This window comes from Triturus cristatus, chromosome 2_1 (assembly GCF_964204655.1).
Source record: "Triturus cristatus chromosome 2_1, aTriCri1.1, whole genome shotgun sequence".
Lineage (NCBI taxonomy): Eukaryota > Metazoa > Chordata > Amphibia > Caudata > Salamandridae > Triturus > Triturus cristatus.
Window position 1 is genome coordinate 156,940,297 of NC_140581.1, and position 144,179 is coordinate 157,084,475.

Consider the following 144,179-nt stretch of genomic DNA (forward strand, 5'->3'; position numbering starts at 1 on the left):
TGTAGTGCAGACATCAAGGAAGCCAAGTAATCTGTCAGCATATTACAGTCAACATCAGTTATTTTGCGTGGTATAGGCGTCCCCCACATATTTGGTGGTCTACCAAAGACCACCTCATAAGGGGATAGCCCTGTTCGAGAGTGCGCTACCATTCTCATGTAAAAGAGTGCAACTGGTAAGGCTACTACCCAGTCGACACCTTTCTCTCTACATATTTTGGACAATCTAATTTTCAGAGTTTGATTATGTCGTTCCACGAGACCTGCTGCCTCGGGGTGTCGGACACAGTGAAATTTCCACTGATAGCCTAACAAAAGTGAAATGTGTTTCATCAGTTCGGATGAGAACGGCTGGCCGTTATCTGAGTAGACAACACGTGGTAAACCGTACCGTGGGAAGAATTCTCGAACCAACTGTTTGGCAGTAGTCGGGGCAGTGTAATCTGAAACCGGGTATGCCTCTGTCCAACGGGAAAGAGCACAGACAACTACGAGAACATATTTGAATCCTCGACATCGTTCCATCTGGATATAATCCATCTGGAGGACTTCAAAAGAGTGATCAGGAGGCTGAAATCCACCTTGTTCTACGGGAATGCTTTTACCTGGTTTAAACTGACAACAGATCATACAGGTACGAACTTTTTGTTTAGCTGCTGCTCGTAAATGTTTGTTGAACCAAATGTGTTGAATGCTGTCTAGCATAGCTTTTTCTCCTAGGTGCGCTGGACTATGTACAGTGTTAATGATAACTTGGACCATTGAATCAGGAAGGAACCACACAGATTTTTCCTTCGTCATCCATCCTTGATCCGTTTGGATCCCTCCTAATTCAGTCCATTTCTTTATTTCATCTGGTGTAGCATGTGTCTGAATGTCAATTACGTCAAGAGCGGGATCCTTAACCGTCATGCAATGTGCTGGTGTCGGGACTATTGTCTTTGTCATGTCAGATATTTGAGTTTGAGCAGTCTGTTTAGCTGTTCTGTCAGCTAGGTCATTGCCTTGGGAAATGATATCAGTAACTTTCGTATGAGCTTTACATTTCATAATTGATATTGCAGTGGGTAGATGTATTGCATCTAATAAGGCATGAATGTGGGTTCCGTGCTGAATGTGGGCACCGTGAGAAGTTAAATAACCTCTCTCTCGCCACAGCACGCCGAAGTCATGTACAACTCCGAATGCATAACGTGAATCAGTATATATGTTGACTTTTTTATTCGTAGCTTGAATACAGGCTTGTGTCAGAGCGACGAGCTCTGCTGCTTGAGCGGACAAGGTATTTATGCGATTTGTTTCAATGATTTCAGTGTCTGTTGTGACTGCGTAAGCGGCCACTAGCTCTCCTGTATTTGTTCTCATACATGAACCATCTACATACAACGTCAGGTCTGGGTCTAACAATGGGACGTCTGTCAAATCTTGTCTAGGTTTCGTCGTGATAGTGATAACTTCAATACAATCATGTGCAAGTGGGTCTGTTCCGTTTACTGGTAACAGTGTGGCAGGATTCAATGTACTACAACGTCTGATTTCTATATGTGGCTGAAACAATGTTAATTCGTAACCAGTGAGTCGTGCTATAGTCAAGTGTTGTGTTTGTGTGCGGTTCAAGAGAACCTCTACTGCATGTGGTACTTGTACTGTCAATTGGTGTCCTAACACTATGGCATCGCTTTGTCGTATTGCTAAAGCTGTCGCTGCCACTGATTTCAGGCACGCAGGCAGAGCCTGAGCTACGGGATCTAATGTACTAGAAAAATAAGCACACGGTTTGTGTGATCCTGCTTGTTCCTGTGTGAGTACTGACAAGGCAGTACCTTCGCGTTCTGTAACAAAGAGTGTAAAATGTTTATTGTAACATGGTGTTGCTAAAACAGGCGCTTGACATACAGCTTTCTTTAGGCTTTCAAAAGCTTGTGTATGTTCCTGAGTCCAAGGGAGAACAGTCGATGTGGCTGCCTCCTGTGTTGTCAACTGAATGAGTGGTTTTGCTAGAAATGCATACTGCGGGATCCACTGCCTACAATATGAAGTGAGGCCTATGAAAGCCCGCACCTCCTTTTGTGTCTTGGGTATTGGCATGTTAGCAATTAACTGGATGCGATCTGGTGTAAGCTGCCTTCCCTCCTTGGACAGCGAGTGACCAAGGTAAACAACTCGCTGGACACAGAATTGCAGCTTAGAAGGGGACACCTTGTGCCCCTTTTCGGGCAAGAATTGTAAAACCGTCAGTGAGCCTTTTTCACATTCAGGTTCGCTTCTAGCGGTGATCAGCAGATCGTCGACATATTGAAGCAGGGCAGTGTTGACTGGCATGTGTATACTGTCAAGTTCTCGTTTCAGTGCTTGGCTATAGATGCTGGGGCTTTCTGTGAATCCTTGAGGTGCGCGTGTGAATTTAAAGCTTCGTCCATTTAAACTAAATCCGAACAAGTATTGGCTTTCCGGATCTATTGGGACGCTGAAAAAGGCATTCTTGAGATCAATTACAGTAAAGAATGCTGCTTCGGAATCAATAGCTGTCAGTAATGAAGAAATATCTGGGACTACGGGGTATTGTGGTACAATACATTTATTTAATTCGCGCAGATCAATAACCAATCGATATACTGGCGGGGCTTTAGGATCAGTTCGTTTAAGAATCGGAATTATTGGTGAATTACATACATTGGAGTCTGTTTCCACAACCACTCCTTGGGTAATAAGTTCGTCAACGATTTGCAGTAAAGCCACTACAGCATCTGGGGGTAACTTGTATTGTCGCATTCGTGGTAGTACCACTCCTGCCTTTAGTGTGACTCGATATGGTGTAATGTTCATGCAACCAACATCTGTAGGGCCTTGTGCCCATAAATGTGTGGGTAAAGTCTGCAGTCGGTGATCCATGTCTCGGGACACGTAGTGCCCTTTGAAATCACGTAGAAACAATCTTACTCCTTCCGGAGAACAACATATTATAGCTCCTAGAGCTTTCAAAGTTTTTATACCTAACAGGTTTTCTGGACATGATTTAGTAAGCAATAAATCTGTAGTTCGTGTCAAGGGACCAATCGTAAGTGGAAGAGGCTGTGATACTTCGTTAATGATAGGTTTTCCTGAAAAGCCAAGGGAAATATTCTGTGAGCCTGAGAGGGGTGCCCCTGGAACTTCACTACGTTTTATTGTTGTTCGGCTTGCCCCTGTATCAAGTAAAAATTTTCTATCTTGGCCTAATAGTTCACTGTGTACATAAGGTCCTTCTTGATCTACAGGGACCTCGATAAGGGGTAAGCCAACTTCCCTCTCTAGGCTGCTTCATGAATATCGTTGATAATCAGGATAGTCATACTGTGCGGTCTGGTACATCTGTCGTGTCGTTGTTTGTGTGGAAGCAATAGGCTGCGGTGGTGGAGCTGGCATAGACTGTTGCGGAGCTGGCATGGACTGTGCATGCTGCGGGGCTCCTTGTTGGTTCTGATCCTGTCTAAGTGGCCGTGGTCTTTCTTTTGTATTACCTATGGCGATATTATGTTTTAAAACTGGACAATCGTGTACATAATGACCTGGCTGTTTACAATAGTTGCATGTCCCTTTTACAGGACCTGTTGAAACACTGGACTGTGTCATACCCTTTTTATGACCGTCAGCTGGAACTGTCTGGGAGACTAGCATTTTCATTTTCGTGTCTTTCATGCGTCTTTGTTCATGTTCTTGTTCCTCTCTAATTCTATTGTGATGGTACTGTAACATTTGTAACATTTGTGACGGAGTGTTACCTTGCCAGGTACTCTCGAATTTCAATACTCTATTCTTAACTTGGGGCAAGGAATTTTCAACTAACTTTGTCACAAACAGATGTGGATACGATTCGCTAATTGCTTTTATTCCACTATTTATACCAAAACATTTTTCGAATCGGGCATAGAAATCACTAGTGTCTTCATCTGGTTTTTGTTTACAGGCTGAGATTGCACCCCAGTCTTCCTTTTTCGTAGTTAATAAACGTGGCAGTACCTGTACTAATAAACCTGGTAGTGTTTTGGTCTTTTCCCCAAGCCCTGCACCTGGACCTCGAGCTTTTTCTTCGTTTTCTAATGCTGTCCAATCTATCTTTTGGTCTCCCACCTCCCAATCCTTTTCCTTTAGTTTTTCGTAAATGCCCGCAGGCATTAATACCTTCAATATTGTCATAATGTCGGGATAGGTATATTCTCCCATGAGTAACATATCTTTAATTTCACGGTGGAAACCCGCTGGGTCTTTGTCATGACTGGGTACCACCTTCTTCATTTCCAATAGTTCTATTTTAGATATGGGTGTGTATACAAACACACGTTTAAACCGATTGTCCTCACCTTTTATCGGGTGGACTTCGCGTAAGGGATTCTGTCTATCCATATAATACGTCGTTCTTTCTTTGATGGGCAGTGAGACATGTTCGGGACATACAAAAAGAATGTACTGCTTTCTGGATTCTAATATTTCTCTAATTAACTCAGTACCTGAACCTCTCCATTTATTCGTGAGTAATTCAGTCAATATGTCAGGTAAGGGGCCAGGATCGGAGTGTTGGCTTTTATATAATATAAGGAGTTGTTGTATCATATAGATACCAGCTAAACGCTGTTCATCTGGGGCGAGGTTCAAAAACGTGTGCGCTAATGTATCATCACTATATTTTCCGGGACTATCAACCCAATGAACGGCTGACCTGGCTAATTCTTGCTCGTCCATAGAATCGAGTATATGATAACCCCTTCGTTCTCGGAGTAATTTGTCAGCGGCTTGGAACGAATGTTCGGGGGACCTTATATTTATTATAGGAGTTTGGAAATTTCTGCTATTATCTGGACGTATCGGACGTATCGGATAAGTAAAGCATCTAGTATTATTGCAAGATCTTCCTCTACCTACATAGGCCATGGTTTCTAACTGTCCTGTGGGTAGTTCTAATTCTTCCTCCTCTTCGGTTTGTTCAGGCTGGTCTACTGCTAATCTTTCTTCGTGTATTCGTTCTATTTCTTTGCGGATCTTTCGGCACATAGCTACTATACATGATCGTTTATCATGTCTCCCCTCTGATATATTCCGACTCCATGTGGTAAGAGTTTGCATTTCTTCCGGATTTACCCCTGGTCGGTCTTGATTTCTGATCACACAGTTTATGAGGAAACGTAACAGTTCCCCCTGTATCTCCACTTTCTGGTACTCCAAGGCTCTATTAATACTTTCAGAATCTCGTCCTGACTGGACAAAGTGATATATATTGTCTAAATGTGTAGTCATTCCTGGTAGCCTCCCTAAATATATTGCAGCTCGTCGGATACGTAATGATGCCAGCATCATTTCGTCCCCTTTTCCGGGCACAGGGTCATATCTACAATCTATTAGAAGTTCCTTAAGCGCGTCGGGAGTTACTAGTTTGGGCGTACGTTGGTGGGCTAATTCTTGAAAGGAAAGTTTATTTACTCTGGGTGGCGTGGAAAAAATGTTTGCTGTACCTCCCGTAGCACCACCTGTGGTGCTGGATGTGAAAGGATTCGTTGAACGTGATATAGCAACCATGGGTGTGGATACAGATGTAGAAACAGATGTGCTTGCCGGAACTTGTGTCGGAGTTTGCTGTTGCGGAGGTACAGACGGAGGAGGGTCTTGGCGTTGAACCCCCTCGGCAGGTGGTCTATGTGGCGCAGCATTAGCATACTCGGGAGCTGCGTCGTCTAAATAAGAGGAAAGAAAAACATCTTCTGCGGTTCTGGGATGCCCTTTGGGATGTACTTTTATCGGAAACAATGGGGGTGGCAAGTCTTTTGGTATCTCCGGAGTAGCCTTAGGTAATCCTTCGGCCAGGAGAGGATACATACCATTCATAAGGGCATTTCTTTGCCTGTCTGTTTGTTCTGACTTTATTCGAGTACCTTCTTCAATTAATAGATTTTCTCGAACTTTATTTGAATTCTCCTTACTTTTCTCTTCCTGTCTGAGCGCTTTTTCTGTACGTCTATATGATTCTTTACGCCATAATTCAATGGCATCTTTCTGTGACTGTCTAGCTTTCTTTTTCCATAATTCTTCCTCTACTTTCATGATGCAATCTGCATCCCAGGTCCCAGCTGCGGGCCACCTCTGACTTTCTGGTAATTCCTTGGTGTAGTCTACCCATAAATCAAGAAATAATATGGCGTCTAGGCCATGTTTATGATACATGAAGTACCCTGGAGTGTCCCTAGGAGGAATGGGAACAGCTTCTTCGAGTACCCCTTTTCTAGTTTTGATCTGTCTTAATTTCGAAAAGAGCGGCATATTGAGAACTGATCTGATACCTAATTTTGAACACGTTTAAGACCATAAAACACAATAATGAACAGTCATTCACACCACAATATGCAGAACGTATTTAAAACATTTTAACATTTAACGTTTAATGAATAAACAATGATGGCCATTTAGGGAACTAGTCACTAAGCATAATACTCGGTACTAACTAGATAATTCTGAATTATATACTAGACATACTTGATATACTGCTAAACAGTACAGATACACTGCTGAAACAGTGCAGACCGGATTTGTGTACCCAAACCCGTCTTGACCGGCACAACCTATGTGCACGTCAGAACGCCTCCCCGACAATGGTACTCACCGGGTAGCTCGGAACGGAAGGCCTCGGAACTGAACTGAACTGGGCTTGAACCGGACTGGACTCGACTCGGAACTTCGGAAACTTCGGAAACTGGTGGGCCTCTGTATACCTCGGATCTTGCTCTCTCAGCTAGGCTCTGGTCGGGATACTTCGCACTTCTCACCGCCTCGTCTGGGTGTTGATTGCAGCCTCAGTTACCCCCGCTCGGCAGGAGGGAGATACAGGAAATCCTGTGGGTACGCGTTGTTGTCCGTCCAGCTGTGACAGGAGACCGGGCCTGCAACGTACCTCCGGCGCGTGAGATGAGAAAGTGTCCCTGTTCGGGCGCCATATATGTGGTAAATAATTTAATTACCGGTACTTAATTTGATGCGGAAAATCTATAATAATAGCTCAGTAAAATAAGAGGCAGAATCCGTGGTATCAGAGGTTCGGAACGGGCTTTATTCCAAAATCAATTCGAATTGAGGACTCCATATTCCATCACCACGAAGGTTCAGGAAGTGAAGGACCATACTTTATTGACAAGTAATCATTTTTATACAATAGGCATTACAGTGAAACAGATGCAGGAGGCGTAACAATTGATAACTAAGATAAAACATCCATGCGTAACTAAAGTGGGTGTAACTGGGCGTAACTAAAGAACGTCATCAGGTATGATGTCATAAATGGGTGGTTTCATGAAAGAATTTCGCAATGTCAGCAGGAATACTTGGCAGAGATGCGCGCGCAGCAGTATGACGTGTGATTGACGTGCAACTAGGGGGTGAAGGGGACTTGACATTTAGCTCTACATGTGGAGACAGAAGTCTGGGGGGTCAAGTCAACCTAATCCCAAATCATATCTAACATCCTATGTTTAAAGAACTATGTTATCCAAAAGGAAAGGTCTTTCGAACAAAATCTATTCTATACTGACTGTGAGTGCGTGTACAAGCGTCTAATTGTCTACACTAGATGCGAGGGCAGAAATCTTCCATAGTAACAGGGCTATGAATTACTTGCATAAAGACAGAGAAGCCGGGCCCTTTGCTCGGTAGCTGGAAGAATGTTTACTTAAACTACTAGACAGGAATGCATTGGATAGGGAGCGGAGCAGATAATCTCGAAGGTGAAATACAGTTTTTGGCAGGCAACAGGCTGGAGTCAGGCACCGTTAGCCGCGCAGGGAGTAGGACAAAGTTCATGGATACAGATGCGAGCTCAAACTGGAGCTTTCAGAGGCAGAAGGCAAGAAAAGGCTTAATGGCAGAATCAGGGCCTACTCGCCTGGACTGTAAAATGGCATAAATGAACCATATAAAGCCGGTGGCCTTTCATACTTAGGAATGGAATATCCGACCCATTCATGGCGGATCTGAAAGAGGACATGTTGACGGTGGACGCACATGTGTTTGCGTCTTCATAACTGGAGCTGGAGGAAACATACATGTACTTATGGTTTATACATGAAACCGTTGGGGTCCAAGATAGGGGACATAACTGACCATAAAAATCCATATTTCCACAGGACGTGTACATATCCTCCCCCTGGAATCTCCCTCATGGGGTATTCAGTTACTGTCTTTTCTTTCTCCCTAACAGGAAACGCCGCAACTGGCTTTTCTGAAGCCTCATTACGCTATCTATAACATTTACTTTTCCATTTATCCACACCTCCCCATTTTCTCAACAAAATGATTATGTCCTTAATCTGACCTATCTGTCCTGTGGTGTTCAGATTTTCAAGGTCCTTTTCAGTAAAATCAACTCGATATGGTTTCTGTAAGGCTTTTACCTTATCAATATCTATACCCATTTCATTTGCAACTTCTCCTAGTCTTTCATGTAGATTTTTCGCTCTCCATGTCACACTTTTACACAGGAATAACAATTCCTCATCCTGATAATTTTTCAATTTTTCTACAGGTATAGTTCCTACAATTAATTATTCCAATACCATCCGTAACTTAGTCACATCTATTGACTGGGATTCTTTATCTTGTTTCTGTAACCCTCTTAACCATTCACTTAGTTCTTCCACAGAAGGTCCTACCGGGTTTTCTATGCTACCCTGTTCTGGATTTCTCTGGGGCTCCAATAATGTTTCTACTGTCGTTCTACTCTTTTCAGCATAATTCTGATTTATAAATGGATTATTTGAAACACTTGGTTCAAACATATTTATTGTCTGTCCCCATGGATTCTCACTTTGTCTCTGTTCTGAACTCTCAACCAAATTATAGTTCCGGTAAGGTACCGTCAAGCAATGTTCACTATCCTTTTGTTTCTCAAAAATGGGCACTACTGGACCTATAGTTACAGGAACTGTTACAGCTTCTAGATTCTTAGTTAATTCTCTTATTTTCTCTGTTAATTCTAGAGTTGTTTTGGCCAATTCTGCTGAATTCTCATTATTTATTCTATTCTCTGACTTTTCTACTTCTCTACTGGAGTTTCTTTTTACTAAATCTGGTGACATAGTTTCAGTTTTGATAATTCGTAATGTTTCTCTCATTGGGGCTTTTGGTGACAACATTTCTGGGTCTGGTTGGTACGGTGGTGGACTTTTATAAAACACATCATCCAGCACATCATCATCTGATTCATTTGCTCCGTAACCTCTTGATTCCACATTATTACTCTTTTCCACACATTTTCTTCCTTCATTCTCTCCTACCATTCTCACGGGAAACACACCCTCAGTCATGCTTGCATTTCGCCACCTTTTCATTTGATCCTCATGCGTTTCATATCCATATGGTTTACCAAACAAATGTCTATAACCTCTTCCTCTTCTTTGTCTTTCTCGTTCATGCATTTAATCTTCCCATTCCGTCAATGCCTCAAACTGTGTCGGTCTAGGTCTCGGTTCTAAATACATCGTCTTCTCTCGTAAATTCCTTAACACTGTCATGTTAAAGGAACCATGTTCTGGAAATGCCAAGACTCCATCATCCTTGGTGTATTTTACCCAATTGTCTAACCAACTACAAGTATGGTACCCATATTTCGGAATCATCAGAGATGCGGGTGTTTTCGGTGGAGGAAGTAACTGTCCTTCCCTAGTTTTGACCTGTTTATCTTTCTTAAACAATTTTTTAATTCTACCGAACCACGACTTCTTCTCCTTGTCTAGCGGCTGGTAATACATTTTCTTGGTTTCTGTGTATTTCTAGTCTCTCTGCAACTGTACCGCTATTCTGTCCACTCACAGCGCGTCTCACACTAACGCACCAATCAGGAGCGTCTACGTCACTGTCTCTGTCCTCAAATCCCAACGCGACTCACACTAATGCACCAATAGGGAAGCGTTTACGTCACCCTGTACTTCTCCAATCCTAGCGCGGCTTTACACTAACGCACCAATCTGGGCGTTTTTACACTTCTGACCGACTGTCCAATCCCAGCGCAGTCGTTCTGACGTCAGCAACCGCTGCGGCAGCTCTGCTCCCGTCTACCCCTCCTTTACAAGTCCGCTCAGTGAACTTTTATTGCAACTTTTACAATTCTATTAGTAACAACACTAAAACATCTCCATTTTCCGCTTCGCTAACCAAAGAATAGCAATAGACATTTCTCACGAGAATTCCGTCTTTCCCGAGAGCAGCGCTTACCTCTGCCCTACTACGGAATCGTTACTTCCGTCGATAAAGTAGTACATCCCTCTACTTCACCCTTCTAACAAGCATCAGCTAACCGTTTCTCTAGTATTTAAGACACATAGTTGGAGACCTAATGCTCCTGAGAAATAAAACCAGAGCTTCACAATTAACCCGAATGCTATTTCATTCCCGCACTTTCACACAAGAAAATGTAGTACATTCGCACAGAATCCTGCCTTTCCCGAGAACAGCGAACAGTCTGTCCTACTACAGAATTATGACATACGTTAACAAAGCAGCGCTTACCTCTACTTTGTCCTTCTAACAAGCTCAGAGAATACCTGCTACCTTTTCAGTGATAAGTGTTATCGGTATGCCATTTGGTTTCCTGGTACTTAAAGACCAAAATTTCACAGGTAACCTTCGCTATCATTCACACTTCTCTCACACAGAAAATATTTCTAGTGGCAACACACGACGATGCTACCGAATCGAACCCAAACAATGCGACGTGCAACTTCAAGTGTCACACGTTTCCCCTGTGTACCTACGGGGCAACAACAATTCCGTCTTTCTGAGAGCAGCGCTTACCTCTGCTCTGCTACGGAACTGTTACAAACTTCCGACTTCCTACATCCCAGAAGCCGTGCAAACAACATATAACTCAACGCAACTCAACATAGAGTGTTAGTACATAAACCAATATCAATCAGTAATCAATAATCGATAAGCTATTTACAAGCAATGATCACTAAACCAAAACAGTAGCTAACCATATCTCTGCTACCAAGAAAAACTGATGCAGCGCGGAATGCAAAATCCCTCCCTTCGTCACAGATCATAGGTCACACTCAATCACTACATTCGCTGGTGGGGCCCATAATAACACCAACATTCATCCTCTATTAATCTGTATTTCTAAGGAGGTGATTGATCCATTCGCTGTAATGAAAGGAAGTACTCACTTATCCATAATGAGCAATAGATTTTCCTACCCTTCTCTATTCATTAAGGCCTAAGCTTCACCTTTAGTACTCCTCCCATGGATAGGCCATGGATCAGCTTAGCCGCTGGTTAAAGTGATATCTAAATCTATAAATTATTCACATTAATAAATTTTCTCATAATAAACAACCCAACACAGTTCTTGTAATCAATCTTAAATCTTTATCTAAATAATTGAGAAATAACTCATTGTTTAATCAAGCAGCTGACCATCATATTTACCTATTCCGGCTAAAAGTCGTCCTCTAAGTCAAAATCTTGGTCATCAGTTCAATCTGTCAGAGTCTTTGGAAACAGCTGTCCTGCACTGTCACCGTCCTCTCCGTCAGCATAACGTCAGGAAATCCAAAATTGCGGCGAAGGGTCTCCCTAACCTCTCTATTCTATGATCTTTTATAGTAAAATTACATTCCAAAAGTAAAGAGTAATATTTTTGAATGTCTCTGATTGGTTGACGAAATCCGTTCCACCACTTTCCCATACGGAAAATGTCTCTTTTAGATGTAGTTCATATTCTTGTGGACAATGTATCTTTTAATTGTTCTTTCAGGGGAAGTTGGCCTGTCGCCTGGAATGTCCTTGGTAGGCACAGTCGAGTTAGGGTCACAGTAAGGCCACTGCTGCTGATGGTGATGCATGCGCACTTCACCCAGAGACCTTCTCAATGAAGTCATCTCATCAAATAGGGATGTCAGCCATTTTGTGGCCACTCGAAATGGTCAACTTAAGCAAAGAGACACAAAAACGTAATTAATACATGGAAATGACTAATAAAATGTTATCCCCTTGCTAATTCCCATATGTGTGTGTATTTATCTAGCAGAAGCAACACTTATTGCAAATTATACTCACATTAATTAAGCACAGATCACAAATACATTACGGAAGCAACATATAACATATAATATTCTGTTTGTCTATGATCAATATGCGTACCCGGTTTAGTTTACGTATTAGTTAGGCCATGCAAATGCAATTCCCACGTGTATTCTTTATATTAGTAAGGTTGATTAAATTCCACAGCAATCCTGTTAGTACGATTACTATTAATCAATTAATCTTATTAATCTAAACATGCTAAATGAAGGGGTATACAAAAATTTAAGATAAAACCCGCTCCAGCAACATCACCGCATTGACCAGCATCCATCTCTACAGAAAGTGATATCACAGGTTTCCCACCAAAAACATAATCAAAGTCACACACAAAGTTACAGAATTAGTTCCTACTTCTGGCCTTTTCTCCTACTTCATCCTGCTGCTCAGGGTTTCCACTGCCCAGGCATCCCAAGAGGCATCCCGAGCTAAGGGCAAGCAGAGACTAGAACAATGTCTGTTTGTGCTTCCGAAGGACAGAAAAGGATGTAGGCCAGAACCCCTGCTCCACTGCAGCCCCAGCAAGTAACAACCAGATCATATCCTACCGTGTGCGTAGCTCAGTGTCCCTAACTACCAGTCCCCAAAATTACACCCAGATCTAGGCCATACAAACACAGGCACTGCAGCTTCACAACACATAGGCCCAACCTCGTACATATCCCACTAACCACTCCACACCCTCAACACACACCCACTCTAACTCATACTTACTGACGTAAGGCCGGCAGTACTCCACGCTCCTGACGTCACAGACCTCATGACCTGTCATCAGCTTGATGCACTTCTCAACGCAGAAACCTTGCTCAACCCATGCCCTAGAAGCCCATGTTCTCAGACCTCCAGCATGCAGAATAAGCACATAAGGAGGAAGAAGAAGGCCTCGCTGCCACTGCAGTTCTAAAATATCACTTCCCACTCTCCACATCTAAGTCTGCCACCTTCCATCTCATCTAGAGGCCTACTAGACAAGAAATAGCACTTCACAGATGAATTCTCAAATTACCACATTCATCTGGCATGCCCAGATCCCCCTCCTTCCAACTCCCAGACAACTCAAGCATGAAAAAACCAGAAACATCCTTGTCAACCTGATCGTCACATTCATTTGGGCACTGCATGTCGCCTAACTCTTACCATCATCTTGAAATCACCAAACATCCAATGCAAACATACCCTACAGCTGTACTGTACTGATCACCTTGCCATATCCATTACTCTGCATTCAACTAATACATTGCAGTCCAGTGCCTAAATTGAGCCAGTGGCTGCCGGTGGAGGGCCACAGCAGTTATCTTTTCATCATTTCTTCATCATTTCTTTTACCGAGCGCAAGAGAGGCAAATTACACAGATTAGAAAGATGGAGGAAGAGAAAGGCGGCAAAGCCGTCACAAAAGGAGAAAGCAGAAACATACAGGAGTGAGATAAAGGGGAGCAAGAGTATTTGGCATTGGATTAAAGAGGTATGAGGTGGGTTTAAAGCTACCAGCCTTGGTATTCCACCATAGTTTAATTGCAACTGCTGCAGGCCTCTGAGCAAAGTTTCGGGCACCGGCACTCTTTCTTTCATACACTAAGCACTGCTGAGGTTATTCCAAAAAAAGAACATCAAATTTAGATCCTTCAAAAAAAATCTGTGATTCTCTCTCTCTCTCTCTCTCTCTCTCTGTTCGCTGCCCCATTAATCCTATTTTTTATAACTTGTATGTTCAGATGGATACTTCTAACCGCAGATTCCTCACATTGTAAATATTTCCCAGGCTCCAGGCTGGATTTGGAAACTCAAAAAACAGTGCTCTTGCTTGTTGGTAGGTGGCACCCTGCAGCTCCATGCCAACATCTACCTATTCCAAAAGTGACAAATGGAGCCGCATAGCAGCACTACCCATGTGCGCTAACGTCAGTCCCTTGATTTCTGCACCTTCAGTAATCGATCCGGAGCACCATTCCTCTTTTTTCTTTACTTTGTGAAGTGATTTTACCTTCAAATACTTCCAGTGTGCAAGCCAGCATGTCACCCCGAAGACTACAGGGTTTAGGATTGTAGGTAGATCAGGCCCGCAGCCCGCACAACTGGCCTCTCGGCATGTTTGAGGTCGGGGCCTTGGGCCAAGCCACCAACAACCAGGCCATCAAGGCCAGAGTACATACCAAGACCTGCCCCTCTGACGATGGCCTCCAAACCTCGCATGAGGACTGGCCCTTTTACTTCTGTTGTTACACCGTCTGTGTTATTTAGTCCGTAAGCACAATTTTCTTTAGTGAGTTTTGTCTTACTGCAGGGACGACGGGCTTTGCAGAAACATTCAGCGCACCATGTGTACTTTCACTTTCCAAGCAGCCGGGACAATGGTGGCCACTTCTTTGCAGTGCCAAAGGTCTCACATTTAGGAGAGTTTGAGCTATTGGCATTGTAAATTACAATAGCTTAAACTCTCGCAAATGCGAGACATATTGCTTTACAAATATATTATTGGGAGTTGTTTCCAAGCACCCCATGCTGCACTAGCACTTAATTGAAGCCATGCGCCTTTCTTTAGACGCAGCTCATCTAAAGAAAGGGGCTTGGCCTCTATTAAGTGCAAGCGTGGAATGGGGCGCTTGGAAACAAACAATATTTGCAATGCAATAGGCCTTGCATTTGCAAGAATTTAAACTATTGACGTTTACAGTACAAATAGCGCAAAGTCTCCATAAATGCGAGACATATTGCATTGGAAATGAATGTTTATTTTTGTGATGTAAACTTCTTGTTTAACTTTATTTAAACCTGTGATGACAAGATTTTTAGTTTATCTAACATCAGCCTCACTCTGATTATATGTACACATGCCCGATGAATGGGAGGGTATGATGCCCAGTCCACAAAGTACTAGGGATCGCAATCCTATAATTCCAAAGCTATCATGAGTTATACTTTTATCCAATACTACAATGCCCAGCGTTGTGTGGTGGGGTTATTCATGCCTACTTCTAAGGGCGATATTGTGCATATATTATCAACAGAAACATCTGGGAGAGAATTCTATAGTAAGAATCAGCTAGATCATCCTGCTGGATGGCATTTCTTGGTATGTTATAGTTTAGTCCATTTTTGTGTGTGGACAAGTGATAAATCCATCTTTGTTCCTTTTCAAACTGGTGGCTCTGTAGATTGCTCAGGTTGGGCTCTAGTTGTTCATTTATTACTTAGTGTGTGCCGTTAGTGGTATGGCTTTTCTTCAAAAAATGATCTGTCATCTTTATTGTGTTGCCGTTGCATCTCACATTACTGTGGAGTTGCAATTAGTGTGATTTTTAGTGTCCACGTCTTGCTTGATTCCAGGTTCTGGATTTTGGTATATGCGCACCTTAGCGAGTGAGCAATGACTGTTCTGAAGGGGTCCTTAGGGACCTATGTACTATCAGTCCTAAAAAAAAACACCCTGACCTATATAGCACACGCTGGTTGGCGGAAACATGCAGACCACACTAAGATGTGTGAAAACACTTATTTCTCTTTCCACATCCACCACTGTTTTTAATCACATTATGGGACATATTTATGATAGAGTTGCATTGCCTTTGTGCCAAGCAATGGGACGCAAGAGGTTTGCAACTCTTAAGCTTGAGTTATCAAGCCATGCAAGGCCACCTTTCATGAATCTAGAGTAATGCAACACAGCACAAACCGCTGCATTGTGTCTTTCTGTCCCAGAGAGGTGTTCCATGGTTGGAGTGTGGGTGTTCCTAAGCATCCACCTCTCGATTTTGGTGCATTTCCAGATTTACCATCAGTGGTAGACCTGGGAATGCATCAAAATGCTCCCCTCCCCAGGTAAGGCGTAATGAGGAGACATATATTTAGTTCTCCTCATGACTTCTTCTTTCTGTGTGTGCTGCATTGTGCAGCACACACAGAAAGAGGGAAAATGCCTCATGGGATTGTTGTTGTGCAGAAAGGCGCCCCTCCCTGCACAAAAACAATCATGCTTACAAGTCATGCTCCCTTGCACCATAGTGCAAGGGTGCCTGCCTTATCGCTAGGCAACATAGTTTGCACCAGCGCTGGGAATGACAGTAATGGCACATTCCATATCATGCATGAATATTTGTTAAATATTCCCCCAAATCTATTTCTTCAGCAACCTTTTCATTTAATGTAAAGAAGGTTAATTATGTTTGTTTCGGTGTTGTCAACACTTCAACCATGCCTAGAATAACATCAGTACTGATGTAGTTATGACACAGTTGGTACAAGCTAGCTATAGAGGGATGACGTGATTGGCCAAATAATTGTCCCTTTATTTATAAACACCAACACAGAATTTAGTAAAGTAAGAAAGTAATTATAATTATAATAATAATAAAAGACATTTGTAGAGCGCGCAGCTACCCCACATGGGGTGTCCCGGCGCTATAGCAGACAGTGAGCAGGGCAGAGGACAACGCAAGACTAGTCATTCCGACTAAAAAGCCAGGTTTTAAGGGCTTTCGGAATTCCTGTTCAGACTGCATCATGCGTATGTGGGGAAGGAGGTTATTTCAACATTTGGTGGTACGCACCTCAAACGTTCTGCCACCCATTCTTGCTTTCACAAAGTGCAATAGGAGAGAAAGCGTTTGAGGTTGGCTCTTAAAGGTCTGTCTTGTTGATAAGGGCAGAGTCTCCACCTCAGATAGATAGGCCCTCTCTCTCCCTTTGTCTCCATGAAAGGCAAATGTCAGGGCCTTAAATTCAATTCGCTTGGCTATAGGCAGCCAGCGTAGTCGCCTGAGATAAGGAGTGACGTGGTGTCGAAGCGGGGCCACGCAGACCAGTCAGACTGCCGCATTTTGAATGATTTGGAGTCTATGGATCAGACCAAGTGGCAAACCCATGTACAGGCCGTTCGCATAATCAAGGTGGGAGGTGATTAGAGCATGGACCACAGTTTTGCGGGTTGAGTCAGGCAGAAAATCGAGAAATTTCCTGATGGTTTTGATTTTGCCAAAACAAGCTGCCGAAACCGATTGTACATGGGTCATGAGTGACAGGTCTGTGTCCCATCTCACACCTAGATTTCTGACTGAGTCCTTCGGGGTGAGTGCATCACCCAATTCCGATGGCCACCATATATTAGACGGGGGGCGTTGGTTGATTAAAAAACAAGACCTCAGTCTTGTCCGCATAAAGTTTCAAGAAATTGCGGTTCTTCCAGTCAGCAATGTTTTTTAGGCATTCTTTTAGTGGGTCGAAGGTGAAGTCTGACACTCCACTAAGCGTAAACAGCAGCTGAGTATCATCAGCGTAGGATGTCACATTAATCCCCATTTTAATGATAAACTCAGCTAAAGGTGTTAAATAAACATTAAAGAGCAACGGGCTCAGGCCGAACCTTGGGGTACCCCCATTTCAGAGGTTTGGCGGGCGAAGTAAAGGGGTGCGTCAGGACCTGTTGGTTACGACCGTGCAAGAAGGATGTCAACCAGTTCAGAGCTGTTCCCAGGATGCCTATGTCCTTCAGGTGATCTAACAGGATGGGGTGAGAGATCGTGTTGAATGCTGCAGCTAAATCTAGCAGGATCAACATGGCCTTAGAGCCTCCATCCACTGGCCAACGTATGGAATCAGCCATTTCAATAAGAACAGATTCTGTACTGAATACTGGGCGAAAAACAGACTGAGACTCATGCAAAAGGTTGTTGGACTCGATAAATGCTGCCAATTGCTGGTGTAGTAGTTTCTCTAAGACTTTCGCCGGGGCAGGGAGCAGAGAGATCGGCCTATAGTTGCTGGTTACTTCAGGGTCAGCATTAGCTTTGTTCAATATTGGAAGAAGAGAGGCATGCTTCCAGGCTGAGGGATAGACCCTCTGTCTGATAGAAGTATTCCAGATGGTGTTTAAGTGGGGGTTAAGACACTCAGCGAGGGCACTGTACAATTTGGCTGGCCAAGGGTCACCAGGGGACCCTGATTTGCATTTCTGAAGCTCTGTCAGCGATGCATTCATAGAAATATCAGCAAATTCTGACAAAACTGGCCGAGGGGTCTGCACCAGTTTGTGAGTAATTGACATCTCAGAGAGGCAGGGAGATGCCGGAAAGGAAGTATAAATCATATCGATTTTAGCCTCAAAAAAGTCTGAGATTTTATTACAAAGTTTCTGAGATGGGGGACAAGCGTGAGTGAGCTTGAGGGGATTCGTAAAAAACTTCACTATTTTGAAATTTTCCCTGGATGAATTTCTTGCATTAGTAATATGTTCGGCAATGAAGTCTCTCTTTTTGACAATAAGGAGTTTGTGATTTTCTTTCAGTGCTGCACGATAACAGGTTTTGCTATCCTGCGAGTATGTTAATCTCCATCTGCGTTCAAGTGTTTTACATTCAGATTTTTTTGCTCTGATCTCTTCAGAAAACCAGGGTGCAGAGGGGGACGTTCTCGCAGAGTTAACCGGTCTCAGGGGAGCTATTATGTCAAGAGCCTCACTAACCCAGTTGTTTAGATTCGTGATGCTCATCTTTAAGTTGATACATAAAGAGGGCGAGGAGTCCTGGAGGTGTTGGGCAAGTGACTCAGGGGTAACCCTGCTACAATTCCTTCTAAACTCCTTAGGGATGGAGGTGGCTCTCCCTTTGGTTTTCAAGTGTAGCCGGAAAGGGATCAGAAAGTGGTTTGACCAGATCACCGGTTCAGGAGGGGGAACCGTAATGTCCGGTAGATTAGAGCAAGTAAGATCCAGTGTGTGGCCAGCCTTGTGTGTAGGGAATAGCACTTGTTCAGTAAGATTACTGCCGGCCAGTGTGGAGATGATGTTAGTGCTATGGTGGCAAGTGGAATCATCCACATGAAAATTAAGGTCTCCTAGCGTTGTAAAGTTGGAGTACCGCGTGCTGGCCTGGGCAATCTAATCTAATATAATAAGTAGGAGACTTTAGAGCAAATTCCACAGCATTGAAGTTCATTGGTGAACAAGTATATATTTAAAATTCACATTATCAGTGGGTTAATTAATATCTGTTAACAGCCTGAAATAATTAGATGTTGTAAGAGACATAGCTCGAAATGGAGGAAACTCAATTTGCACAGTTTCTCCAAGACCCCTGCTCAAACATCAATGTGTAAGCTTAGAAGCGGCTGCAACTATAAATGCCTTTGGTAGGTACATTAAGGGCTTACATATAGTATAGGCATAAGGCCATTCTTGATTGAGCAGTGTGATTGGTCAACAGCATTAGCACAAATGGATTTCAGTGCTACCATCACTATTAGTTGGAGACGGTGGCGTCAGGCAACAGTCTACAAAATTGAAGGAAGTCACAGATTTTTCATTCAGGGCTCACGATTGAGGAACAAACTAATTCTCTAGCTCACATGAAGACAGTCTGCAGCACAAACATCACTGTCAGGCGGGACAGTTGCTGATGCTTGCAGTGTCAGATATTCATTTAAACATGGCCAAAAGTCAAGTATAAAATAAACTGGGTCTCAGCATGGTGGACCACATTATGCAAGCTTGTAAAAGAAAAGTTATGGAAAAGTATTTCATTGAAATGGCTCTAGGTCTACCGGCCATAATTGGACATTCTACATGTCGAAATTGTGTGGATTGTCGATACACATTCATACTGGGATTTTCAATTCCAATAATATAAAGTAAAACCTTAAGTTGCTGTATAGTTTATGGAGACTATGTGGGTGAGTTTATGTGGGCCAAACAATGCAAAGTATGAAGGTAAAATATGCTAACATAGATCCACTGCAAGGTTATTGGTAGTGCACTTTCTTGAAAGTGATAATATTGAAGAGGACTACCGCTGGTAGGTAATTGAGGTGTTACCAAAACGTGAGAGGCATCTTGCAAAGGATGGGCGGAAGTAGATATATCAAATCAACTCCCTTGAGGCAGGAATCAGTGCCATACAGAAATGGTATATCATCTTCAAAGACTGAATCTAATTCTATAAATTCCTGGTACTGCAGTATTTCACTGAAGACAGAAAGAGACTGGAAACAATTATTGACATTATGTTCCCAACAAGTTCTGTGTGTAATAATATATAAGTATGTTTGCATATTTTGTGTTTCTATATTCTGTATCCTGTTCATTCATACATATGTTGACATCCGTGTATATGTTTCTTTTTGGGTAAATCATATTCCTATATCTTTAGCTGAAGTGTTTGTGTTATTTAAATACACATTTGTAGAAAAGTGAATAACCCCTATATATAATGCTATCGAAAAATACGGTCCATCATTGACGCGCGAGCGCGCGAAACAAGATGGCCGCCTCCCGGTGAGCTCCACGTTCAGCAGCCCGTTTGTCAACGAAGAAATCTCCTATTCCTGTCAGAACTTCTTCTAAAATGTGGTAACTGTGCTCCGTAGTCCTTACCTGCTGCTGTGGTGTTTTTCCTGGAATTTGTGGTGTCAGAAGTGGTGTTTTCTCCCTCCTGCTCCATCTCCCAGCTCTGCCTTGAGGTATTACCCAGCTTTTTTGTCATGGGGGCGGAGTAAGTGTTCAAGAGAGGGCCTGGCTTTAGCCTATCCACTCCCACAGTTTGATTTAGCTGCTGCACCAATCGTTTTTTATAGCATTTTTTCTGCAATAACCTACTTTTCCTTAATTTTACATTTATCTGCATCCTTAATTTTTTTTAAAGGAAAATGGAAAATAAAAATGCACAAACACCTCATAATAAGAGGAAGCAACAGGGTTCTCCACCTCCAATAAAATCTAAAGTGGTGGAATCGAGTGAGCCTTCTCTGACATTAATTATTGACGAAAGTCAAGCACTTCATGCTAACACAGATACAATCGCATCAGATATTAAAAACTTGCGCATAGACATGGCTAGTATGTAAAAAAAAAAATTGAATAATTCAATTAAAATACTAGACAATAAAGTTAAAATTAATGCATTTACTCCACTTGTAGTGAAAATATCTCCTGTCTCTGCCCTCCTTCTGGATATGGAAAATCGTAATAGGCAATATACCTTATGCATTTTTAACTTAAACGTTCCAATTGCAGATTATACCTGGAGAATCTGATTCCTGGCCTTCTAAACATCAAATTTCCGGAGAAATTTGAAATTGATAATAAGCATAGGATTCCATCTCATCGTAATCCTCACCACAAAAAAACACTGCAAATGATTGTTAAAGTTTTACGTCACCATCATTTGGCATTGATAAGGAAAGCAGTACGAAAAATTCCCTCCTTAATGGTGAATGGCAATAAAACTTTTATTCACCAAGAGTTTGCTAAAGATACTGTTAAGACTCACATGGAATTCACTGACTTTCACCCTCAGTTAAGAAGTCTGGGATTTAAATATGGTCTTTTTGACCCTTCAACAATGTGTATTTGTAAAGATAATTTTTCAAAGTTCTTCCAACGATCTGAAGATTTAAGTTTGTTCCTGGATCACCTTTCACAAAATTCAATGGATACACATGATTCTGCTACTTGAATATTATTGTTACTTGTATTTCTGACATATGTACTGTTTATTTTCACACGGGGCTCAAACGGTTTCAGTCATGCTTGTAAAGCGTGTGTGCGTTTCACACCTGTTTTTAATGTTTAATTGTTGTCGTCTTTTTCATGTTTGTTTGTCTTTCCTTTCTTCTACTCCCTCCTTTTACCCTGTCCTTGAGCTACTATTTTTTATATTCTTTCCTAACTTTTTTCTCCTCTTCTTAATTTTTTCTTTCTCTCTTTTTTACCTTGGCTAATATTCATAATGTTAAAATAATCTCTATATAAGGGGTTACACCATCCTGTTAAACATTAAAAAAAAATTGGATTAGTTAGGAAGTTGTAACACAGATATTTGTTTTATACAGGAAACACATATTGATGACAAAGTCTTAGATGATATGAAAAAAAGTGGGTTGATAACATGATATCTTCTCCTGCAAAGGGCAAAAAAAATTGTGTTGCTATTCTTTTAGCGAAAAGACTACGGAGTATATTCACAAGAACGTGTGATAACTACCGCAAGAGTAGCCTAATGTAACTCTCAACATCGCAGCCCAACGCGGAAAATTACGCGTGCCAACCAAGTATTCACAACGCGGTGGTAGCATGCGATAGTCACCAGATAACGTGTCAAATGGCCGCGCAAAATACAACGCCACGCCGCAAAAATATGGAACGCGAACGCCAAAAAACATGCGATGATGCCAATTAAAAAGTCACGAAAACCAGCCACAGGCCTGCAAATACCACACGTCTGGCAGGAAAATGCACCATAAAAAACACAAAAACAACACACCAGAAACAAGCCAAAGCACGTAGCAACACGGATGCAACCTGACCCAGCGCAGAGGCCAACGGGAACCCCACAACCCCCACAGACCACCAGCAAGGAACAACGGGGTCGGGTAAGGCCAAGGAGAAGAGGGAGAGGAAGACGGGGTGCAGACCGCAGGAAAACAAGACCAGTGTCACAGAGGTGAAAGAACACTACCAGCAACAGACCCACAAGCAGACAACCTGGAATGCAGTCAGCGTGATGAGGAAGCCAATCCAGGAGGCCAAGAGGTGCTGGCATGACGTGACAACCACAACCAGGCACAAACCCACCGCCAACAGGAAGGCAGCAACAGAGACAGGAGGTGGCAGTCCTGCACCACAGGAGGAGCTGGAGGAAACTGATGCCACAGTCATCAGTGTGTAGTGCAAGGAGTAGGGAGTACGGACACAGCTCGATAGAGGACCTGACACAATATCAACAGGGAGAGTAATTGACAGGGACTGGGGGGACGGGGAGATGGGCACAATGGCACACATGCACAACGAGGCGTAGCACACTGCACACCCACAATAACCCAGGATCATGTCCCTGATCCCCTTGGCACACTGCAGCACATACACATAGCAAGAACAGCACACCCACATTGACGACAACGTGGTACAATGCACATAGCGGACACTACAGAACTGAGGACACAACTGGCTCCGCACATGCACAGAAACATGCCTACTACATCTGACAGAGCAGGAAACTGTAAAATTGAAATGTACGCGTATGACCTCACATCCGTCATGTAGTCTAAATGTACACTGTCCCACAGCAGAAATCAGCACCTCACAAACTGTCACAATGTACATTGTCATACAGTTTGCATGAAGACCAGAACAATGCGCAAACATAAATGTCAAAACAATGTGAACATGCATCTCCCCTTCACATTGCAGAGGTGCACACAACACCTCCAGCAGACCACACAAGACAACACATCTGTGATGCCGGAGAGGACCACCACACCTTCGACAACGACGCCCTACAACAGACCATGGACATCCCACGCAACCCACCACCAGGACCTGAGCAACCAAGCTACTCAGAGGAGGACACACAGCCTACAACATACCACACAGCACGAAGCACCCGCAAGCACAGCTGGCTCACAACACTTCACCCACTCACACATGGCACCCCGTTGCCATGTGTCAGCACACCAAAAGGAGGTGGCTGAACAGGCGTGGGTGGGGTCCGAACCCATGGAAGGCAAACTAGATCACATACGTTGGTGTCCATTACACTTCAGGGACCACCCACACCCCACAAAGGAGACTCACACAGCCATAGAGACACATGCAGATGCACATTCACAGTACAGAACCACGCCCAGGGGCATGCAAATAGCAGTCACACACCAACGTTGGCTCTGCCTATGACAGCCCAGCCCACTCCCCTTACGAATTGAGTGGGTAACAACAAAACTACATGTCCAAGCTCCAACCCGCTGCCTGCGGTGACATGTCTGCGTCCGCTGTACACAGCACAATGTAATGTCGTAGGGCCCAGGGCCCTCATGCATACAACAAGACCACAGGGACACATGCAGATATCATGTTGAACTGGCTATGGCCACGTGCGCCCGGTCCCTTTTTTCGGCAGGGCCACATGTACAGTGATGCCTGTGCTGGATGTGTGTGGGATGAGTGGTGCTGGCAACGACTTGAACAGTGGACATCAGTTCAACGGGAACTGAAAACACCTGCATAACAGAGCAACATGGAGGGAGCCGGAGTGAGTTGCAGTGCACTGTAGTTGGGGCACTAGAGATGAGCGCGCTTATGTGAAGAAAAAGTCTCGGATTGTGTCCCTTCGAGATATTCCTGATGCAGATGCATTGGGGTGTGTTAGACCTGCATCAGCTTCCTAAACAACATACTAAGGTCTCCCACACTGCTTGAGATGACATTGCTGTGCAGCCTTTCCACAGCACAAAACACAATCAGTAATGGATGATTGCTTGCGGTGCACTGAGTTAGTGGCACCTAGAGTGCTGAGCAGGGTATCAGTCGGATGATGGCATCCATGACAGGTGTTTAGCAACTTCGTAGGTTTGTCAGGACCACCGTTTCGACTCTGGCAGATAATGGTTGGAGGTTGTTCTGGCGGAGGTGGCGTGTGCCTCCTGCGGTGATGCGACGTCCGGGCCGGTCAGGAGTTGATTTCATGTGTGATCCCTGGTGGACTGCAGTTGAGGCCGGAGGCAGCGGACAGTGCAGAGGCCACAGACGCATGGCGTTGATGACACTAAGGTCATCGCCTCAGAGGCCATCCAATACCCCAGAAGTGAGTGGCCCCAGATGCACAGCGGCCGACACAGGCACCCTGCCACGGGATGGTGTCAGATGGGCCATGCGACCTGAGCAGGTCCTCATCAATGTCCGAGGTGTATGTTGCAGAGTGTTGCGGAGGACAGTGGAAGGTGTCCTCCAGGGCATGAGGCGAAAGATCTGATGTTATCTGGAATTAGCAAAAAGTGGAGTGGAATGCCACGGCCTCATTTTCGCCACAAATTCAGTATCACCGCCATGATGGCGACGACAACCCCAAGTCCATGGACTCAGTCGCCCCCAAAGTCCAACCAGAAAGTGACCATGGGTCTCAGGGTATAGACATATTGGTACCGGGCTGAAAGGGGATGCAGTCTGCGATGAGGCCTGTACAAAAACATGAAGTCTTCCATAAATAAATCGAGGCTGAATTCGAAGGTGTGTGTGACCTATTCGACCGCAGTGTAGGCCTGGGGCAGAGGTCAGCAAGGGCCCACAGCCACCTGTCGTTGGAATGCTATGCACATGGTAGCTGCCACCTGACCAAAGGAAGTACAGTGAAGTGGAATCTTCCTTTTCATGCGTACACGGACAATGTATGATCAAGACTCAGCTCCAAATGTGTGACCTACTTGTCCGTAATGTAGGCCGAAGGTAGTAGTCAGCAGGGGACCACACACACCTGTCGTTGGCACGCGATGCACAGAGTTAGTGGCAACAGGGCAGTTGTCAGTAGTGTTCAATCACCTCTGTAACGATGATCTTATTCCCTCCGGGCTACAACGCGTCATCCACTCACGCCTCTCCTTGCGCGTGAAGATATGTAATCTGCCGTTGAAAAATCGATGTTCTGTTCCAATTTTGTGACCTACTCGTGCGCAGTCGAGGCTGAGGGCAATAGGCCCACAGACACGTGTGGTTGTGATGCTATGCACATAGTTGGTGGCACCACGTCGAAGGGAGTACACTGATGTGAATTCCGTAATGAACATATGTACTCTGCCATTGTATAATCAGGACTCAGTCCCAAATGTGTGACCTGCATGACCGTGGTGTAGGCCGGAGGCAGCAGTAGAGTACGTCAACGTGAAAGGACTACAGCGGGCCTGTATCGTGGAGGCTGTGATGGTCTGAGAGGCTGCCAAGGATGCGGCCCTCAGGCTTGGAGCTTGCGCAGGCACGTGGTGGGCCCTCCTTGATACACGCCGGTGTCGGAAGGTGATCAGTGTGGCCTGGCTGAGCAGGGGCGGGCCTGACGGCTTCAGGGTCCAGCGGGTGGGGGTATGGCAGGCGCACAGGATCGCAGGCAACTCCACTCACGAGGATGGTGTCAGCCTCATGGCGTGGTGAGTGGCGCTGCCCTGGCAGAGACTTTGGGCTTTCCGGAAGAGGACCAGGCCCAGGGCTACGTGCTTTTTATTCACACCCCCACGCTGGCCTGACATACACCAGGCCATCCCACTCCTTTTACGATTATGGGGAAGACATAACAGGCAACATTTCCGCGAACTCCCCCACTGGCTGAGGTGACATGGTTGCGTCCACTGTGCAGTACACTCCATACACCAGCGGTGTATGTCGCCATGGATATGGGTGTGTTCTGCATGCTGCAGTCTGTCCAGCGCATCTCCGCCACTCTTGGCATTGTGTACTTTCCCATTCATGGGTCACTTGCCTCCTCCACACATGCCTGGTTGCCACCTCTCCCCACATTCGGCTATTGTGTGGCTGAGGTGCCATGCCGTTGATGGCTCATGTTCACGGCTTGCCCAGGTTACCGTTGTGAGTTGTTCTGTTGTGTCTGGTGGGTGGGCATGTTGTTTTGCATGTTGGTTGTGATTTAGTGTCGTGTTCATTGACAGTGTTGTGAGCTGCATGGTTGTGGAGTTGAGGTGAGTGGGGTGTTCACTTGCCAAGTGACTGTGCATTTCCCTTGGTGCCATCCTGGTAATGCAGGGTGCTGATGGACTGTCGGAGGATGAAGGTATCATGCCCACTGGTGGGGAATTTGTAGGCGACATTGGTGGAGGTTCCACGGTGTTCGGTTGTTGCCTGCACATTGATGTGAGACGTGTGCTTTGTGTTGCAGTGATTGTGTGCTGTGTTACCAGGGGACACAGGTAGGACATGTGTACTGTGGATTGCCCCCAACACATGCGTGCATCCAGCTATGGAGTATGGTCCTTGCTTGGTCTCCAGCGGATCCTGCGCATTATGTTGAACGTATGGGGACTGGGGTACCAGGCGTATGGTGATGTCCAGGACAGGTGTGAGGGACTGGGATGTGGCTGGTTGCGTGACTCCCCTGACTCTGGCGGGTGTTGGTTGGGGGATAACAGGGGCCCACAGGTGCAGCACAGCCAGCAGCTTTGTGTGGGGTGGGATGTTGGTTGTCCGCTGTGTTGGTGCCGTCAGCCTTTTGGGCGTTGTTTGTCATGATGCGTGCAATGGTTGTCCTTTTAAGCCTGTAGTGGGCAATGACATTGCCAGGTGTTGGGTCTGTGAGGCTGGTGAGTTTCCTGGGGGTCCGCTGTCTTTACCTGCGCTGCCTGTGTGGTGGTCTGGGGGGGTGTTCCGGGTGCTGCATGGGGTCCTGGGGTGGTGGCGGTGGGTGTTGTAGCCCGCTTGGGTGTCCAGGCCACATGACCAGTGGCTCCATGGCATCTGCTGCCCTTCTGATGTGGCTGTGGACTGGGCTCCCTTTTGTGGTGCAGGCTGTGGTCCGACTTAGCACCAGGTCAGAGCAGGTGTTATTTTCCTGCTGCTAACGTGCCTTATCGCCTGTTTTGTGTTCTTATCACAGTTCTGGCTGTTCGTTGTGAATGTTGTGGAGTGGTGTTGTCGTGGCATTTGGCACGGGAACGCCTACTCTGCATCTCATTAGCGATAGTTGCGGGGGTCATCCGCTGCGATGTTTTTTGCGGCTGCTATCATGGGTAAACTGGTGCTGTGGGCTGTTAACACCAGCTTGTGATTGGAACGATTAGTTTATCGCAACTTTTGCTGCGATAAAATGCAGTTAATTCGGCGATAGGTCCTTGTGAATATGGCCCTACATTGTCAAATTTTGAGAAAATCTTCAGATACAGGTAGATATGGTATAGCTAAAATTAAAGTTTATGATTCAATCATGTTTTTACTAAATGTATATGGTCCGACTGCTGATGATCCTATATCTTGGTCTAATCTAACTACTGAAGTACTCAAGTTGGGTAACGTTCCTCTAATAGTTGGAGGAGATTTCAACATTATCTCTGATCCTTTATTAGATAGATTTTCTCCCACAAACATTTGACCTCCTAAAGCATTTTTTGCTTTTAAATCTTTTCTTAAAACTACAAAATTGGTAAATATTTGGCGATTACATCTTCCTACAGAAAAGATGCTTACATTTTCTAATCCACATAACTCTCACTCAAGACTTGATTATTTATTAATTTCTAGACAACTAATTGACTCTGTGGTCACTCCTTCTATTGGTTATATTGATGTTTTGGATCATGCCTTAATTTCCTTTGTTTTGAAATTTAATTCAAATTTTAAAACACAATCCAGATGGCAAATGAATACTAGTATTGTTCTTAATGATCAAAATAAACCAAATGCCTTAAATGTTCTTCATGATTAACCCAGATAGCTCTATTTCCATGGTGAATAGATGGGATGCTTTTAAAGCCTATATTAGAGGAGCCTCTATTTCTCTCATGGCACATTAAAATAAAACTTTCACTGTAAGAATTAATGATGTAGATAAACAAATTGCAAAATATGAGAGACTTTTTATTACATCCAATGATCCTCAATATAAATTGAAATTGCAAAAACTTCGATATGAGTTTAATTTAATCCTTAGCAGAAGAGCTGGCATTCAACTTTCGAATTCTAAAGCCAAATTTAGTTTTAATGCTAATAGATCTGGATGACTTTTAGCCAACTATTTACATATTTACATATTAATAAAGACAAAACACAAATAAATCCAATTCATGGCTCTAATGGTAAAATTGCTTAATCACAAAATGATGTCGTTAATGAATTTCTGAACTACTACGCTACTCTATATAACAAACCTAATTTTGATGATTCTTCTCTAATTGGTTCTTTTTTATCTAAATGTGGATTACCCAAGATTTCCCAATTAAATAAAACTGAATTGGATTTGCCCATTACTCAAGATGAAATTTTATTAGCTATTAAGTCTCTTAAAGAAATTCCCTAGGACCCGATGGCATTCCAGCAGAATTTTATAAAGAATTTCAGTTACAGCTTATTCCTCATTTATTTAAACTATTTATCTTTTTTAGTGCTACAGGGGTTATTACGGATTCTTTTACTGAGGCTTTAATTGTTGCACTACCCAAACATAACAAAGACCCTACACTTGTGTCAAATTACCATCCTATTTCCTTAATAAACCAAGATTGTAAACTTTATGCCAAAATACTTGCTACTCTGTTTTAGATTATATTATTCATCCAGATCAGTCTGGTTTTATGAAGAATAGATATTCTGCCAATAATACAAGAACTTTACTACATGTTATAGAATAAGGATCTACTATATCTTTACTGTCAGGAGTACTTGCATTAGATGCTGAAAAAGCTTTTGAGAAAGTTCATTGACAGTTTTGATTTTGTACCTTAATAGCGTTTAATTTTGGTGATTTATTTATTCGTATGATATCTGCTCTATATTCTATTACTACTGCTCGTTTATTTATTAATGGCCAACCTTCAAACCAAGTTTCTCCTTTCAGAGGTACAAGACAAGGATGTCCTCTCTCCCCACTTTTGTTTCTTCTTGTTATCAAACCTTTGCTTGTTTCCATCAGAAAATGTAATAAAATTACTGGAATTAATATTATGGAGGTTAATAAACATTAGCATATGCAGATGATGTACTTTTATTTATTTGCAATCCTTTATCCTCATTCCCTCCCTTATTTGAGATTATTTCATCTTATTCCAAGTTTTATGGTTAGAAGTTAAATACTAATAAAACAGAATTCTTGCCTTTAAATATTTACTGTACTCCAGATATGTTACCCATGAACGAAATAATTTGGCAAAGAGATACATTTAAATACCTTGTCATTTTGTTTTTGTCATTTATGAAAACAACAATATCATTGAATTGTGACTCTATCTTAAGTTATATTAAGGATAAAATATCCAAATAGTATTCACTTTTTCTTTCATGGTGGGGAAGAATGGACTCTATAAAAATGACTATAGCACCAAAATAAATGTATACACTTACCATGATTCCTACTCATTTTCCTTTAAAGTTTTATAAAGTTGTAGATAAACTCCTTTCCAAATTTCTTTGGAGTAACAAATCACCTTGTATCGGTTACAAAAAACTAAAATTGCCTAAACGTAATGGGGGAATTGGTTTACCAGACTTTTTTTATTATCACAGAGCTTTTATATTAAAACAAAGTTCTCTTTGGTTTAATCACTCTCATTTGAGTAATCCTCCTACATGGCTTTTTATAGAAAAAAACTTTAATAGAACCGTTTCCATTACATACTTTGTTAACCATGTCCAATAAATCTCAATTTTTTCATAAATCTGTTATTTTAAAATCCACTAAACTAATTTTAAATGATTTTGATTTAATTTGTCAATCACCCGTGTCCATTACTGAAGATATGTCATTAAGTATATATCCCATGCATAAAACTTAATAGAAATGTTAGATTTTGGCATTCATGGACTAAAGCTGCTATTTTTTACCTCAAAGATGTTTACTATGATAATGCTTTTATATCTTTCAAGGTTTTACAAGCAAAATTTCTTTTACCTCCTTCTGAATTTCTCAAATATTAATTTTTATGTAATTCTATTTTAGATTCATTTCCTCATAATATTCCTTTTAATGTTAAATCAGATCTATCAATATATATTCAAACTGTGTCCACTTTATTTCATGGTGTTTCTATATTATATAAAAAGATGAACATCTCTCAAGGTACTGACATTAATGTGATCTCAACACTATGGAATAACAAACTTTCAACCTCTTTATCTCTTGATACATGGAAAATTATTTGGCTCAATAATATTTCTGGATGGTTACCTGTTTCGCTTTACAAACAAACTCCTATATTTTATATAAGTGTTTATGGTCTCCATTGCATTTGTTTCAAGCTAAACTTCTTCTGACTTCAAATTGTTGGCACTGTAATTTACATACTGGTTCGCTAAGACATATGTTTTATGATTGTCCTTCTGTTTTTAAATTTTGCACTGAAGTTTGGGATAATATAAAAAAGATACTTAATATACAAGATTTTTCATTAAAATTGTTAACTTGTAAATCTACTGTTCTTTCTAAAAAATTAAGTGACTTAGAAGGTAAACTTTTAATTTTCTGTTATCATCAGCTTTAAAATCCATTACAACATGTTGGAAAGATGTTTCATTATTATCTGTTCATGTTTGGTGGACATAGGCTATTTTTACTAGAAGAGGAGCTCATTTAGCTTTGAATAGTATGAATCATAATTGTAATTCTTATAATCTATTTTGGAAACCTGTTGATAATTATTTTCTTACATACGTATCTTTCTCTAGTTATTTATTGCTATTATAATAATCTAGTCTTTATTCCATAGTAGCTCTACTTTAATCATTATTAAAGATATATTTATACATGTTTCCTCTCCTTCCCTTTTGGTTTTTAGGAATATTATATTATATTGTATTTTACCTGTTGAAATTTAATTGCTGTCCTGAATATTCTTCTATTTTCATTGGGTATTTTCACAGTACTACTTTCTGTATTGTTATTTGATTATTATAAAATGTAATAAACTATCTTGAACACAAGAAAACTACGGTCCATTAAATTTATGTTGCTTGATTCATTTACTGTATCATGCAACATTATTTAAGATAGCACGGTGGGGTAGCATGATTTTTGGATAACTATTGGCACATAATAACAATAATTCTAGTTGCCCTACTCTTTTCCTACTCCGGAGTCCTGGCCCAAGTCTCACCCCCACACCTACACTACATTCATTACCAGCCCAACAAATATAATTACTGGGTTAGGGGGTAAATGAGTGTTTGGTAAGGGTGGTGTTTTAGACCAGGGTTTGGGCAAGGTGTAGGTTTGGCTATGGGCAGTTTGGGTGGTTTTGGAAGCTAGAAAATGAGCCAGTGTAAGACTTGGTATAAGAGGAAGAAACTTAGGAAGAAGTTGAAGGAGAAATGTGATATGTGCAGGGATGGGAGGGAAGTGATAGGAATGGGTGAGCAATGGACACTGGACAATGCACTGCTTCTTCTACCCTTTAATTTAAATGGTTACACAGTCAATGGGCATGATAGATTGAAGGGTGATAAGGTCACTTCTGGCAATTATTGCATCTAGAGTGGTGCCTTTTTTGTGGGTATGTTCATTGAGGTCATTGATATCATGTTAGTTGGTGTGTTAGTTTACTGATTGCAACATCTTCAAGTGAATGTTAAAGTGACCTAAGAACACGTTGTTGTTGTCAGTTAGGGACACCTGTGTTACTAGGTCGGTGAGTTCTTCAGTGAAGAGAATGTGGTCACCGGAGTTTGGGGGGTGATAGATAGTGTAGAGTTTGGTAGGAGTGGTGCCTTTTGTTCTGCATTCGACTACTAGGTATTTGAAGGCCGTGTAGTTTTTGCTCTCTAAGGTGTTATGTCGGCATTCTTCTTTATGGATGATCACTAGCCTCCTATTCATCCTGGTTTGTACTCTCGGGTGATGGAATAGCCAGGTGGTGTGAGCAAGACAATTATAGGGGTTGGGTGTTCGTTGAGCCAAGTTTCCGTTGGGAATGCAATGTCGATTCCGTCTGCTAGCATAGTTTCAGCTATTTTGGGGCATGTTTAACTGCTGTTCTGCAGTTTAGGAGCATGCAGGATAAGAAGCTGGGACTATTGTTTGGAGAGTGTAGTGTCTGAATATTGGTGTATTCAGGAGGTGGTCGAGGTGATGTGTGCTCAAAGGATTCTATTTGAGACGATGATTACTGGAATTCCGGCTGGGGGCTTGGAGTTTTTATGATTCTCAGAGTGCTTCCACTTCAATTGAGGATGGGGTGTAGAGAACTCGGTGGGGTCTGTGAGAGATGTGGCTCATGGGAATGGAGGTTCAGTAGGTGTGCCAGCTGTCTCTCAGATTTCCTTTGTGGGGAATCAGTCTTTCAAGTCTTGGAGTGGGATTGCATGTTAACTGAGCTTGGCTCATGAGATCTTGTTTGAAGTGATAAATACCTTCAGCTACAGAGTCAAGTTTTCGGCCTATTTGGCTAAGAATCAGGGTGATCAGTGATGATAGCCATGTCATAGGGGTTGGAACAGGTGGTAGGTCCGCCCCCTCTCACCAGCGCACTCAGAGGGTGTTGGCTAGTTTTAAGTGGCTCTTTCGCAGGCGGCACTGGAAGCAGATGCTGGACCTGAATGATAGGGCCCTGCATCTGGTATGCGCAGTCTGTGTTGACCACGCTGTCCATTGGGTCAAGTCTTGCAGGTCATTGGCCTGGAGCCAATGGATGTGCTCTGGGTAGTTGGGTTTTCACTATTCGTAACCTTTTTTAACGTACATTAAGGGTAAATTGACATTGACAACTACGAACATGGAGAGTAGCCCATTTGCCATGACTCCAACAAATTACTCATACCTGCCTAGGTTGTCTTGGCCTAGAGGCTGTTACAGTTTTCTTCTGATGATTGAAAGTGTAGTCATTTTGTTACTTCATTTATTTTTGTTCTTTTGTTTTTTTGTGATTAAAAAGCTTTATTAAATAAAATGAGAGAGATACATAAGGCAAGCCAATATATAGTAGAAAAAAATAAGCAACGAAGTACAAAGTACAGCCAGCATAAAGAACAAAAAGGAAAGCTATTTATATTGTATAACAACAATAAGCACAAGGAAATAAAGGGGAGTAGCACCAAGTCGGTGGTAATGGCATAAATTATTCCACCAGTGTTGGACAGAAAGTTTTAATGAGTTTTTCCAATTAAGTGCAATTTGCTTAAAGGCTAAAGCTAGCATAAGGTCAAATAGGCCCTGTTTATGAGTAGGGAGGTCTAGAGATTCTAATAAGCTTCCCTAGAAAAGGGTGACGTTAGACAGGGGAAGGTGTACTTTAAATATAAGAAACATATAATACCAAATTTTCCTCCAAAAAGCAATAACATTAGGGCAGAGGAAGAGAAGGTGCATTAGATCAGCAGAGGGGAAATCCCATGTCCAACAGTTCATGTTAGTGGAGTAGGAAAAAGTAGCAATAGCGATAGGAGTAAAATATAGTTTATGATATAAGAAAAACATAGATTGAGTGACTAAGGCAGATCTAGAGATTTTTAGAGATTGGCTTCAGAATTTGTCCCAAAAGGTGATGCCCAGATCAGATTCCCAGGCAAGTTCCACCTTACTCTTAGAGGAATTGAGGGTAGAGAATAGTATATGTCAAGAATGATTGCCAATAGAATAGAGAATCTGTGCCAAAAGGAACGAGGACAGTTAAAGGTGGATTGGAATTGAGGAAATTAAGAAGGGGACGTTCCATCAAATAAGTCATTGACCCAAGCTATTCCCCGCAGTCTCCAGGATTTTCAAACGAAAGTTCTATTATTATTGGTAATAAAGTGATTGTGCCATAAAGGTGAGCGTAAAAAAGATTCCTTCAAATTAATCATTGGTTGGGTAAGCGGTTTTAATAGGAAGCACGTATATTTGAATAGAGGAAGAGAAGTTTGAGGAGTTTAGGCAGAAAAGGCCAGTACCTCCTTTATAGAGAAGGGTAGAAGCAAGGAGCACTCAATAGTAAGACATAAAGGTGTGAAAGGGGAGGGATCAGCAAATTGACACCTCCATTGGATATTGTCTTCCGAAGAAATGATAAGGATATTCTAGTTTTTTTACCTTTCCAAAGAAATTTGGAAAGAAGAGAATCTATCTTCTTGAAATAACAAGATGAAATAGAAATAGGAAGCATAGAAAAAATATAAAGTAAGATAGGAATAATCATCATTTTGATGGAGTCAAGCCATCCCCACCATGAAAGACATAAGGGACTCCAAGAGGAAAGTAGTTTGTCAATGCGGGAAAGAGCTTCTGTCATATTTAGTTTGACTGAGGAAGGAATAGAGTTAGAGAACCATATTCCTAAATACTTAATTTTAGATCTATTCCACAAAAACCCAGTTGAAGAAAAAGAGTGTTGAGTACAGAACTTTGTAAGGGGGAGAATTTCAGTTTTATCAGAGTTAATCTTATAGCCTGAGAATAGGGAGAATGAGGAAATTGTGTGTAATAAGGAAGGAATAGATATTTCAGGATTGGAAATTAAAAGTAAAATGTCATCTACATAAGCAAAAAGTTCAAATGGTGATCACCATAGGAAAAAACGGATATAGAATCATTGTTACGGATAGAAGATAAAAAGGGTTCAAGAGCTAGAATGAAAGGAAGAGGGGAAGGGGGACAGCCTTGACCTACTCTACATTGTAAAGAAAAATAGGAGGATGTGCAACCATTAACTAATACCGAAGCTCTAGGGGCAGAATATAACAATGAGATAAGAAAGATTATTTTGGGGCCGAAACAATGCCAATTAAGAGTTTGAAATAAAACGGACCAATCTACCCTATTGAATGCTTTTTCAGCATCAACGGAAATAGCCGCTATGGAGTTGGAGAGAGACGGAATTTTGCTAAATACATTAAGGAATAGTCAAGAGTTATCCAAGGTTAGTCTACCCTTGACAAAGCCACATTGTTCTGTACCAACCAAGTGAGGCATAAGGGATTCCAGTCTTAAAGCAATTAATTTAGCGAATATATTACAGTCAACATTAACGAGTCATATAGGATGATAATTTTTCCAAAACATAGGATCTCAGCCTTCTTTGTGGATTAAACAATTCATAGCTTCTTGAAAGGTGCCGCTCGTCTTGCCGGAGAGAGAAAATGAATGAAAGAGATGGAAAAGTTTAGGGAGCAATACAGTAGAAAAATGTAAATGGAACTCAACCGTAAAACTGTCTGGGCTGGGAGTTTTACCTTTCTCTAGAACTGTTAAGGCACTGGAAATTTCTTCAAGAGATAAATGCAATTCAAGTGTAGAGAAATTGAGATAATCATTCGAAGGGGCAGGGATGTTATAAGATTGGCTAAGGGGGATAGTAGGAGTGGATTCCAGAGTGTATAAGTCTTCATAAAATAACATAAATTGATCAAGGATGTCCTTATCTTTATGGATAAGCTTCCCATCTGATGAGTAAATAGTGTCAATTAGAGTACGATCCTTCCGGAATTTAAGATAATTAGCCAGAAATGTACCCATTTTATTACGTCCGCAATATTAGCGAGCACTGCTTCGGAAAAGTATAGATGAAGCATCATCAGTGGTGGCTTTATCAAATTGTAATTTAGCACACACAAGTTCTTGGATGACAGAGTCTGATGGAGATGTATAAAATTTGTGCTCCAGGGATTTGATATTTGCAAGTGTAGATTTGTGTTGTTGGAGGAATCGTTTCTTTTTTTTAACCCCTTCCATGCTCATGACGGAACGGTTCCGTCATGAGCCACGGTTGAGCTGTGCTCATGACGGAACCGTTCCGTCATGAGCCCGCCCGCGCTCGAACCCTTCAGCACCGCGGCGGAATTCGCCCAGCGCTGAAGGGGTTAAGAGACAAGTCTATAATAAAACCACAAGCAGTAGCTTTAAAGGAGTCCCAAATTATATGATATGGAGTATTGGGATTGGTATTTAATACAAAAAATTCTTCAGCAAAGGAGGTAAATGTGGAGGAGAAAAGAGGGTCGAGCAAAAGGTAGTTATTAAAGCGCCAGCGGAAATATCTAGGGTGCAGAGCGAGCAAATCAAAATCATTAACAACCGGAGCATGTTCAGAAATAACAATAGGTTCGATTGAGGAAGAAAAAAGTTTTTGAGAGAAGGATTGTGAAGGAAAGAAATAGTCTAATTGAGAAAAAGAGTTATGAGAATGCGAGAAAAAGGAAAAGTCAATAGTATCAGGGTGGGAAAGCCTCCACGCATCAAACAGATGCGATTGCGAGATAGAATTAAGAAATTGCTTATGGGATTTGTGAGGGATGAAGCGTACCTGGGACTGACGGTCAATAAAGGGGTCAACAACCTGATTGCAATCGCCTTCAAGAATAAAGAGATCATCTCTAAACTGAATACATTTTTGTGTAATAGTATGCCAAAAGGAGTAGTCTGGCTGAGTAGGGCCATAAACATTAAACACATTCAAAGAAATATTATGTATAATAAACAATTTGGCTAACAACCATCTCCCCTCTGTATCAGTTTCCTGTGATAGAATTTTACATTTCAGTTTTTTTCAGATGAAGTGGGGGAGAGTAAAACTGAACCAACCCAACCCTTTTTTAATTTTAAGGCTTTGGGTTCTGCAAAATGGATTTCTTGTAGAAGAACTAAGCCAGGATTGTAATAGGCAAGCTGAGATAATATTCTCTGTCTTTTCATTGAATTAATAAAACCTTTCACATTCCAAGAAATAACTCTGAATGAAAAAGATCAACAATATATACAGAACAAATCAACCCATACAAGGGATTGCTAGGGAAAGACGAGAGGCTGCAAAGGACAACAAGGACGGCACACCTAACAGAGGGCAACGCACCCCACTTGGACATCAATTAAACATAAAGAGGAGCGGGAATATGAGGCAGGTACAAGATGGAGTCCATAGAACATGTAATAAGAATCAAAAGGTCATATAAACAAAAGTAGATAACATGTTTCAATAAGGGAATAAACAGAGATGTGAACAAAGTCAAGTATTCGGGGGAGGACCAGCAATCTCCATCGAGGTAGAAGAATGAGAATGGATGAATTTTCTGAGATCAGCAGGATCTTAAAATGTAGAAGTTTTGTTCGTAAAGGTGACTTTAATTAAGCATGGGTGGAATAAGCCATATCGAGCACCCAAAGGTCGAAGAGCAGGAGGAAGATCCAGGAATTCCTTGCGTCATTTAGCGGTGGATGCGGAAACATCTTGAGAAATAAACAATTTTGTGCCAAGCCAATTCAACTGTTTCATGGAGTTAGCTGCATTTAGAACTTGTAGGAGATCCATGAATTGCAGAAATAGGAGAATCACTTCACGAGGTTTAGATGAGGAAGATAAACGCCGACCCAGTCTATGACCTAGTTGAATATTTAATTTGGTTGTAGCAGGAAGGTTCAAGAGCTGTGGAAGAAACAAAGTAAAGTACGTCACCAGGTCGTCACCCTCAAGACCTTCAGGGAGACCATATAAGCGAAGGTTGTTAGGACCTCTTTCTCCAAAATTGAGATTCTGGAAGGTGAATCCTGTACATCACTGATTTGTTGTTCCACCACCGAAAGCGCAAATTTCCTCCAAAATGATATCCAAAGAGACAGGAGAAGCAGATTTGGGAGGAAAGGGAGGATCCTGTTTAATTCTCTTGATTGTAGACGAAGGTAATTGTGATTTAGATGCCATGGTCATTGAACAGAAGGAAGTGAGAACGTCGTTTGCAACAATTCCTCAGAAGGCTGAGAGGAATTGTTAGGAGCTGCTGGGGAAGCAGGAGAAGATATTGGATCACTGGACTTACGTTTTTTGGCGGAGTGTAGTACATTTTTGCTCCTACCCATGAAACAGTACTTCCAAGGACCAAGAAAAGGCATGTCTTAGAACACCCAATTTTTATTTAACGTAAAATACTGCACAGGAGTCTAATATTGCAGTGATTAACTCAACCTTTCAATATAAGAATACAGATCAGCCAAAGACAATACGACAAAAATAGTGAAGAATTTAAAAAAATGGCATTCCAGGGTGCATTCTATTCAGAAATTGAGGAAAAACAATATAGGTTAGAAAACAAAATGGCAGCCGCAAAGCCACTAAAAAGTCACCTGAGGAAAATTAATCTTATTCCAGAGATATGGTGGGCAGCAAGGACATTGTCCAGGAGAGAAGGTATTCCAATTCAAGAATGCATCTGCATGTTGAAGAAAACGGCATTGGAACCACCGAAATCAAAACCGCGATGTCCGTTGCGGTGCGGAGCTCCGCAATCAGGCGGCCATCTTAGGTCGCAGTACGTGTGACGCTTTACTTCATTTGTTTTCATAAGCGGTTCCCGTTGCAAAGCTCACTCTCGAACCCTCCTTGGGCGAAACCACTCTAAGAAATTGTAAATGACCAGAAAACATGTCTTGACAGGCTTCCCCATAAATAATAAAGCTGTTTCTTATATTTCTCCTGTTTTGCATACGTTTTCATATTTTTCTCCTAATCAACTATCATGTACACATGCTAGCATGAATATTATTTTATTTTCTGTTATTAAAATTAATGACTATTGCACTTTCATGCAAAAGTGGGGCAATGAAACTGTCTTCACAACATAAAGTTAAAAAATCCCAATATATACAGTTTCAAGTACATGGCCATCAATGATTATCCACACTTTGGGAAAATAGAAAGAGAAAGAACAGAGTCAGAATTGTATTAGTTTTGTCTTTGTACTGAATAAACATTTTGTCACAGGCACACTGCACAGAATCCACACCATGTATTTTTATTTTCATCAATTCCTACGAGCACAATCCTGAGTAATAATAGTTATGTTGGATCAATGAATATTGCCCTTTATTCAGCGCACATTGCAATGCTCTGTAGTAATTTGCATTGACAAATCCCCTTACAAAGCTCTGTTTCCATTATCCCAGTGTCCACAGCTTTCCATAAAGACATTTCTTCTGAACCTCTGGTCGCATTCAGGCTCGCGTGCTGTAGCTCTTCCATAATTCACGTGCACTACATCAGGGTCTCCGAGAGCAAAGAAATACAGTTGTCAGCTTCACTGGCCTCTTCCGGCTCAAAATGCTATTTTTCTTCATATTGCAGAATAGGGAGCGTATGAATCTCAATTTCGGAAAGAAACTTCTAGAACATTGCAAGGCGGTCCCTAATGCAACTCCACAAATGGAATTGTGGCTCACCCAGGTGCCTCGTTTTATACTGGCTGGAATGTAAAATGGTTCCACTGTATTTATATAGAAAGAGAGCAATACATTCTCAGAACTCCATCTGCTGTTCCACCTAAAACAGAGTGAACATGAACAAACAGGTGTTTTAGGATGTTCTCGTAGCATCCTAAAATGGGCTGAAATATCAGACACGTTAAACAAAGAGATTAAAATGACAAGAAATTTAAAAACAATTATAGCATGGTAATGACACTTTTTGGGTGTGTATGAATGAGCAGTTAAGGTGCAATTAACATCATTTTATGCACCTATTTCAAACTAGGGGCCTTATTTATGAAGAAGGCATGCAGTGCACACCCTTGCATGATGGTGCAAAGGTGCCTGTGTTGTATGCAGGATTGCTTTTGTGCCGGAAGGAGCACCTTCCTGACAGGCATTTTCCTCTTTGTTAGAAATTTCTCCTCGTAAATCCTTTACTAACAAGATGTACATTTTGGGCACATCCCCAGGTTCAAAAGTTCTTGTAAATCTGGGGATATGTCAAAATCCATGGGAGTTGTGTGGGAACACCCACGCAACGCCCATGGAACGCCTACCCAGCGCAGAGCAACGCAACTCAGCGATTTGTGCTGTGTAGTGCTACTCTGGATTTTTGAAGCCACTCAGAGCCCTGAAAGTGGCTTTGCATGTCTTCAAAAATCTGACTTTGAGGTTTGTATCACACATGTATCAGGTTGTGTGGTGCAAACGTGACTTCAGCCTCTCATGAACAAGGCTCTAGATGTATAGATGCAGGCACAATTTGAAGCCCTGCATCACAAACTCAGGATATGCTGACATTTACACCAGGATATTCAATTTACTATCACTAAAATCTGCAAGGGAGTCAGATTTTCAAGAGAAGTAGGCTGAGCTGGTGGGCGGTTACAATGGCGTTTGAAGGGAGGGGGAGTTGGAAATAGAGTGAAAACCTTCTTCGCTTTATTTTAAAATCCATCTACGTGCATGTGGGTTTATTCTGAGTCCAGTTGTAATTAATCCGGCTTCAGGCAGAAACAAAAGTTCCATTCTAAATGAGAAAAGTTTCAAACCAGATATATTTTTCCTGATTAAAATTTTGAAACGAAACATTTGACAAAACTCTACTTCCTTTTGCTGTGACACTCTGAGCAAAAAAAAAGTGTGCAATGATGCATAAACTGAATAAGGAATAAACAATTCCTCTCGCAGGAACATACAACTTTCCCAATGTTAGAAAAAAAGAGAAAACAGAAAAAAACTATGTAATGCACTAATGCATATTTTTTGCACACTTACTCCAAAGGAGAAATGCATCTCGGCATAGTTGTTATCCTTGGTGTGTTTTTGATTTTACTATTAAAGTATGGTGAATGACCATTTTAGAACAGTAACAAAAATGTGTGAAGGAGTGGAAAAAAGAAAGCCTGTTTTTCAGTAGATCTTAGCAGCTGCTGGGCCCTCCAAAAGACAAGCATTTGCAATGCATTAGGTCTCGCATTTATGAGACTTTGAGCTATTGGCATTGTAAATGTCAATAGCTTAAATTCTTGCAAATACAAGAGCTATTGAATAGCAAATATTATTTTTTTCCAAGCACCCCATCCCGCACTTGCACATGAATCGAGGCCATGCCCCTTTCTTTAGATGAGCCGTGTATAAAGAAAGGGGCGCGGCCGCCATTAAAGTGAAAGCGCAGTCTGGGGGGTTCTTACCCAAAAAAGTATTTGTTTGAAAAACAAATGCTTTTTTTGTAAAAGCGCCCCAAACAGCGCTTTCATTTTGATGGTGGCCTTGCCCCTTTCTTTGGATGCGGCTCATTTAAAGAAAGGAGCGTGGCCTCTATTAAGTGCAAGAGCGGCATTGGAGAGCTTGGAAACAAGACCTATTGCATTGCAAAGAAGTGCCCGCCATTGTCCCGTCTGCTTGGAAAGTGAAAGCGCGCATTGGGGTGCTTGGAGACAACCCAAAAAAATAATATTTGCAAAGCAATAGGTTTCGTATTTGCGAGAGTCAAGCTATTGTCATTTACAATGACAATAGCTCAAACTCTCCTAAATGCGAGATTATTGCATTGCAAAGAAGCGTCCGCCATTGTCCAGGCTGCTTGGAAAGTAAAAGCGCGCATGGCACGCTGAATGTTGCTGCAATAAAAAGGCCAGTCCTCATTGTAGGTTACAAATGAGACAAGGCGGTACTAAGGAGGGTCTAACAAGCTGATAACCAAATCAGAAGCCAGCATTACAAAGTACAAAGACACAAGCCAATGAAAAATATGGGCGGAGAGTGGGAGGAGCTTCAAGTCCATTTCTCTAATACAGCATGCCTCGTGAGCAGCGCATGCGCTGCCCAGGCTTGACCTAAAAAATAATAAAAACTATTTAAAAAAATGGGCAGGGATGGGCAGGGCTTAGCACAGCACCGGAAGCAATAGGTGAGCCTAGGAGGCAGGTGTGCAAGGTCAAAAAACATCAGAACAACTTTAGAAAGAAAATTAACTGCAATCTCTGTGTGAGTCCTTAAATTGAATTCCCCATAAACAGGATAGATATTTTGTTTTAGGCATGGTAAAAAGTGCTAAGAACTCACTGGTATTAACTTTGAGGGTCTATGAGAAAAAAGTAATTGGAACCTTGACTACTCTTCAACCTGTTATTTCTGCTGACTTTTTTCCAACTAATATCAAAATGTTCAGTTACTCTAAGGAGGCATCAGTGGCTCGGCAGTACTGACCCTCACAAGCCTTCTCTTCAACAGACAACGGACAAGAGGCTTCAGGTTGGAGTTTGCAATTTTCGGGTTTTAAGGTATCTTTAAAGACAGTGAAAAATGTGATCTGATGCATCCAGTAATAGTGTTGTCTTCTTAGCACTGATTATCCTTGGGATCTGCGGGCCACCACTGCCCTAGATCTGCCATCTCTTGGAGTCATAAAAACATTCTGAAGTGAGTCTTTTGGATTTTTCATTGATGCATTCTCAACATTGGCTATCATGCAGTGCATATCCAGTGCAATTTCTCAGATTAGCCATGTCACTTGAATCAGTTGTTCTCTGTGACTACATTTTCTGTTATTATTTTCAATCTTTGGAGGAAGCCACATTTGCAGGTCTCACACATCATCTATATTATTCCAACCCTCCTTCTCTCCTCAGCAGCATCACAGTCCAGCAAATACAAAGCCATCACTCGAAAGGGCAATGTTAATAAAAGGGCATTCCTCTACTTCCATCCTAGACTAAATCATTAATTGGTAGTGAATTTCATTATTTCTGCAACATAATTTGGTTGTCCTTTGCTTTTAATTGTGGCTTCTGTGCCTATGAATTAGGGATAAAACAGAAAGATATTTCTAGACTGGCAAGTTCCTGATCAGATCTGTAGCTTATTACTCTAGGTTTGTCTGCCTTAGTACTAACCCCATAATTCAACCTGCCTACAGACTATCGTTGAGTGAGGGTGGATTTATGGCAGAAAGGCTCTCTTTGCCTGCCACCCTGCTTACAGAAATGGGCCAGGGGTTATAGAAGAGCAGTCCGGATTCCGAGCGAACCACAGCAGCGAGACAGCCCTCATCGCAGCCACCGACAACATCAGGGCCCTGCTGGACAACGGTGAAACGGCCGCCCTCATCCTCCTTGACCTGTCGGGCGCATTCGACACCGTCTGCCACCGCACCCTGTCAAACTGTCTCCACCGCGCCGGGGTCCAAGGGAAGGCCCTGGAATGGCTCACCTCCTTCCTCGCCGACAGAACCCAGAGAGTCCGTCTCCCGCCCTTCCTCGTAGCGCCCACCAAGATCATCTGCGGCGTACCCCAAGGATCCTCGCTCAGCCCAACCCTCTTCAATGTCTACATGAGCCCCCTCACAGCCATCGCACGCAAACACAACATCAACATCATCTCCTATGCCGACGACACCCAACTGATCCTCTCCCTCACCAACAACCCCGCCACCGCCAAAGCCAGCTTCCTGGAAGGAATGAAAGACATCGCAGAATGGATGCAGCTCAGCTGTCTGAAGCTGAACCCAGACAAAACGGAAGTCCTCATCCTCGGTCCATCCCCCTCTGCCTGGGACAACTCCTGGTGGCCTCCCGCCCTGGGAACCGCCCCCAAGCCCACGGACCACGCACGCAACCTGGGATTCATCCTTGACTCCTCCCTCACAATGACCAAACAAGTCAACGCCGTTACATCTTCCTGCTTCAACACCCTCCGCATGCTCCGTAAGATCTTCCGCTGGATCCCCACCGGTACCAGGAAGACGGTAACCCAGGCCCTCGTCACCAGCCGTCTGGACTACGGGAACGCCCTCTACGCCGGGACCACCGCCAAACTTCAGAAAAAACTCCAGCGAATACAGAACGCATCTGCTCGACTCATCCCCCGACACAGCCACATCTCGGCCCACCTGAGAGACCTGCACTGGCTCCCCGTCAGCAAGAGGATCACCTTCAGACTCCTCACCCACGCACACAAGGCTCTCCAAGACATGGGCCCCGAATACCTCAAAACCCGCCTCACGTTCTACACACCTACCCGCCAACTCCGCTCCGCCAGCCTCGCCCTCGCCACGGTCCCACGGATTCGCAGAACCACCACCGGAGGAAGATCCTACTCCTACCTGGCTGCCAAGACGTGGAACTCCCTCCCAACCCACCTATGAATGACCCAGGACCATCTCTCCTTCAGGAGGCACCTCAACACCTGGCTTTTCGAGCAGTAGCGGCACCCCTCCCCCACCCCCCCAGCGCCTTGAGACCCTCGCGGGTGAGTAGCACACTCTATAAATGTGATTGATTGATTGATTGATTGATTGATTGATTGATTGATTGATTGATTGATTGATTGATTGGATCCAGTGTAGCGTGCGAAAAGGGGTGGGCATGGAGCAGGGAGCTTTACCGTTCATTGCTTCCAGAAAATAAGTACTTGCATCCCTGTACCTCTCTACATGCTGCTACTGGAGATATGGTTCCTTGGAAAAAAAAGGAGAGAGATCTGCTGGACAACAAGTGCTGGCATATATCTAATGGATTAATGTAGGTACACAATAACCTTTTTTACGCTGTGCACAAAAAGATTTACACGATTACTCCAACACAATGCGTTGTTACACAATCATTCTAATGGGTTGCATGCCACAGCAGGTTGTTTCAAATTGGTTGTATACCTTGACTGCAGAAATCTAAGCAACTCTAACAACTAAAAAGCATTGGCAAAATCATCAATAGGTATTGCTTTGCTATGTTATTGTGCTTCTTTTAGTAATTATATGCTTGAGCCCTGCTTGGCAGCACAAAAGAGGAGTCACAGAAAGAGGCAGATTGTACCGAAACCTGTCAAAAATTATTCATGCATTCATGTACACATGCATTTGAATGCAGTAAAACGAGAAAAGCATGTTCATAAACACAAAACAGTTTACGAACTATGGCCCTGGAGCCCCATATTAATTTTGAGATTTGTGCATCGTAATAACAAGAAATCATTCCTTTTCACAATATCCCTGCAGTAGGGTGAATGATTAATTCAAAAACGAAATAATGAAACCTTGTTTTCCTGTGAATTCAGCTTTCTACCTATCAATCAATCAATATTTATTGTGTGCGCTTGTCACCCAGGGGGATATGCAGGCGCTGACTATAGGGAGTATTTGTTTGGGGGGCCTATCCAGAAAGGATAACTACAACATAAGAGGGGTATAGGGGTGGGCAGCCTACCCCACATTATCAGAGAATCCAGATCCTCACTCTATACTTGCCTCTTTCACCTTAGGATACTGCTGAAGAGAGCTTCAAAACTGACTGTGCAGCTGGTAGGCAGTGTAATTTAAATAATGAAGTATGCTAAAGAGAAGAAGACCTCCTCTTCTCCTTCAAATGCAGCATGCCTAGTCTGATTGAAGCCTATTTTCTTTACTGTGACAACAGAAAGCATATGCCTTCTCTAATTATTCAAAACCAAATAATGCTTTCTGGGAATTTACATTGGCAGGGTTCTGGGTATTTTGGGTCGAGCTGAGGAGTCATTGTGTTTGAAATCTAATAGGGTGACTAACTGACATAAGACTAAAAATTAGAAAGTATTGGTTTTTGTTGGAAATGGCCCTTTTTGCATAGTCAAACCCAAACTTTTCTGCCTTCCACTTCTACTTTTTTAGATGACTTCATTTGTTTGTTTTTTTACTTTAGGACTTTACCACTACTAACCAGTGCTAAAGTGCTTGTGCTCTCTCCCTAAAACATGGTACTGTTAGATTATACACAATTGGCGTATTGAATTTACTTGTAAGTCCCTTTTAGAGTCCAGTACATGCGCCAGGGACTGTACATTAAATGCTTCATTTGGGCCTGCAGCACTGATTGTGCCACCCACTTAAGTAGCCTTTAAGTATGTTTCAGGCCTGCCACTGCCGAGCCTGTGTGGGCATTTTACACTTCCATGTTTACTCAGCATTTAAAATCCCTTTTAGTACAGATAAGGCAACCCTAAGGTAGGCTTTAGGTACCACATAGGGCCGGGTGCTCTGTAGATAAAATGCAGAACAAATCTTTTTTTAAGTTTTACATGTCCTGGTAGTGAAAGATTCCTGAATTCCTTTTTCACTACTGTGAGGCCTACCACTCCCATAGGTTATCATCGGATTCTTTGTTACATCTAATAAGTGCAGGTCCCAATTGGAAGGAAGTAGAGCTGTCATGTTTAGTACTTATGGAATTATAATGATAAATCCTCTTTAATGAGAAAGTGAAATTTATCATTACAATTTTTAAAATGAAATTTTTAGAAAGATGTGAAATGTTCAGGACCTCAATGAGCCTGAAGAACTTGTGAGCACTGCCGTGTGTCTTTGGCACACAATGTCTACTATTTCTTCATTATTAATTCAAAATTAGACTCAACTGTGTGAGCCTTTGACTCAATGGGCCCGATTCACAGAACTAACTTAAGACAAAATCCTAAACTTACTACCATTTTGGTATTCACAGAAGGCACTTACTCATTTTGGTATTCACAGAAGGCACTTACTCATTTCGGTATTCACAGAAGTTAGTAGTCCTAACTTTAGGACTCCTAAATGCCTTCTGTGACTCCTAACTTTACAACTCTTAAACTGAGAAAAATCCTAACTTTAAGACTTTCGGTATTCACAGAAGGCATTTAGGAGTCCTAAAGTTAGGACTACTAACTTCTGTGAATACCGAAATGAGTATGTGCCTTCTGTGAATACCAAAATGGTAGTAAGTTTAGGATTTTGTCTTAAGTTAGTTCTGTGAATCGAGCCCTTTGACTTTTCACACAACCAATTGTTATACCAAATGATTAGTGTATTCAATACAGATTAATGCTGATTCACACATCATTTTTTATATATACCATCTGTATTATAATTTCAACAGCATCTTTCAAACATCATTACAGTGTTTAATATACAATACAAAAAATATTCATCTGTGTATTCCACATTGCGCTTTCCATTGCCTGATGCATTTTGGGACAGAGCCCCCCTTCTTCAGGGACCAGTATGTTAAATAAACAGAAATTAAATCATTTAAAAAAATGCACAACTAATATAACTAACACATAATTCTTCGTAGCTTTTAGGAACCAACTTTAGCACAACTACCAGTGCCACTTAGTACTTTGCACTGGATAGTTTGTGAGTTAATGCTCATGCACTATGTTTTGAGACCTCTCATATCCAATACCATAGTGAATCTATGTCACGTAACAAGAACCAGGAATGTGGTACTTACACACAATGAGAACGACCTGCCCTGAAATATAATAATATATCAGATCAATACTAAAGTTTAAAACAAAATATATTCGCCAATACACACCGTCTACCCACAATGGCGTACCTTCTTGAACACACAAACCCGACTTGTTCTTTGATGTCGTCTACACAGATTCACCAACCAATACTGTGGAAAGTAAACCAACGAATCAGCAACATAGCGGATCACAGACTCAATGTATTCTGATACGCTAAAACAATGATCACTAAGCTGCTCTCTGCTATTCGGTGATGAACCCAAAGCTGAGCACTATATCTCCTTCAGCGACGACTCCGAAACCTGAGTGTTACTCAAACCTTAGCAGTCCCGTGTATTAAAAGTCTTTCTGGTGTAATGACTGAAAACGAACTACTCAACAGCCTCATTACCTGTCGCTAACGTCACACAGTGGCCATCTTTAAACAAGTACTTAATCGCGAATCTACCCCTTTTCATACGAGTTTAAGTGTGCACACCACCTGACGTGACATTCTGTGAATTATTCACAACTAATGCGTTCGTCAAACTCCTGATTGTCGTACTCATTCACATTTACCGTCAAATGAATGCCCGGAAATTTGCGATGGCCATCTTGTGTCAGTAAAAAGCGTGCAAACAGAGAGGAGCATGCAATATCAATGGTACATTTCTTCTGTTGGATTAAAAATACATAATTCTGGGATAATACCTATCACCAGAAGATATCAGTGCTAAAATTGGGTGTCACACGTGTTCAGTTGCCATAACACATACATGACATTAAACTTGTCTATATTCTTATATATGGATGACAATACACAGTGACAGTGATTGTGTATTATTGCGTACAATTATGAAACGAAATGCTTTATCATCTGCTGGGGGTGTGTTCATGCTATGGTACCATCTGATTGGTGTATATCAAATGTGTGACAGACAAGTATGTAAGGAATATGTGAAGGACATCCCTGATGTTCTATAAGAAACAGCTAATTTCCAACTTATCGCTGAGACCTAATGGCATTATAGTATTGAATCTCCTAATCCAAAAAATCTCTCTTTGTAGTAGAATTATGTTAGGATCTGATGACACATAACTGATGTAACTGAGCAATATTATGACGCTGGTCTGTCCAGTGTACTGCTAAATTAGAGTTTATGTTTTTGTTGCGAATGCTGCTCTTATGCTCAGATATCCATGTCTTCACTTTGCGTTCAGTCTTTCCAATATACAACAGGCCACACAGGCATTTAATACAATATATAACATTCTTTGTGTTACAGTCTGCTGTATGTTTCAAACGCACAATTTCTCCTGTTCTCGGGTGTGCGATGTTATTCCCACAGGTCACATTTTTGCAGTGCACCGAATTCTGACATTTTCTCATGCCTTTTGAATCTGATATATTGACGTATTCAGTTGTTGCATATAACTCCTTAATGTTTTTGATCCAAGTATATGCGAGCAGAGGTCACTGATTGAATATGTTTCTAAAATCTGGCTCACTTTGCAAGAGTTCCCATCCTTTCAAAATGATTCTTTTGGTGTGTGTAGATTGTAGTGAAAACTTGGACACAAACACCATTTGTTTTTTCTCTAGTTTGCTGTATTTGTAAGCAATTCTTGTCATTATTTTAATTCAATTCGTCGTTCACTTTCTTCAAAATTGTTGTTGGGTATCTGCTTTTCAAATATCTGAGCTTTATCCTGGCTATTGCATCTCTGCTTGTTTCTTCTTTTGACATTATCCTTTTAACTCTCATAATCTGTGGGTAAGGTAAATTGTCCAGTAATTGTAGTGGATTAAAACTTTGGCAGTGTAGAGCGTTATTCCTATCAGTAGGTTTCATGAACACACTTGTGGAAATTTCAGTCTCATTTTTCTCAATCAAACATCCAAAAACGCGATGCGGGATCTATCAATCGTGTAGGTAAATTTAATTCTGTCATGTTTGCTGATCAAAACTGCTATGTTTTCCCGTAATGCTGATTCCGTGTGCCGCCAAATTGGAAAAATATCATCAATATACGAATAATAAAAAATGTAACGGTCATTCCACTCTTCTGCCGAAAACATTTGGTCCAAAGCCCATAGATATCCCGCTCATTTGCAGAAAAAAGTCCTCTTGTCACTGGAAATAACTATGTTGTGAACAGAAATGCAGGATTTCAAGGATTTCAAGGATAAACACTTTATTGGCTCTCAATGTGGTCTGGGTCAGCAAAGCCCACTCTATTGCTTCCACTCCCTTGAGCAGTGGGATAGATGAGTATAAAGCAGTAACATCTGTGGTACACAAAATCCAATTATCCGTGTTCTCCTTAGGTAAATCCATCAACCGTGTTAGAAAATCAGTAGTGTTCTGTAAGTATGAACGCCCTGACTGTACAATAGGCTGTAGGAAATAATCACCATATTTGCCTTAAGGCTCAAATAAGGATCCACAACCAGATACTTTTGGCCTAAATGGAGGGTCTCTCAGATCTTTATGGATTTTAGGACACATGTACAATTTAGGGCATCTTGGAAAGGGTGTAGTTAAAAACGCCTTGGTATTAGCATTGATCCAATCCATTTATTTTGTCTTTGTCAAGATTTCATTCAAGATTTCTTTAATTTCATTAGTTGGATTTTGGCTTAATTAGATATAGATTGATTCCTCTGAAACATGATCTGATATCTTCCCGAGGTAATATCCCCGGTCCATGATCACTAATGCTCCACCTTTATCAGCTTTTTTGAATGTCAGATTACAGTTGTTTGCTAACATCTTTGGTGTCCTTTATTCCGATTTAGGCAAATTAGTAAATTTGTTGTATTTGTACTTTATATTTTGAGAATCCCTCTTTCCCAGAATTTCAAACGTATCCAACATCTTATGCAAAGTACGAGGTATAAATGTGCTTTTGCTTTTAAATTCCACATACCTGAACTCTTCAACTGTGTTTCTGTTGGGAATTACATTTTCAAAGAAATGCCATAATCTCAGTAATGTCATGAATTTGTATAGAGCAATTTCTGTTTCAAATAACTGGAGTTGTATGTGGGTAGAAAAGAGGCACCATTATTTAAAATCTTCAATTGTTGCTCAGTCAGATTATGTGAAGAAATATGGAAAACTAAGGTTTCTGACTCCTTAGAATTTTGTGGCTTTTGTCCTTTTCCTTCTCCTCTACAGGTTTTTGGCTTGTACTGCTTGATTTGGTGGCAGGGAGGTCTGGGGGTTTCTTCAGACCTGAACCTTTGGCTAAAAAAGATGATGATGGGGTAGCTTGATCAGCTATATTTCTGTACCTGTGGATTCTGAGTCTAAGCTCCTAGTCAGTCCAGTATCCTTTGTAATCGGTGGTCTGGTGGATTTAAGTTCTCGATCAGAAGCAATACTTTCCTCAGATGAAGCATTTGTTTTTTGCAGGGTCGCTTCTGAGGTATACACTTTATTAAGCTTGTAGTCGAGGATATCTCTTTTGAATTTCCGTAATTTGCGTTCTTCAAGTTCTTTGCCATATTTGTCCAGACGGATATTTATTTGTTCCAAGGTGTTATTCTGATAGACAAATTCCTTTTACAAATGTCAATTTCTTCTTCTAGCTCCTTGATGGCTCTGGACAGTTCTTCAATAATTAACAGAATTAAACCCAGAGAGCATTTATTTAGCACTGCATACCATCTTTCCATGAACCCTTTATTTTCAAAGTTACACACAGTTGGGTCTAATTTTGAAAGAATAATGATGAAGTAGTAGACATTGAATGCTAAGTAACCACACGCCAGTGATCACAGGTTCTTCAGGCTCATCGAGGTCCTGAACATTTCACATTGTTACTTTAGGGACACATGCAGTCCTGAACCCTGCGACGCAAACAACATTGAAGTACTCCTAAGGAACTGTTTGAGCATTCCTTAATTTTACTTTTAGAAAGATGCCCTTTTTCTGCTCTTAGCCCTCTGTACCTGCTGCCTGTCTCCAATACACATCTGGGGTGGGTGACAGCTGGGCCTTGTGCATTTCCTCTAGACAGCCACGCACAAAGGGAGCTTAGTTATGACTGATGTGCCACCCACATCCTGATTAGCCATTCTCGGCAGGATGTGAGGGAGGAGCTTGCCACAGCCTCACACTTACACCTGAATAGGATGTATCCCATCACTGCACAAAGGACTGCTTAACCCCCTGTAGTGAGTCTGGAGCCAGGACAGGAAGAGAGGATCTTTTTGTACTTCAAAGCCCCTCTTTGAAGTCTCTCCTACTTCAAAGGCACCACTGGGTATAAAAACTGAACTTCTGGCATTACCAACTCAGGCATAACTGGACCTGTGAAGAAACTCTGATAGGAGGAAGGACTGCCACTCTGTTGGACGTTAGCTCAGGAAAAACTGCTTTTCTGCTTTTCTGCCCTGCTGACTGCTACCCTCTGCCCTGCTGAGGAACGTTTGGACTCTTGCTTAAACTCAGAGTGATTTCCAAGGGCATGCTGGCTTGCCTCCTGTTTAAAGACTCAGGAATATCAAAGTCTTACCCCCTGCTCCTGTGCCTGGTCCATTGTAAGTGGATCGAGGTGTTTGCTCCACTGGAACTGACTGTCCTCTACTGCATGATTCAGAATCAATGCATTGACACTGTTGCAGGAAATAACCGGCGCATCATACTTGGATCTAGCACATCGCCATTGCAACTGACGCATTGGAACCACCGCATGGCCGCCATTGCAAAAGAGATGTTCAGCACATCCCCTCGACTGTGTGGAGAAACTCAGATCATCACACTTAGAGCCAACACATCTCGGAACAGGTGCTTAGTTTTCAAAACTGGCACATCGCTATTGTTGCACGGAGAAAATCGACATATCATCTCGAATGTGGGATCAACACAGACGCATCACTTGGCTGCACCCCGCATCTCGCTGTTGTGACCAGGATCAAGGTACTTTTGTTCAGCGGGTCACGTGTGGCTTCTGTATCCGGCCCGTACTCCATCACGGTCGGCCTGAATTCTTGACTTTGCCCTGGTCCAGTGTAACCAGATAACCGCATAACCGCATAGGCGCTTATTGCTTCTAAGCATTACTTTTTACTTGAAATCTTTAAAATTGGATTTTTGTCAGTTTGTTCTTGTTTTATTGATATAATCATAATCTATTATTCTAAACTAGTGTGGAGTCTTTTGGGGTTATTTTCACTATGTTACTGTTTGAAGTGTTGCACAAATACTTTACACATTGCCTCTTAAGTTACTACTGCCTGCTCTGTTCTAAGCTACCAGAGGTTGAGCACAGGCTAATTTATGGTGTGTATCTGACTTACCCCCCTGAGTAGGATTATGGTTTTCAATACCAGACCACATTCTACCCAGAGAGAAACCACCACTATAGCACAGATTTAGTTCCTACTCCAAGTGACGGGACACTATCCTTGTGGTTCCTGTGGTACATGCCTTCTACCAACTCCTACAAGGACCATTTATATAGGTTTAGAAACACTTTGGCCCTGCAAAAATATGCTAACTGTTCCTCATAATCTATATGATCACATGCCCGTGTAATTTGAGGTATATAGGTATGACATGTAGGAATATTCTGATTAGGATCGGTGAACCCTGCATCAGAATATGATGCAAGAAGAACACCACAAAAATGAGTAACCACTTATTTGCCCAGGTACACTCAGTTTAAGACCTTAAGTGGGATATATTAAACAAAACAACTGGGAGGATTGAGAATTTTCTGTTTGAGAGAGAACAACGGTGGATCTATCGCCTGACAATACATTTGGGAGGACTGAACGATGATGTGCCCTGGTTTGCATTCAATTGAGGAATGAACAGTATACCTCGAGTTTGGTAATTTTTCAGATGACTCTAGGTATCCCAGTTAATCCTTTTGTAAGACCATGTTTACTTTGTCTTTTAAATATTGTAATTCTGCATCTAATTAATTGTCCTTCAAATTTTCCCCTTCTGTCTCCCCAGTAATGTGGATACATTTTCCAGCCACTATAATCTTTCTTGTCCATTTTTTAGGGGGACAATAACAATATTCATATTCTTACAAGAAAACAACCAGTGGTCTCTCACATTCATGGTGTACAATTTTCTATTGACAAAAAGCTGCCACTTTGGTTCTTCATACTAAAAATGTGGTTTGTCTCTTACTTTCACACATATAACATGTTATGTCTCCACCCAATGATGTGAATAGAATAGAAATGTAAAGTATGTTTAGTACATGATGACGCACCATTATGGGCGTCGCTATTACATGTGGCCCCATGCATAGAAGCAGGGCTTATCAAGCCGCTCGCGTGCTCGGAGAGTATATCTGTCCTGGCTGCCTTTTCCCATGACAACATGCAGTGGTTTGGAGGATGCAGTAGGTTCTGAAGTCGGGCACGATCCCTTGAGGAGGAAGTACGTTTGTTTGACTTATTTCAAGGGTAGGAGGGGTACTCTCATACCTAAAACCCATAGTGCTAGCCCGTTGGATGCTATTACTTAAACTCTGACCATTATCCTTCCAATGTGTGACTACATGGTCTGCCTGCTTCCAAACTCCCTATGGGGCGCATAATGCCCTAAACTGAGGTACGACACATGCTCACACACCATACTTATGCACAAGTTGCCTAATTATGGAATAGCCCTGGAGGCTCACATTCACAGTTCTCACTACACACTTGTGACTGTCAATGCTGCGTGTTTGATTGTATGCTCATTAAGCAATGTACACACTCCCCTCTTCTTTATAGAGTTTGCAGTGCTCTCTAATGGTGAGAGGTTTTTAACTATTGGACAGATTTACCTATTTTTTTAATTTCCAACCAGGGAAAAAAGGAAGAGCCAAAGAACCCTATTGATTTGAAAGATTTGCATGCATGACTGTGTGTAATATAATGATCACATAATAGATTTGTCTAGTCGATTCTAATGGGTGAGAGTCCTTTTAAAAATGTAATAAGATTCCCTCTCTGCAGTGCTTATTTGTAAAATGTAGAGTGCTGTTGACCAAAGAGCTGCTCAGAAGGCCTGAATACCAAGGCTGCGTAGTCCAGAATCCATCTCAGGCCTCTTTAGTTCACTTCCAGCCACTGCCTGCCCCTTTATCTCACTCCTGCAGGTTCCTGCTTTCTTCCCAATGTTTGTTCCATCTAGCTCTTCCTCCTTCGTTCCTGTTTGTGTGTTTTTCTCTCTCTTGCTCTCGGGAAATGTCCGATAGGAAAAACCAAGTGCCAGTTCCCAAAAGGAGTGCCAGAAGTACTTAATTTGTAAAAATGTAACGGGCAAGGTTGTCACATGAGGTCACTGCAGGCTGCACCACCCACTTGCGCTGCCAGCGCTGTCAATAACAGTACCAAGACAAACATTTCACTCCTGCTTTCCAGGCACTACCCAAAGCTATAAGAATGGCATGGAGTATAAATTGTCATTTTTGATGTGTATTGAATTATTAAAACTGTTACTGTACTCATCTTAAAATCAGACAGATAGCGCCACCATGCGGCAAACTGTCATTAATGCTGGTGTGGAGAATTAAGGGCGGGTGTTGAACACCGGAAACCACCATCTCAAATTAAGCACTGCCCCTCTGGTAGGCTAGTAGGGGTGGGCTGAGACATTAGGGTGAAAAGCCATTGATGAAGAGGTATTTATGTTTTTTTTCTTTTGAAGTTTTACATATCGCAAACTCAACCCAAAGGTATTACAGCACTTTACATGAACAACAGTTACATCACCCAAGGACTGATTAACTTTTGTTTTATTTTTTAAACAAGCGAAGTGATTAATTGATTTGCCCAGAATCACAGGATGCTGAGCTGAAGCTGGGATTCAAACCTGCTTCCCTAGTTCCAAAGTCAGCTGCTCTTGCCGCTACATCTCTGATTTGCATCTGGACCTGACAAGCAGCTGTCTCATACAGCCCACTATTTTAAAGACTAGACCCTTAAGTTATATGCAGACCTCACATTTCTGCGCTCATTAGCAATCAAGATTAAAAATAAAAAGTGAAGAGAAGTATTGTTCAAGTCTGCTGAAAGGCACAGAGACACAAAATGAACATATTTTAGCCTGGCAGGCTCCCAGAAAACTAACAATATTTAATGCCGCTAGGGCGATTATGGGATACACGTGTTCTGTAGCCTCTGCAGACACACAATTAAAGGTCTTTGTGGTTATAGACACAGGTGTTAGAGAGTGCAAAAAAGACACAAATATTTAGTCAAAGGCCACAAATTTACAAACATGAACCTGGGAGATAAGTCATCTGGGTCATTTTACAATCCTGACCAATGGGAGGGCCAAGGCTGGATCACGGAAGCAAACACCACTGCGAGGTATGTTCACCTCTGAAACGTGATTCTAATCTATTCTAACAGGCAAAACAGTTACAAATAATGTATTCCGGTCCAGGACTGTCAGTCGCAGCAATGCCATGTGTAGCGCGTGCGTGCTGTACTATTGTCCATGTCCCGTATTCCCACCTAGTGCATCATGATATATTAGAATATTTGAGAAGAGAGAGACGCGCGAGCGCGCGATTCAAGATGGCCGCCACCCGGTGAGCTCCTCCGCGTTTTCGCCCGTTTTTTCATTTAAAACGACGATTCTCTGTCAGAATTGTGCTTAAAAGGAGGTCGCTGCTAACACTATAGGCTTACCAGCATTGTGAAGAGTTTTCGGGCCGTTTTGATCGTGGGAAGTCGTGTTTCTGGCTCCCAGGTTCCTGCTCCGAGCTCTGCATTGAGGTACTGCCTGGTTAGTCTGTCAGGGGGGCGGAGCATACTTCAGGAAAGGGCCTGGCTTGGGCCTAGCCACTCCCCTAGCCCAGTTTAGCTGCTGCACCAGTATTTATGAGGATTGCTTTGCATCTTTTCGCTCTTTTTACTCATAATTTCTTCATTTTTATTCAAATTTCATTATTTTTCTCAAAAATGGATAATAAAAATCCCCTCAACAATAAAAGAAAACAGCAGATTTCACCGCCCCCAATAAAATCAAAAGTGGTGGAGTCATCTGAACCTTCGCTTTCTTTAATTTTGGAGGAAATTCAGGCTCTTCGTGCGAATACAGAAACTATTGCGACTGAAATAAAAAATGTACGAAAGGAAATGGCGAGTATGTCGATGAAAATCTCAGACAACTCAATTAAAATACAGGACAATAAAGTTAAAGTCGACGCTTTTTCTCCACTTGTGGCGAAAATATCTCCCCTGTGCTCACAACTTTTGGACATGGAAAATCGCAATAGACAATACAACCTTCGCATATTTAATTTACCAGAAGAGGTTGAGGGTTCTAACTGTCGACTATACTTAGAGAACTTAATTCCTGGTCTTTTAAACGTCAAATTTCCAGAAAAATTTGAAATTGATAAGGCTCACAGAATTCCTTCACGTCGCAATCCTCAACATACCAAGCCTAGACAAATGATATTTAAAGTTCTCCGTCATCATCATTTGGTTATGATCAGAAAAGCAGCTAGAGAAATTCCTTCATTGTTGGTCAATGGTCACAAAATCTTTATTCATCAAGATTTTGCCAAGGAAACTGTTGCAACGCGTACGGGATTTACTGATCTTCGCCCACGATTGAGAAGCCTTGGATACCAATATGGCCTTTTTGACCCTTCAACTATGCGCATTTGGAAAGATAATTTTTCAAAATCCTTTCAGCGTCCTGAAGATCTGCGACAATTTCTGGATCTACAAATACAGCAAACTATGGACACTCAGGGTCCTACCACTTGATTTTTTTCATGTATGATCTTCTTTGACAGAGTTATATAACTCATAATATTTTGGGCTCCAGCGGTTCTGGCCATGCTTGTAAAGCGTGTGTGTGTTCCAATGTTCATATTTATGTATTTTGTTTGTCTTTTTTGCTATATTTTATTTCTTCCATTCCCTTTTGTGTGTTCTGGAGCTACTTTCTTCTTCACATTTGTGTCTTTTTCTGACCTTCTTCTTTCTAATCCTTCTCTCCTTTTTATTTTGTCATGGCTAATATTAAAGTAGTGTCATTGAATGTTAAAGGTTTACACCATCCTGTGAAACGTACAAAAATTTTGGATTATTTGGGTAGTTGCAAAGCTGATTTTTGTTTTATACAAGAAACTCATATAGATGATAACATTTTAAATTATATGAAGAAAAAATGGGTTGACAATATTGTTTCTTCTCCTGCTAATGGCAAGAAAAATGGTGTAGCTATATTATGTGCGAAAAAAGCGCATTGCCAAGTTTTGAGCAAAATTACAGATACGGATGGCAGATATTTAATTGTTAAGGTTAAACTTCATGATTCTATCTTATTTTTATTAAATGTTTATGGCCCTACTGCAGATGACCCTGTTTTTTGGTCTACTCTTTCAACGGAGGTTGTAAAAATTGGTAATGTACCTTTAATTGTTGCAGGTGATTTTAATGTCCTATCTGATCCTTTATTAGATAGATTATCTAGTACTAAATTCCACCCCCCTAAGGTTTATTTTGCTTTTAGATTATTTCTTCAAACCACAAAGTTAGTTGATATTTGGCGTTTACACTTCCCTACAGAAAAATGTTTTACTTTTTTTTCTAACCCACATAATTCTCATTCTAGGATCGATTACATATTAGTTTCGAAGCAGCTGATCAACTGTGTTAGTAACCCTAGGATTGGCAACATTGACGTCTCTGACCATGCTATGGTTTCTTGTATTTTAAATTTAAATTCCACCTTTACTAACCAGCGTAGATGGAGAATGAATTCTGGTATAGCTCTCAATGAACTTAATAAACCAAAGCTCCTCTCTGCCATTCATGATTTTTTTCAATTTAATCCTGAAGGTACTACCTCATTGGTTAATAGATGGGATGCTTTTAAAGCTTATATTAGAGGGGTTACTATTTCTATTATGGCTCACGAAAATAAGATTTTTAATGCCAGTATTAAAAAGCTAGAAAAGCAAATAGCGGAAAATGAACAACTTTTTATTTCGTCTAATGACCCTCAATATAGAAGTAAGTTGCAAAAGCTTCGATATGAATTTAATACAATTCTTAGTAAAAGAGCTGGCGTTCAGATTTCTAAGGCCAAAGCTAAATTTAGTTTTAATGCAAACAGATCTGGAAGATTGTTAGCGAATTACTTGCGTATCAAAAAAGATAAAACTCAAATCACTTCTATTCATGGATCCAATGGTAAAAATGCTATATCTCATAAAGATACTGTGAATGAATTTTTGGATTTTTACTCCAAGTTATATGATAAACCTGATTTTCATAATGACTCTTTAGTTGATTCTTTTTTATCTTCATGTGGTCTACCTAAAATTTCTCCATCAGATAAAATGGGGCTTGACTCTCCAATTACTAAGGATGAAATTTTAGTCGCTATAAAATCTTTTAAAAAAAACAAATCTCCGGGTCCTGATGGTATCCCGGCGGAGTTTTATAAAGAGTTTCAATCCCATCTTTTACCCTTATTATTTCAACTTTTTACAACATTTGGCTCTACGGGAATTACTTCAGGATCCTTTACTGAAGCTTTAATTATCGTTCTTCCCAAACCTGATAAAGACCCCACCCTTGTATCTAATTATCGCCCTATCTCTTTAATTAATCAGGATTGTAAATTATATGCCAAAATATTAGCCACACGATTATCCCCTGTACTAGATTCTATTATACATTCGGATCAATCTGGTTTTATGAAAAATAGACACTCTGCAAATAATACGAGAACTTTATTACATGTCATTGAACAGGGTCATACGTTAACTACTCCTGCAGGAATTATGGCTCTGGATGCTGAAAAAGCATTTGATAAATTGCATTGGCAATTTTTATTTCATGCTTTGTCATCATTTAACTTTGGTGATAATTTTATTCGTATGATTTCAGCTCTATATTGTGCTCCTACTGCTCGTCTTTTTATTAATGGCCAAGTTTCAAATCAATTTTCCCTATTTAGAGGTACTAGACAAGGATGTCCCCTTTCCCCGCTATTGTTTTTAATTGGCATTGAACCCTTCCTTACAGCTATAAGAAAATGTGATAACATTAAAGGAATTATTATTAATGAGATTATTATTAAAACTTTAGCGTATGCTGATGATGTACTTTTGTTTATTAATGAACCCTTATCCTCATTTCCTTCTTTATTAGAGATTATAACAAAATATTCTATGGTGTCTGGTTACAAATTAAACACTAATAAAACTGAATTTTTCCCTTTAAACATTTATTGTACTCCTGATATGATACCTATGAATGAAATTGTTTGGCAAAAGACTAAATTAAAATATCTTGGTATTTTATTTTCCTCATCCATAAAATCTACAATGACTTTAAACTGTAATTTCGTCTTAGATTATATTAAAGATAAAACGTCAAAATGGGCATCACTACATCTTTCCTGGTGGGGTAGACTGGAATCTATTAAAATGAATATTGCTCCAAAAATTTTTTATACTCTTTCCATGATTCCTACTCAGTTCCCATTAAAATTTTATAAAGATATTGATAAACTTCTCTCCAAATTTCTTTGGAATAACAAATCACCTCGCATTAGTTATAAAAAATTAAAAATGTCTAAATGTAATGCTGGATTTGGTATCCCAGATTTTTTTCTTTATCACAAAGCTTTTATTTTAAAACAAAGTGCCATATGGTTTATTCATTCTCCTTTACATAATCCACCTTCTTGGCTCCAAATTGAAAAATCTATTGTAAAGCCGTTCCCATTACCAACTCTGGTAACTATGTCTAACAACTCCTCATTTTTTCATAAATCTATCATTCTCAAATCCACTAAAATGGTTTTTAATGATCTAGATTCCATTTTTCTATATCCCATGTATAACACTGTTGAATTATCATTATGGTATAGCAATATCATTAAATTAAATAGGAACATTAGATTTTGGTTTTCATGGATTAAAGCGGGTATTTTTTATCTTGGAGACATTTATTCCAATAATGCCTTTATACCGTTTGAGGATCTACAAACAAGGTTTGGTTTAACTCAATCTGATCTTATTAAATATGGATATTTAATTAATTCAATTTTAGATTCCTTTCCGCAAGCTATTCCGACTAGTGTTACAGCTGACCTATCCGTGTATATTCAAACTATATCGTTGAAAGCTAATGGTGTTTCCATTTTATATAAAAAATTATCTAACACTCTAGGAAGTAACATAACGATGATTGCAACCTTCTGGAATAATGAACTTTCACTTACATTGTCTAATTATTCATGGGAAATTATATGGATTAGAAATATTTCTGGTTGGTTACCTGTCTCACTTTATCAAACCAATTCCTATATTTTATTTAATTTTTTATGGACTCCATTACGTTTATTTCAGGCTAAACTCCTTCAGGATGACACTTGTTGGCATTGTAAATTACATCCTGGTTCGTTACGACATATGCTTTTTGATTGTCCTTTAATTGCAAAATTCTGGAAAGAAGTTTGGGATGTTATTAAGAAGTTGTTAAATATCCAGGAAGACTTATCTTATAAAATGTTAATTTGCAAATCAGTTACATTATCACAATCTCTAAGTAATCTTGAATGTAGGCTTTTTGATTTTTTGATTTCTGCTGCGTTAAAATCTATTACCTTTTGTTGGAAAGATGTTTCTAAGTTATCAGTTCATGCTTGGTGGTCTTGGGTTATCTTTACAAGAAGAGGTGCTCAATTATCTTTGTCTGGGGTTAATCATAATCCTATTTCCTATCATTCTTTTTGGATTCCTGTTGATATCTATTTTGCATCTTAGGGGTATATTTATGTATTGTAATGCTGTTTATGATTTTTATATTATTTACTATGTCATAGTAGCTCTATTTATTGCTTACACAATAATTTGGTATTAGATGTTTCCCTTCCCCCCCTCCTTTTAAGTTTATATGAATATGACTATTTTCTTTTCTATTGAAATGAATTCGATAATGTTTTTATACGCATTGTATTAGATATTTTAGTTTATTATTACTCTTTTTTGTATGTTTATGTTGTTGCTGTTCATTATAAAATTTCAATAAAATATTTTGAACATGAGAATATTTGAGAAGCCAGCTTGTGGGTTAGGTGTAATGAGACTCAGAAGGAATGACAATAACAGAAATGTAGTTTAACTTTTTTAATTACTGTTTATCGACATCAAGCCTTGGTAAAGGATGCTGCTGAGGCCAGCAAAAACCAATGAGTTCATTTGTGGGTGAAAATGTCACCCTGCTTTAAAGGCCCTACCCTGATGAGCTGCACTCGCTTAGGGCAGAGCAGAAACCCTGCTTTTTTTGTATTTGATATATCTTTGTGAAATGTTGGTGTTTACACAGAATATCAGAACTAAAAATGTTGTAGGACAAAATATCATGCCAAGAATATCGAGGTCAAAAATATCGTGGAGTTAAGATCCTATAGGTAAGTAAAGTTTTACTATATATAACTCCAGATATATGTAACTTAACAATACATATATCTTCAAGGTACGTAGATGTGGCGTTAAGAATAGTAAACCTATACTTATCTCTTTGCACTTACCTTCTTGATATTTTGGTACTCAATATTTTCGACCCGATATTCTGTCCCCACGATATTTTTTGTTCTGATATTCTAACAGTGATCCAAAATTTGGAGTTGTTTGTGTGTAACTGAGATGCCTCAGACTCTGCTGCTGTGGTCTGCACTGAATTAGCACTACTTTTAAGCCTGAGTACATCCTCAAATGCAGTGGGTTGATCCAAAACATGATGGACATTTGAGTGAACCAGTGCTTGAGGGGAAATGCCCCAAACAAGCTAATGGCTGAAGAGGTCTGACCCAGAGCCTGCTTCTGTATGTTTATGTGTTTATTGAGAGTTACGGTATGTGTGTGTGGGGCTTGTAGCAGTGACAAGGCAGGTTAAGTTGCCTAGAGCTAGTCCTAAAAGGGCTTGCCATTCAGAACCTTTTTATAAAATAAGAGTAAATAGAGTAACTTTTGATAATCCAACTGATTACTCCCCAGTTACTTTTATGAAGAGGAAGCAGACCATGGACGCTGATGGGAATTATTGCGGCACATTGAAAGCATCACTGAAACACTGAAAATAAAACATGCATTTGCACAAAGGTCTATTTGTTACAGATGACTAACCTGAGATCATGAAACAATCTTTGTTGTTGCTGCATGGAAAGAATTATAGCTAGTCTCATAATAATTCAGTTTATTATAGTGGATTTATCAAAGGTGTTGTATCATAAAATCTAACAATCCCTTGTTCCAATTTCATTTATTAATTTACATGTGTTATCTTGTGTTTTCCAGATTGGAATCATGCATTTTAAACACATTTTCTATTATATGGTATTTATTCTTAAAACAGGATATGTTTTAATGTTTTGTCATGTTAAAATGTAGATGCTTATAACAGTAAAATGTTGCTTTCCTACTATTGTCAGTATTTTCCTGATTCACAATATTTGACTGGTGTAAAGTTCCATCTGTACCAGCATAAAGGAAGGTAACGAGCATTTTGGAATGTGCATTGAGAGATGCAATTGGGGGGAGAAATGAATGTTTGTCCAGTGCTCCTTGGGAACCAAGGTCACACCGCCACTGTTCACCCACCAAGCCAGCGCCTTTCAGTGCAGCAGGACTAATGGGAATATGGAATTTGACAACAAGCCTGGCTCATGTCAATTCAAGCAAGGCTCTTTGAATCAAGGACTTCTGCCTTTTGCGAGTTAACATAGAGCACTTTTCTTAATTGCAGATTTGCAAGGAGCTTTGGGGCAGATGCACTATATACTGGCCGTAAAATGCTGGTTTTAATTTGCCTATGTCCAAATAAGTAATTTCTTACATTTCTGAATCATAGCGGGTGATAATCCTACTTACCTCGTGCATATTAATGAAACAGATTGCAAAATATGACTCATTCAGTTTGAAGGCCATCACAGGAATGTTGGCCCGCAGCAGCCCGCAGAGCTCTTTGTATGTGATTGCTTCTAAATAAAACATTTTTTTAAAAAAATCAAGCCCATTTTCCTGAAGAAAACCATGGCTGTGTTTAAAAAAAATGTTTTTTAATACTTTTTTAGGAGATGAGTTGGCAGTGGTCTCTTAGACCAATGCCCACTTGTCGAATATTCTATTTTTTTTTATTCACAAAGGGGAAGAGGTTCTAAGGGGACCCTTTACCCTTTATGAATGCATTACCTCCCCTGTAAGATTTTAATGTTTTGCGACTGGATTTTGGCCGCCATACATTGATACATTTGATACCATTTCAGTATTTGGAAGGGCCAGCGCTATCTCAAGAGAGCATTCCCTCATTTGCATGGGGCCACCATGCCCTCTTGAGATAACTTTACCTCACTGCCTTATTATGGACATAGGCGCAAGACGCTGTCAGGATGTGCACTGAAAGCGTGCATAAAAATGTGGCACACTGTCAGTGTGTCCTCTGATGGCATCCCTCTGAAGGCGGGCAAGGGGGTCCTATGGACACCCCCAGACATCCCCTTGCTGGTGGGTGAATTCACTCACTGCACCCACCTTCAAGGGGATCTTGAATCACTCTGAAAAGTGCAGAAAGGTTTCTGCCTGCACAGTGATACATGGAGCAGCTTTGAAGCAGTCACTCCATATTTCACTTGAATGCATTTCCACCCAGGGAAGCACGTGTTCACAGCTGCCCAGAGGGCAGCACATTCTTCATATTAGGGTGCACTTTCCCTGTTTGCCCACAGTGCAGCTATTGAAAGGAGTTCCATGGTGCAAACAGGAAAAGATTGCCCTGTCTGTAACAGGGCCCCTGGTCCTTTGTGACTTAATTTGCAATATGTTAAATTAGACGAACACTGGTTAGGTTCAAACGTAGTTTATTCGTATAAAGCACCACCAACATAGATATGCTGCTCCTTCAGTGTTCAGTCTCAACTGTCTTCCCAAAGCTGCATCGCCATGGAGACATGAATGCTAGAGCGAGCACAACTACATCATAACAATACAAAGCATGCAAGGATTATAACACATCCCCTATACATAGCAAGGCAAGAAAATTAAGGTAATTGGAACAAGAAGAAAGAAAAGAATTAAAAAAACACTTTTAAAAATCATTCAGATGGAAATCATTAAACCTTGCAGGAACACGATGTGATCTTTGAGGAAACCTCCTAAACTGAACATGACTAGAATCTGGTGGATGAGGAGCAAGTGAAGTACTATCAAAACCAGGAGGAGAGGAAGATCTAGGCCCAGTGAATTTTACAAGCCTTGACATATTCCACTTGCAACCATTTTGCATCGTAACAACATTCCTATGAATTGAAGTGATCATGAAGTGACCCATAAATTCCGAAACACCCTTTTTGTGAAATCTGGGTTTTTTGACCAACACCCACTCACCAATGCTACACAGTTTGAACTTAGCAGCATTCTTGGAATCAAAACGTTCTTTGTACTTTTTTTGATAAAAATGAATTCTGGAATCTACCTCCTTCTCATCCAAGGGAATAATACTTTGAGAAGGAAGCCAACCAGGATTCAACTTAGACCGGGCATGCCTACCACGCAAAAGTAGGAAAGGCGAGTTATGCATGATGTGATTAACTGTGGTGCGGTGAGCCCACCAAGTGTCGCGTAAAACATCTTTGAGAGGGGACTTTGTATTTAAAGCAGTTTGTATGCAACTTTTGACCACACGGTTCATACGTTCAGCAAGACCATTGGCCTGAGGAGAGTAAAGAGCTGTTTTAAGGTGTATAATTCCAAAGTCATCCAGAAATTTTTTCATGTCAGAGGAAACAAATTGTACCCCATTGTCTGTAATAAGAGATTTAGGGATGCCTTCACAGGCAAATTCATCTTTTAAAAAATCAAGGATAACTTTTGTGTTGACTGTGCTCACACACTTGGTAGATACCCATTTAGAAGTGTAGTCTACTAGAAGGATGACAAATCTTTCTGAAGGCGCAAGTAAATCAAAGGGACCCATCAAGTCTAGGCCCAATTTCGTCCATGGTTGACTGGGAACCTTGACCGGAGACAGGGGAGCAGAATTAACAACTTTAGACTTATCATTAAACGAACATTGATAACAATCTCTAACTACATTTTCCACTTGATGATCCATGTTAGGCCACCAATATCTTTCATGTAGCCGTGTTTTAGGGAGACTCCTCCCCAGGTGTCCCTCATGAGCCAGATTGATCAATTTAGATCTCAAACTTAGAGGAGGAATAAATCTTCCGCCACGCATAAGACCATCATGTAGAAGAGTTAATTCATTCGTAATAGACCAAAAAGGTAATAAGTCATGATCAATATCTTTACAGCGGGCAGGCCAACCCTTAATAATAAAATCCTTGACAATTGAAAATAGGGGATCATGAGATCTAGCATCTGCCCATTCTTCTTGAGAAATAGAAGATTATCTAACCCAAGAGACACTGATAGGCTCAACATCGGCATAATCATCATGCACTTGTAGTGGTAACCTGGAAAGACAATCAGCAGTCATGTTGGAGGATCCAGGCAGATATTGTACCTGGAAGTTAAATTCTTCCAAACCCTCACTCCATCGTTTTAGCCTAGGAGTTAATCTGTCACTCTCCATACAAGAGAAGACCTGTACCAGAGGGTGATGGTCAAATCTCACAATAAAAGGAATGCCTCAGAGGTAGAATTTGAAGTGCTTAATTGCCCATACTATCGCAAGTGCCTCCCTCTCAATGCAAGAATATTGTTGCTCAGCCTTTTTTAAAGCATGTGACACAAAAGCAACAACTTTATCTACACCCCTTGTCAACTTGGGAAAGTACTGCACCCAGACTGGATAAACTAGCATCAGTGGTAGGTATTGTTTTTTTTTTAGTATCAAAGTGGCCTAAGCTGGGTATTTGACTGATAGTTCGTTTGACAATTTCAAAAGCAACATTACATGCTTCAATCCACTCAAATTGGGTACCTTTCTTTAGCAAATTTCTGATTGGTTCAATAAACAGATGCGATCCCTTTATAAATTTAGCATAGAATTCGGCTAACCCAAGGAAAGATCTAACTTGTTCCTTGTCATTAGGAGTTGGAGCATCAATGATACTTTTAGCTAATTCAAGCTTAGGCTGAATGCCTTCACCAGAAATTACATGTCCAAGATAAGTAACTGAGGATACACCAATTTTACACTTCTGTTTGTTGACCGTGAGACCTTTGCTAGCTAACCTCTCCAGAACCATCCTCAAAATAGTGTTGTGTTCATTGTCATCTTTACCATAGACAAGAATATTGTCTTGAAAAAAAATGACGTTCGGCATATCGCCAATGACCATCCTCATAATGCGTTGAAAACATGCTGTGGCTGACGCCAACCCGAAAGGCATCCTGACAAATCTGAATGCCCCCAATGGCGTTACAAAAGACGTCAGATGCTTTGAATCATGATGAAGAAGCACTTGATGGTATGCTGAAGACAAGTCGAGAAAATAATTTTTTTAGCTCCATTAAGCATAGTTATTGACTCATTAATATTGGGGAGAGGTTGGCGGTCCACCCATATCCATTCATTTAGATCTCTGAGATCCACACACATGTGAATGCTTTTTCCACCATCTTTGGGGGCCAAAACCACTGGGGCCAACCATTCTGATGATTCTATTTCCTCTATTACATTCAGACCAATCAATCTATCTAGTTCCTTTTTAAGAGGAGATATCACCATGTTTGGAACTTTTCGGAATTTATGCACACATGGTACCACGTTATGCTTAAGAATAATGCGGTGTTCGAAGTCCTTTAGCAATCCTAGTTTATCTGTGAAAACTTGGGGAAATTCATCAAAGAACCTGTTGGAGTTAGAATTCTGATCAATGAGCATGACTCAGACATTATCCCCCCTATGTGCTACATAAATCTAGTTTCTCGTCCTTTGAAGTGTATTCACATGACCGTGTAACCAGACACATCAATTCGAGATCCCCCATAGCTGACCGGGTTAATATCAGGAGCAAGTAATTGAATATTAGGAAAAGTTTTGTTCCAAACTTCGTTTCCAATCATTGTGAAAGGAGAACCTGAGTCCGCTAGTACAACAAAACTTTTGCCACCAATATCAATATTACATTCAGGCATAGATATGGGATCAGCATCAACAATACCATCACTTCTTACATTGGAAACAATCATTTTCGGGTTCGCTGATACGGGTTCAACATTCTCAAGACAGTGAACTTTGCCAGAGGATCTACAAACTCTGGCATAGTCACCTTTTATGCCACATTTTAGACTAGTGGCAGATTTTGCAAAGCAGTTAGGAAAGTTTAAGGAGTGGTTAGGACTCCCACATCGATAGCATTTGATTTTGTTACGCTCTGTTGAACATCCGTGGCAACTTCGTGGATACTGCTAGGGGTAGGAGCACAGTCTGTAGAGGTTTTGTGTTCCTTCATTTCTTTTACCCATCCTGATGTGTTTTCCACAATAGAAATAGCTTCTCTTAGAGATGGGTTTTTAGATATAAGGTTCTCTCAGACTCTAGGACTATGTGTGCACCTGACTAATTGGTCACGGATTAACGATTCTGTTAGTTCACCAAATTCACAAGTTCGAGCTAAAGTTTTTAGGGACACTACATAGTTTCCAACTTTCTCATTTGGTTCCTGAATTCTCATGAAAAATTTATGGCGTTCAAGAACAACATTTATACGTGGCCCAAAGTAATTTTCAAGCATTTTCATTGACCTTTCAAAGACATCAGACAGTTCACCAGACCCATCACCAATCGGAAGTTTGTCAATACTATCATAAATATTTCGACCCTCAACACCCAATTTATGCAGAAGAATAGCTTGTTTCCTCACAGCTGAAAATCTTTCTCTACCAATTGCCACTAGATAGGAGTCAAAAAGATTTTTCCATCGCTTCCAAGGAAGTAATGGCTCACCTTTTTCGCACAGGAATGCAGGAGGCTGGCTCATTGAAGTTGAAGACATGCTTGAAAGGTAAGACAGAATTAACAAAATGCCTGAATATATCACAATTTGTTAGGAATGAAAGGTAAGAGAAAGAAATGTTGTTGCTTATTATGAGAACAGAGTCAAAAGAACAACAACAACAACAACAAAAAATCAGCTGTTTTCTTCATTGCAGCGAGCACCGGTTGTTTCCAAGGTAATGAAATAAGCAAAATGGAGGCACGTCAACGTGGACTAGACGTGCTGATGTACGACGTTGACTCAGATGCTTTCCGGATGCTACGTAGGCCGTTTGTGCGTAGGTGCGCATGCGGGGAAAAGCGCGAGAGTCCTACTTGCGCGAGCAACGAGAAATGCCGGTTGCAGCTAGGTGAGTCTTCAAATTAAATTTAAACAATAGTCGCACAAGTCAATAACAGCCAAAACAAAGTTGTGGGGTAGCATTAAGATGGCAGCTTGCGCGCTACAAAAAGTACGCTGAAGATTGTAGGAAGTCGCAAAGTCAAATCACCACAACGGTAAATAAAGTCAATGGGAACCATTCCCAGCCAGTGCACGTATCCGAAAAAAACAAAATCACTCACAAATGGTGTAGGAATGCTTGGTCAGCACAGCACAGCACAGTCCAAATCCGCTTGGTCAATCCGTGAGAATCGTTTAAGAGAAGATGCCACTTGACTCGAAGCCAACTCTCCGTGGGTTCAACAAGGGTTGGCGGTGCATAAACTCTTCAGTAGTAATCCCATCCTCGTTGCCAGTGTTAAATTAGACGAACACTGGTTAGGTTCAAACATAGTTTATTCGTATAAAGCACCACCAACATAGACATGCTGCTCCTCCAGTGTTCAGTCTCAACTGTCTTCCCAAAGCGGCATCGCCGGGGAGACAGGAATGCTGGAGCGAGCACAACTATATCATAACAATACAAAGCATGCGAGGATTATAACACAATACAAAAGAAAATATGGCTTCTACTGAAATCTATTCCACTCTTAGCAGAGCTCCAAAGAAGAAACCTTAATGTAAAGGACTTTGGACAATGTAGATAAGCACAATCAACCGTAAATACAAAAGCCCTCCGAGTCACAAAAGCCCTTTACTACTCACAAAGCGGGCAGTGCAAATTGATTCCAAAACACAATTAGTAGGGAGGGAATAGGGCATCTTCTCCAACTTACTATACGTAATGACATGTATCAAAGCAGTAGCAGTAGCAGTAGAGTGGGAGGACCATGGTATGGCAGACCACTGCCTACTCCTCCCAATATATTCCTAAACGTGTTTTTTTTTAATAGCACATTGTAAGAAATTAGGTTGTAGGTTGGCTGGGGAATGAGCCCTAGTCAAGCAGCAGCACCATCCTAATCAGGGTAAAAAGCAGGCAAACCCTAAATTATTATGTGCTCACTCACTGATAGATTGGCACAGAGCAGTCAGGTTTGACTTAAAAGCAATGTTAAAGTATTTGTGCAACACATCAAACAGTAAACCAGTGAAAACACCACAAACAGACTACACAACAGTTTAGAAAAATAGATTATGATTTTGCAAACAGAACAAGACAAAAACAACAATATACAATAAGTAGACGTCAAGATATGAATTTTTACAGATTAAAGGTGAAAAATAGCATTTAGAAGCAAAAAATTCCACACCTGATTAGAAAAATAGAGCTTATTTTAATAAATAAAACAAGACCAAAACGAGAAAAATCCTACAAGTGGAAATAGTGTTGTGAAATTTTAAAGAATAAATTGTAACATTGCACTAAAAGCAATAAATGCTTATTTGGGATATGTAGTAGTGCCAGATTGGGACAAAATCAAATGTTCAGGCTGAATACGATCGAGTATTGACCGGATACAGGGACACAGTGAAACCAGCTGAACAAAAGTACCTTAATTCTGATTGTGCCAACGTCGAGGATGCAGGGTGCAGCCGAGGCAATGCGTCGGTGCTGATCCACTCAGCAGCCTTGATACGCAGGTTATGATCCGCGAAGCAGCGACCATGCATCGGCTCCAATGAGCAGTGAGCTGCAATGCAGAAGTCCGTCATCAAGGCGGCTGCCAATGGGGATGGTGGAACCTTGCACCGGAAATAGTGTCAAGCATTGGAGGTACCAAAGGCGATGTGTCGTGTCTGATCCATGCAGCAGAGGTGGTGCATCTTTTCTGGTCCATGCAATGGTGGCGATGTGTCAGTGCTAATCCAGGCAACAGAAGAGATGCGCTGGTTCTGAACCATGTAACAGAGGCAATGTGCCAGTTCTGATCTGCACAGTGGCAGTGATGCGCTGGTTTCATAGAAGATGAGTTGGTTCTGCTGAAGCAACCACCTTAGGCCCACTTCTACAGGTCCAGGACTGAGGAGGCATCACTTGGCAGGGTAGACTCAAAGATGGAAAGTCCAGGTGCAGAAGCAGGGTGGTTGGAAATATTTTATGTCCGTCAGACTTTAGATCAGGAGGCCAGCCAGCTAGCCGTAGGCGGTACTCTGGGTTCAAGTGATGCAGGTCCAGTCCTTCTCATGCAGGCAGGGGAACACTAGGCAGCGTAGCAGCACAGCCAGGGAGACATCCAGCAAAGCATCAATCCAGCAGTGTGGCAGTCCTTCGGCAGCACAGCAGTCTTTCTTCCTGGGAGAGTCTTCACAAGTCCAGAAGTGTACTGAAGTGGTGGTGACTGAGGTCCAGTACGTATACCCAGTTGTGTCTTTGAAGTGGGGTAGACTCCAAAGACATGCCTTTGATGTGCACAGAGGTCCTCCCTTCCTGCCCTGGCTCTAGACTCACTACAGAGGGGTATGCAGCCCTTTGTGTGGGACTCTTATCTTTGCCCTGGTCCAGTGCGACCAGATAATCCCATAGGTGCCTATTGATTCTAAACACAATTTTTTCCCCTTTAAACTTAAAAAAATCATCTCTTGACTTCTATCTATTGGACTTTTGTTGTTTTGGTCTTGTTTTATTTTAATAAAATCATAATATATTTTTTTCTGAACTGGTGTGGAGTATTTTTATAGTGTTTTCACTGTGTTACTATTTGAAGTGTTGCACAAATGCTTTACACATTGCCTCTTAAGTTAAACCTACCTTCTCTGTGCCAAACTGCCAGAGGGGGAGTACAGGTTAATGTATGGTAGGTATCTGTCTTACCCTGACTAGGACTATGGTTCCTGCTTGGACAGGGTGCAAACCTCTACCAATCAGATAATCAAGAGCTTATTTATAAGCAAGTGGCACAGTGCAGTGCAGTAAGTCATGCTGCACTGATTCACAGGGATAGGGCAGGGGTGCACCATATTTAAGGGAATACGGTGCATTTCTGTTGACAGGGATAGGGCAGGGGTGCACCATATTTAAGCCAATAGGGTGCATTTCTGTCCTTTCCCTGTGCCCTTTTGGCAGCGTAGCACCAACGCAGGCACCCATGCACCATGTTGTAAGGGTGCTGGTGTTGTATGCAGGATTGTTTTTGTGCAGGAAGGGGCACCGTACTGCACAAAACTAATCCTGGGATTGCAGAATGTAGCAGACAAAGAAAGAGAAAGAAACAAGGATAAACAGTGAAACTTCTTCTTGTTACACCTCCCCTGGGAAGGTGTAAGATTTTGGCACATCCCAAGGTTAACACGTTTTTGTGACTCTGGAAAGACATCAAAATCCATAGGAATTGCATGTCCCTTCCCCTTTTCACTAGTTCCCTTCTGACCCTCCTCTCCCTTCTTACCCCAGCCCTCCTCACCTCTCCCCCTCCCCTCTCTTCTCCTCTCCTCTCTTCTCTTCTCTTCCTGTCCCATCACTTCCCTTTCCTTCTTCCCCTTCCCCCTTTCTGCTTTCCCCTTTCCTTTCTCTTTTCTGTTCCCTTTCCCTTTTTCTTCTCCCTTCCCCTTTTCCCGGTTCCCTCACCTCCCTTCCCCTGCTCCCCTCTCTGTCATTGGGGGAGCATGCCATTTCTAATGTCACACATTCCACTCTTAGATATTATTCACTGTGTCTTGTGGATAGCAAGAGGTGCTTATGGGTTACTAATTTATTATTTAAAATCCAGTTTTCCTACCTGCCAAAGGACAGTGCTTAATTTGAGCCAGTGGTTTCCGGTGCACTGTCAGGCTAATTTAGAGATGACCAGTTAATTATTAATTCAATATACATTAAAAATGACTATTATTTGCCACCCAAGTCATTCTTATATCTTTGGGGGACTGAAATAGTCAGAATTGTCACACTTGTAGGCGTGTGATGGTTAGCAGTTGTGATGTTACTATCATGGCAGCATGGCAGAGGCAATATGTCCTGAAAAGAGAGCCCTGGCACTTATATTTGTTTACAAACTAAGCACTGCCAAAGGGTGATTTTGGCAGGTCTGTGCAACAGGATTCACTCTGCTTCTGTGGGGCTCCACAGGGCAAGTCAGGATCTATGTTTTTTCACTTGTCACACTAGTGAATATTATAAAAAGTTCCAAAGTCAACGAGTGAAATGCAACTTTCCATTCAACGGGTTTAGTTTCTACACAATATACTGTGACATTACAGGAGAGTTAAGTATGACAATCAGGGATTAGCCAATGTGTACATTTTAGGGGTCGTGACACATGCACTAGGCACTGGACGGCAATGCTACATGGTGCAAATCATAAATACTGCAAAAAAATGGGGGAGGCCACGCAAAATGGGTATTTTCTCTGAGTTATGACGGAACGATTTTGTAAACGCATATGATTAGCCCTGTGTGCCCTGTCTTGTCTTCAACCTGTCTCCAGCCATGTCACCACTTGAGGTTTCTATTTGCTGATAGCACAGTCTGAGCCTGCGAGACAGCGCCAGCATTTTAACAATAGGAGATAATACTCTAACAGTGAACCGCAATCATCTGATCGATATTATCTATCATCCCTGCTGCTCCATGTGTCTGTTTATAAAGGAAATTGGTTGTTTCAAGCGACTTCATGCTGAGGATACTACACATATTTGCAAACCTTTCACGAGTCCATTCTCATAAAGCATCACTTATCAGCCCCATCATATTGCATCCTTTGCTGGGCAGAGGAAAAGGGAAAATACAGGCCTGCAAAAGTCATTCTTTTATTGATCCGGAGTTATGACACCGAATCTATATCAGCGTCTGCACCCGTTGCCACTGGATTTTTATCACCAATATTGCTGAGAGAGCTATTGACATCTGAAATGACTTTTCCTTCCCTTAGAAAGCTTACCTCTTCAGGCAGGCAGGACATGATTTATCAGGAAAAACAGAGATTGATTTTCATGAGAATCTGCCAATATACTCCCCCCCCCTCTAGATCGACAAGCAGCTATAGGTCTTAAGGTGTCTCAGTGGGTTAAGCACCAGCTCCTGGTCCTTTGTATCAGACTAGCTGGTCAAGCGTTTCATTATTCTGCGATTGCTCCACTGAATAGTTTTTAGTTGAATTGTGGTAACATATTACCCATGTGCTTAGAAACAGATGTCTAACACAACAGTCAGGATATGTTATAAATGTAGGCAGCTATGATCAGTGAAGCATCCACAGGAAGGCATGATATGTATACACATGCATCCACATATATTGTCAGAACACATTCGATTCACACATGTACTCAAAAATAAACACAGGCACATTGTCAGATTGCATATCTGTACACATGGATGCACCTATATGTCAGATTGCATGACATATACCCATGTAAGCAGATATTGTTGGTGATTATATGCAATTATGTCATTTATATTTTTTTATCTCTTTGTGAAGTGCTGCAAAAGGTACACAAACTCTGTAACTTGACAGTTTGGTGAATGCTTGACATTAGTATAAATCAAATATTAGATGACAGTGAGGAAAAAGTTGGGTCCAGAGTTACTAAGATTTTGCGTTATGGCCGCAACACTTTTGTGGCCCATCCCTACGCAAAATCCATTTTGGCACTTATTAAGCCACACAAAGTTGATTTGCATGGCTTTGTATGGTTTGGTAAATGCAAAGTAACACAATGTAGTGCATAGCGCTGCCCTGAATTACTTTGCGTCATGTAGTCCAGCCCAACCTCAAGTAATCCCTAAAGCGCTATTTGCTTCAATGCACTATTTCCCCTTATTCTTTAAAACTGTATACCTCGATTTGTTTCCTATTGGATTTTTGTCATTTTGGTCTTGCTTTGTTCAGAATATAATAATCTATCTTTTTTAAACCTGTGTGGAGTCTTTTTGTGGTGTGTTCATTGTGTTCACTGTGTGAGTGTGTTGCACAAATACTTTACACATTGCCTTTTTCGATAAGCCTTACTGCTCTGTTGCAGGCAACCAGAGGGTGAGCACAGATTATCTTATAGTGTGTATGTAGCTTACCTAGACTAAAGTGGTGATTCCTGCCTGGCCTGAGTGCATATATTAGCCAACCAGGAATTCCATTTCTAGCATTACCCCTTCAGCAGCCACCCACATGTCCTTTCACCCAGCCATGCTTGGAACTCCCCCAGATTTCCTGAAAGTGGTGAACATTGAGCTGGCTATGACGCACGAGGATATCTTATATAGTTTTTGGAACAAGATGTACCGTGTGGGATAGGTATTTGTTCACTATAGTCGAAGAAATCACATTTTCTCTGAGGCCAGGGCTGTAGATCACCTCCGCTGTTGTTGGAAAGAGATTTCCAGGATATGAGCAAAGCTGTGTAACTGCAGTTTGCCCTGTCAGGCAATGTGTCCTTGTATACCATCTCAATCGAATTCAGAATGTGTTCAATGGTGGACAGTCCCAGAGCAGATGAACAATGTTACTCTCTATTAAACCGCATCTCCAGCAATTTGCATGGGGCAGGATCCTAGAAGTTCTTAGGGCCATATTATCAAGAACAGGCGATAACATTATCGCCGCTTTAGCGGCAGGTAACTGCCGCTTAAGCGTCAATAAGGGGCTTGATAATATGCCCTAGAGAATTCCAATAGAAGCCCAGGTTCTGGTGGAAAGTACATCAAACCTGGGCTTCTATTGGAATTGTCTAGGGCATATTATCAAGCCCCTTATCGCCGCTCGCTCTCGGAACTCCTGATCCTGAAAAATGAAGGGATCAGTGTCAGAGGAAGAGAGCATTCTGGTTCAGACCTTGCAGCTGTATTTCAACCGGTGAGTGATCTGATATCCCACGTGCCTTATGGCATCCTTCCAGGAAGAGACCCGCCGATGTAGTGTGCTTAAAAATATAATCCCTAGAACTACCCACATCCTCAATAGCAGAGCGCCTGTCGCCCGGAAGAACATGTAATTAAAGTAGGGCTGACTGGCACCAACACAGAGAAGCGGCCCCTCCCGTACCATTACTTCCATCCACAACATTTATTGCAGATGGAACACTCGTGATAGCATCCCGACTGGCAGTGTCTCGAACAGTATTGTCCCTTGAGCCTTAGGCACTGTACATAATAAGTAGGATTAGATCTGAACCTCAAGTCCGTCGGGGACCCTGTATAAGTTCACAGAGGAGCTCCATACCCCACACTTTCCAGGAAACGTTGCTTCGCTCGTGGAGCTCCCAAAACAGGAACTTCTTGATCTTGAATCTGACCTCTCGCCTTCTCTGTGTAGGGTCAGAGACTCAAGATTGCGGTAGCGACTCCCATGCCAGTACATCTCCTCATGACGCCTGTGTGGTTGGGGGAGCCCCCATCCAGCCATTGTTGGACCTCTGCAGGCGTACTGAAAAACAAGGATTTGTCGTTGTCTAGGACCTTTAGCTTGGGCAGAAACAGCATCATGTATTTTTTCCCCTTCTCTCTGAGAGCGCATCTCACCCCATTAAATGTGCGCCTTTCCTGCTGCAACTTTAAAGTGACATCCTGGAAAAAGCGTATGATCGAGTTCTCATATGGGAAATCACCTCGTACTCTAGCCACCTGCAGAATGGCGTCTCGATCTCTGAAGTTCAGAATCCGGACTATGATCGTATGAGGAGGAGCCCCAGGCTTCGGCTTAGTGATCAGAGCCCTGTGCATTCTTTCCACAGTAAAGAGGGTTGACAGTCTCTTTGGCTTAATATGGTTTAATATGAGGTCTTCAATAAAAAGGTGCATGCTGGGACCTTCCGCCCCCTCTGACACCCCAACCACCCTGATATTATTGCGGCGGGCCCTCCCTTCCTGGTCATCCAACCTCAGGACCATCAGCTTATGTTGGTGCGCTCCCCTATGTGCTCCTCAGCCAATGAGACCCACTCCAAGGACTTGCGCATGTCCGCTCTTATCAAGTTAATTTCTATGGTGATCTTATCAATCTTTGTCTCCAAGGTCGTGCCCAAGGATTGGATAGCCAGCATAAACGATCTCAGGGATGGCTCATCTCCAGCCGCTTTGTCACCAGGCACCCCCTACTCGGATGCCAGTTGGTGCAGGACCCCATATTTGTCCAGTTTTATTTGTTTGGACTGCAGCAGGGGCACCCTTTGGTTTTGTCATGATCGGGGTGTAGTGCAGCTTTAAACTGCCATTTTGACCAGCCAAAAAAAAAACCTTTAGCCAGCCTAAACCTTTCTTTTGAATACTTTTAAGTCACCCCTAAGGTAGGACCAAAATTCCAAGAGGGCTGGGTGCGTGGTATTCAAAATGTAGGACATCTGTACAAAAGTTTGACATGTCCCGGCAGTGAAAAACCTCCAAGGCTGGCTCTCCCATAGAAATGCACTCTGTTACATTATAAAACCTTTTAATGCATAACTTCAGATTGGGAATAGCAAGAACAATCGTTCAAAGACTCAAATATTTGTAATTCAAAATCCAATCTAATGGTGAAGTCAAATCTCAAATTACAATTTTAAAAGTGCCACTTTTCAAAGGTTGTCATTTTCCTGCCTAAGCCAAATGTACCTTTCTGCCAGTGTTCAGTGTCACATGATGGTTAATGGCTCTCCTTTGGTATGATGTTTATTCGGACAAGGTTTCTGAGGGGTGTAGAGGGGTGTGGGTCTTCCTGATAGGATGGCTGATAAGGACCCAAGCACCTGCCTTGAATGCACTTCCTAGACTTGAGAAGATTCAGATAAATGACTGCCCTACTGTCGGAAGAAGGAAGACTGTACCTGCTTGTCTTGGACCCATGCACCCACAAGATACTCTAAAGGTCAGTTGGCTCACCTCTTGTTTGAGCTACAGGGACACAGGAAGGTTCCAGCTGCTTTTCCTGCATTCGAGCTAAATGGACTAAAAGGTTCTCACAGCCAGGCGAGTTTAAAGAAGATTAAGGGGCAGATTTACAAGCCCCTTGTGCCACTTTTGCATCACTTTTCCCATGTTAAAAGTGGCGCAAAAAAAAGTGGTGCAAGGGGCTTGTAAATCTTCCCCTAAGTGTTTATTTTATAAGAACATGTTATGTGTGACTGAGAGGATAGGCAGCAGCTATCAACTGTCATTGCAAACTCCTCCACGTTCCATCTTCCAAGTTAGACACTGTTGTCAAGGTTGAACCTCCTCTAGGTTCTGAACACAGAACATAACACAGATCCAACTGGATTTGACCAGGTCCCCATTGCTGGCCTCTGTGGGAATCAATGCTCACCCCCAAGTGCTCTCCTCAAGGTCAAGGACCCTAGGCTACAGTCAGTGTGTACTTCTCCCTCCACAGATTCCCTAGATCTGACTGAGAGCGGCCCAGAGTGATGCACTGCCTCGCATCGCAGCACCGGGTAGCTCATGATTAGCAGCTTAATTAGATCCGACCACAAAATATTTTTGCCTCAAACTTTGAAAACTCAGAACTCTGGTTCTACTAATTGGATCTTTGTCATTTTGGTGCCAGTTTATTGAATAAAATATTATCTATCTTTGTAAATTGGGTAGGATTTTTATTGTGTTGTGTTTTCACTTTATTTCTGTTTGAGTACTGCATAGATTCTTTACACATTGCCTCTAGTTGAGCCTGACTGCTTTGTGCCAAGCAACTGGATTGGTTAAGCATAGGTTTATTTATTAACTTCTGTGGTTCACCCTGGCAAGGATTGATTATTCTTTGAAGTGGGTTCTCAGCCCCCATTAACAAATAACCACATTTCTTAACTCATAGCAATGCATAATGCTGACACAGAGGCTTAGAAATGAGTTCGATTGGCAATGGTTTTAACACATGGATCTGAACTGACAAGATCATATAGGACCAGACCACTGAATCTAACAAAGGTTCCTCAGGCTTCTGGAGTCAGTATAAGCCGCCAAACCTAGCACCTGTCAAGTAAATTTCTAACTGAGCTGAGACTGACGTACAAATGGACAGCGTAGGAGTTGGAGCCAGAGACCAGGAAGACTGTGTTGAGACTGTGGCAGCTGTAAAGATCGGAGCAAGGCACATCAAGCTGCTCATGGCATTTTCATGGGCCCCCACCGACCAGCTGCTTCTGCCAGCTGGGTCTTAGGAGTTGAGATGAGGTCCCCTAAGGACCTGGCCTCTGCCAGGCATCCGGCATTGGTATTTATGGCTCAAAAAGGTGTTTTTTATCGTACACATTTTTAATTATAACCTTTTTATGCTGTCTCTACTTTGACAGACTTAATTGTATAAATAAAGTATTATTAAACTTGAAACTTGAACAGGTTCTTCAAAGGCCTCTTTGTGGTGCAAGGCCACAAATTATGAACCAATGTTCACTTCCTATAAGTTGTATCCACACAAGAAGCCATATCACACAAAATAAGTACTGGATGTGCTAAGTTATGGCCTGGTCTCTGCCACAGTTTAGAGCTAACTAGTGTTGTAAACAGATGAAGATGAATATGAGCTAGAGGAGCAAGTTCCTTTCTCCCTTTGACAGTGATTAGTGGTTGTTTGACACAGTAAATATATATTAAATGGTTGCTTTTAGCTCGTAATGTTGAAGCATTTGATGACCTCATTAAAGTGAATATGGAGCACAACATACTATAGGACTACAACATAACACAATGCAAAATAACTACATAAGAATGTAGAAGGGCCCAACAAATGAAAACAGTCAAAACTGGATGCAAAGTACTATCAACCACAGTATACCACAATAACACAATACAATTATGCAGCACAGAACACAATAGCAGAAGTAAACAAAAAAAACACAGTATTAGTTCAACAAATAGTCTTATCTGGCATAACCTTCAACAATCTATCAATATTTTTGTAAAACATTGCTATTTAGCCGTGAGGGTATTCAGGCTCTTGGTTGCCAGGCTCCGTCCAACAGCCAGGTCTTGAGTCTCCTGAAATCTTCCAGGGAATTTAATATCTGGAGATGGAGGGGTAGGCTGTTCCACGACTTGGCTGCAAGGTAGGAGAAAGAACGTCCTTCACTGTGACTTTGATTGATGTGTGGTGTTTTTGCGAGGGAGGATGAGTGAAGGTGTCTGGGGGGTTGGTGGAAGTTCAGACAGTGGTTGATGTATGCTTGTCCTTGGTTGTGGAAGGCTTTGTAGGCGTGTTTCAGCATCTTGAATTGGCATCTGTTGTGCAGGGGGAACCAGTGGAGGTTCCTGAGTCGGGGGGTGATGTCGGTCCATTTAGGTAGTTTGAGAATGAGTTTGGCCTCTGAGTTCTGAAATGTCTGGAGTCTTCCCGTGAGTTGGGTGGTGGTTCCTGCATACAGTGTGTTGGTGTATTCCAGCCAGCTGGTGACTAGGGCCTGGATGACAGATGTCCTTGTGTCAATGGGGAGCCATTTGAAGATTATTTGGAGCATGTGGACATTGTGGAAGAGTGTGAGAAATTGGGTCGTTGCCTGACTAGGATGTTAGCCCTAGTCAAGCAACAGCCACATCCCTTTGAGGGTAAACCACAAAAATCAATAAATAAACCAGTTCTGAACCCTTGATAGCTTGGCATATAAATCAGTGAGGCTTAATTTACGGGCAATGAGTAAAATATTTATGCAGTCCACAAAAACAGGTAAAATCCCACACCAATTTAGAAAAACATTTTAATAAATAATTTGACAGAAAAATGACAAAAATACAATCAGCACCATCAGTGTTATGATTTTTTAGTAAGAATTAAAAAAAACTAAAAGATCAAACTGGATATCTGGTGCCAACCACAAACATCTAGTCACTCTAAGATATTGCAATCTTTGAAGGAGCATGGTTCGGATTCAAGAAGCCCGGTCAGCGCTTAACTTAGGACTTAGAAGACATTTTGAGAAAAATGTTCTGAGAAGGAAAAGTTCAGCGGGGTAAGACTGCAGGCGATGTCTGCGGAGGAAGAGTTGTCATTGAGGAGCCTCGTTATGAAGCAGCAGTGAGGATTTCTAAGTTCGGATATAGTCTCCTTTTATGGAAGTCAAAAATGTCCAGCAGGACGAGACAGAAGGCTGTAGCTGAAAACAATTCCAGGGGCTCAGATACCCCTAAGCGAAGGATCATTGAACAGGATATACTGCTGCAGAGAAGAAGGTAGCAAGAGAAGCCGCAAACATAATCTGACTGGCAATGCACCTCAGGTGGATAGGCGAGCACATTGGTCCCTGTCTCCTCCTGGTTCTCAGAGCAGTTTTTGCCCAAAGGGTTCTCAGTTTTACCCATCTGGGCACCTTTTGCACCACAACTAAGGGTAAGGCCTGGTGGGACACACTTGGTGGTTCAGGACTCACTCAGTCAAGGTCCATCTGCAGGTTCAAGATGGTGAGAGCCCTCTGTGTCCCTATGGCTCTGAACAGGAGGCCAGTAAACTAGCCCTAGGAGTCACTCTGCCAGTCTTGGGTTCAGGTCAAGATGCAGGGCTCAACAGCAGGACTGACCGGAGGTTTCATGGCAGGCTCCCGCCAGCAATGCAGTCCTTCCAGGTACAGCAAAGCAGTCTTGCAGAGTGCATATCAGGGCACAGCAGCAGGTAGCCCTCTGTGAGCCCTTCCACAGGTCCAGAAGTGAACTGAAGAGTGGGTCCGAGGGTCATATTTTGATACCCTGGTGCCCTTCCTCTGGAAGTTGGGAGAAGCTTCTAGGAAGGTTATTTGTGCATGGAATTTTCCCTTCCCTGTCTCCAAGCTGGCTGCAGTGACACTATGGAGGTCATAAGTATTTTGTGTGAAGGCAGAGCACAGCCTATTCAGATGCAAATACGGCTATGCCCAGCTCCGCCCCACCCCATCTTGCCAGCAGATGACCCATACAGGCACATCTAATCCCTCTATTGTTTGAGGGATTGGAGGAGTCTGGGAGGAGTTCAGAAAGTCTAACTGTCAGTTACACCCAGTCATGTATCCCAAGACAGACTGAAGGCACAAAAGGGCTAACAGCAGAAAAATGCCAACTTTCTAAAAGTGGCATTTCTAAAAATCCAACTTGAACATTAAAGAGGACTTTTTGTTACAAATTTCATAGATAGCAAAAATGAATTGGATATCTGGTCCCATTCAAAAGTTAGCACTTATTCAATGTAATAAGACAACCCAATGTTATCCAATGGGACAGGTAGGCCTCATAGTAGTAAAAAACAGATTTAGAGGTTTTTCACTACCAGGATATGTAAAACCTAAAAGTACATGTCCAACTTTTTAATTACAATTAACCCTGTCCTTTGTGCTGCCTAGGGCCTACCTTAGGGGGGACCTATATTCGATAAATAGGGAGTTTAAGGCACAGCAAAGGTGTTATATTGCCAAGTCGAATTGAAAGTATAAAACTGCGTGCAGGCTGCAGTGGCAGACCGAGGGCATGTTTTAAGGTGCTCTGTAAGAAGGTGATGCAATATAGTGCTAGAGACCCTCTGTTATAATTTAATTTACAGGCACTGGATATTTGGTTACCATTCTACTCAGGAATATAAGTAAATTAATTAAGCCAACCAGGGGTAAGCCAATTTGACCAGGTTTATGTGAGTGAGCACAAGCACTTTAGCAGTGGTAAGCAATGTCCTAAAGCCAACAAAAACGAATTCAGCAAAAAAGTGGAGGGTAAAGGCAAATTATTTGGGGGTGACCCTGCAGAGACAGCCAAGACCTATACGTCATCCCATAAATCTATTTTTGTAATGCTATGGTAAAAGTTGTTTGTACTAAACACTGCCTTATTACCACCAAAGACAAGCAACAGCACCAATTGTTATGTGATCCAGCCCATGCTGTCAGTAGATGGCAGTAACCACTTGATTCCGAACCTCACAAACGGGGTATGCAGCTTAAAAATCAAAATTTAAACATGGATTTATCAATAAACCTGGAAACCCCTGAGGATACAACTAAAATGTGACAAGTCAATCAGGAAGTTAAACTCTGGAACGCGTGAAGCCCATACCGTGGATAATCTTCATCCCGGCTGAGCAAGTGGGATAGAGACAACCCAAGGGTAGGAAAAGATACTCATCACAGCAGCAATGAGAATATGGGGACGTTTATACAAATTTTAATAAGGATAGTTCCAAGGATTCAATTAAAAACCAGAGAACAGCTACACTGTAGAGGTAAGCATAGAAGTGAAACACACAGATAATATCCACTGGCCATGTGACGCCCAGAAGGCAGAGGCCCAAGCAAATAATCAATCAAAGCAAAGGGACGTGCTAGCAGAGAGGGCACTCACACTGGTAACAGCTTAATTTCAATTAACAGAAGCCGCCTCCAGAGAGACAGCGTTGCCTGCTGGCAACATCCTCCATAAGGCTGAGGTCAGTACATTCAGCCAGTCATGGGGAGAGGGACCCATAATAAAGGGAACAACAATGATGGTAACAACGGAATTCCAAACAGATTGGTTTAACCATAAAAGAACTCTCTATAATTAGCTGGTAGTTCTCCAACATGGAATATGCCGAGGTCTCCAATTGGTATAGGATCCAAGGACGCCTGCAGGGACCGCAACTGGAGAAAAAGAAGATATTGAGATCCCTCAGGATCAAAGCAGAAGAGCAGAAAGTGAAACAAACTGCTATGGTATCCCGAGTATAATGCAAGGAGCCCCCATGATTACATGGCTGTAACATCCTGACCTGCTGGCTGAAATCCTGGTGCTGGCAGGTATAAGGTCGTGTGACATACTTTACATAGTGTACATTGTCCCACATGGACTGCAGCGAACTGAACTTACTGTTGTCACATTCTCATCAGTCACTCAAGGCACACAGGTTTACATATATAAAACCACTTTCAGGAAGTGGGGTATCAAGATTTGCCGATTTACAGGGAATGCCTCCCCTCAGCTGACCATCCAGGAATTGTCCCGACAGGGAAGTCACAAAACCATCTCTGTTCTGCTTGAGGAGCACTGAGAGCCTCTACAGGATTCTCCCTGTTGCAGCAAGGGGATGTCAGTGCACCTTTGGTGAATTGTTGCAGGAAAAAAATCAGGTGTATCTTGAGATTTCACAATGGCCAGGTGCAGGAATGGGGATGGCATGCAGCAGCACTATCGACTCAGCATAAGTACCAGTGACTAGTGAGGCCTACTTCTATCACCCCAAAAAAGGTCAATGAATAAAAAATCTGCTCATGGAATATTGGGGCATATATAGCAAAATCACCTATACCAATTTTACAAGGTATCTACAACAATATGACATCATACTACTCCAGGAAACATCGTTCCAAATCCCAGTACTGCTAATAGGATATTCTGAATACGTCAAAATAATGCAGTATGGTCGTGCAAAAGGGGGCCTAGCTGTTTACATTTACATGGATCTGAAGATTCAGAAAGTGACAACCTGTTGTGAATAAATGACGCCTGGTCCATGAAGATATTAAGTTGGTTTATTCAAGATAGATGTTATCTAGAGCCCCACCAGGAGCAGCATCCCTGCTGCTCAGCCCATCCTCTAACTGACTCTCTCACTCACCAACATTCCACCACCACAGTCACACTGGCTGAGCAGCAGGTATAACACAACTGTTCCAGCAGAGCCCGGTTCCATTGCAGTTGGTCTGGAAGGGTAGGCAGCAGAGGGGATCACATCCCTTATTATTATTAGCATCTGCTTAAATTTCCACCCACAAGATAAAGGGACAGAGGTAGAAAAACTCTGTGAAGCCACACTAGCTCTGAAGATAAATTACGTTGATGCAGATATGATTTTAACCTTGGACTTCAATCTGGACTTGTTTTATCACCAAGATGAAGATTCACTAACTAGGCCTTAGAGAGGCATTACCGGACCAAAAGGTGCCACCAACAAAGCACCTGAACAAATATGGGAAGGTTTGCTTTGACCATTGCTAGTCAGTGGAGTGAGAGCTCTTAACAGCAGGTTTCCCGCGACTAATCGCCTGCATGGAAACGAATAATGGAAACTACATCTCTCACCTGCATTTTACATCTGCAAATGTTGCCCTCTTTATTTACATCATAAATGTTATATTGATCAGCAAGCAGATGGTGATCAACTGCCACAAATTACAAGCCTCTCGTTGGATATCCAGACTCATCTGAAGTCCGCAGCTTTTCTGTCTGATGAGCACACAATAAGTTAAGATGGGATGATGTTATAGCACCTGACATTCTCAAAAGCCATGTCATGGACATGCAGGACAATTCAGACTCAATGAATCCCATAGAAAGTTGGTTGAAACTTGTACGACACATCACACGGTGGAGCCCGAGGAAAACTTGTAATAAAAGCTGTGCACTGACTGTTCGGATAAAGCAGCGGCTTCCGCCTGAAGTAAAAAAAAATAAAAAGATTCTAAATAAGTTTATCAGTAGCGAAGAGCATCTCCAAAATGTGACCTATTATGGGTGGCATTAACACGCAAGAGAAGAGTAAGTAAGTAGGAGATTTGGGCAATAAAAAAAAGGCAAAATACGACAATTGCTGTGCAAGTATGGATAAAAATGGCACACATCTTTGGTGTATGATCAACAAGGAAGAGCGTGTGTCATGGACAGCCAATAATGCAAAAGTCAATGACCAGACCTGGATGACTTACGTGACAAATCATTATTCAGTCCCTGAGCAGCATCCTGGGAATATGAGGCAAGTAAGTTTAAACAGTGGTTGCAGGATGAACAAATTGATATTGTCATCGGAATTGTACTAGAAGACACTGCAGTCAGTACAACAATCCATAGGTTTCAATCTGCCACATACTGCCATATACCCAACATCTCAACATGACATATGTTTAACACCACAAAATGTTGTCAATCACTTTACACCGTCCTTGGAAGACACAGAGGAGGTCATCGTTAAATCACACACAGACTGAGCTCCTGGCCCAAACAGGCTACCACAAGCCCTGTTTAGAAAAGAAAAAAGACGCCAAGATACAGGCCAAGAGGCTTCCCATGTTAAATAAGCATATTATGCTGGTTGAAGAAATCCCTGTGTCTTGGAGGAGTTCAATTATGCACCCAATCTATGAAAATAGGGACCCAACACAACTAAATAATCACCATTTGATTGCTCTTATTGACATTGAAGCTAATATTTTGCAATGTTTTTGACCCAAAACATGTTTTCTCCATGTTAATTCCCATAGGAAAATTTAGACAGGGCTACAGCCCGAACTGCTGAACGGAATTATACCAAATTTGGCATAAAGGTAGCCCTTGTTTCAGAAAGAACTCTTTCTTAAATGGTGTAAATCCGTTCAGTAGTTGCTGAGAAAATCAAAAAATAAAAGTTTCAATATTTAGAGGCGCGGTGGATCCGCGCACCCTCCCAACCACGAGCTTCATTCTAATTGGCTGTCAACACTCCAAACCAGGAAGTGTTGGCAGCCATCTTGTGACTCGGTAGAAGCGAGTCAGAAGAAAACAGGGAAACTAAGGTGATTAAAAAAAGAAAAGGGGCTGTGTAGAAACACCCTGACCCCCTAGACCTGCACAGGGGGTCCCAAAAGGACCCTCAGGGCCCCCAAAAGTTTTTTTTTTTTTTTAAACTGCGGAATAGGCGCTGGGTGTGCGGATCCGGCCGAATTTTTTTAAAAAAAGAAGCAAGGTCTTCCTCGCTTCGTTATTTTTAACCCCCCGGGTGGGTCAGGTCCTGGGGGGATTTGAAAATGGAAAGATGGGTCCCGTGGGGGCCCCCGCAGCCCCGGGGACCGCTACCTCCCTGGGACTCTGTATTTATTTATTTTTTTAAAGCTGTGTGGGGGGCTCGAGCCCCCCACATGCCCCGGGGACCACCACCTCCCCAGGGCACTAACTGTTAAAATGCGGGGTTCCATTTTAGACCCCCGAGCCCCGGGGACCACCACCTCCCTGGGGCTTTGCAAAAGTTGTGAGGGGGCCGCGGGGCCCCCCTCCTGGGGCCTTCAATGGCCCTGGGGACCGCCACCCCCCAGGGCCAGCTCCTGCAGTACTCACCCCGGGATACTGCTGTTTGCTATGGTAGGGCGGGAGCACATCTCCCGCCCTTCCATAGCAAACTCTGCTTTGGATTTTGGAAGAGAGAGCAGGGAAACCTGCTCTCTCTTCCAAAATCCAAAGCAGAATTGCTTTTCTACATGGGGAGCTGTATGTTAGCAGCTCCCCATGTGGAAAAGCAATGCCGGCTCCTGCAGGATGCGGGGAAGCCGGCGGGACCGTGGGGGTATTGGGGCTCCCCCCACAGTCCCCATCGAAGTGGATAGGCCCCGGGGGATGGGGTCCCCGGGGCGAATATAAATTACTGGTAGGAGCCGGGTTTTGTTTTCGAAAAATTTGGAGCCGCAACCTTAGCGCGGCACTCAGCGAAGCCCCCTGGTGTGAACGCGAGGGGTGCGCGACTCCCAGCGTGGCCCCCTGGTATGAACGCGAGGGGTGCGTGACTCCCAGCGCAGCCTCCTGGTGTGAATGTGAGGGGTGCGCGTCTCCCAGCGCGGCCCCCTGGTGTGAACGCGAGGGGTGCGCGGCTTCTAGTCGCACTGGGTGCATGACTCCCAGCAAAATGTAAGATTTTTAATTATAAACCTAGGTTATATGTTTGTATCTTGGGTGGCTCTAAAAAGTGCCCTTGTGTTTATTGGGAGAATTTGGTAGCTACATGTAAGTGCCGTTGTTAAGAAGGACTCTGCTGTGTCCCACAATCCACACTCTAAGCATCTTGAAGGGAAGTCTGGATGCACTGAAAACATGTCTGTAGGTGAAGTAGGCAGTTTGGTAGAAGAAGAGGTATCAAAAATGGTGAATGAGATGCAGTTTAAAAAAAAAAGATAAATGATTGATGTGAGAAGTTGGCCTGATATATGCTGTCCACTAGTTATAGTGGGCACCCTGTATCAGTCCAAACAACCCCTTATTGTTTTTAGGTTAAAGACAACCTTTATTGAATGCTATCCTAGTGGTAGCTATGGAGAGCAGCCTTCAGGCTAAGTCTAGTTGGAATGAAAAGCAGCTTGTTTTACCAGTCTATAATCTCTTGAGTCACTAAATGAAAGGTATCCACACCAGGTACATATATAAAATATATGTATTTATTACTAAACAAACCCTCCTAGTCTCTTTCTGAGACTAGAGGTCTCATAAAGAAAACACATAAGTTACACTTCAATAATCACAGTAAAATAGCACAAATACACGTCAGGACCTAGGGGCGAGCCAAACCATATACTAAAATAGTGGTATAAGTACCATGACTTAACTATACACAAGGCTTAGAGCCTGTAGAATCGCTGGAACCCCAAGGAACCACCCAAGGTAGTGACACAGGGGACCCATGGGGGCAGTGTGTGAACACAGCTGCAAGCTCCCGTTAGCTTCTATGGGGAAAGTGGCGGTTAGATTTTTAAAGATTAGGGACACTTAGAAATGAGTCAGGACCAAACCCTTTTGGACTTAGGAAGTTCTAGTGCCAGCACCCACGTGAGCACCAGAGTACACGTGTTACCTCACCCTGGGAAGCCGGGTGCATAGTTGTCTTTTGGTGTCGGGTCACGTCGTCGAGTTCAATGGGAGCTGGCGAAGAAGTGCTGCTGCCGTGAAGATGTGAAGTGTCTGAAGAGATCCAAGCTTGGAACGAAGATGAGAAGAACCTGAAAGCAGTGGGGACAGAGTCTGGGTCACTTGCCAGTGACCAGGAAGGCGATGAGCAGATGTCCACCGATGTCGGGTGATTTCAGGTGAAAGAGGTGAAGCTTGACTTTTCAGCCACGAGGACCAGGAGGTATCAAGGACAACCAGAAGCTGGATTCGAGCTGTCCCACAAACGATGTTGAGTGCTGCAGCATCGGTGCTCAGATTGGACACAAAAGGCCTTGGCAACAGCAAACCACACAGAAACAAGAAAGATGCTTCGGTGCACACCAGCAAGGTTTGTGGGACTCACCACTTGGTTGGAAGTCAGGGCACGTCTGGGGCAACCAGGAACCAGGAAAGCCCAAGGAAATGCAAAGTTACCCCCTCAGGGACCCACCAGTCAACGGACCAGGGATCGCGAAGGGACGTCGAGATGAAACACAAAATGGTGGCCCACGGGTCACTCGGAATGACCAGGCTGACAATCTTCAGTGGATTCAGTGCTCGAGGTGGGGGCTGCAAGTCAGCTCAAGCACGACTTCAAGAGACGTCGGGAAGCTAATGCACTTGCAAAAGTGCCAGGTGACCAGGAGTTCCGGTTCCACGCTACTCACGAGGGCTGCAGGTCTCAGCTTTGCTGGGGACTCGGGTTGGCCTCTGAGAAGTCTGGAAATCCTCTTCCTGGGCTGCAATTACTTCGGAGTCCGGCGGGAGCTTCGATGATGCAGACCGGCAAATTGCTTCGTTGGTGCCTGCCAAGCAGGGGAGTCACTCCTTTCTTCAGTCCTCTGATCTTGAGCAGAGCGTCGAAGGTCCAGGATTCTGCTTCAGAGTTTCGTCCAGGGTAATCTAAAGTCCTAAGAACAGGGGTCCCATACTTATACTAAGGTAGGGGGTTGGACATACTCTGGGGACCCACCTATGGGAGGGTTTGGAAAGAGGGGTGGCTACACCAATTTCCTTTGTCCAGTTTCGCACCAGAGCAGGGACTGGAAGCCCCTGAACCAGTTTGAGCTGGACTATGCACAGGGACACCAAATGTGCCCCCAGTGCAGGACTTCAAAGCACTCAGAGAGTGCTCCCACCCAGCCCCAATACACATAAGCCTGTCTGGGAGGTGGTTACACCTCCCTGTGACAGGAAAACTATTGTCCAGGCCTCCCCTGCTGGAGTTTAGGTCAGCAGCAGGAGGCCAGACCTGTGTGTGTGGCTGCAGCATCCATTTTGGGATGCCAGGGCTCTATTAAGTTTCTGCCGGGTATACCAGTGCTGTCATGTCTCTCCCTCTAGAAGTGTGGGATCATACTCCCACACCAGTTACTGGTGTGGGGTAGGATTCCAAGGTGTTTGACACCAAACATGACATGTTTCCGTGCAGCCAGTCCAAAGTTAGCATTTACCGTTTGGTTATAATGCACTTAGGAGTATATGGTCAGGCTGCACTACAAACAGCATCAGAGAAGGGTCTCTGAAGGCTGCAGAGGGGCTCTGCTCATGCAGGGGCCCCCTCTCACATAAGAACCAAGCACTCTGCCTTCAGGATTGGGTAAGTGACTTATAGGTTTATATGTGTGTATCTTTGGTGAGATATAGTGAACCTATATCTCTGTAAGGGGTGCATGCACCACCTTACTCAGGCTGCAGTAGCAGACCTGTGGTGTCATTTTGGGTGGCTTTCCAGGGGTGGCATAATACATGCTTCAGCCCCTGGTAGGCCTCTGGGGTACCTATGCCCTGGGTACATAGTATACCATATAGTAGGGACTTATAAGGGCACCTCAGATCCTATCTGAACTGTACCTAAACTACATGGCATCATTCTAGAGAGGAAGCAGCTAGGCTGGGGTCCTGAATAGCAGGGTCCCAGCCAGACTAAAGTCGAAAAACAGTGAAACACCAGCAAAAAGTGGGGGTAAACATGGAAGCAGATCCTACTCTCCTACAATTGGGTGTTTACGAACATTATAGAGTGAAAAGTAGGGTACATGTTTCTGTGTTTAAAAAACATTGTTTCTTAATGGTTAGAAAAAAATGTTTGAAAGGTACATTAGATAGGATAAGCTGATATTTTGGAAAGTCAAGCACACTTGATGTTTGAATTTGCAACATTGTGTGCTGAACTTGTGACCTATGTGTTTAGTTGAGTGTTCCATGAACTGTTACTATGGAAACAGGCATTAAGCAGAATGGGGGTAGTGTTGGAAGTTATGTGTGGCGTTTAAAATGTGTATCTCTTATAAATATTAAAGTAATATGTTATTGCAGTGAGATTTCCCTAGTCACTGTTATGGTTAGAAGTGGTGTGTTATTAAAAAAAATGCTAAAATTATTTGTAATATACTTTTGAAGTCTCGTATGGATCCATGGTTCCATCGCTTACGGTGCACGGTCCAGGCGTGACTCCAGAAAATTCCAGAAGCAATTTCGGTTCAGTTAGAGGTCAGTTGGCAAGGGTTGATATGTGTAACCAATAGAAATGTGTTTTAGAATTTGACTTATCCTGGGAAGCAATGTGATTTCATATTTACATGTATATGTGTGGAGAATGAGAGGGAAACTTTGCCATTTTTGGGTTTTGCTAAGAGCAGTGCACTATATTCATTGTGTGCATAAGAAAATCGGGTGTGTGATTCTGATACTTCATAATCTACAGATCAATTTGAAAGGTGAGTTATCAACTTGTGAGGTGTACTGTGTGGTGCCTTTGCTTTTAAACATAAAATATAAATCATAAAATTTGAAGTTTGTCATATATTTTGTAATGAAGAAATAGTTATTGCAGTTTCCTGTAATGTATGAAAATTATTTTTAATATACACTTTGCATAGTATTATTTGTGTTTTAGAATAGGGATTGCTGATTATGACTTATTGTTTTAATGTGTGGATATATATTAGCAGTATACTGCATATTTTCAGGTGTTGATTTCAAATTGGAAATGTATATGTAGAGTTAAGGTATTAGTGATGAGGCTAGTTTTGTAACTCTCTAAAGAGGTACAGTTAAAATATGCGACATAAAATTTGGTGTTTGGTTTCAATTTGAATTTTGTTCTGTGAATTTATGTGATGTAGATAGTGTTGTGGTAGAGAGACACTCATTTATGTTTTTCAGTGATATGGTGAGACTTATAGCAGAGAAATGTGAATGGTTTCTGCTATGTATTTGGCTAGGTGTAATATTAAAAGTAGTTGTAGAAAGGTAAAGTATCAGTAGAGATTTATGCAATACTCTAATGCTATAAGGAGTGTCCTTGCAGAGCAGGTATTGCCCTGTTAGTAGTGAGACACTCCTCCAATCACCCATCGAGCACCATACATTTATTCATTCAGTGCACTAATACCTAAGTACTTATAAATTCTGTATGCACTCATTTTGCAACACTGAAATTATTCCAGTTACTAGTCATATACTTATGGAATGGCGTAGACAGTAACATTAGTACAACTTAGATATTCTGTGCACTATGCATGCAGACCTCTAACCAGCTACATACTATTGATACACTTTTGTAAATACCCAGTTAATTTCCAGTCACTGTCCATGCACTTGTACAGTGCCTCAGGCATTAAGACAAGCAGTGCTACTGTCAAATATGCACAATTTATGCAGTTCCCTAACCCCATGCAGACTACTGTTTCACTCCTGCAAAAATCCAGGTAGTAGCCATGCAAGCAGCAATCACACTGTCACTCTCTGTCTACTTCTGCAATCATTGTGACAGAGCTATGTCCTTATATAATCACTGTGCTGCCAACTCACCCTGCTGTCAACTACCAGCACTCTCGGTACCCAGTCACTGTCCATGCACTTGTATAATGACTCAGGCATTAAGACACGCAGTGCTATAGTCAAATGTGCACAATCTATGTGGTTCCCTAACCCCCTGCAGACTACTGACTCACTCCTACAAAAATCCAGGTAGTAGGCATGCAAGCAGCAATCACACTGTCACTCTCTGTCCACTCCTGCTATCATCCTGAGAGAAACATGTTCTTATCTTATCACTGTTCTGAAACATAAGCACTTATAAACTCACCCTGCTGTCAACTACCAGCACTCTAGGTACCCAGTCACTGTCCATGCACTTGTACAATGACTCAGGCATTTAGACATGCGATGCTACAGTCAAATGTGCACAAGCTATGCAGTTCCCCAACATCCTCCAGACTACCGATTCACTCCTGCAAAAATCCAGGTAGCAGCCATGCAAGCAGCAATCACACTGTCAATCTCTGTCCACTCCTGCTATCATCCCGACAGAACCATGACCTTTTCTAATCACTGTGCTGAAACACAAGCACTTACAAACTCACCCTGCTGTCAACTATCAGCACTCTACCTATCCAGTCACTGTCCATGCACTTGTACAATGCCTCAGGAATTAAGAGACGCAGTGCTACAGCCAAATGTGCACAATCTATGTGGTCCCCTAACCCCCTGCAGACTACTGATTTACTCCTGCAAAAATCCAGGAAGTAGGCATGCAAGTCAGCAATCACACTGTCACTCTCTGTTCACTCCTGCTACCATCCAGACAGAGCCATGTCCTTATGTAATCACTGCGCCACAACACAAGCACTTATAAACTCACCCTACTGTCAACTACTAGCACTCTACCTATCCAGTCACTGTCCATGCACTTGTACAATACCTCAGGAATTAAGAGATGCAGTGCTGCAGCCAAATGTGCACAATCTATGCAGTCCCCTAACCCCCTGCAGACTACTGATTCAGTCCTGCAAAAATCCATGTAGTAGGCATGCAAGCAGCGATCACACTGTCACTCTCTGTCCACTCCTGCTATCATCATGACAGAACCATGTCCTTATCTTATCACTGTGCTGAAACATAAGCACTTATAAACTCACCCTGCTGTCAACTACCAGCACTGTCCATATCCAGTCACTGTCCATGCACTTGTACAATACCTCAGGAATTAAGAGATGCAGTGCAACAGCCAAATGTGCACAATCTATGCGGTCCCCTAACCCCCTGCAGACTACTGATTCACTCCTCTAAAAATCCAGGTAGTAGCCATGCAAATCAGCAATCAAACTGTCACTCTCAGTCCACTCCTGCTATCATCCTGATAGAACCATGTCCTTATCTAATCACTGCTCCAAAACACAAGCACTTATAAACTCACCCCAATGTCAACTACCAGCACTCAACCTATCCAGTCACTGTCCATGCACTTGTACAATACCTCAGGAATTGAGAGACACAGTACTACAGCCACATATGCACAATCTATGTGGTCCCCTAACCACCTGCAGACTACTGATTCACTCCTGCAAAAATGCAAGTAGTAGCCATGGAAGTTAGCAATCACACTGTCACTCTCGGTCCACTCCTGCTATCATCCTGACAGAACGATGTCCTTTTCTAATCACTGCGCCAAAAAACAAGCACTTATAATCTCACCCTGCTGTCAACGACCAGCACTCTATCTATCCAGTCACTGTCCATGCACTTGTACAATACCTCAGGAATTAAGAGACGCAGTGCAACAGCCAAATGTGCCCAAACTATGCGGTCCCCTAACCACCTGCAGACTACTGATTCAGTCCTGCAAAAGTACAGGTAGTAGGCATGCAAGCAACAGTCAAACTGTCACTCTCTGTGCACTCCTGCTATCATTGTGACAGATCCATGTCCTTATCTAATCACTGTGCTGAAACATAAGACCTTATAAACTCACCCTGCTGTCAACTGCCAGCATTCTACATATCCAGTCACTGTCCATGCACTTGTACAATGACTCAGGCATTAAGACACGCAGTACTACAGTCAAATGTGCACATTATTTGCTGTTCCATAACCCCCTGCAGACTACTGATTCACTCCTGCAAAAATCCAGGTAGTAGCCATGCAAGTCAGCAATCACTCTGTCACTCTCTGTCCACTCCTGCTATCATCCTAATAGAACTGTGTCCTTATCTAATCACTGTGCTGAAACATAAGCACTTATAAACTCACCCTGCCATGAACTACCAGCACTCTAGATTCCCAGTCACTGTCCATGCACTTGTACAATGACTCAGGCGTTAAGACACGCAGTTCTACAGTCAAATGTGCACAATCTATGTGGTCCCCTAAACCCCTGCAGACTACTGATTCACTCCTGCAAAAATCCAGGTAGTAGGCATGCAAGCAACAATTCAACTGTCACTCTCTGTCCACTCCTGCCATCATTGTGACAGAACCATGTCCTCATCTAAACACTGTGCTGAAACATACGCACTTATAAACTCACCCTGCTGTCAACTACCAGCACTCTACCTATCCAGTCACTGTCCATGCACTTGTACAATACCTCAGGAATTAAGAGATGCAGTGCTGCAGCCAAATGTGCACAATCTATGCAGTCCCCTAACCCCCTGCAGACTACTGATTCAGTCCTGCAAAAATCCATGTAGTAGGCATGCAAGCAGCGATCACACTGTCACTCTCTGTCCACTCCTGCTATCATCATGACAGAACCATGTCCTTATCTTATCACTGTGCTGAAACATAAGCACTTATAAACTCACCCTGCTGTCAACTACCAGCACTGTCCATATCCAGTCACTGTCCATGCACTTGTACAATACCTCAGGAATTAAGAGATGCAGTGCAACAGCCAAATGTGCACAATCTATGCGGTCCCCTAACCCCCTGCAGACTACTGATTCACTCCTCTAAAAATCCAGGTAGTAGCCATGCAAATCAGCAATCAAACTGTCACTCTCAGTCCACTCCTGCTATCATCCTGATAGAACCATGTCCTTATCTAATCACTGCTCCAAAACACAAGCACTTATAAACTCACCCCAATGTCAACTACCAGCACTCAACCTATCCAGTCACTGTCCATGCACTTGTACAATACCTCAGGAATTGAGAGACACAGTACTACAGCCACATATGCACAATCTATGTGGTCCCCTAACCACCTGCAGACTACTGATTCACTCCTGCAAAAATGCAAGTAGTAGCCATGGAAGTTAGCAATCACACTGTCACTCTCGGTCCACTCCTGCTATCATCCTGACAGAACGATGTCCTTTTCTAATCACTGCGCCAAAAAACAAGCACTTATAATCTCACCCTGCTGTCAACGACCAGCACTCTACCTATCCAGTCACTGTCCATGCACTTGTACAATACCTCAGGAATTAAGAGACGCAGTGCAACAGCCAAATGTGCCCAAACTATGCGGTCCCCTAACCACCTGCAGACTACTGATTCAGTCCTGCAAAAGTACAGGTAGTAGGCATGCAAGCAACAGTCAAACTGTCACTCTCTGTGCACTCCTGCTATCATTGTGACAGATCCATGTCCTTATCTAATCACTGTGCTGAAACATAAGACCTTATAAACTCACCCTGCTGTCAACTGCCAGCGTTCTACATATCCAGTCACTGTCCATGCACTTGTACAATGACTCAGGCATTAAGACACGCAGTACTACAGTCAAATGTGCACATTATTTGCTGTTCCATAACCCCCTGCAGACTACTGATTCACTCCTGCAAAAATCCAGGTAGTAGCCATGCAAGTCAGCAATCACTCTGTCACTCTCTGTCCACTCCTGCTATCATCCTAATAGAACTGTGTCCTTATCTAATCACTGTGCTGAAACATAAGCACTTATAAACTCACCCTGCCATGAACTACCAGCACTCTAGATTCCCAGTCACTGTCCATGCACTTGTACAATGACTCAGGCGTTAAGACACGCAGTTCTACAGTCAAATGTGCACAATCTATGTGGTCCCCTAAACCCCTGCAGACTACTGATTCACTCCTGCAAAAATCCAGGTAGTAGGCATGCAAGCAACAATTCAACTGTCACTCTCTGTCCACTCCTGCCATCATTGTGACAGAACCATGTCCTCATCTAAACACTGTGCTGAAACATACGCACTTATAAACTCACCCTGCTGTCAACTACCAGCACTCTACCTATCCAGTCACTGTCCATGCACATGCACAATACCTCAGGAATTAAGAGACGCAGTGCTACAGCCAAATGTGCACAATCTATGCGGTCTCCTAACCCCCTGCAGACTACTGATTCAGTCCTGTAAAAATCCAGGTAGTAGGCATGCAAGCAGCAATCTCACTGTTACTCTCTGTCCACTCCTGCTATCATCGTGACGGAACCATGTCCTTATCTTATCACCATGCTGAAACATAAGAACTTATAAACTCACCCTGCTGTGAACTACCAGCACTCTAGATACCCAGTCATTGTCCATACACTTGTACAATGACTCAGGTATTAAGACACGCAGTGCTACAGTCAATTGTGCTCAATCTATGCGGTCCCCTAACCCCCTGCAGACTACTGATTCAGTCCTGCAAAAATCCAGGTAGTAGCCATGCAAGCAGCAATCACACTGTCAATCTCTGTCCACTCCTGCTATCATCCTGACAGAACCATGTCCTTTTCTAATCACTGTGCTGAAACATAAGCACTTACAAACTCACTCTGCTGTCAACTACCAGCACTCTAGGTACCCAGTCACTGCCCATGCACTTGTACAATGACTCAGGCATTAAGATTCACAGTGCTATAGACACATGTGCACAATCTATTTGGTCCGCTAACCCCCTGCAGACTACTGATTCACTCCTGCAAAAATCCAGGTAGTAGGCATGCAAGCAGCAATTCCACTGTCACTCTCTGTCCACTCCTGCTACCATTGTGACAGAACCATGTCCTTATCTAATCTCTGTGCTGAAACATAAGCACTTATAAACTCACCCTGCTGTCAACTACCAGCACTCTACCTATCCAGTCACTGTCCATGCACATGTACAATACCTCAGGAATTAAGAGACGCAGTGCTACAGCCAAATGTGCACATTCTATGCAGTCCCCTAACCCCCTGCAGACTACTGATTCAGTCCTGAAAAAATTCAGGTAGTAGGCATGCAAGCAGCAATCACACTGTTACTCTCTGTCCACTCCTGCTATCATCATGACGGAACCATGTCCTTATCTTATCACCGTGCTGAAACATAAGAACTTATAAACTCACCCTGCTGTGAACTACCAGCACTCTGGGTACCCAGTCACTGCCCAGGCACTTGTACAAAGACTCAGGCATTAAGACACGCAGTGCTACAGTCAAATATGCAGAATCTATGCGGTTCCATAACCCCCTGCAGACTACTGATTCACTCCTGCAAAAATCCAGGAAGTAGCCATGCAAGTCAGAAATCACGCTGTCACTCTCTGTCCACTCCTGCTATCATCCTGACATAACCATGTCTTTATCTAATCACTGCGCTAAAACACAAGCACTTATAAACTCACCCTGCTGTCAACTACCAGCTCTCTACCTACCCAGTCACTGTCCATGCACTTGTACAATGCCTCAGGAATTAAGAGACGCAGTGCTACAGTCAAATGTGCACAATCTATGCGGTCCCCTAACCCCCTGCAGACTACTGATTCAGTCCTGCAAAAATGCAGGTAGTAGCCATGCAAGCAGCAATCACACAGTCAATCTCTGTCCACTCCTGCTATCATCCTGACAGAACCATGTCCTTTTCTAATCACTGTGCTGAAACATAAGCACTTACAAACTCACCCTGCTGTCAACTACCAGCACTCTAGGTACCCAGTCACTGTCCCTGCACTTGTACAATGACTCAGGCATTAAGACACACAGTGCTACAGTCAATTGTGCACAATCTATGCGGTCCCCTAACCCCCTGCAGACTACTGATTCAGTCCTGCAAAAATACAGTTAGTAGGTATGCAAGCAGCAATCACACTGTTACTCTTTGTTCACTCCTGCTATCATTCTGATAGAATTGTGTCCTTATCTAATCACTGTGCTGAAACATAAGCACTTATAAACTCACCCTGCTGTGAACTACCAGCACTCTAGATACCCAGTCATTGTCCATACACTTGTACAATGACTCAGGCATTAAGACACACAGTGCTACAGTCAATTGTGCACAATCTATGCGGTCCCCTAACCCCCTGCAGACTACTGATTCAGTCCTGCAAAAATCCAGGTAGCAGCCATGCAAGCAGCAATCACACTGTCAATCTCTGTCCACTCCTGCTATCATCCTGACAGACCCATGTCCTTTTCTAATCACTGTGCTGAAACATAAGCACTTACAAACTCACCCTGCTGTCAACTACCAGCACTCTAGGGACCCAGTCACTGTCCATGCACTTGTACAATTACTCAGGCATTAAGACATGCAGTGCTACAGTCAAATGTGCACACTCTATGAGGTTCCCTAACCCCCTGTAGACTACTGATTAACTCCTGCAAAAATCCACGTAGTAGCAATGCAAGTCAGCAATCATACTGTCACTCTCTGCGTACTCCTGCTATCATCCTGACAGAACCATGTCCTTATCTAATCACTGCGCCAAAACACAAGCACTTATAAACTCACCCTGCTGTCAACTACCAGCACTCTACCTATCCAGTCACTGTCCATGCACTTGTGCAATGCCTCAGGAATTAAGAGACGCATTGCTACAGCCAAATGTGCACAATCTATGTGGTCCCCTAACCCCCTGCAGACTACTGATTCACTCCTGCAAAAATGCAAGTAGTAGTCATGCAAGTCAGCAATCACACTGTTACTCTTTGTTCACTCCTGCTATCATTCTGATAGAACTGTGTCCTTATCTAATCACTGTGCTGAAACATTAGCACTTATTAACTCACCCTGCTGTGAACTACCAGCACTCTAGATACCCAGTCATTGTCCATACACTTGTACAATGACTCAGGTATTAAGACACGCAGTGCTACAGTCAATTGTGCACAATCTATGCGGTCCCCTAACCCCCTGCAGACTACTGATTTAGTCCTGCAAATATCCAGGTAGCAGCCATGCAAGCAGCAATCACACTGTCAATCTCTGTCCACTCCTGCTATCATCCTGACAGAACCATGTCCTTTTCTAATCACTCTGTTGAAACACAAGCACTTATAAACTCACCCTGCTGTCAACTGCCATCACTCTAACTATGCAGTCTAGGTATCCTCCTGTCTATCCCATGCACTTCTTCAATCACTTATCCACCACTATCTACTTATCCTATTACTCTGCCAATACCTAAGCACTTATAAATGTACCATGCACTCTGTTTGCAGCACTGTAATCATTCTAGTTACTAGTCATGTACTGAAGGAATAGTGTAGTCAGTAACACAAGTACACCTACAATATTCTTTGTACAATGCATGTAGACCTCTAACCAGGTACATACTATTGGTACACTCGTGTAAATAGCCACGCGGTACCCATACAGTCTAGAAATCTTCTTGTCGGTCCCATGCACTTCTCCAATCACCCATCCAGCACTACCTACTAATCCAATCACTTTAAGCAATTATAAATTCACCATGCACTCTGTTTGCAGCACAGTAATCATTTTAGTTACTAGTTATGTACTTATGGAATGGCCTAGCCAGTAATACAAGTACAGCTACAATATTCTGTGCAGAATGCATGCAGACCTCTAACCAGATACATACTATTGATACACTATTGCAAATACACACTAAGTACCCAGGCAGCCTCTGAATCCTCCTGTCAGTCCCATGCACTTCTCCAATCACTTATTCACGACTATCTCCTTATCCTGTCACTGTGTCAATGCCTAAACACTTATAAATCCAGCAGCCACTCTGTTTACAGCACTGTAATCATACTAGTTTCTAGTCATGTATTCATAGAATGGCCTAGCCACTAACACAAGTACACATACAACATGTATGCACTATGCATGCAGACCTGTAACCACATACATACTATTGGAAAAGTCTTGTAAATAGGAATGCACTATCCATGCAGCCTAGGAATCCTCCTGTGAGTCCCATGCACTTCTCCAATCACCCATCGAGCAATATCTTCTTATCCTATTACTCCGCCAATACCGAAGCACTTATAAATTGATCATGTACTCTGTTTGCAGCACAGTAATCATTTTAGCTACTAGTAATGTACTTTTGGAATGGCCTAGCCACTAACACAAGTACATCTACAATATTCTATGCACTATGCATGCAGACCTCTAACCAGGTATATACTATTGATACACTCTTGCTAATACCCACTTAGTACCCATGTAGCCTAGCAATTGGCCTGTCAGTCCAATGCACTTTGTCAATCAACCATCCAATACTATCTTCTTATCCTATCACACCCCCAATACCTAACCTCTTATAACTTGACCATGCTCTCTGTTTGTAGCACTATAATTATTCCAATTACTAGTGATGTACTTATGGAGTGGCCTAGCTACTAATACAAGTACACCTACAATATTCTGTGCACAATGCCTGCAGACCTCTAACCAGATACCTTCTATTGGTACACTCCAATAAATACCGAAGTAGTACCCATGCAGCCTAGGAATCCTCCTGTCAGTTCCATGCACTACTCCGATCACTTATTTACCACTATCTACTTATCCTGTCACTGTGCCAATGCCTAAACACTTATTAATTCAGCAGGCACTGTGTCTACAGCACTGTAATCATACTAGTTACTAGTCATGTATTTATGGAATGGCCTAGCCACTAACACACGTACACGTACAATATTCTGTGCACTGTGTATGCAGACCTCTAACCAGGTATATACTATTGGAACACTCTTGTAAATACTAAGGTACTACTCATGCAGCCTAGGAATCATCCTGTGAAACCCATGCACTTCTCCAATCACCCATCCAGCACCGTCTTCTTATCCTATCACTCCGCCAATACCTAAGCACTTATAAATTGACCATGCACTCTGTTTGCAGCACTGTAATCATTTCAATTACTAGTGATGTACTTATGGAATGGCCTAGCCACTAACACAAGTACACCTACAATATTCTATGTGCTATGCTTCCAGACCTCTAACCAGCTACATACTATTGGAACACTCTTGTAAATACTAAGGTACTACCTATGCAGCGTAGGAATCCTCCTGTCAGTCCCATGAACTTCTCCAATCACCCATCCAGCACTATCTACTTATGCTATCACTTTGCCAATATCTATCCCCTTATAAATTCACCAGACCCTCTGTTAGTAGCACTGTAATCATTCCAGTTACTAGTCATGTACTTATGGAATGGCCTAGCCACTAATACAAGTACACCTACAATATTCTGTATAGAATGCATGTAGACCTCTAACCAGATACATACTATTGGTACAGTGCACTAAATATCCAAGTAGTACCCATGCAGCCTAGGAATCCTTCTGTCAGTCCCATGCACTTCTCCAATCACCCATCCAGTACTATCTACTTATACTATCACTCCACCAATACCTAAACACTTATAAATTCACCAGGCACTCTGTTTACAGCACTGTAATCAAACTAGTTACTAGTCATGTATTTATAGAATGGCCTAGCCACCAACACAAGTACACCTACAATATTAAGTGTACAATGCATGCAGACCTCTAACCACATACATACTATTGCAACAGTCTTCTAAATACCCAGTTAGTACCCACGCAGTCTAGGAATCCTCTTGTCTGTCCTATGCACTTCTCCTATCACCCATCCAGCACTATACACTTATACTATCACTCCGCCAATACCTAAGCACTTATAAATTGATCATGCATTCTGTTTGCAGCACAGTAATCATTTTAGTTACTAGTTATGTACTTATGGAATGGCCTAGCCACTAACACAAGTACAACTACAATATTTTGTGCAGTATGCATGCAAAACTCCAACCGGGTATATAGTATTCATACACTCTTGCAAATACCCACTTACTACCCATGCAGCCTAGAAATCTTCCTGTCACTCACATGCCCTTCTCCAATCACACCTCCAGCACTATCCACTTATCCTATCACTTTACTAATACGCAAGCACTTAAAAATTAACCATGCACCCTGTTTGCAGCACTGTAATCATTCCAATTAGTAGTGATGTACTTATGGAATGGCCTAGCCATAAGAGAAGTACACCTACAATATTCTGTGCAGTATGCATGCAGACTTCTAAACACGTACATGCTATTGGAACACTCTTATAAATACTAAGGTACTACCCATGCAGCCTAGCTATACTGCTGTCAGTCCCATGCACTTCCTTAATCACTCATCCAGCACTATCTACTTATCCTATCACTCCACCAATATCTATCCACTTATAACTTGACCATGCACTCTGTTTCCAGCACTATAATCATTCCAATTACTAGTGATGTACTTATGGAGTGGCCTAGCCAGTAACACAAGTACACCTACAATATTCTGTGCACATCGCCTACACACCTCTAACCAGATACATACTATTGGTACACTCCACTAAGTACAAAAGTAGTACCCATGCAGCCTAGGATTCCTCCTGTCAGTCTCATGCACTTCCTCAATCACCCATCCAGCACTATGGGGCAGATCTATGAGGAAGTGCCGCAGTGTGGCACCACAAGCCCTTTGGCAGCGCCACGCTGCGGCACTTCCGAAGCACAGGGATGCAACATATTTAGAAGAATATGTCGCATCTCTGTGCTTCCCCCTGCGCTGGTGCACAAACTGCAGCCATGCGCTGGCGTAGGCACCCTTGCACCATGGTGCAAGGATGCCTGCTACGCGGGGAGATTGTTTTTGTGCAGGAAGGGGCACCTTCCTGCACAAAAACAATCACTACAGGCATTTTCCTCCTTAAATGCATGCTGTAGAATGCAGCATGCATTGCAAGAGGATAAACAAGGAGAACTGAAAACATTTCTTGTCGTTGCGCCTCGCTATGCCACCTCTAGGTTGGCATAGCATTCACACGCATCTCCAGATTTATGATTTCTCGTAAATCTGGAGACGTGTCTTGTTCCATGGGTGTTGCATGGGAACATCCACAGCAACACACATGGAACGCCCCTTCAATGCAAAGTGCTGCGTGTGAAGGGGCCATATTTACGTGGCTTTTCCTCTCCTTGTAAATATGGAGGAGCCCCCTGCGCCACCAGTACGTCACAAAAAGTGACGTACTGGTGGCGCAGGTGGCTTCTAAATCTGCCCCTATGTTCTTATCCTATCACTCTGCCAATACCTAAGCACTTATAAATTGACCAAACACTACTAATGCATTCTTTCAGTCAATCATACTCTACACATATATTCACCGAAACTTTCAGACATTACCATGCAATTATTTTTCTTTTTTTAATCAGATAAAGTAGTTCTGACAAGAACTTTTTTTTTCTTCTTTTTTGTGACTGTATCACTCTGTCTGTTGTTGTGTAAGCTGCTGCATCGGTTGGTCAGTAGCTACATGAATGTCTATATGGGTTATTGATTAGTTGCCTGAGTATTTGTTTAGGAGACTGAGTGTGTGTGTGGTTGGATGGGGGTTGTGTGACTGTGCATAGATGTGTGAGTGGATGATTGACAAGGTGTATGAGTTTAAGAGTGCATGTGGAAACAGTTGTATGGGTGGGTAAGTGTGTGTATGGGCGTCTTGGTGAGTGAATCGATGTCTCAGTGCACATGTTCACCTAAGTACATATATAAAAGGCAGTGTATGTGAGAGTTGGTGTATAGAAATGACTATATGTGAGAGTCAGTGATTGTGAGAGTGGCTGTATGTATGAGTGTATACTTGTATTAGTGATTATATAAGAGGCTAACTATGTGTTACTATCTGTATGAATAAATGAGGTGGTGTGTGTTTAACTGTGTAGGTGAGTAAATGGAACTGTGATTGATTCTTTGCATGAGTGACTAGGATGAGTACATAACTGACTAGGATGAGTGTCAGTGTGTCAATGTCTATATAGGTGTATGAGTGCATTTGATAGTGTTCTATTGACCAGTGACTGCATGTATGAGTGATTGTATGGGTGAATGGGTAGATGTGTGTGTGTGCCTATGAATCACTGAGTAGGTATGTAGTAACTGGTATTAGTGTGTCAATGGTATTGAAAATGGTAGTCTGTATTTTACAGTGAGTGTATCAAAGGTTATATATATTAGTGTGTGAGGAGATGCATCAGATGTCACATGGATGATGTCATCAGTGATGTCATTTGAGATGTCATCAGTGATGTCATCAGTGATGTCACTGACCATGTAATGAATGATGTAATATGTGACATCATCAGCAGTGCATTGCGGGGGCGGTATTATAGTTAGCTGAACTAACTATAACGGTGGAATTTCTATGGTTTTGTATGAGTGAAATGTCCAACTAACTATAACGTCCCTGAAACCTATGTTTTTTTCAGTGAATTTCCAAGGTTTCTTAAATGCTTATTTGTAATTATAACATGCTTGAATCCTATGGAAGTGAATTTCTAAGGATTTTTTTAAATGCTATATTTCTAACTATAACATGCCTGAAACCTATGGTTTTTTCAGTGAATTTCAAAGGTTTTTTAAATGCTAATTTCTATCTATAACGTGCCTGAAACCTATGGTTTTTTCAGTGAATTTCAATGTTTTTTTTAATGCTAACTTCTAATTATAATGTTCATTTAAAATATAGTTTTTTTCCGACACCCAAGAAGGACACAATACCCACTGCCACAACCCTCAGGACCTCCCCCCCATTCCACCCCTCTCCCTACTACCACCAAGGCAGTGCAGAACAGGACAGTGAACCCTCCAAAAACGGCATGGTCCGTCAGCCATATATTAGCTCAATGTTGGGAAATGTGGCAATCGTTTTTTCAGTAAATTTGAATGTCTTTTTAAAATACTAATTCTAATTTTAATGTTCCTGAGACCGATGTTCTTTTGTGAATTTCAAAGGTTATTTAAATACTAATTTCTAATTATTATGTTCATAAAACTATGTTTTTCTCAGTAATTTTGAAAAAAAATGTGATATTTTGTAACTTTAATATCCTATAAATATTTTTTTTTTTTTATTATTTGTTATTTAAACTATATAATATCTTCTTGTTTTTTAAATAGTAAACAACTACATACAGTATGGAAGGGAGCCCAGCCCAGAGCCACATCTGAAAACCAACACATGTCATAGACCTACTGATCAAGCAGCTCCGACACCCAAGAACACCACAACACCCACCACCACCCCCAGGACCCCCCCTCTACCACTGAGGCAGCGCAGAACAAGACAGCTTTCTGAAAACGGCATGGCCCCTCAGCCACACAATAGCTGAATATTGGGACAGGTGTGAACAAACTATATGTGAAGGAAGCAATTCACCCATGAATAACAATGCACACAATGCAAAGTGTAGCGGTGATGTGCTGGACACATCTCAGTATGCAGAACACACACTTCTCCATCTGCACAAATACTACTGGTGCTTGTAGTGTTGTGGACAGTGGACCCAACCATGTGACGTAAAACACTAGGGAAGATCTCAGTCCTGTAGCTGTGTCACCCCCCCTTTGTACGCATAAGCATAACTGGAGTGGGCTGCTCCGACATACGCCACTTCAGCGTAGGAGTGTGAATAAATAGGCCGGGGCTCTGGGCGTCATTCACTTGTGAACTGTGAAGACCAGCGTGTGTGACAGAGCGACGGGCCTCACCCTGCCACGAGGCTGCCGCAATGACCGCGGGTCTCCTCGACACAGGCCCCCTGCGGACCCAGCGGCACAGCACCGCAGATTTATGTCTGTACAGACTACTGCCTTCGATCTACAATGCGGATAGCAGGCATCACAATTCACATGGAGTAGCGATTGCAGATAACGCAGTCCAGTACGCAAGATAGATTGCTCCCAGTGCGGCCCTCTCGGATCACGCATCATCGCAGGGTGCACACACGCTGAGTGCTTCAGGGCCACTAACTCAGTGCACCACAAGTCACGACCACGTGGCCTTATTGAGTCAGAATTCGATAGACAAAAGACATTGGTCTGAGTGTGGCCCACCCGGACCACGCATCATCGCAGGGTACGTCCACGGTGAGCGCCAAAGGTACTACTAACTCAGTGCACCATAAGTCATCGCAAGGAAGAGTGAACAGTTTTATGTCAGCAGTGAGGCATACTATCACTCGAAAATCGAATTGAAGCAGAATTCAATAAACAAAAGACATTGGTCCGAGTGCGGCCCCCCCAGACCACGCATCATCGCAAGGTAAGTACACGCTCAGCGTCAAAGGTACTTCTAACTCACTGCACCACAAGTCATCACCACGTGGCCTTATTGAGGCAGAATTCAACGCAAGCCGCAACATATGGTGCCACTAACCCTGTTCAACACAATCCGGCGACACGTGGTGCCACTAACCCTGTTCAATACAAGCCGATCCCACGTGTGGAACTGTGTCCTGAGTTCTGAATGGCAGTGACCCCAAGTCCGTCGCAGCGAACACAGCACCAGACTCCCTTTGATCAGTTGGGGATATTTCCATATGCAAGGCCGGCGACAAGCGGTGCCACTAACCCTGTTCAACACAAGCCGATCCCACATGTGGAACTGTATCCTGAGTAACCCTGGGCGTAGTTCGCGAAGTAGCACTACGCGAAGCTACGCAAAGTGCACTTCGCACTACGCGAGCTATGCGTAGCACTTCGCGAACTGCGTAGTACCCTGTTCGCACTGTGCAAGATGCCATTTTCAATGATTGCACAGTGCGAACAAGCATCCAGCACTGTGCAATCATTGAAAACGGCATTTTGCACAGTCCGAGCTGTAGTTTTCTGCTTTTTACTCGAGCGGCAGATTTCTCAACGCGGACTGGTAGTTTCTCATCGCGAGCGGTCGCGAGCATACGCGACCACTCGCAATGAGAAACCTGACCTCCTCGCGTTGAGAATCTCGCCGGGATGTTTATTTTCCATGCTCGCGATCGGCAACTTGATGTTGCTGATCGGGAACAAGGAAAAAGGCTCGCCGGGATGTCATTTTGCTTGCTCGCGGTCACCAACTTGATGTTGAGGACCGCGAGCAAGCAAAAAATGACCGCTGCACTACGCAATGCTACGCTATGCATGTTTGCACCGTGCTACGTGCAATTCGCGTAGTGCGAAGTAGCGCAAACTTCGCAAACTACGCGAGCGTAGCGTAGTGCTTTGCCCAGGCTTAATCCTGAGTCCTGAATGGCAGTGACCCCAACTTCGTGGCAGCGACCACAGCACCAGACTCCCTTCGATTAGTGATGCGTATTTGCATATGGAAGGCCGTCGACACGTGGTGCCACTGAACCTGAACTATGCAGTCCGGTGGGGCTACCAACCTATGCACGTGGCTGTGGGCCCTTGCTCACCGCTACCTCTGGCCTACACTGCGGTCAGCAGGTATCACAATTCAGATACAGTCACAATTGCAGATGACGCAGTAGGCAAGAGACATTGCTCTCAGTGCGGCCCGTCGACACCAAGCAGCATCACAGGCTCATACACTTCGACAGTGTATTCTATACATATTTCATCTTTTCATGATACGCCTACACTGCGGTCAGTAGGGCTCACAATTAAAATGAAATCTTGATTCCTTAATTACAGAGTCCACCAGGCAAGTAAATATCACAGGCCTAAAACCTACATAGTATCCTTTTAGTATCCTTGCTTCAAGAACTTTTTTTATATCAGTTATAGCTTTAGTACAATCACCAAATTCATCTTCAAGTGCAAACGAATACTCAATAACACTCTAAAATGCCGCAGCATAGCTCGCAATTCGAATTTTGGACACGTGGTGCCACTAACCCTGTTCAACACAAGCCGCGACACGTGGTGCCCCTAATCCTGTTCAACACAAGCCGATCCCACATGTGGGACAGTGTCTTGAGTCCTGAATGGCAGTGACCCCAACTTCATGGCAGCGACCACAGCACCAGACTCCCTTCAGTTTTATTTGGTGTTGTTTTGTTTAAATAAAATGTTTTATATGTAAATCTATACATGACTAAGATTCTTGTTTGTCCAACCGCACAGGGACAATTTCGGGCCCAAGAAGGTTGCTCGGGGTATATTGGTAATGTGGGAAGAGGGTGTGTTACCTGCTGCTTTTTGGGAGAGGCAGCGTGAAAGGGGTATCTCTCACAGAAAGAACTCCGGTATGTTTTTAGAAATGCCTCGGACAGATGCCAGCTGACGGACTAAATCACAAATTGGCTTTTCAGTGCTTATGTAGTGTGACTTATGAACAGTTCGCACCCAGGCTCGCAGAGGGACAACTGCGGCCCGTCTGCTCAACTCACAGACGCAGTACTATGAGCCGTCCGTGCCCAAAGGAACAGCAGCGTAGTAGCTGGCAGAGGTACAGGCACAGCAGTGTACTAGCTCGCAAAGGTAGAGAGCTGCAAGTCGACTAACTGGCTTCTAATGGCATAGCTGCGAAGTGGTGATGTTGGGCAGAGGGAGCGTGAAAGGGTTATCTCGCACAGACAGAGCTCTGGCATAATAAATTTCCCCCGGGACCTTTCTTTTATATTTTCACTCGATGCAAGAAAGCGCGCTTTCTGGACCAAGACCTTTCTCCCTACCAAATTTGGCGTAATTCCGTTCAGCAGTTTGACCTGCAGCCTTGTCTAAAATTTCCTATGGAAAATCCATTGAGAAAACACTTTTTCACACCCCCCACATAGCTACCTGTCGCAGACATACTCGCTGTTGGTGTGCAGGTCAGTGGTCTAGTTGTCAACATGTCACGGCCACTCCCTAAGGGCAGGTTTGCACACACCACACCCATCCGGCACATGCGTCACAGGCCATGTGACCACGCAAATATAATGCATCGACAACGTTGCATCCTTTATTGGCGGTGGTGACTGGATGGCGGATGCTCCACGGGTCTCAATCATAAAGAGTCCATAAAAAGTTGGGCAGAGGGTTAGTCGCACCCTGAGCTGTATGGCCGTCGGGGGCCTACTACCACGTGGTGCGGACAGGAGATGCACAGGATTAGTCGCACCTTAAGTTGTATGGCCGGCAGCGGCCTACCACCACAGGGCGCTGACTTGCATTGCACAGGGTTAGCGGCACCAAAAGCTGATGTGGTCTCTGCCATTGATGAGTCAGGACTCAGCGACATGTGTGGGATCTGCTGGGCCATGGAGCGGTTCCACATAATGTGCACTAAGCCATTGTGGCGGGACCGGGCACTGGAGCTTTCACGGGCACGTGGAGTGCCCACTGGTAGGCACTCCAGTGGCAGCAGGTAATTATTTGGTCATGGATGCGCAGGGGCGGCAGTGTCTCTCTCTCTCTCTCTCACTTCCCTCTCTTCAGTCTCTCTCTCACTGTCTTCCTTCCTTTCCTTCTATCTCTCTCACTCTCTCTCCCTTCTCCTTCTCTCACTCCCTTTCTTTCCTTCCCTCTCTTTTTCACTCTGGATTTTTTTTCCTTCTCTCTTTCCCTGTGTCTCACTCCTTTGATACACACGTCCTTATTTTGTGCTTTATTTTCCAGGCTGTGTCGGTGACATTGATGGACCCGGCAGGAGTCTTCCGCCTTGTTGTTTTCTGTTGAGTTTGTTAAATTTAGTTTATCCTCTGTATATATACATAAACGGAAAAATAAAGTTTAAAAAAAAATCAATTTCAATAAAGTTTTGGGTTGTTACTTAAGTGCTGTGTGACTCTTTCTCGTTCTTATTACTGTTATTTGGTGGTGTCCACCATGGTGTTAAATTTTGGGGCAGTTATCGTGGGAATACTGGTGATGTCTGCAGTTTGCACCAGCTTCTGAATAGTGTGCTAGATTTATCTCAACTTTAGTTGCATTCAAGTGCTGATAATGAGATGCAGAGTAGGCATTCCCGTGCAAAAACACACGAGGTGCACCTTTGCGATTTATTCTAAATACTAAAATCCTGTATTGAATTGCACTGTGGTAGTGGGTGCATTTACAGTGTACACACAAAATCAATGAAGAAATCTCATTATATTTATATTGATTCGGAATAGTGGGTCAGGTGCTGGATCTTGCCGGGATACACTGCCCAGTTCGTTTATTTTTCTGTACACGAAAAAACCACATCACAACTTTCACAACGAAAGGCAAAAACTGCGATGTGAAACAAATTCTGGCGATAAGCCGCGTTAGCACCAAGGATTTTACACCTGCTTTCTGCTGGTGTTAAGCAGGATGACTACCTGCAGCATGAAAGGGAACACAGCCAAGACCCACACCAGAACACCCACAGGTGCCATAGAGTCAATGAGCATGATACACGGATACCCACGAGGGCCACAACACTCATGTCAACAACCCCAGGACCGCCAACACCCCCCGAACCTGCATCTAAGCAAGTGTGTCCGTGTGGTCATTATGTTAGCATGATGGGCACGGGCCCTGCAACATCACAGTGTGCTGTCGTTACCATGTCACCTCAGCGTTGGCAGTGAGCCTGGACATGTAGCTATGCACGCATCCTCCTGTATGCACAAGCGGCGTGTGTTGATCCGGCGTACACAGGTCAACGCAGGGGTGTGCCTATCCGGCAAGGGGAACCGGGTGTCTCGGACATGTCCATGTGCAAGAAGTGCAGTAAGTGTGTCTCTGTGTTCTGGTGTGGCCGCCACAAGGGCCGCAGCAGTCAATGTTGTAAAGTGGCATGCACCACCTCCAAACGGCAGTGTCACGGTGTGATTGGAATGCCTCAGGACATGCGCGAATAGGCATTACTATGGTGTGCCGTAAGAGTGCACAGGATACAACAGTGCAGCATACAAAAGTGTGGAGGCTCGTGGAAGGTAGGATCAGCTGTTTGGCAACGTAACACACAGTGAACCCGCCCATGTGCCACGTGCTGGGCATCTCATCCATGATGACCAGGGTCGCAGACATCCCAGAACACCCACGACCGGCCTTTGTACACATCCTGTCTGTATGCAGCTTGAGAAGTTACTGTAGGGATGAAAGGTTCTTTGTCTGAGCTATCTTGCGGTAACACATCTGCTGCTCCGAGAAGGAACTTGCAAGTGGCCAGCCCCCCCTGACAGATACGATAATATTTGCATCCGTCTCCCACATTACGCACTACCCGATTTGAGAACAACGAGTACACACTCGAAAGTCCTTCATCATAGTTAGCGTGCGTGAAATGGCCTTCACACGTACTCCCACCACAACCCTGCCCTGCACCCTATGCACACAGACCCGGCTCATTGCACCAAGCTGTGCCATTTCATCTGTCGTAAATAAAATATTACGCTCTCATAATTTCATAATATCAATAAGATCATGCATAAAGCAAGAGGCTGAGTCTGTGGTATCAGGTTCAAAAAGGGCTTTATTCCAATAACTCGAGTTATAGGGAGAATAGTTCCATCACCACAAGGGATCTGGAAGGGTCTCAAAGTATTCTCAGAATATATTCTCAATCTTTTATTCACAGAGTACAGTATATATACATTTCTATAATATACGTAAGCAGAAGAGCAAGAGAGAATGAGATAAGAGCATGTGGGCGTGTAAGTAGGCGTGAAGGTGGGCGTCCATGTGGGCGTCCACTTGATGATCATTGGTGAATGTCATAGGTGGGTGGATACCTGGAGGGGGTTGCGTGATCAGCTGGAATTGTACTGGAACTTTGCCTTACTTGTGCTCAACTCGAGCATGACGTGTAACTGACGTGGGGAAGGGTTGCTATGCAACCAGGGAGTCTGGAAGTTAGGCCTTCAGTGTCAAGACGACCAGCACATCTTGTATTATCTGATATCTAAAGTCTGGAGCAGGGACTGATTCGTGACATAGGTTGCCCATCACCAAGAGCCAATGTGGCATTTATTTCTTCGTTTACTGCTGAAGTCTTACATGGGGGCTATGGGCTTTTCACTGACGTGAGCTTTGCAATCGCACAAAAAGAGACAGAAAGGCTAGGCTTCTCCTTTGCAGATGTCATGTTTTTATTCCTCCTTCTCCAGGCAGGAATGTGGTTTCAGTAGGAGTAAGCAGATAACTGTGCTCAATACTGTCTCAGCCAGGGCCCCTTTGGCTGAGGCCCAAGTGTGCAAGGCCAAGGATACGCAGCTACAGCTTTCAGAGCGTTCTGAGGCCTGAAGCCTCTTCTCGGCTCTGGCTGGGCCACAATAATGGGCTTCATGAAAATGCAGGAAAACATGATGCAAAACGTGTAGGCCTCAGAGCAGATTTGTCGTTTCTCTCATGGGAGACTGGATGATGACAGGCCACGTTATAGCATAAGCATCATGATAGACAGGCCATGGAGGGGAAATACATAGGTTACATGTATGTGCACATGAGTGTTGGGGGGGCACATGGGGACATATAGGCCTCATAAATTTTATTTTCCTCACATCCACAAGACTGGCACACGGCAAGCCAGTGCAGCTACAAGCAGAGCCACTGACGAAATGGCAGGGCATCCCGAACACATTGTCGACTCCATTCGCGTCCACCTATACCTTGCATGTCTGCTGCATGTCCTGGGTGCACTGCCTTTGTGGATCACTTACCGGCTGAGCTTCTGCATTGCGGACGTCACCAGAGTTCAACCTGTATTGCAATGTCGCACGTGCCTATCCGAGTGGTGCATGGATGTGTGTCTCTCCAATGTGTGGCTAGCTGACATGGATTACGATGGGTGTGTGTGCCCCCTGTTGGCCCACGACCAGGAGTGTCATGGTGATGCCTGTTTATGGCATGCATGCATGTTTGGCAGGCATGTTGGAAACTGGGCCTGGGAGATTGCACGTGTCGTAGTATGCAGTGAGCAACTTGACCTGGTGATATGAAGAGAGGCAGCGTGAAAGGCATATCTTACACAGACACAGATGCCAGTGTTGCCTCGCAGAGGTAAAACTACGAACCCGATGGCTTCTACACGGAGATGCGAGCTGACGGGGTAAATCACATAATAGCTGCCAACACTTCCTGGTTTCAACCATTCACAGCCAATAAACCTCAGGTGCTTGTAACCCCTCAGCCAATCACATGTCAGAATTCTCAAATATCGATATCTGTAAAATGTGATATTTCTCAAAAACTACTGAACGGATTTACACAATTTAAACAAAAGCGTGCTTTCTGGACCATCACCTTTCTCCCTGGTAAATTTGGCGTAATTCCGTTCAGCAGTCTGTAGTCTTCTGTAAAGTTTTGTATGTAAATTGCATGGAGAAAACAGGTTTTAGGACCCTTTTTTCTCAGCCCCTCCTACACCATTCACCCCCAAACTTTCAATATAAGATCTAATCAACAAAAGAGAAACTTTTTGGATAATTTCATAAAGATTCGTCAAGCGACGCCAAAGTTACAAGCACATAGAAGGCTCCAGAAGGGGTGCCATGCAACCCCCCTCCCAACATGAGTGAAGCCCCGGGGCTGCGCGGCCCCCAGTGCACCCCCGCAACCCCTGCTATTATTTTTTAAGAAATTCCCCCGGAACCTAGCCCACTCAAGGGCCTCATTAAAATAAAACGCGAGAACCCGCAACCCCAGGGCAAGTTTTTGCCGATTGTTTCTAAGTTTTCAGGTGACTCGCTTCTACCGAGCCACAAGATGGCTACCAACACTTCCTGGTTTGGACTACTAGCAGCCAATCACAGTGAAGCTTGCGCACGCAACTTAGGCTCTGCCCAGATACCAAAACTGTTATTTTTCTAATTTCTCAGCAACTACTTAACGGATTTACACCATTTTTAAAAGGTCGCATTCTGACCCAAACACTACCTTTCTGCCAAATTTGGAGTCATTCCGTTCAGTAGTTTTGGCTGTAGCCTTCCACAATGTTTCCTATGGGAAATTGATTTTTTTACTCTTAGTTTTTCAATTTCTCAAAAAATACTGAACGAATTTACACTATTTTGAAAAGAGGTCGCTTTCTGAACCAAGCTCTACCTTTCTGCCAGATTTGGGGCAATTCCATTCAGCAGTTCGGGCTGTAGCTCGTCGCAAAGTTTCCTATGGAAAGTAACATGGAGAAAACGAGTTTTGGGACCCCCCCTTTTTTCTCAGCCCCCGCTTGATGAATCAGCCCCAATCTTTAAGGATAGGAGCTGACCAGGATAGACTTTTTCTAGGGAGAATTTCGCGAAGATTCGTAAAAGGACGCCAAAGTTATTAGCAAATCAAAAAAGGCTTTTCCTATGGAAACTAGGTGAGCGCCTGTAGGTAATATGTATATATATATTCACTGAAAAAACCATAGGTTTCATGCACGTTATAGTTAGGAATTGGCATTTAAAAAACCTTTGAAATTCACTGAAAAAATCAAAGGTTTCAGGGGTGTTATAGTTAGGAATTGGCATTTAAAAAACCTTAGAAATTCACTGAAAAAACCATAGGTTTCAGGGGTGTTATAGTTAGCTGGACATTTCCCTCATACAAAACCCTAGAAATTCCCCTGTTATAGTTAGTTCAGCTAACTATAACTCGCGCCCCCGCAATGCACTGCTGATGACGTCACATATTACATCACTCATGACATGGTCAGTGACATCACTGATGACATCACTGATGACGTCATCCATGTGATAAATTAGTGCATCTTCTCACACCCTAATATAACCTTTGATACACCGACTCAAAATTTCAGACGGCCATTTTGACAACCATAGATACTCCAATACCAATAACCACTCACCCACTCATTGACTTTTAGGTCTACATACATCTCCACTCACTCACCTGTACAGTCACTCATACTTACAGTCACTCTGTGCATTTATACACCTATATAGACACACACACCGCCAATCATCCATTGAGGTACTGATACATCTAGTCAGTCATGCAAATAATTAATCACAGTAAAATATACTCACCTATACAGTTAAAAACACTCAAGTTCACTTACTCATAAAAATACTAACAAATTCTGTGTCTTCCTGCAGAAAAACAAACAGCACATGACACAGATATCCTTGCACTATGGCGTATACAGCCACTCCCAAAATCACACACTCTCACATATAGATAGTTATATACTCTTACACACATATACACTGCGTTTCACATATGTAGTTACTGACACATGTACAACTGAGATATACATTCAATCACTAACACACCCATACATACACTCACCCAACCATACAGTCCATCACAGATGCACTCTTAAAAACATGCACCCACTGAATCACCCACTCACACATCTAGTCACAGAGTCACACACACCCTACCCACACAAACACTCAGGCACCCATACAGATACTCAGACAACCAATCAATAACCCATATAGACACTCATATAGCTATTCACAAAACCATGCAGCCACTTATACACCAACACACAGACACATACAGACATTCACACAGTTTAGTCACTAGTCTGCAGTAAGATACATTTAATGACTCACTTATAGTCTCAGTTACGCACCTAGAAAATCATCCATTCACACACTTGTACACCCACTTATTTTTCAACAGGCCTTTCCCTATATATATATTAAACATAATAAAACTGTTCAGAAACACATACTCAATGGATGACATCATCAGTGATGTCATCAGTGATGTCATTTGAGATGTCATCAGTGATGTCATCAGTGCTGTCCCTGACCATGTCATGAGTGATGTAATATGTGACGTCATCAGCAGTGCATTGCGGGGGCGCGAGTTATAGTTAGCTGAACTAACTATAACAGGGGAACTTCTAGGGTTTTGTACGAGGGAAATGTCCAGCTAACTATAACACCCCTGAAACCTATGGTTTTTTCAGTGAATATATATATATATATATATATATATATATATTCACTGAAAAAACCATAGGTTTCACACATGTTATAGTTAGGTGGATATTTCACTTGTAAAAAACCAATGAAATTCCACCGTTATAGTTAGTTCAGATAACTATAACTCGCGGGCCCGCAATCCTCTGCTCATGACGTCACATATTACATCACTCATGACATGGTCAGTGGCATCACTCTTGACATCACTGATGACATCATCCTTGTGATAGAGTGGCGGTCGCGCGAGTTATAGTTATCTAAACTAACTATAAAGGTGGAATTTCATTGGTTTTTTACAAGTGAAATATCCACCTAACTATAACATGTGTGAAACCTATGGTTTTTTAAGTGAATTTGCAAGGTTTTTTAAATGCCAATTCCTAACTATAACGTGTGTGAAACCTATGGTTTTTTCAGTGAATTTGTACGGTTTTTTAAATGCTAAGTTATGTATGTATTATTATTATTTTTATATATTTATTTTTCAATAAACTACGTATTAAAAAATGTTTTTTTTTTTTTATGTTTTTTCACCGTGCGCGCACGGTGCGCGCACTCCCGCGATTTAAAAAAAAGGAATTTACATGTTTTTTTCTGCCTTCGGGGTCCTTCAGGGTCCCCCTGACAAAGGCTAGGGGGTCAGGCCCTCTCTACCCTGCCCCCTTTTCACGTTCGCCACCTTCCTTTTCCACTCTCGCACTGAAAACAAACAAAATGGTGGCCGACACTTCCTGATTTCGACCGATTCGAACGTTGACTGACAGGTAACAACCAATCAGAATTACGCTCGCGCACGTTAGGGTGCGCGCACGGTGCGCGCACGGTGCGCGCACGGTGCGCGGCTATAGATATGTATGTGCTTTTAACTGCAATTTTCTCAGGAACTACTGAACAGATTGACTCCATATATGCAAAAGGCACATCCCTGACCTGAGGACTACCTCTCTGCCAAATTTCAAGTAATTCTGTTCAGCCGTTTGGGCTGTACCTTCGACTAAAGGTCCTATGGGAAAATGCATGGGGAAAACGCGTTTTGGGACCCCCTTTTTTCTTGGCCCCCGCTTGACGAATCCCCCCGAGACTGTCAGGGTAGGAGCTGAGCGGAGCGCCCCATTAGTTTTGAAAATTTCGCGAAGATTCGTCAACCGGCGCCAAAGTTATTCAAAATAGAATTTTGAGATTTCCTATGGAAACACGGTCCTACTATAACTATCTACTGGCGACCGCCAGTAGATTATGTATATATATATATATATATATATATATATATATATATATATATATATACATATAGAGAGAGAGAGAGAGAGAGAGAGAAAGAGAGAGAGAGAGAGAATTGCAAAGGTTTTTATTAAGCATGCAATACATCATTATTATTATGAATATGTAAACATAGTGCCAGCCAATATAGAGAATTGCAGGAACAACTAGCGTGTCATGTTTTTGGAAAGAAAGCTACAATTGTAATTTGCATACTTTCCAAATAAAGTATTTATTTTAAATAATTTCAGACTTTTCAAAAAGGATAGCTATTTCAATGAGATTTATAGATTTGGATTTGGAACAGCTTCCAAGAAATTAAATCAACCTGGGAAGAGGACTGCTTAGCAAGATGGTGAATGTTAATCAATGGTAACAGCGTGGATGCCACACTGTGACCCTGAGATTCTCACCCGTCAGACATTATCACCGTTAATTACGGCAGGCTTCGCAGTATAAAAAATAATAAAATAATGCTGTGAACACGGACTCCCAGAAGGACTTTTTATTTGAATCCAATAACACATGTCCAAATCAGACATCTGTATGAGGCAATTATATCTGATTTTTTGCAAATATGACTGTGAGTTTTTTACTAAAACAGGAAAAAAGAACTGCACTGAAAACATCCTCTGAAAGAAGATGCCGAATTATTGCCTTGCTTTGTCTGAAGACCAGAAAGAAAACACCTATTTGCGTAGTGTGTGCAGTAGCGACTGTCAGCAAAAATTACTGGGTGGGGAGGTTAGAAAATGAATTAAGTGGGCAGGGGCGAGGGGGGCGAGAAAAAAAAATAACTTACCTGGCTGCCGGCCGCGCCTCCCCTCGGTCCTTTTCTGTTCCAGCAGGAAACACACAAAGGGTCACCTAAGCCAATCATGAAACTGCTGTCACCATGACAGCAGCGTGGTGATTGGTCTGAGCACCGTGGTTTGGTGCTCAGAGGGGGAATGTGAGCATGTTCCTCACCGGGCTGTGCATTACAGCCTGGTGGGTTAACATGCAAAGTGTGCATGACTGTTTGGCTGGCCCCAACGGCTGGCCAAACTGTCATGAGCACTTAAGTTCCCCAACCACTTCTCCCTTGTTGGCTGTGACAAGAGTCAAACCCCGCCCTGTGAACCTCCCTCAGTGGAAAAATAAAATGATAATAACTTTGCGTTATAATTATTTTATTTTTCCTTTTTCCACAGTGGGGCAGCTGCCGCTTAGTGTGTGCTATTTGCTTTAATCAACATGCAGAACACACGTGATATACAGGGCAAGAAATGAGAAACTTAATCCCGCCCTGTGAAGGGTGCATTGGCACCCCAACATCAACATCAGTTGAGGTGAAAAGAGACCAATGAGAAAGCTCTCCCTGTTCTGTCCTTCAGGAAGAGTGGAGCTTGTAAGTGTCTGTCTCTGTGCTCACTCTTGGTGGACCCACTGATGTCAAGAGAAGCAAGGGATCATTGCACAGGTTTGTTTTGTCATGCTAATGGAATGCGGTGACGTGTCACACATTGGTTGTCTGCGACAATGCACTGGTGATTTAGGGATTTTTTTTCCTGAATGTTCAAGATGAGTAAATATTTGTTTTCATGGAGAAGAGCTTTGCTAATTGACCTCTACACTTTGGAACGCGGCTGCCCAGCATAGGTTCAAGAAAGTTGATGACAGATTTTCAGGAAGACCAGAGATTTTGTAAGTTATTTCCATTCAAAATACTGGGCCAGATTGATGAAAATGCCGAAAATCTGTACCCACAGGTGTCTGACTTGGCATAGGTGCATAGTTTCTGGATTACTGCGATTCATAAAGGTTTCTAAGGGTATGCATGGGATATCCTCAACAATTGCAGAGCTCCAGGCGTACTCTTTGGAAACATAGTCCATTCTCATTTACTCACAAGTGGATTCATTTCTGTCAGTGCAAGTGCAGGCCTGCAATTGGCACATTGTCTTTACATATGTAGAATTTTTTTTTTCTATAGGAAAACGTTTTTTTCCATGAAGAAACTCTTTGTCCTACACCACCAACCATTTTGGTTACGTTCCAATCCCATTCCCCTCCTGCAAAGGAATTGACTAGTGACCTGAACAGGAGTAGATCCCCAACTCTCTCAGGGATGGATGTGCATCAAGGAGAATGTGCATGCTTGTAGATCTGCATTTAATAGCAGGACGTTCTTTTCCCTTGAACGTTCGCTTGCCACTCATTTCCTGACTCGAAGAATTGAATTTCTCAAATTAAAATCCTTCAGTAAATGCATCTTTTCAATGATTGTAACACCACATTTTGCCAATTCTGAAGTGGTTTCACTAATGTAAAAGGGATTTTTTGTGTGCGTCAGACAATCTTGTATGTGTTCATTGGACCCACTGGGGCCAAGTCACACAAATTAGCACATCCACAGATGCAAATTTACCCTTATGAACATGGTCCGACTTTTGGCATCCCTAGTACCTTACACAGAATGATGCGCCTATAGGTGTCCAGGTGTATGTAATATTTTTATCAGGGTGAAAGCCATTCGCACGTCACCCCCAGGTCTGGGGGTGATCCATTCCACTTCTCATCCTGAAAGGGGAGTTACTCCAGCCAACGGGTGTATTAAATCCCTGACCTTTTCCAGGGTGGGAGAAAGTTGGACAGGGTTTAGGAAATGCCCACAAAAGCACAAGGCTGGCAGCATTACCAAATTTAAAAGAGTAAACATGCCTTCCTATTCTCACTTTCCATCCCAGTATGGGATTTAATATAGTACATTTCTCTGCAGTTGTGACAGAGAATACTTCGTAGTGACCCATGTACATCTATCAGTATTTACTTTATGTGTTCTTGGCAGGTTTAATAGGGATCCATTAATGTCTCTTAGCTATTAGTCTATTCCTTTTGTGTGTTTCTGGTAGGTGCAATGTAGGCCTTCTTGGCAATAAACATTCATTTAAAGCCAGAACTTTCTCTTTGAATTGGTCCCACTTTGCTTACACTGTGTATGTCAATATTCAGAATATCTGTTATGGATACTGCTTTTCTGAACCTATGCTCTACCACTGATATCTTAGTGAGTTATGTATTCATTTATCGTCAGTACAGCTCGAACTAGTTTTTGTTGGCATCAAGGGCAACAGTAGTCATTTGCACATTTTCATTTATAATGTCACAACCTGAATCTGAAAAAAGAAAGAAGGTAAGAAAGCAGGAGTTCGGTAGGTGATGACAGCAGTTTGTGAAAAAGAACCTATATAACAAAAACTTTTTTGTCATATAGGTTATGAATACATAATGTTTGTTCATTAATTAAGAGGTAACTGCGATATTGAGACTAATAAGAGTAGCCCTAATGGAAATGTGGTTGCCTTATGAAAGGAAACTTACCTACTCAGCATGCATGTGGCATGAATCCACTACTAATAACCACTTATACATTATTTATGAATGACTAGGCATGCCTATTCCAATAGCTGTCAATCGCTCTCTTATAGACAGAGGAATCGACTTTTATCCTTCCGTGGTTGCATGACAGATTCATTTCCAACTTACCCACATAATAATGGCATCACCCTTTCTCCTCTTCCACCCCTTCGCACTTGCGTTTCCCTCTAATAATATTTCCATCCTTCCTTCTCCTCTTTAGTTTATGACTTTACTCTTGAATAGTACCCCGCACTTTTTGCTAAACAATCGTCGCTGTCTTTGCAGATCCCATCCAGAGTGCACAAAACACCACCTTGTCTTTCCCACGCTTGTATCCTTTTTTGCTCACTGGGAGGTGTGACCACTAGCAGCCTTGGCAATAACAACGACTGATATTGCATAATTGCCATCTCTTTCAGCCTTGAGAAAGCCCAGGTCCCAATGACCATTACGGGCGAAACACGTGTCGGCTGGTGAAGCTCTAGCTAAAAGCTACTTAAGTCTCCTGACAAACAAGGATGTTATCACTATACTGAATTTCACAAAGGGCATTTTTAATATAAAAAAATTAAGGATCAAAAAACAAAAATAAAATATATTCTTTCAATAAGGATTTGAGATCTCCTTGTGTTCTTCAATAAATAATAAGAGAAGGAGGGGTCTACACTCAAACTCATCCTCCACACTCCCCTAAACGCACCTGCTTGGGAATGCCTGTAGGGCCATGTCAAGATGGGGATTTAAATTGGTGGCGCATTCAGCATTTGGGTCCGGCTCCCGCGGAGTGGGAATAATGGTACAGAAATCGTTCCCTGTGTCAATTGACCTTGTCCGCACAGATAGCCTAGGTTAGTTTGTAGTTACTTCCGGGACCTGGGAGGGGAGTGAATTGAACCTCCTCTCGGTTTATGTGCCGCCGGGCCTACACGCTCAGGCTTTTGTGGATCTCAAAGAACTCCTCTTGGGGTTACCACAAGGTAGGGTATTAATCGGAGGCGACTTTAACTCCATTGTCTCTGACTCCCTTGATCGATGGCCCCAGAGGGTTCTGCCGCCCTCCCGTATGCAGATTCACAGCTTCCTGGGAGCACTGGACCTGGTAGATGTTTGAAGGAAATTGCACCCGGTCTAGCAGCAGTACACATACTATTCTGGAGCACATCGCAGAATGTCCCGCATTGACTATGTCCTGACTCTAGCACACCAGATCGACAGTGTCAAAGAAATACAACATTTAGCCAGGGGCCTTTCTGATCATTCTCCGATTCTGTATCGCCTGGAAGTGGGGGAGCCTATCATAGGATGCACGGCACCGATTAACCCCTGGTATCTCAAGATTCCCCAGATCAGTGATAGGATTTCGGGTGATTCTGCCCTCTTTTTCCAAGAGAAAGAGGGATCAGTCGATTCATCCGTTACACTGTGGGAGGCCTATAAGAACATCATTCAGGGGGTGGCCCTGGCTCAAATAGTGGAACTGAGGAAGGATAGGCGTGCGACATGACCCGCTTGGAGGGGGATATTGTACGGCTAGAAGGGGCACTTAGTGAGCAGCATTCGGAGGAGACGCGACAGGACCTACAAATTAAAACTAAGGAATACACTGACTTAGCTACTGATGCCGTCAAATTATATCACAGGGCTATACTCAGTAGGATTTATGAAGTAGGTGACAAAGCTGGTATACTGCTGGCTTGGCTAGACCGTAGAGGCCAGGCCCACTGAGTCGTGGTTGAAATAGAGACAGATAGCGGTGCTCATCTCACTGCCCCACAGGACATAGCCGATGCTTTTGGCCAGCACTACCAGGCCAATTACACATCCCAAACACCTTACACGGAGGAGGAGGCATCCTCCTTTCTGCAAGACATCTCGCTAAACTCGCTAACCGAGGACGAGCATCTTGGCTTAGACCTCAACATCACTAATGGAGGTTGAGAAAGCTATCCACGACTTACGCGGAGGGGAAGCCTCGGGCCCTAACGGCCTACCTATCGAAATGTTTAAACTCACTGCAGGTAAGATTGCCCCTTATCTCACCAAAATGTTCCTTGAAGGTAAAGAAGCGGGGTTACTACCTGCTGACCAGAGACTTGCAACTATTGTAGTTATCCACAAGGAGGGCAAACCGAACAACAAGTGCTCCTCCTACAGGCCAATCTCGCTGCTTAATGGCGAAAATCCTTGCAAAGTTCCTTGCCTCCCGACTACTGAGGGTCATTGCCTGCCTGGTTCTCCCAGACCAGTCAGGATTTATGCCCGCTAGGAATACCACCCTTAATCTGCGCAGACTCCATGGCGTGTTGTGCCGAGCTGCTACCATAAGGGAAGATGCAGTAGTGGTGTCTCTTGACGCGGCTGCGGAATTTGACACCATTGAGTGGCCCTACATGTTTGTGGTGTTCCATAAACTTGGTCAGGGCTCTGAATATATCAGATGGGTTCGGCTCCTTTACCAACAGCCACTAGCCCAAATAGTGGTCAACAACAGGAAATCTTCCACTTTTGTACTTGGCAGGGGCACCAGGCAGGGTTGCCTCTTGTCCCCGCTTCTCTTTGCGCTTTCTCTCGAGCCACTGGCGATGTGGGTCCATAGAGACCCTATTATCACAGGCCTTAAGTGGACCTCTGGTTGGGAGGAACCTATATCGTTATATGCGGACGACATCTTGCTCTATCTTGCATCGCCGGCTGCATCCCTAAATAGGGTCCTGAATATCTTCAGGGGGTTCGGCAGATTTGCTGGTTATAAAATAAACTGGACTAAGTCGGTGCTCTATGTCCTCTGTGGGGTGATGCCCCAGCTCCCCCAGGGATTCCAACTAGTGGAAGCCACAGATGGCTTCAAGTACCTGAGCATCTGGGTCTCCAGAGACCTGTCCCGGTTCTATGAGCGTAATCTCCTACCGGCCCCGCTGCGCCTTAAGTCTGATGTCTTTCATTGGAAAACACTCTCTCCTTCTCTCTTATGGCATGTGACCCTATTTAAGATGATGTTCCTTATGCGATTTTTATACATTTTGCAAAACACCCCTCATTGTGTTGACTCCTCATACTTTAAGAAAATAGACTGTCTTCTGCGGGACCTGCTCTGGGAGGGTAGACCCCCCGGATCGCCACACAGAAGCTCACGCTGGGGTGGTTCGATGGGGGAATTGGATTACCGGACGTTAGGAAATACTATTGGGCATCACACCTCACAGCAATTAACCAGTGTACGTATAGACCTCCGGGCGACCCTGCCTTCCAGATCGACAGGTGGCTCTTGCCAGGTGGAAGCTTTGATGGAGCACTGTACGTGCGCATGTTGAAGCCGGCCTTGACCGGCCCCACCGAGCATGCGGTGCAGGTGTGGAAAGCGGCTACGAAGAGCTTGGGGTGGGAGGGCAAGATTATGCAGGCCACACCACTCTGGCACAGTGAGTAACTAGGTAAGCTGATCCTCTCGAAGGGCTTTGATCGTTGGGATCTCATTGGTATATCCCAGGTGGGGGGCATGTGGAAGTCAGGGGCTGTTATTCCCTTTATGCAGCTGCAGCAGGAATTCGAACTGGCGCGTTCTGAATATTATCGGCATTTGCAAATTAAGCACACTTTGCTCACTGTGCTCCCAAGAGGAGAGTCACTCCCTGAGTCCTCCCCGCTCTAGGATAGGGTGCTAGATGGTAACTTGCCGGAGAAGGCCATATCATTATTCTATAGGAAGCAATAGCAAAATCCCTTTTATATATGCCCTGTTACCAAACAAACAAACAACTATCTATGTAGATCTACTAACAAAAGTAAAACAAGAAACTAATACCTACTACCCACAAAACATTATCATAGACTTCGAACAGTCAATAATACAGGTCATCCTGAAAAATAACCCTCACACAGCAATACAAGGTTACTATTTATTTGCTATTTTATTCAATGCATATGGAGACACCTTCAAAAATCTACCTTTAGGGCTAGATTAAGATCTTGTTATTAAGGCCACCTGATGGGTACGGCACCATTATGATACTGTAAAATGCTTAACACATGTTCCTCCAGTAATGCCTGGCTGCTCTTTGCCAAACTACCAGAACTGAGCTAAGGATTTTTGTTGTTGAATCCAAGGATTAGCTTTGAGGCATTGTGATAATATTACATGGTAAGGTCTCACGGCCATACCACATAACATAACATGTGTATTTGTAAAGCACACGTTCACCACTACGGGTATCTTGGCGCTGAATAACAGATGTTTGTTGTTACCCAACTCAATGGTACTCATTTTATCGACCTCAGATAGATGAAAGGCTGAGTGGACCCGCCGGGATTTTAACCTGTGACCATGAGGTCGAACACAGGCAACTGCAGTAGAAGCATTTTTCCACTGAGCCACCAGAACCGGCTAATATCCCTCTTTCTTACACCTACGACAGGTGTAGCTGTGTGTTAGATACATCACATTACCAATATAGTACAATACACATACATACATATATGCATACATACATGCATGCATATATGTATGTATGCATGTATGCAGAGGGGGCATACAGAGAGTGGGCTTTTAGTCAGCCCACTTCAGGTTATAAGGGGCTATAAACTGCCCCCTGTGGTAACCTCTCCACTTTTCTGTCAGTCCAGTCACTATCTCTGTGCTCCAACCCCTTACATCCTCCTTCACCCTTACTGCAGGATGTGGTCCTATTTTCCTACTGCTGTCAGCCTCTGTATCATGCAGCACTCTTGGATGTTGGCTTTTCCAATACTTGTTCAAGAGTTTTTCATGCTTCGGCAAAACCAAACAATTCAACAATGGCCAACTTGAATACACATGGATATGCAGTGGCTATCTTGTGATGGACTGTCTCATAATGCATGGCAGCCATCTTGGAGTTTTAAAAATATACTTTACAGTTGCAGAGTTTCCTGCCATTTCTGTTATTGGGCAATGGTGCTTTGCTTGGTGGTGTTGTGTTGATTGTGAGCCAGGGATTTATGCTCTGAGGTAGCTAAACAGCAGCCTGCACGCTGCTGTTGTGCTGCTGACCGTGGCCTTGGCTCTGCTCTTCCAGATGTTCCTGGTGTGGTGAAGAGCACTTGTGGCTCCACCCTGCATCTAAGGCTGAATCCCGTAGTCTGCAGCTGCCTTCGGACTGGAAACAACACATATAGTTCATCATGCAGGCATGAATCAAAGTGAAATCTGGTCTAAGACATCACTGGGGACAGTCACTGACACCCATCTCATGATGGTAGGTGTTCTGCAGTGATTTTGCTTCCAACAACCTCTTCTCCTTTCTGTTTTTGTTTATATTTCTGTTGCCATTTGTTAGAAATGGGATTCCTGGTTGGCTGAGGTATACACCAACGCCAAACAGGAACCACCTCTCCAGGAAGGGTAAGCTAGATACACACTAAAAGATAACTGGTGGTCACCCTCTGGTAGCTTGGCACAGAGCAGTAAGGCTTATCTGCAACACACACACACACACACACACACACACACAGATACAGCACAAAAAGAATCCACATAAGTTTAGAAAACTAGATTAATATACTCTGAACAAATCAAGACCAAAAAAACAAAAATCCAATGTATTAAACTTTAGATGTTGAATTTTAAAGGAATAAATGCAGTAAAGCGCTTAGAAACAAGTAGCACTATGAAGGTTAATTTAGGTCATGCTGGACCGGGGCAAATTCAAAGTTCAGGCGATGGAGCGTATTTCCAGCTACAGGACCCACACAGGCCACATTGAAAAAAGTACCTTTCTTGGGTGCAAACAATGAGATGCCATGATCTCAAGTCCCGCAAGCACAGCATATGTAGATCTTGTCCACACACTGAAGGCGGTGCGTCAGTTCCAAAGATAGGTGCCAGAGTCAAGAGGTGTCAAGTGATGCGCCAAATTCTACCACACAGTTAAGAGGATGCGCCGATCTTATTAAGCTGCAGCGGATGCAATATGCTGTCCAATGCGTCTATCTCTGGAGGCAAAGCACTGGTTCTGATGCGATGTGCCGATTATACTTCTGCAACCGGGTCAATGGGCCGATTCTGCAACACGCAGACAGTAAATGCATCTAAATCTGTGTTGTAAGTATCTGGCCACATCCAGTGAGCCAGAGACAGGAGTAAGCCTGGGCGGAGCTAGCGTAGTTTTGCTCTGTGGAATTCCACAGAGTTACCTGAAAACTCAGCTAATTTTCTGCAGAGTCCCGCAATCAGGCAGAGTATATTGCTCGGGCACAGCTAGACCTTTGGCTTTATGCAAGCAAAGAAATTAAACCCCAATTCCCTTTTTGGATAGTTTAACAATGGACTGCTTCAGCCTTTTTTCACCTCTCTGAAGAGAAAGGACATACTTCTACGAGCCTCAAAAGAGGCTCTGTGACGTTATGCCTGATAAGCACTTTGCGGCTGCAGGAGTACTGACAGTCTCTGCTGAGGGCTAGAGCAGAGCGGAAGTAGTTTCCAGTGACACTCGACCACACTGAAATGTTCCTTCTAGAGTAGCAACTACTGTTGTTTGCAGCGCGTCGATGCTATCCTCGCCAAAAGTGCTACATTATTAGCACAATGCTATCATTATTATGATTTTTCTTGAATTATTTGTTGCGATATAAGACAGTTTAATTTCTTGAGCATCCTCTTTTCTTTCACTCTTTGGCATGTATGTCTAATTCTCGTCTGGTTTCAGGGACAAACTGCCCATGAACCTTCATTTTTACTTCATTGAATGCTTTAGGGCTGCTACCATGCTGGTGTTAGGTAGGTGAGAAACCAGATACCCAGACCTGAGGCGGAAGCCGGGCTCTGGAGGTACGCCATTTTGCTTAAAATCGTGTAAATTGCTTTTAAACTTGTTGAATAAAGAACTTTTAAAAGCTCACCCGACCACTCTATTTCGCCCGTACACCACGCAGCCGATTGAACGCTGCTGCGGTGATTGATTGCTTGCTGTCATTCAGCGGACGCCATCGCAGGCGTGCTCGCTAGCCACGCCCCCTTGAGGCCACGCCCCCTACCCTGTTATAAGGCGCCGCTTTCAAACCCTCTACAGAAACCAGATACCCAGACCTGAGGCGGAAGCCGGGCTCTGGAGGTACGCCATTTTGCTTAAAATCGTGTAAATTGCTTTTAAACTTGTTGAATAAAGAACTTTTAAAAGCTCACCTGACCACTCTATTTCGCCCGCACACCACGCAGCCGATTGAACGCTGCTGCGGTGATTGATTGCTTGCTGTCATTCAGCGGACGCCATCGCAGGCGTGCTCGCTAGCCACGCCCCCTTGAGGCCACGCCCCCTACCCTGTTATAAGGCGCCGCTTTCAAACCCTCTACAGAAACCAGATACCCAGACCTGAGGCGGAAGCCGGGCTCTGGAGGTACGCCATTTTGCTTAAAATCGTGTAAATTGCTTTTAAACTTGTTGAATAAAGAACTTTTAAAAGCTCACCTGACCACTCTATTTCGCCCGCACACCACGCAGCCGATTGAACGCTGCTGCGGTGATTGATTGCTTGCTGTCATTCAGCGGACGCCATCGCAGGCGTGCTCGCTAGCCACGCCCCCTTAAGGCCACGCCCCCTACCCTGTTATAAGGCGCCGCTTTCAAACCCTCTACAGAAACCAGATACCCAGACCTGAGGCGGAAGCCGGGCTCTGGAGGTACGCCATTTTGCTTAAAATCGTGTAAATTGCTTTTAAACTTGTTGAATAAAGAACTTTTAAAAGCTCACCCGACCACTCTATTTCGCCCGCACACCACGCAGCCGATTGAACGCTGCTGCGGTGATTGATTGCTTGCTGTCATTCAGCGGACGCCATCGCAGGCGTGCTTGCTAGCCACGCCCCCTTGAGGCCACGCCCCCTACCCTGTTATAAGGCGCCGCTTTCAAACCCTCTACAGAAACCAGATACCCAGACCTGAGGCGGAAGCCGGGCTCTGGAGGTACGCCATTTTGCTTAAAATCGTGTAAATTGCTTTTAAACTTGTTGAATAAAGAACTTTTGAAAGCTCACCTGACCACTCTATTTCGCCCGCACACCACGCAGCCGATTGAACGCTGCTGCGGTGATTGATTGCTTGCTGTCATTCAGCGGACGCCATCGCAGGCGTGCTCACTAGCCACGCCCCCTTGAGGCCACGCCCCCTCCTTCCCCTTTATCATGTGCCTGGGCAGGAAGCGCAGCGGACGAGCGCAGCGGGAGCGCCGTTTGCGCGCCGAAGGCGCGCCTAAAGCGAGCCCGTCTGCGCCCGTCCGCGCCTGCACGGGCCCAGGGACCAGGCAGAATGAAGAACTCATCAGGTATTCCTCCCTCGACTTGCACTCTCTTCATAATCCTGCTCTTCAACCCCTCGACCCGACCATACACGCTCGCCTAGAGGCAAGCAATATTCTTTCTCTCGATTATATTCAAGAATCGACCCCTATCTTACCTCATGGATCTAAATCCAATAAACCCCCACCTAAACCCAACCTCCGGACCCTCCGATGTCTCTATCTTAACACCAGATCCCTGGTTAAACATCAACTAGACATATTTATGCTCCTGAAGTCGGACAGCCCTGACATATTATTTGTCACGAAGACTTGGCTCACTACAGACTCCTTGCCAGACATACTCACGGCCTTACCCTCAGATTATTACATCCTGTCAGCAAATAGGAAATCAGGGAAAGCTGGGGGAGGGGTTGCCGCCATTATTCATAAGAACCATACGTTTACCATCTTACCTTCCCTAGACTTACCAGATACGGAAAACTTAGTCTTTAAATCTAACAACGATACAGGCACCATGGCGCTAGTATTGATCTACCGAACACCTTCGTCTATGCCCTCCTTCCCAGCTTCCTTGTCTGAGCAAATAGCAGGTCTAGTCGTCGACTATGACAAGGTCATGGTCATAGGGGATTTCAACTACTGGTACAATAACTCGGAAGCTGGACCTCACGCCACAGAACTTTTCGAGCTTCTCTCTAATTTAAACTTCCACCAATACGTCTCGTTCCCCACTCATGAAAAGGGACACATCTTAGACCACATTTGGTCTCACAATATCTCTATCTCCTGTCCTACGGCCTCACCTTGCATATGGTCTGACCACCTCCTATTGCAATTCTGCATCACCACTCAGGGTCACCCAAAAAATCAAGCGCCCCTGGGGGGGTCAGCCAGGAAATGGAGATCCCTAAATCTCCAAGATTTCCTCTCCACCCTGACTAATTCCATCCCTACCCAGAGACCAGACATCAATCTGATGGACAAAGCACACACCGAGTGGCTCCGCTCTGCATGTAACGAGCACGCTCCTCTTACCAGGTTCTCCCGCGCCCGTCGCGTGGACGCCCACAGGTGGTTTTCCGCTGACTTAAAAAAACAGAAACTTGAACTCCGTCAACTAGAGAGGAAGTGGAGATACGGCTATCATGCCGTAGACAGAGCATCATATAAGACAGCCCGGAAAAATTACAAAGACTCCATCCTATCTGCCAAAGCAACTTTTTTCTCAGACAAAATCTCCAACGCTAAAAACAAATCACGGGAAATCTTCAGAGCCGTAAATGATCTATGCAATGACTCTAGAACCTCTCCCTCTCAACCTGCTTCACAAATAATGTGCAATCACCTTAACGATTTTTTCAAGGAGAAGATAGACATTATAAAAAATAGCATCCAAACCAACCATGCTGTGGCAGACTACCCGGACATTAGCAGAAATCCTAATACCCTTCAGGATATCCCACCCATTGATCCACCTAAATTATTGGAATTAATGAACCGAGTAAAATCGGGCTCACCTAATGATCCCTGCCCCCCGCATATACTGAAAGAAGTCTATGCTGCACTCCCTCAGGGCATACTCCCCATTTTGAACACCTCTCTATCACAAGGAATAGTACCCGACTCTTTTAAAAATGCCACCCTGGTCCCTCTAATCAAGAAACCAGGGGCTGATCCCTCTAACCTCTCAAACTACCGCCCCATTTCCCTCCTCCCCTACGGCGCAAAGCTGCTGGAAGCCTATGTAACCAGCTGCTTATCCAATTTCATTGAAACATCAGATTACCTGGAATCCAATCAAGCGGGCTTCCGCCAGGCTCACTCCACCGAAGCTGTGATCCTCGCCGTGCAGAACACTTTAAGGACCAACGCCGACAATGGAATTCACCAAGCCCTCGTACTTCTCGATCTATCGGCCGCGTTCGACACGGTGGACCATACTATTCTATTACACCGTGTCGAACAAGCCGGCCTTAGTGGCGCGGCTCTCGCTTGGATTAAGTCCTTTTTGACGGACAGATCCCAGGCTGTAAAGTTGGAGAACTTCACAGCCCCCACACTCCCAACCACCTGCGGCGTCCCCCAGGGTTCCTCACTATCCCCCCTCCTTTTTAATTTATATCTCAAACCTCTACTGCACTCCCTGAAAAATAGAAAAGTTATTATTTACAACTACGCAGATGATCTCCAGCTGGTATTCCCCCTTAACTTTCCAGATTCCGTCAAGGAATTTCAAAAGACCATGCTGCACATTCAGAGCTGGATGGATCGGAACCATCTTAAGCTGAACCCAGGAAAGACTGAGTTGGTACTCCCTAGCAACAGCACTCTCAGCTGGGGCCCCCATTTCTGGCCATCCTCAATGGGCACTCCCCCATCCCCCTCCCAGTCAGCCAAAAGCCTAGGGGTCACTCTCAGCGCCGACCTTTCACTGAAAACCCAGGCCGGAACAGTGATCTCCTCCTGTTTTTTCCAACTGAGAAAGATTAAAAAAATTGCCCATCTGCTGACCCATCCTGCTCTCATCCAGGTAGTACTCGCACTGGTCCTATCGCGATTAGATTTCTCCAACTCTATCTACCTGGGTCTTCCCCTCACCATCGTTAAACGCCTGCAGATTGTTCAAAATCAAGCGGCCAGATTAATATTCAAGAGCAATCGCAGGATGTCTGCCAAGCCTTTGCTGGCCTCCCTCCATTGGCTCCCCATAACCCATCGGATCATCTTCAAGACAGGTTGCATAATTTACAAAGCTCTCCACGGTAAAAGCCCTAGGTTCATCAATCAACTCATAAATAAACATGAACCGACCCGCGACCTTCGATCTGCCCATCTGTCCCTCCTCACGGTGCCGTCATTTAAAAAGAAACGACTTGGTGGATCCCGCTTTGCTTACCTTGCCCCAAAAACTTGGAACTCTCTGCCCTTGTCTATCCGGAATTGTGCCAAGCTCTCAGAGTTCAGGAGAGCGTTGAAGACCTGGTTATTCAAACAAGCGCACGGTTAGGGCATTATTCCATCTGCCTTCTTACTTACCTCCTACCATCGGTTTCCTCAGCGCCATGAAACCTCTGGGTGACCGTGCGCTTAACAAATTCCGTATAAGATAAGATAAGAGACTCCGTGGGCAGTACAGCAGCAGCCGCCTCTTTCTTATTGACTCCGGCGTCCGGCCCTGGAGAGAGAGAGAGGAGTGGCTCCTCCTCATGCGTAGACAGCGAGTCTGGCTCCCAGTCCTGAGAGAGAGACTACGGCAAAAGGGGCTGGTATTTCTGTTCCCCCGAGACCGGCTGCCGGTGAGTACAAGTGGTGCCTGTCATGCAGATCATGTGGGGTTGCTGTCAAGGGAGCTCTGCAAAGATTGGGTACTCTTACCTGCCCTGGCTGCCGTACACTTCCTCGTCTGAGTGCGTACAGTGATTCAAATGGACTGGCAGTGCAGGTCCAAGAGTTGAAGGTATTTCCTGCCTGGGTGCCAAGAGAGAAGCAGCTGAAGCAACAGCCCTTAAAGGGGATTCACTGTCCTTGCTGTGCTGCTCATCTGAGGAGGAAGTGAATCTGTAATATTTGGCGTTCACATGAGTGACATGACATTGCCTGGGGACTACACTTCCCAGCCGCCTATGTGATGTGACTGTGAATAGTGTTTGGTTACCGACAGAGAAGCAACCTTGGCATCCTCATCATAGCGAAAGGCTGGTATTGAGTCATTGTGGCCAGATTTGCACTCTACTGTGTTGGAGCGTGCTGTAATGATAAGGGGTAAGCACTGCAGCAGAGTGCACCAATAAAATCTACTCTGCCTGCATTCGACAGAGCTGGTTTTGCCAAACTTTGCACTCCCAGCAGAGCATGGAGTAGCAAAACTCCGCAATCTCTTCTGGCGGGGGGTAGTTTACCACCCAGACTTACACATGAGCATAAGTATAGACTTTGATATCCATGAGTCTAAAGCAACAGGAGGCAAGTCAATATATCCTTGGAGATCACTTGGAGTGCAGGCAGAGTCCAGCTCTATTTCAGCACAATCAGAGAGCAGAAGGGAGCAGGACAGCAAACAGAAAGCAGGCCTTCCAGATCAGCAGTCCAGTTGGGTCCTTTAAGCAGCACAGCAGTTATTCCATCAAAGCTTCAGTTACAAGTCCAGTAGTATCTGATTTTAGGGGGTCAGAGACCCTTTACTTATACCCAAGAGTGCCTTTGAGGTGGGGTGACTTTCAAGCGCCCTCTAAAATGCACAAGTTTCCCTTTCAACCCAGTCCTGTCTTCAAGGCTATCTGTTGAGGGTAATTAGTCCTTTGTATGGGGACAGGACACAACCTATTCAAGTGAAGTGTTAGCCCCTCCCTTCCATCCTGTCCAGGTAAGGCCATTAGAATGAGGATATATTTAGATTGGAGACTCAGACACACCTTATCCTTACTGTGTTGTGACTGTTTAGAAGTAATGAACAAAGCGTAGCTGCCACCTACCCCGGACATGTATTGGAGACAGGCTGTCAGGCACACAGAGCAAGATATAGAACATTGAAAAGCTACTCCTCTCTGATCATGAATTACAGCTCTAAAGTGTATTAAGGAATTACTCATGCTAGCCTATGAGAGGGGTTGGCCTCACAGTCGTGAAAAATTAATTAGAGTTTTCATCACTACCAGGACATGTAAAGATTAAACATAAAAGTCCTACCCTTCACTTACATGGCACCCTGCCCTTAGGGCTACTTAGGGCCTGCCTAAGGGGTGACTTACATGTAATAAAAAGGGAGTTTGAGGCTTAACAAGTAGGTTTAAATGCCAAGTCCAAGTGGCAGTAAACTGCACACACAAGCACTGCAGTGGCAGGCCTGAGACAGGTTTTAAAGACTACGTCTGTGGGTAGCACAATCAGTGCTGCAACTCACTAGTAGCATTTGACTTACATGCCCTGGGTATATGTTATACCACTTCACAAGAGACTTAATAGAAAATCAAATATTACAATCAGGTATACACCATTGTCATCATGTTTAGGAAAGAGAGCATGTGCAATTTAGCACTGGTTAGCAGTTGTAAAGTGCTCAGAGCCCTAAAGTCAACAAAAATATGGTCAGAAAATTAGGAGGAGGAAGGCATAATGTTTAGGGGAAATTAATTTTCCAACACTGTTCTACCCCAAATTTCGTTGTTTTCCAGTGTAGAATGGTTCCTCATTATGCCGCCCAAAGTGTTTCAGGAATAACTAGTAAGGGATTTCATTTTTCTATTTCCAAGCTGGTGTTTACCCATTCTTTTTTCTTTTTATGGATGGCTGCCACCTGCACGTTCTCCACTTGCTTCCTCCCCAGTCAGTACCTGCAGTAATGTGTTAAGATGCAGCACAGTGCAGACTTTGAGATGTTTGGTGCTGTGCTGTCTGCAGCAAAAAGGCCACTTACTCATAAAATGAAGAACAAAATAAAATGTGTATAAGCACATTAAAATGGGGCGAGGTGCAGGCGAAAACAATATGCCTGTTAGATCATTGCTAAGTCTAATTGCAAATATGTGCCTCCTTCACTATCGCAGAGAAGAAGAAAAAGTACTTCATGTCAAGTGCCTCTCTGTGTTGTAACAAAATGGGCAGTCTCCCCTACCATAATAGATAAAAGAAGCATCGTTTGTAGACATAGTGTGAAACCATTGCCTCCCACACAGAAACTGCAAGTGGATCAGCTTTCACCAGTGTATGATATATACAGGACACTCTATACTCCACCCTTAGCATGAAGCAAGGACAAATATGCCGGCCTTGCAGAACATGCACATATATTGTATAATGTTCATCCAGATCTTTTACCAGAACCTGTTCCATCTATCAATGCATAGGACAACATCAACCTTGCAAACATGTACTTTATCCTGTACCTCCTGGCTTGTGAAGGTGCTATATATTTCAAGCGTTCATATGCTTCTCAATACAAAGACAGGTTACAAATACATAGGCATGTCTGTGTACTGCTCACACTCACACACAGCAAGGTTAGAAGAATCCTTTTTCCTTACCTCCTCCACATTACACCTGAAAGTGCCCTTAATTCTGTCCTAACTTGTGAGAAAGTGGATTATTAGTTAGGGTTGGCAATCTACCACAAGTAATAATAGCTCTATTGTTGTTAGTTTCCGTAAAGCTTTCAGTAATTTAATCTTGAACTCAAATCCTGGCAGCTATGATCGAGAGCAGACAGGCTTAACATAAGAAAATGTGAATAAGGAGAACTGGTGATATGAATTTTCTACATTTTATCTAAAAATTGTGCAATAAAGCGCAAAGCTCTGATCGGGGGCAACTGGCCACACTAGACTGGGACAGGGGTATGGTTTAAGGCTGACTGCAAAGGCATGTTAGATCCACAGGTCATCTTGGTCCCAGTCGGGAAGGTGGAGTCCTCCGCTGGCAGGGCTGCAGGCTGAATCTGTAGATGGGCTTATAAATGATGTGTTGAGGAAGGACATAATCTCGGTAAAGCTGTCAATGAAGGCGAGAAAAGCTCCAAGCTGGAAAAGTCCAGAGTTTGCATCCCGAAATTTGTCGAAGTCAATCAGATGCTGCTTGGCATCAGACCTGGTGAAGTATTCTACCTTTGGACTTAAATTATTTTCTGGAATTCAGATTTTCTCATTGGGCAAGGCTGCAGGCTGTAGCTAAAGAGGGTTCAACATTGTCGCCAGATGCTAGTTGGCCCCAGGCCAGCTGAATCACATTTGTGGATGTGGAGAACCTTGTTAGCAATTCAGCTTTCATTCGTCTTTTATGTATAAACTTTCCATGCTTCTTTTAAACACCATGTTAATTTAGGTATTTGTAGTTTCACAAGTAATGATTTATGATCGAGGATTCTAAAAACAGAGTTTGGGTACATACAGTTATAGGTTCTTGAGGTGCAAAGGAAAAGGAAAACAAAGATATATCTGTTCGATTTTCTCTCATGCTGCAGTTTTCGAGTTGAAAATAGATAGCACACCATTTTTCTCTAGCCATATATGCACTGCTGGGAATGAAACGTAATCTGCAGACTCACTGTTTTGTATGTTGGTGGAGGAGACTAAGATAGGAGTATGAGCAACATGCCATGCAGACTGACATCTGAGTGGCTCCCCTAGTGAAATGTCCAACTGGAGCTCATGCTGTTGCAACTTCATTATAAGTATCATATGTCAACATTGCTCTCTGCTGCAAAGGGACAATACCAGAGCTCCTTAACAGATCTATTCACTCTTTAGTAGGAATCTTGTGACACTTCGAAACAAGAGTGGTCTATTATCACTTACACATTAACAGCCCTGGGTAATGTCCACTGTCCAAGAAGTGGGTATTGCCTGCACTTCCTATCAGATCTGAATACAAAGAAAATGAATCATGAACAACAGCATCCTTTCTTTGTATTGTTGCTCTATAGTCACATTGAACAATACCATCTCATCTCAACAGCACTCATGGAATTGGATGGAACAATGCAAGCTGGGTTTAGTAGAGCTGCCATTATTTAAAGGATATCACCACAGCTCTTATAATTTACCTTTGAAGCAGGCATTACCAGAAACGACTTCCTCCTGTTGACCAGAAACCCAACTTTCTCTAATTCCTTGCAAACTGCCTTCGTCTGTTGCATTATAACGGTGTAAGAATGGGACTGGATCAGCAGATAATTTTGTGAAAGAAAGCTATCACCGAAGCCAAAATCTTTGTTAAAAACTTATGAAGATGGCTTTATCCTAAAGGGAAGGACACAAAACTACCAATGCCCCCACAGAATCTGAGAAATTGTTGACTGGAAGGAGATATGGGGACATATAAATAGGCATCCACATTTTGAAATAAAGAGTAGGAATGAATTTGTTCCGCTCCTTTAAGTCTATATAATAGTCTATTCCCCTGAGAGCTTCTGCATAAAAAAAAACTTGAGAATACCGACCCAACCCCAGTCGATTTATCGGGACCTGAATTGTTGCCTCTCTCCTGAATAGGGTCAATACACTGTCCTTAAAGACTTTCCTTTTTGTGCTGTTCCCTGAAAGAGGAGTAGAAATAAATCATGGAGCAGGGATATTCCACTAAGATCACCTGCAGGACCCATTTGTCAGACACTTTGGGGACCCATAGGTCTGAAAAGAGAAAAGGAGACCCCAGCGGTACAATGGCACAAGGAGGAGATGGACGAGGAATGGCAATTCCCTAAAAGTGGCCCCTGTTCCAGGGCCAGCAGCAGCATCTCAGCCCACAACCTGTCTCCATTAGAAGTGGCAGACAGAAAAGCAGAAATGGAGGTCAGGCTGCAGATGGCGAGATTGAAAATGGAGGAGAAGCTTGCTCTGGAGGGAGAGACTGGCTCTTGAGATGAACCCGAAGGAGCTAAATCTGAAAGCCAAACAAGCAGCAGTGTCCAGGAGCAAAGGTGGTAGCAAAGGTCCAGTGTCTGTTGAAGACAGGCAGGTCCACATACCCACAAACCTGGTGCCTAACTTTGTTGTGGGGGACGACATAGATAAGTGGGTTGAGGCCGATACGGTTGCCCTAGAGATGAACAGGGTACCTGAGGAGGACTGAGAGGCCAGTTTCTGGAAACTCAATCCTAATGAAGGGAGGGATACCCTGTTAGTCCTAGGGAAAGGGGACAGGATGAAGTGTTCACTCATGAGGAATAAACTTATCAAGTACATTCTCACCCAAAAGAAGTATAGGCAGAAGTTTAGGTACAGAAAGAAGTTGTGGCAACAGTCCTGAGTGGATTATGTGGATTCCTTTTGTAATTCAATGATGATTGTGTGAAATACACTACGCCGGAACAACAGCCAAGCTTCAGAAGAGACTCCAGCGCATCCAGAACGCCTCCGCCCGAATCATCCTGGACGTCCCCCGACGCAGCCACATCTCGAGCCACCTGAGAGACCTACACTGGCTCCCTGTCAACAAGAGGATCACGTTCAGACTCCTCACCCACGCACACAAATCCCTCCACGACCTGGGCCCAAGGTACCTCAACGACCGCCTGACCTTCTACACGCCCACCCGCCAGCTACGATCGGCGAACCTCGCCCTCGCCGTCGTGCCTCACATCCAGAGAGCCACCCCCTGGAGGAAGATCCGGCTAAGACATGGAACTCCCTGCCCGTCCACCTGCGTCTGACCCAGGACCACCTCGCCTTCAGGAGACAGCTCAAGACCTGGCTGTTCGAGCAGTAGCAGACCCCCCTCCCCAAGCGCCTTGAGACCCTTCTGGGTGAGTAGTGCGCGATATAAATGCCATGATTGATTGATTGATTGATTGATTGATGGTTGTGTGAAGGACAGTGATGTGAGCAATTACCAAGGGCTGTACAATTTATTTGCCAGGGGGCAATTGTTCAGCAATTGTTTACCAGAGCTGCACCAACATCTAAAGGATAGTAAGTTCACTAACTATACAGAGTTTGGCAAGGAGGAAGATCATTGGCTCAGCACCAGGTTTCACAAGAGGGTATCTTGGGTGGAATCACTCTAGAAAAGTGTAGGAAAATAGGATCTGTTTCTATGGTTACCCCCACTTTTTTCCTGGTGCTAAGCTGTATTTGAGCTAGTCTGACTGGGATCCTGCTTATCAGGACCCCAGTCTATATACTTTCTCTCTAAATTGTTATGTTCAGTACCTAGGTACACCTCAGATCGGATACTGGGCTACCCTTATAAGTCCCTAGTATATGGTACCCACATACCCAGGGCATAGGTACGCCGGAGGTCATGCATGGACTAGTAATACTCACTAAAGATATAGGTTTCCTATATCTAGGGTCACTGCACTTAAAAAATATAAGTCACCCCTCTAGCAGGGTTTTGCAATCCTGAAGGCAGGGTGCTTGATTCTAAGGGACAGGGTGCCCCTGCATGACCAAGACACCCCTACAGCCTACGGAGTCCATTCTCCCAGGTTGTCAGTGAAGCAGCCATATACTATATAGAGGGGCACTGCGTAATTACGTGGTGACCATCTCGAAACTGGCTGCTACGAATCCTATCATATTTGGTATTAAACATGTTGGAATCATACCTCCAACACCATAAACGGTGTGGGAGGTATGATTCCAAGCACTGGAAGAGCCCTCCGTTAGGCTCTCAGTGTTCCCGGTACCAGCCTTCTTGCCCCGGACAGCACAAAATGGTTGCTGTTGACCAGAGACACAATTCTGCTCTCCTGCTGCTAAGCCAAGCTCGAGCAGGAGAAGGCAGAACAATAGGCATCCTGTCTTAGGGACATGTGACCAACTCCCAGACAGGATTTAGTGTATTGGGGCAGGGTGGGTGTGCTTGCCAGTGCCACTCAGTCTGCATGAGGGGCACATTTGATATCCCCATGCATAGTCCAGTTCAAACCAGTCCTGGGAGCTGTTGGCTCCCACTCCAGTGTGAAACTGGACAAAGGACATGGGAGTAATCTCCCCCCTGGGTGTAGGTCCCTAGGTTCATTGTGGGATAAGTGTCAGGCGCTGATCTAGTGCGCCTACCGAAACTGCAATCAGACCACAACTTCCAGAAAGCTTGGCGGTAGAGGGCGTGGCCTCCGCTATTTAGTACGGGAGAGGAGGACCAATCGGAGCGCGTAATCCTGTTCACTTGAATTCCGTTCGGTGGGTTCCGAACGAAACGAAGAACCGCTGAAGCTCGCCAGCGCGGGACGCTAGAGTAAGCGTTGCCGCGTTATTCCGAACCCAGAAGTTACCAAGGGTGAAGGAGCACTCTTCACTCGCGGGACGCTGATGCCAAGCGTTGCCGCGTTACTTCGAACCTAGGATTTGCCAAAAGGTGTAGGAGCACTCTGTACTCGCGGGACGCTGAAGCCAAGCGTTACCGCGTTACTTCGAATCCAGGATTTGCCAAAGGTGGGGGACCAATCGCGGGACGCTGACGTAAGCGCCGCCGCGTTCCAGGAGTTCGGGACTGATATCTAAGCCTCGGACCAAAAGAGGCACTAGGAGCGGACACTTCCTCCCTGGCCGTGGAAGCCGGAGCGGTGCCATTCCCCGCCGGAGCCGCAGCCTGCCAATAGCAAGGTAGAGTCGTTCTAAGGAGGGGCTGCCTTGTGCGGGACATTTCTTGACTTCGACGAAGCCACCAGCTTGGTGTAATAGGGGGTGTGCGTGACTTTAACTCTACCTCACCTAAAGGGCTAAACAAGGGGGTCAGGGAAAGACTATAGTCACTGAGTCGTTTAGTATTGAAGCACTGCAGAACTATATCGGGTGCTACCACCTCAAAGGAGCCTTAAGTCAGGGGGAACAGAACCCAGAGAGCCATAACCAACCTGGGGTGTGTTAGATGAAAGGAGGAAGCCTCTTGTTGTAGCTTGTGGCGATTTCGGCAAGGTTATTGGTGTTTGTTGTGTATGAGGTGACACATTGGGGAGACATAGTGAGACCTAATGAGAGTAGGTTGCCCAGTGTGGTTGTACTATGTATTATGATTTCCTTCTGTTACAGATATCCCATTCCCCGCTGTTCCCTTCCTAATTCCCCATCCCTCGCCTGATTGCCCTGGTACTCTGTGTTCACATTCAGAGCCGGGGACGTCGGGAGGTGGAACTCTTGTGCTTCATTCGCTCCCACAGAATCCACAGAGGATCGCGACAGAATTACGCGCCCAAGAATTATTTCTGTGTGTTCGAGTCAAGCACAAGTATGGCCTCCCTAGACGATGTATTGCAAGCCCTCCTGTTGGTCCAACAGGAACTGGCTGCCTCAAAGATAGAAGCAGCCGCCCTGAAGGATAGAGTAGAACGACAGGGGCGCAACCCGTTTGATGCCTCGCAGTCAATATCGCCTATACATGTGAATGTATCACCACCCATCCCCCTGGCGAGCCCGGAGAGGTTCTCGGGTGACCCCCTCAAGATCCAAACCTTCCTGACACAAATAGCTTTACATTTTTCATGCAAACCCGCTTCTTTCCCCACCAATCATTCGCGGGTAGCGTTTGCGATTTCTTATATGACGGGGGACGCTGCCAATTGGGCAGTTCCCTTGGTTAAATACGATGATCCCCTGTTATCCGATTGGAACGCCTTTAGAGACGAATTCGAGCGAGTGTTCGATAGAAGGGCCAGCACGTTTTCGGCGGACAGAGAGTTATTGGGACTCAGACAGGGCAAACATGAGTTAGTGACCTATCTGACCCAGTTCAACCGGCTCATAGCCGAGACGGCGTGGCCAGAGGAAAAGCGTATGTCCCTGTATTATCAGGGATTACATGATGATATGAAGGACGTACTGGCGCAGATCGATCCGCAGCCTACTACTTATACAGACCTGATGAACCTCACGTTACGGTTAGACCACCGATTGGCTGAGCGGAAGGGAGAGAGGGTGTACGGCCACGTCGATAAAACGGAGAGAGGACCCAGGACCACAGGGGTATCTCCGGAGTCTCAGGCAGAACCCATGGAGGTGGGTGCGATCAGGGCCCCGTTATCTAAAGCCGAGAGAGAAAGTCGCCGACTCGCTGGTCTCTGCATGTATTGCGGGAAGAAAGGCCATTATGTTCGAGAGTGTCCGGTTAAACCCAAGAAGAGCGGGTATGCCGGGGCTAAGAAAGTGGCTGTGGCTTCGTTGCCGGCGTTGCCATCAGGTAGGCAAACCTCAGAAGTACTGGAGATGACAACCGAACCTCGGGTTATGCGGTTGCCTTCTTTGGCCGTGATAGAGTCGGTTGCATCCGAATCACACGTAGTGTTAACCATGCGATTGACCGCGGGCGCTAGCGAGCACGAGATAGGGGTGATGATTGATTCCGGGGCCACTGGGAACTTCGTGGATAGTGGGTTAGTACAGCGGCTAGGACTAAAACGCCTTCCGAGAACCAGTCCCGAGATAGTTTGGGCGGTGGATGGGAAGCCTCTTAAATCAGGGCCCATCACAGAAGTCACTGAATCTCTAACCCTGACCAAAGTAGGACTCCTGGGGGATCATGTGGAAAGGGTGGCCTTCAACATCATCGAGGCTCCGCAATATGAAGTGATATTGGGAATGCCGTGGCTGACAACCCATAACCCCACGATCGATTGGAAGCAGAAATCGGTGGAGTTCGACACCGAGTACTGTGTAGAGGAGCGCGCCACGGCGCATCGAACCCATCTTCTAGCCCTCACTCATGGTTTTCACCTCGGTACCGCAGCTGAGAAAGAGACGGTTCTCCCGGCGGCCTAAGGCAAGTACAGGGAGGTGTTCAGCGAGAGTAAGGCGGAAACCTTGCCACCACACCGCGTTTACGACTGCCAAATTGACTTAATCCCAGGGGCAGTCATGCCGTCTTGTCGAGTATACGCCTTGTCAGAGCCGGAGACAGAACATTTACGACACTACTTAGACCATTACGTTGAGTTAGGGTTTATTAGACCTTCACGTTCTCCAGCGGCTTCACCCCTGTTCTTTATCAAGAAAGCCAATGGTGAATTACGAACGTGCATCGACTATAGAGTACTGAATAAAAACACAGTGCGCAACCGCTACCCTCTTCCTCTCATCCCAGTCTTACTAGACCAGGTGAAGGAGGCGTCCATTTACTCTCGCTTGGATTTGCGAGGGGCCTATCACCTGGTCCGGATAAGAGAGGGCGATGAGTGGAAGACGGCATTTAAGATGCGGTACGGGCTATTTGAGTACAGGGTGATGCCGTTTGGGCTGTGCAACGCCCCAGCCGCGTTCCAATACTTCCTAGATGACGTTCTCAAGGAATATATTGATAAAAATGCAGTAGTATATATCGACGATATACTAATATATTCCTCAGACCCCAAAGAGCACCTCACGCACGTGTCACAAATCCTACACATACTACAAGAGAACAATTTGTTTTGCAAGTTGAGCAAATGCGAATTCAACGTAGAAGAGGTAGAATTCCTGGGGGTGGTCTTGAGTCCGTTAGGGTTGAGTATGGCTGAGAGAAAGGTGGTTGCAGTGCAGGAGTGGCCTATACCGAAGAACGTGAGAGATGTGCAGTGTTTTCTGGGATTTTCTAATTATTATAGAAGGTTCATCTCTCACTTCTCGCAGCTCGTCTCGCCTATCACTCGTTTGCTACGCAAAGGTCATCCGTTCTCTTGGTCTCAGGAGGCCATGCAGGCGTTCTGTGACTTAAAAAAGGCCTTCACTACTGCCCCAATCCTGCAACATCCTTGCTCAGATGTCCCATTCATAGTAGAAGCAGACGCTTCCGACATAGCGGTGGGGGCCGTGCTGTCACAGAGGGAAGCTCTAACAGGACAGTTGCATCCAGTGGCCTTTCTGTCCCGGAAACTGACTCCAGCAGAAACAAACTACACGATCGCCGAAAAGGAGCTCTTGGCCATCAGGAAGGCGTTTCAGGAATGGAGGCACTATCTGTGGGGGGCCAAACATCCGGTAACTGTTTTCACCGACCACCGGAATTTACAGTACCTAAAAACGGCCCGGCATCTCACGCAAAGGCAAATGCGATGGATGCTGTTTTTTGCTGGCTTCGAGTTCATCATCACGTATCGCCCTGGGTCAGAGAACAGGAAAGCGGATTCACTTTCACGACAAGACGGGGGGCAAGAACACCGCTCTGAAGTCATCGAGGCCATCATACCCCCAGAGAAGGTGATATGCGCGGTACGGGCAGACTCGTTTCTGGACTCCGTCAGAAAACACCGCTCGTTAATGGATTGGCTCCGATGGGAGGAACAGGAGGCGGACAGGCGCATAAAAGGGGGTTTGCCCTTTTATCAGAATCAACTGTTCGTGCCTTCAATGGAGCTACAAAGGCAGGCCTTCGCATGGTGCCATGAATCCCAGATAGCAGGACACCCCGGTTGTACGAAAACGCAGCACCTGATGCAACGACACTTTTGGTGGGAACACATGAACCAGGACATCCGTCTTTGGATACAGCAGTGCGCGGTATGCGCTCGAGCGAAAGGAGATCACTCGAAGGCTAAGGGCAAGCTGGTTCCTTTGCCGACTCCTGCGGGGCCCTGGCAAACCATAAGCATGGACTTTGTGGTGGGCCTACCGCTGGATCAGGGATGTGATGCGATTATGGTGGTGGTGGACAGTCTCACCAAAATGGGACATTTCGTCCCGTGCAGGAATCTACCCTCAGCCAGCCAAACAGCCCAGTTGTTGTTGTCTCACGTGGTGCGCTTGCATGGATTTCCAGGAGTCATAATCTCGGACAGAGGCCCGCAGTTTGTTGCCAGGTTCTGGGGAACATGGTGTAAGGCACTACAAGTGGAAGCGGCCACGTCCACCGGGTTCCATCCCCAGACGGATGGCCAGACCGAACGTCTGGATCAGACGCTGAAGACGTATCTCCGGTGCTATGCTACAGAGGCGAGTACGTCGTGGGTGTCGCTTCTCTGGTTAGCCGAACTCTCCTACAACAACGCGTGGCACAGCTCCACCAAGGAGTCCCCCTT